The following is a 126,632-nucleotide window of genomic DNA, read 5'->3' as shown; positions in this document are numbered from 1 at the left end:
CAAGCGCTGGGTGACAGCAAAGGGAGCAGGGACCATGCAGATAACGAGGCCGAGAGCGGTTCCTTATCAAGGGGAGGGTGCTGGTGGCAGCGCAGGATGAGGGGTGATGCTGCACCGGGTGTATGGGGCTCAACGAGGCCACTGGGCACAAAGAGAATGAAGAATAAATAACTGTGACAGCCAAGTGAAATATACCTGTAATCAATAAGAAGCTGATGAAACACAGAACCACCACACATAGGTCCTGATAGTGGGTTTATGTCCTTTTAGGGTTCACAAGTAACAGCAGCCATGTGTAAAGGATCAGGTCAGAAGTTCACCATAGTCACTGCACAGTATCTCATGGTCTTTTAGATGCTTCCTTAGTCTTAACAAGCTGTAATTCAGCTATAAAATATATCCTCAGGAAAAGCTAATGTCAACAGTTAACAGATTTCAATACCTTTTTTTTTTTCCCTGGTTAAAAATGCATAAGCACCCCATGAGGAGCTGTAATAGCTTTTATGATTTGAATGCCTAACTCTCCATGAATGGTACTTAAAATGCAGAGGGATCGCTTGTGTTTGCAAGCACAGCATCGCCTCTTTAAATAACCAGGGACAGGGCAAGGACCGTAGCCGCCATCCCCAGGGATGCTAAATATTACTCGGCTGGCTTTACAGAGGAGGAAACTAAAACAAAGAGATTAAGTGATTTATCCAAAACCCCCAGCAAGTCAGTGGCCAGAAGACAAACACAGCTTAGAGTCCCCACTCTCATCCTCCACTCTAATTGAGAGAAAACCATGCTTTAGTTCTGCTCACAGCCTGTGCGTGCAGCAGAAATACACAGCACAAAGAGTTCTGCTCCCACATACAGCTCGTGGTTGCTCATACAGATCCATAAATCTCTGATCTTTATGGCTCAAGAAGGCATCTCCTTCCCTGGGGACCACTGTGCTGGGAGCGAACGGGTGAATCACTGATTCTTCATTTGTATAGCTGGAGGCAGGTAATCTCAGCAGAGGGATTTCCACCTTTTCTTTCTCTGCAGGACTTCAGCCTTGCCAGCCCCAGCAGTGGAGCTCGGTCACTCCTCCTGCAGTGGGGCAAGATCATCTGCCTTTAAGGATGCTTACAAACATCATCCTGAAATCTGTGGCCGTAGGAAGCTCCTAGCTCTATGTTAAGAACATGAGGCTGTATGTGGGAAACATGCAGAGACAAAAATCAGCAATAACTTCTGATTTAAAAGCTGCAAAGTCACTAAAATAAAATCATTCCTGCGAACAGAAGCAGCACAAAGAGACTTATATCCTTTAAGAAGTAAACATGGCAAGATATGAGCACTCTGCAAGGCTTTCTTTAAAATTAAAGGTTTTATAACCTTTGCCCCAAATATCAATGCATCTGCAGCTTTTCCCAGCTACTGACTGTAGAATTTTATTGTATCCAATGAATCAAACACTTATCTATTTCATGGGTTGTGGACCATCTAAGTTTCAAAACAATAAGGGTCCAGACATACTCAGGGCCTGATTCAGCAAAACAAAGCACCTATTTGGTGTCAGTTCTGGGAAGACTGACTTTTTTCCCCCAGTTTTCTGCATGTTTGAGTGGAAGCTGATAACTTTATTGCTGAGTCAGACTTTGCAAGTACATGAAATTAGATCTAGATAAATGTGAACCTAGTTACGAAATGATGAGGAGAAAGGGGTCCAAGTTCAGCTGCAATCAGAGGGACTTTTCCTACTGAGTTTGACAGGGAATAAATCTGGATCTTCCTTTCTCCCAGCTTCACACGTGCTGCCCTTCCCCTTCAGCAGGAGGGACCGACAGCGCTGGAGCCCATGTCACTGCTGTGCTGCTGCACCTTATCTCTTGTGCCGTGGGGGAATTGCTCGTCAGCAAATTCAATCTGTCAACAGGGTGTTAAGTCCGTGTCCACACCTTGTCTCTCCCTGTGCATTTCCCAATTTCTAACAAATCCCATAATTTCAGGGACATCTACAGTGTTACTGATGTCACCACTTACACCTGCTTGAAGTGGGTAAAACCTGCTGACATCCCCAAACCGTGGATTTCTACTCCACACCACCTCAGCAACAACACAAGGTTATAAGGCAAAGAGAATCAAGTCTCTACATCCTGTCACGTACGGGACACAACCTGTATGTCCTGGACACAGCCCAAGACATCCAGTGGCCCTTAGTATTGCAGTTTTATACAAAATACTGCAATTTATCACAACCCTTCAGTTTATATAAATTGTGGGTTGCCACAAAAACATCTTTTCTGAACTTTCCAATCTAAATCCATTGATATTGTTAAATTATACCAGCATTCCACTCCCCTTTTCCTGGTAATTGCAGCAGTGAAAGACCGAAGGGAGGACACTCATCCCCAGCATCTGCAGTAGGACTGCAATTCTCTGCCTGGTTTTGCAGCTGAGTTGCAGGGGTTGCGCTGAGACTTACGCAGACAAATGAAAGTGAATCATAAACCCTCAGGACTTTTTTTGACTCCAAAATAAAACCTGCCCAATTGGATAAATTACCACAAGTGCAGCTGATGTAAATATCTATCTAATGCCCATTTGCCGATTTAATGAAATCCAGAAACAATTTGCATTCACATAATGAGCTTGGATTCCTGGCTGATAGAATCACAGGACTAGAGAGCAGAAGTCAGCTCAGTAACACACATCAACAGCACATTTAAATGGAAGTGTATTTGATACTGTACAGGCTAATACCACATTAGTGTTGCTTTAGCTGTCAAAAGTAAAGGTGCTGACTGCATAATGATTGTGTCCTGATTGAACTTAAACTGCCCAAAAAAAGGAACTGGTCCTCTCTAAACTTACAGTAGGTTTTTAAACTATAGTCACGGAAGAATCGGGGGGGGAAAAAGAAGCTCATTTCAAGGAGCTCAACGTGAGCTTTTGAAGTGCCAACAACAGTATTTTCCTTCACAGATGAGATCAGAGTGTGTCATTAGGAATAATGAGTTAATTATGTTAAGAGTTCATACCCACATCACTGACACTGTACTGACAGCGACTCCCTTAGCCAGGAGCACGGATGCAGGGGTCACTGAGCAGGCACTTCATCTCCCATCACCAGCCGTGCAGCTCCCTGGCACAGAGCTCCAGAGGGTGCCATGTCCTTGCCAGGGATCATTTAACACACACCAGCATCTGACAAGCTCTGTGGAGGCAGGTGAGCTCCAACACTGTGGCAGACAGGAGCAAACACACTCCTATGAGCGCAGCAAGACCTATTGTTTCCATGCCCAGTCTGGCTGGGTTGAAGCTACCAGATAATTAGGCAGATGAGCTGGGAGGTGTGGAAGCTGGAGAGGGATGGCTGATCCCAGGGCAGTGCTCCACAAAAGCTCTAGCAGGTTTCCAAAGGGCTGCTGCCATTCTCCTCTCCCAACTCAGTCAGTATCATTAAATTTGCCTGAAGACACAGGAAAGGCTGAACCTGTGTAGGTAGCTGCAAATGCTAAAGCACTTCCCAGTTTTGAGCCTTAAAGATGTCTGTCTGTGAGCGCAGGGACTGCAGAAAAGATGAGGAAGCAGGAACAGGGCTCCCTTTATCAAAAGGAGCAGTGAGCCTGGGCTTTTTCCTGACTTTCACTGATCTCTCCAAAAGGGACATAGGGCGTAGGCTTTTTTTGCAGCTTCCCAAACATTATCCTAGCTTGCAGGCATGTCAGAAAAGCCCAGTGTCACTCCGGTGTCTGTTCTTTGCAATTCTGCAGAGTAGGGAGAAAGGGAAAGACTGATACGGGTCTCTGGTTCAAGGGTTTTATAAATAAATATCATAGGCGGCTGTGAAACGTTCTGGGGAAGGAAACACAAATCACTTCCCACTGCTCAGGTATGGCAGTGGACTGCTTATTACCATACACAGTGTTCTTCATATTTTACTCTAATAGCAACAATAATGGGCTGCTTTTACTCTTTGTTTTCTGTGAGCAAGAACTAACCTGTCCAAACACCATAGCGGCCTGGCATTTACTAGCAGGGGACACTATTGGCAAGGAAATGACCCTCAAAACTAAAACAGGAGCTGAGACATTAGCCTGTGTACCTCTCTCTAGTCTTTAATCACCCATATTGGAGCTATGTTTGAATTAGTCTTCCAAGCAACCTTTTATCAATGCATCTCCCCACTACATACATAGCCAGCCTGCTGCTACTGAGCAGTTTGCTCTGCCTGTTTTTGGATGGGAAAGGTGATTTGGTCTTTCTGAAGCTGGAACACACAATGGGAGATGGTCTGAGCTTGGGGTGGGATCTAACCCAGCAACAGCTCATACCTGTACAAAGCCTCTGGCCAAGTAGAATCAGGGAGGATGATGGGCAGGTCTGTATAATTTTTATGGCAGCAGCCTGGAGGCCCAGAAGGTAACATCCCTCCCTATACAGCTCTATACACATCCCACTGTCAGCTGGAAATCCAACTCTTTTCTGGTGAGGAAATTCATGGAGGCATTGCCTGCCCTCCCTTTACCCTGGGACTTTGTCCAGCTACTGATGTTTCCCTCCTCTTCCCAGCCCACTTGCAAACATGAGGATCTACAGATGGGAAGCACCAGAGCAGTCCTGCCCTGCTGCCAAGCAGAAAGCTGCCTGCCTCTTGCTTGTGCTGGCTACTGAAAGTGAAAACAGTGACAACATATTTTACTCATCCGTGGAAAGGAAAGTGACTTACCCCAGGTGAGGGCCACGAGGCCACGCAGTGCCCTCCAGGATTCACTCGCATAGCAGTAGCTGATGAGAACAGAGCACATCATGTTTGCAGGAGACCCACATAACACAGCACAGCCCAGGGCCCGATTCTGCCCTCGCTTATCCCATGCATAATCTGCAAAATGACTTGATCAAAGCTACTGGATTTGCACAAGACAAAGTCAAAGAAAAGGATGCTGAGGTGCTGGCACAGGGTGCCCAGAGAAGCTGTGGCTGCCCCATCCCTGGCAGTGTTCAAGGCCAGGTTAAACACAGGGGCTTGGAGCAACCTGCTCTAGTGGAAGGTGTCCCTGCCCGTGGCAGGGGGTTGGGACTGGATGAGCTTTAAGGTCCCTTCTACCCAAACCAGTCTGGGATTCTATGAAAGGAGACTGAAGCTCCCCAAGCCCACACAGCAATGGCCAGGAGAGCCACAATCTCAATCATGAAAGGCTGGAACAGCAGAATTCAAAATGAGCAATAAGAAGTGTTATTCTTTCAGGTGACAAACTGTGCTCACTGCTCAAAGGCAGCTGCAGCCATGTATTTTCTGGTATTACCCAATTTCTTCCTGTACAGCACCTCAGAGCCAGGTACTTACTCACCCCACACGAAAAGGTGGTGCCTTGGTGTGTCACCCTGGTACCAAACCTCATCCTCCACAAGCTGCTGCTGCTTTCTCCTGTTTCTGGGACACGTGAAGCTTCCATTCTTCTACTTCCAGTTTGTAAAATTCAGGCAAAAAGCATGGGGGAAAAGGAAAAATATTAAAGTTATATTTTAATGTTTTAGGTACAAGAAGAATTCAGAGATGTTTCTTTAACTTCATAGGTACGCTGGTAACCACACACAATGAGGCAAACATTGCCTCAAGGTTAAATGACATATATATTGAAACAGAAAATGCCTAATTCAGCAAGTGGTTGCTCCTGTGCTTCCTTTCAGGGGTTTTAAACACTTGCTTTGTTTAAACATGGTCACACAATGACTGTATTACAGCCAGGGGTGATGTGTAATTAGTAGGTAAAAGTAGCAATACAGCTACTTGTCTATAAGCTACTGGAAACCCCCAAGGTCTATGAGATTTCTTCATTACCTGTTCCTGATCTCTCCCTGGTAATAGCTGGTCCCTTCCAGAGTCAGCCCTGGTAATCACCAGCATTGGACATGGCAGGAACCACACCATGACAGCCCTTCTTCCACCCCTGGCCAGCCCCACACCAGCAACAATCCCAAGCAGCCAGTTGGGGCAGGCCCAGGGTTTATAAAGACACCAGTGAGTTGATAGTGAACTCACCTGTACCTGGATAAGAGATGTGTGTTTCCAATTAGTGCTGCTCTGCTCTCCAAAGCAGACTTAGTCATCCCATCACCTTGGAGCTGCTCCAGCAATCTCTTACTCCTGCTTTCAGGTGTTAGCGGGACCTTGTTCTAAACCAGCTGTCTCAGGAGAAGCTGTTTCTCAGCTCTTTATAGTAGTCACTCCACTATAATTATGATTACAATAACATTTCGCCTTATGATAGCATTCTTCACTTTCTGATTGCTTCCTGAACACAAGCTAATAATGCTGGCTTTATGCTTCTTGCTCAGCAGAGAGTAGGTATTTTCCTACAGAAAGGTTGTTACTTGATGTTAACAGTAAAGCAAACACTGGATAAGAGGGAGCACAAATGTGTCTCCTCATAAAGAAAATGTTCCCCTCCCAAGTACAGTAGCCTTTGGTCCTTTTGGGCAGAACCAGCACATCCAACCGTGAACTCATCTCTGAAATGAGTTGTTGCCTCCTCACCAGGTCATGAGTCATTTCCACCCCACTTATGACTCAGTTGACTGGAAACTCTGCCTGAGTAAGGGCTGGAGGTCTTGTCCGTGTTCCTCCAACCCTCAAAAGGTTTCCCCCCGTGGGAAGGCAGGTCAAGGCTGCCAATGGCTCACGATGGGCTGCACTGACCTGCAGCTAAAGGTGATGGCAAGTGGTGAACTCTTCAAAAGGCGAGCCATCGTCGTGTCTGTCACTAGTGAGCAGTGTGTACGTCTGCATCGCCAGCAGAAAAGCAGCCCAGTTACATCCTAGAAACATTTGGGGGTGCTTTGCTTTTCAACACTTCCCTCTGTTGCCCTTTGGAAAGCAAGTGTTTGTATAAATAACAGCAGATGCATTTGAAAATAGCTCATCTCCCAGCCAGTGTTTAGCAATAGAAATGAGCAAAGATAAAACAGTTGCATATGATGTGAGAAACACACCAGATGGGTTGGCAGGCAGAAGCAGGCCAGCCTGTGCGTCTGTGTCAGCGAGTGGACACTGTCATGATCTGCCTGCACAGATTGCAGCACCCGGGGCTGCAGCAGCTCCCTCTTGGGACTCATCACTACCAGAAGCAGGCTCTTTGTGCTGCAGAATTGCCTGCTCGTTTCAGCATTAATGAGAGTGTCTGTGTGTGAGGTGCTGGCTCCACGCAGCGAGCTGGGGTGCAGATGGATGCAGAGCACAGCCAGTGCATGGTGGTGCCCCAGGATGCTGTGTCCCTTGGGGCCACCTCGGGCCATGGCTGCGGGGACCACTTTGTTCCTCTGCGTAGCAAGTGCTGTCCCTGTGCCCTGAGTGCTCCTTGCAAAGCCCAGCCAGCCCAGGGGCACAGGTCCAGCCCTCCAGTGGAAGGCAGGGACACCTTCCACTGGAGCAGGTTGCTCCAAGCCCCTGTGTCCAACCTGGCCTTGAACACTGCCAGGGATGGGGCAGCCACAGCTACTCTGGGCACCCTATGCCAGCGCCTCAGCACCCTCACAGTGAGCATCCTCAGCGTTTCTCAAGGAACAAGCGCACTGGGGATGAGGGTATTTATCTGCCAGGAGATCTCACAGTTACTCACAACAGGTAGGAAGTCTCCCAGGAACTGCTGTCCCATTTGACACCCCAGAATGTACAGGGAGCTTGTGGGGTGACCCGAGCCAGTTCTTAGAGTTACCTTAAGAACATAAAACTCCACTTGTATTTGCAGAGTTACAGAAACCGCAGCGCTATCAGCCCGGTTAATCGCTTGTCTCACTGCCTGCGCTGTGTGTTGTGGTGAGGTGCCACATACCAGACTGACGGGTTCTCGCTGATGGTTCCTGTCACCACCACATGTTGCTGCTGGGGCACGTCCCCAGGAAGGAGCCAGGGCTCCCCATCCCCATCCCTCCAGCAGCTCCTGTGCTCTGCTCTGTGCCCTCCATCCCTCAGCAGCGAGTGAAGGGGCAGCTCAGCACAAGCTCCAGCCCCTCCACGCGGACCCTCTGCTTGGAGCCTACCTGCCAGGATGGCCAGGAACCATGGAGGTACCCTCTGTGGCTCCGACTGGGATCTTCCAGGCATGCTGCTGCGACTGCTTTGACACCAGTGGGAAAACAGCAGCTCTTCAGTGCTGGCTCTGCTGGGGCTTGGTGGCTTCTGATGCTTCACCAGGAGTCTTCTTCACCTGGCAGCCCGCACATGGGGTTTTTCCATTGAGGTTTGATGCAGAACGAGAATGACTAATACATTGCAATTGCTAAGAAATGTCCTCGGTGTGGTTCTTCCACTGTCACCATGTTTCCTTTGTACACGGTGACTTGTGCTGTGATCCCTATGGAGCAAGCCTCTGTGCTGCCTGTCACTTTGTCAAATCTGATGCTGTTGGCGGAGCACTGCTGGTGGCAAGGACGTCGCTTATGGAGGACATGAGGCAGGTTTTGGGGGACTGAGAGCAATGCTGCTGGCACCGTTGCGGAGCTCTATGTGTGCAGAAGATGCCCAGCACCAGCTTTCTGTCCTGGCTCTTCAGCTGTGGGAGCAGGGTCCAAACGTTTGCACTCTGTGAGCCATGCTCCAGGATGCCCGAGAGCGGGCACCAGAGAGGAGAGGCAGTACACAGATGGAGTTTTAGGTTGGAAAGCAGCCTGGAGCCTCTGATGCGGAGCTGTTTCTCCTCCAAACCCAGCCAATGCTTCCTCAGCGCTGGTGACACAGGTTGTGGTCCTGACCCTGCACTGCTTCTGTGCCAGCGAGGAGGAGGAGGAGGAGACCAGCTTCCTGCTCACCTGGCCCATGGCAGAGCCGGCACACAGGGATGGAGCGGGCCCAGTGCTCCTTCCCAAAGGCAGCGTGGCAGGGTGGTGGTGCAGAGCTTTGCCTGTGTGCCGGTGGATCCATGCTCTGCCAGGAGGGCTGGGAGGGATGTTGTTCTTGGGCTGTGAGCAAAAGCGAGCAATGCCAGCAGCAAACTTCATGACCCCGGAGCAAGGCGAGTGCCGCTCCCTCAGACTCATCTCTCCCACGTCTCGCAGAGCAGTGGCTGCTCCGTCATCATCCTCGCCTGCTCCGAGCTGAGCTCCCAAGCCATCCCATCTGGAGCACCCTCCAGACTCCAAGCTTGAGCAAACAGAGGGGATTAGATGACTCTGCTTGCAGGCACCCTCCTAGCAATGCCCATGGCTGCTTGCCTGGTGCCAACTGATCCATCTGGTGCAGTGATGCATGGGGATGGTGCTGCTTTTTCCTTCCCAGTGAGCAAGAATCAGGAGCTGGCTGCGGATCGGCTGCTGGAGCCCAGGACTGACCATGGCGCTGGGTCCTGGTCCACACTTCTAACTGGGTGTGAAAACAAGGCAGAGAAGAGCCAGCAGACTGCCCTGAAAACCTTCTTGTGGGTTGAGACTTGAGAACACTAGAGCTGCTCTAAGGGGTATTAAGAATGAGCTAATTGCAGCTTCAAAGTTAAAGGTGAAAGTGGCACCACGTGGTTAAGGCAGAACATCATACAAATGGGAGCTGGATCCAGAAGGATTCATAGCAATAGCAGATGCAGCCCTTTGACAGGGTGGACCAGCAGCTCCTGGAGGATGCTGGTGAGAGCCGGTTCTTCTCCATCCTTTAAAACACAAAGACTGACCCATTCCCTCGAAGATGCTTCACAGCACGGCTGGGCTGGACCCATGGGCAGCGAGCTCCCCATCCCTACAAAGCTGGGTCCAGCAAAGGCTCCTGAATGACATCTCTGAGCCTCTGCTCCCCACATTGGCAGAGCCTTTCAGCTTGCAGCTCCAGGTGGCCATAAATAGCCCATTTGTCAATGGCCACGCTATTTGGAGAGCCGATTACAGTGTTTGCCTTGGGTAACCAAGGAACCCAAATGCACTGGTTTGTCCTCAGTGGCGTTATCTGCTGTGGACCCTTGGCCATGTACTCAACAAGGCGGTGGTAATGGGGCTGTCCTGAAGATCCTTCCTGCCTTAATGACTGGGGAGCACAGCAGGAGGCCATGGTGATGCCAGGTAGGTGGTGAGGGAGAGGATTTCCTCCGCAAATTAAACTTCCATGAGATAAGGAAATTAAACACCGGCCGTTGTGCAGCAAATGGCTTTGTAAAGGTGCAGGGCGTTGGAAGTGGATGAGCTTTAAGGTCGCTTCCAGCCCAAACCAGCCTGTGAGTCTATGATTCTATGGAATGGGTCTGCCTGCTCTGGGCGCAGCTCTTCTCCTTGCTCTGTCCCACAACCAAGCACTGATTTTTGGGGGCAAGGACCTGCTTGAGAGATGTGGGCGCCGTCCCTCCTGGAGGCAGTGCATGCTCTGCAAACCCTGCACTGCTTGGAGTCCATCCTGCTACCCAATAACAGCAGTGATTTATATAGATAATACAAATATCTATGCCCAACCCAGCTCTTAGCTGTCACGGGCAGGCTCGTGGGCTCCCCCAGCTCCATGCCCACATGGAAACCTTGAGCAAACACGATTTGCATTTCCCATCTGCCAAATGAGCAAAGCCCAACTCAGCAGTTTCGTCCCCCGCCCCACACGGTTGGAGCGAGGAGCTGAGGAGATGGAAACATTAATGCTTTATCTCCCTCTCCTTCCACGCATGCCTGTCCCATGTTTCTTCTTCAGCAAAAAATGGAATGGTTGTGCCATCCTATCTCCCATAAACACGGCCATCCCATCACCTCGCAGCTCCTTCTGGGGCTCTGAGGCGCTGTAAAGCTGCACTGAATAGGTACTAAATCTTGTTCTCAGGCCAGTAACAAATGTTGTGTTATTCAGTCAGCTCTATGCTCAGTTTAAATCCCCCTCCACTGTAGAGTGTGTTGTGATTTCTCCAGCACTAACCTATCTTACGGGCAAAGTCCAGATACATCCTTATGAGACTCCATAAGTTGTTGGAGCAAGTGTTACAGAACAATTTATTTCCCCCCAAATCAAGGCAATGATCTTGGCAATGAGTGTCATTAGAAAAGCTGTTTTCTACTACAATGAGACATCTGTGCGTGGTTTGCTGCAAAGAGACAGTAAAGACAAAGGAACTCCTTTTTTCTTCCCTAAGGAACCAAATAATACCTCTAGGCTAACTGCAGAACAAAAGAGGCCTCGGTCTCTGCCATCCGTTATGGAACTGCATCCAAATATACGTAACTTATATTCAAATCAGAAGGTATAAACAATGCTTCCTTCCTGAAGAGCCTCCCTGGTAAACCTGGACCCTGAAAGCCCCCTGAGCCCCGCAGCTCCAGCTCATCTTCCTCTTTGTGGAGGCTGGTCCTGCACAGAGCTGAGCTCCTGGGATGCTCTGGGCACTTTGTACCTCTTCAGAACCAATTCCCTGGAAAATGGTTTGTTTTCAGTAGCATCTCCAACCTCATAGCCTTCCAGTGCCTAAAGGGGCCACAAGAAACCTGGAGAGGGGCTTTGGACAAGGGCCTGTACGGACAGGCCAAGGGGAATGGCTTTAACCTGCCAGAGGGGAGATTGAGATGAGCTCTGAGGCAGAAGCTCTTCCCTGTGAGGGTGCTGAGGCACTGGCACAGGGTGCCCAGAGAAGCTGTGGCTGCCCCATCCCTGGCAGTGTTCAAGGCCAGGTTGGACACAGGGGCTTGGAGCAACCTGCTCTAGTGGAAGGTGTCCCTGCCCGTGGCAGGGGGTTGGAACTGGATGGTTGGAACCCTTCCGACAGAACCATTCTTGATTCTATGGTTCTACACCTTGGTAATATCTAATCTGGGCCATTTGCAGGCTGAGATGCAGCTAAACATTCAAAATTCAGAATAATTCAGTGAGCCCATGTTAAGCACATACATTTATTGTGGTTGGGGTTAGAGCCACACGTTTCAGGCAGCGTCTGTTCAGCCCTTGTTGGAGACAAACCGTATGCAGAGGCTGTTAAATGGGGTTTATATCCCATGTCCTCACCCCCTGCCCTGGGCTGGGGACAGCGGTAGCAGCAGTGAGTGCTGCCTGTTCCAGAAGCTTGGCTCCTCCAGCAGCTCCTCACCAGTGGAATAAAGGCGCTTCCCTCCTTCTCTCTTAGGGACTACTGTAAATTGTGGTCTGCTGCACTTAAATAAGAGCTGGGAAGAGAGCTCAGGCCCTTGATTGTGGTATTTCACCCCATTCTGCCTCTCCCAGCCTTCCCTCACTTAGATGCAAAATCATCAGCAGAAGAGTTTATAAAGTGTCAAAACAGTTTCTCTCATGTCAGCTGAGACAATCTATATGAATAGCGCCTCTTTAAAGAACCTCCTGCCAGCTCAAACTTCCTTTTCATCGCCCTGTGATTTAGTTCATGCTATTTTTAATGGGATTTTAGAACAAGCTCTAATGAAGAGTGAGGATGCGGAGCTCTGTGCAGCGCAGATGTCCTCCGGCAGGATCCCGTGTTTGCTGCCACCTACCTGATAGTAAGCTTTTAAAACGTCAAATTGAGAGGTAATTTCCTCTTGTGTAACATGGGAGGTGAATGCTCAGAGCTTGATGGGTGATGTCTCTGTATCGCTGTGCAACAGGTCAGAGAAGCACCTCTGGGAGCAAAGCATTCCAATTTTCCCGAGTGTTGCAAAGCCACTTGGAAGAGCAGAAGAAACTCAGTGTGTTTGTTTGGCAGAACAAGCAGGATGTCCCCATGCCAGGGAGGTGCAGAGGGATATGGAGACATTCTGATTTACAGGAGCCTGGGCAGGGACAACCCTTGGCTGGGATGTGGGAAAGGCAGTGCTGTGATAGCATTATCCACAGGGAAATGGGGTGGTGGAATGCTGGCACAGGGTGCCCAGAGAAGATGTGGCTGCCCCATCCCTGGCAGTGTTCAAGGCCAGGTTGGACACAGGGGCTTGGAGCAACCTGCTCTAGTGGAAGGTGTCCCTGCCCGTGGCAGGGGGTTGGAACTGGGTGAGCTTTAAGGTCCCTTCCAACACAAACCAGGCTGGGATTCTGTGGTTCTTCTTCACAAATGGGGCTTGGCTCTTCGCAGCAGCCCCCAAATCCTTTTGGCCTGTAACTAATGGGTCAGCAGGAAAACGCAGCATGATACAGGTCACTCCTGGCCAAGGTACTTTGAGAGAAAGGAACAGCCTTGGGCAGGATGAGCTGGATAACTGGGGGAGAATCACTGCTCCCACAGGCTGGGAAAGATCGGTGCTGTGCCCATGAGCAGGTTTGGCATCAAATGGGGTCCTGTGCCTTCTCTGCCCTGCCTGTGGCTTCACCCACTCCATAGCCACACTCAAAGAAACCCATAAAAAACTCCAAGTATAAATGGAATTGATTGTGAAACACATGAACATATCATTCATCCAAGGCCTTGTCCCTGCATTCCTGCCCTGTTTGTACTTGGAGTTTCAGGGGCTGGCAACCAGGAGCTGTTTCAAGGCTGCAGCCGAACCCACTGAGCCATACTGGTTTGACAGCCTCATCTCCCTCCTACACAGGCTCCCCAACGAGCTGAGCAAGAAGAGCAAACACATACCCTCACTCCCGGGTTTCGGGAGGTTTCAGATCCAAAGCCACATAATCCAGCTGAGCAAAACCGTGCAGGGAGCATAAAGTATCATACTAGTTCTTGATGTTTGCTGAGTATGGGTTTCACTTCTGGAGCAGCATCTCCCTGCCCAGGCACAAGACATCAGGGAGAGGGTGTCCAGGAACCACTTGTGCAAGCACCATTCCCGAGAATGGTGTCAATGGGAGCTGAGGCTGGAGCTCCCATGCTGCTGCATTCCCATTCACGGCTGGACACTGGCTGCTGCATTCCCATTCATGGCTGGACACTGACAGTAGTTCTTTAACATTACTGTGCCTCCATACCCAAGGAGGCAGGTGACACAATGCCCAAATGGGAAGTTTCAGAAGGAATCCAAAAGGACCCTGCTCCTGCCCAGCCCTTCTCAGCTCACAGAGTGCTCTGACAAGACCAGACCCTCCTCTTTCCATGGATGGGGAAACTGAGGCACAGTCAGAGCAGTGACATGACGTTGGTCACCAACACCAGGCTCAAGCCTTTCCTCCTGGCTCATTATTCACCAAACCACAATCATTCTCTGTTAAACCAGATGGGACCCTGCTTCACAGCCACATCCTCTCTCTGCTTTGCTTTCGCTTCCTTTCAAGACAGAGAAGCTCCGGTACAGTGCTTGCCACTCACCACCTCTTGGTTTATGAGCTGCTGCTTTTCCCTTTCCTTTAAGGCAAACATTACATTTTAAAGTCCCAGAATGAAAAACAAACCAAACCAAACCCTTCTCCAGAGCTGGCACAAGAGCAGAAGCTGCTGGAGAGGAAGGAAAGAGGAATGAGAGCACAGTACATTGATGCCTCAAAGCGCCGAGGCCTGGCTGTGGCACATGGGCACAATGCGTGTGTCTGCCTGCAAGCGTTGTCCAGCTCAGGCAGAACAAAAGCTGCTGCCGCTGTTGTGACTCACAGGATAAGATCATTGTTATGTGGGTTTTTTCCCCTGCATTTGTATGTCACTTAGAAATACTTTTTTTCTGGAAAATCCTTTCTCCTCCCCTCCGCCCCCAATGTGAAAAGGGAATCGGTGCTCAAAGCTGCAGCTGAGATTGCAGATAGACCATTCCCTTCCTGATCCTTATCTCACCAGGATGTAGGAGGATCCTCGGGGAATGGCTGGAAGCCTTTCGCTGGAGCCATCCAAGAAACAAGCTGACTATAACCTTTAAATGGCAAATCCATCAAGTGCTTGGGGACCAGGATCCGAAACACTGTTTAACCCCATCAAAGTACGACATCCCTGGGCTCTGCCACACAGGAGCTCCTCCTCGAGCCACCTTCTCCACACAGCTCTACAAGCACCGCTGTGTCAGCTAAATAACGTGATCTAAAAATACACCTTTGAATCCTGATCTAAACCAAAGCTTTGAATTGCTGGCTCACAAACTTACTCCAGCTGCAGCCCTCTCCCGGGTTGGTGGATGCTGAAGCTCCCAGTGACAGCCATGAACCCAGGGGCTGATGAAGGCTGTATCATCCACCTCAGCATCATCCTCCCACTTGTCCAGAGCAGATGCTGGGCTCTCCAAGAGACTCTCTGCCTTTGCTGATACCATGGAGGAATGGAAAAATGAATCCTGGACCCTCGTGCAGCTGAGCTTGATCCTTCTTACTCATGGTCCCTCCTGCTGGTCCCCCAGCACCGTCAGCCTGCACAAGGCTTCAAATCAGAACTGTTGTTAAGAAAACATATTACTGTGTGTGGCAGCAAAAGCATCTGAACACTCCAACCACACCAACACAACTAGCAGGAGGATTCTATGTTACAGCAGCGTGTAATTCTGTGTGTTTATACATGCACATGCACAGAGTACAGCCAGCAGCAGCAAGTGGAGGATTGTTAGCACCGATGTGCAGAGCTCTGCCATATGTTTCCCTAAGCCTCTCAGCAGGAGCACTGGGCATGCTTAGGGGAGAGCAATGTGGTAGAGAAGTACAGGAGGGAGCCCTTCGGTTGGGATTTGGGGTTCGATGCCTGTGAATCAATAGTGAGAAGGGGAGGGCAGAGCTGATTTCCATGCCAAAACGCTCCCTGATCCCATTTGGCTCCTGTGTGCAGGGAGTGTTTAATCGCTTTGCAAGCCATAAAACCCCCAGCCCAGTGTTTCCTGACACTGGGGCTGAAGGTGGCAGTGGGAGAAGAGCTGGGAGCCCACAGAAGGAGGATGCAGCACCCTGGGGTGCCCCCGGTGCAGGGCAGTCAGCGGAAGGGCACAGGCTCGTCCTCTGGTGACAGAGGAGTCGCAGCAGCCCGGCAACCTGGTTCTGTCATGTTTAGGACAGGAAACAGATGCTGCCTGGCGGAGGAAGCATGTGAGGAAAACAAGTGCACCTTGTGCCTTCCCCAGCAGGAACACGGTGGGAACAGGGGGTGCTGGATGGAAACACCCGGATTCAGCCCCAGGCAGGGCAGGAGCAGCACAGCTGGGTCTGATGGCATCGCCCTTGGCTGCACCAGTGAGGATGGGGACACAAAGGGCCTCAGCATCCTCACAGTGAAGAACTTCTTCCTAAGACCTGGTCTAAATCTGCCCTCTCCACAACTGCTAAAAAGGATGGACAAAAAGAAACCCAACAGCCTGTGCCACAGCAGCGTTGTGGGCATCTTTTACAGAGAGATAGTGCCCCCATGAGAAAGCAACCTCACCACCACCACCAGCAGTGCACAGAGAGGCTTTTTATTAACTAAGCAAAACCCCCGTAAGCATGATCAATGCCAATCTCTCCCCCACTTCCCCCTTTAGCTCCACTCCAAACCTCTCCCATCTTTTGCCTTGGAAAGACAAAGAAGCTTCTTTATCTGTGGAGTTCGCTGGGAACTTGAACCCGGCATCGCTGTGCCCAGAGCTCGATCAGCTGGACACTAATACACACACAACCGTTGCTCCAGAATGCATGATCTGAGGAGCATCTCAGTGTCTGTGCCATGTTCATCCCGCTCTGGTTGCTCCCACGCTGTACCAGTTGACCCAGCCCGGAGAGCTCAGATGCTGCTTGGTCCCAGCTCTGTTTGCTGGGTGCTAGGAAGAACCAACTCTGACTTCTGATGCAGGATGTAATTCCTCAGAATGAAAGCATATGTTTGTTTGAACTTCGGGATTTTGAAGGCATAGACAACGGGGTTCATGACCGAGTTGGAGTGAGACAGCAGGATGCTCAGGTACATCAGAGCCTGTGAGATGGTGCAGGAGGGGCAGAAGTATGAAACGCTGTTCAGGATGCCCAGAGGCAGCCAAGACACTGCAAACAAGAAGAGGATGAGGGCCAGATACTTGGCCATTTCGTATTCCTTCCCACAAACTGTTTCTCCACTTGCTGAGCTCGGGCTTAGTTTTACCCACATGATACAGAAAATCTCAGCGTAGAGTGCACACATGATGAGCAAAGGAAGGAGGATCCAGGCGAAGAAGCTGAAATACACCACATAATCCATCCTCATCACAGCCAGATAGTGACACTCGATGTGGCTGGAGCTGCCCGTGTGCCGGTTCCACCCCAGCATGGGGACCAGCCCCACCAGCACAGACACAAACCAGCAGAGTCCCAGAGTCACACGGATCCTTTTCTTGGTGACGGCTGCCCTGTACCTGGATGGGCAGGAAGCATCAGCCATGTTAGATGTGGTTCTTCAGAAAGAAGAACTAGCATTTGCAGGAACCTGGGCTTTTAAGCACTAGTTTCAGGTTGGCCTTATCCAGGTTAAGCACAGCTCTGTGCAACTGGTCCTTCACGGCTTCTGACATTTAAAGCGTGTTTTGGAACTGCAGGGGAACCTCCAGACAGTCATCAATCCCTCTTAAAGAGAAGCCACGGATGTGGAGTCAAACCCTTTCCTCAGGAGGATTGGTTCATTTTGCCCTGCATCAGGCTGTCTCGAGGGGAAAACCTAAAGACCACCTTCTTCAGGCTTCAAGCACACACCCATTTATGAGCATCCCTTCCCTGACTCTCAGAAGCTGAGGATTTTTAGGCACTGATGAACTTCCAGGAGCGCCCAGGCTGCTGGGGCTCCATTGCCCATGTTTGGGAGCTTCTGCCTTTGTGTGAGTTTCCCTCAGAGAACCAGTGATGCCCAGGGAAGCCCTATGGTGCTGCAAACCAGGGAGAAGGAAAACATAAGGGAGAAGAGAAATGGGGAAGAGATGATAAGATGGGACCTTGGCCCAGGCTCACCTGATTGGCAGCTTCACTCGCAGGTACCTGTCGACTGCGATGGCCAGGAGAGACAGGATGGAGGCATGAGAGAAGACCATCATGAGGCAGCACATGAACAGGCAGGAGTAGAAATGGGTGACAACTCCCAGGCTCACTACGACAGCCAGTGGCATGACAAGGATCCCCATGGCAATGTCACTGAGGGCCAGGGAAACAATGTAAAAGAAGGTGGTCTTCTGCAGAGCTGGGTTCAGCTTCACTGCCCAGATCACCAAGGCATTGCCCACCACTGCAGATATCCCAATGACAGACTCCATGGTGATATAGATCACATCCAGGCTGCTTACTGCCATTTTGGACACCTGAAGCTGGTTACATCCAAAGTGAAGCAACGCTGTGCTGAATCCTCATGTTCGCCCCCAGCAGCCAGGTCAGAAGCCAGCTCCTGTCTGATCTGCTCTGAATGAAGTTCCTCATTCAGAACTTTGCACACTGCATAACACAACTCTCTAAAGAGGAGCAAATTTGCCCATAAGGATCCATCTATCAGCCCTTCTGTAAAAACCCTGTAACATCCTTCTGTCTCCTTGAGGTTTCAGCACATTTACGTGTGCTTCTGTAGAAGAGCCAACGTTATCTAGTGGCATCACCACACTTTGAACAAACCACAGGGTCTTGTGGTAATTCTGCCATAGTCTATTTTAGCCCTAAAAGGCACAATCTCCTCCCTGGCTGGGTGTTCTGTGCTGCCTCACAGGGTGAACTAGCCACACAGCTCTACTGTGGCTAGATTGCTCTGTCTCCGAGCTTCTTTGAAGCCTGCTCCATCTATATGATGTGCAGTGAAGGTGTAGCATCAAACAGAGCCAAAGGTCCTGGAGTGATCCAGAGAATGTTCCCTTGCCACAAGGAAGGGATGGGGAAGGCAAATATGAATGCAGTCAGCTGGGTTTTGGGTGGGCAAAGGGCAAACGGAGGGAGAAACGTTTTGACTGTTGCATAAGCTTCTCTCTAAGGTCCCACACAGTTGTGGTGCCCAGGAGCTGTGTGTGCAGCAGGCACAGGGCAGCAGAGGCCCTATGAAAGCCCCTATGTAGTGGTCCCTAGAAGAGGCATCTTGCTGCAGCCACAGGAGTAGAAGACAGAGAAAGGAGGCTGACAGCCCCAAGAGGAGCTGCACAGTGAGCACAGAAAGTGGGAAGCATCTAACCCAAGTCATTTCTCATGTATGCCCATAGCTGCGCAGTGCAGGCTGCCCACCCTTTCCCAGGTACTTCCCCGAGGAGCAGCTCCTTCAGCTCACAAGAGCCTTGCCTACATCCCAGCCGTGACCTTCACGTGCCTCCCCTGGGATTTATCTCCTGCACCCACAAATATCCTGCGTCAGCTCTGATTAGAAAACCAGCACAGCCTGAGACTGTCTATGGAGAGCTTGCCATGTACCAAACACCCTCCAGGCTGGGAGCAAGAAGCACTTACATCAATTCCCTGAAAGCAGAATTTGTCCAACTCTTTTGACAGCAGAGAATAAAGAAGTTTCATGTATTTCTGGCTCTGTCTCCTCCTCAGGATGATATCACTTCCCCATGCTCAGTTTTGCCAGAAAACTGGGTGGAAGAGGTGGAGGACTCGGCGTCCAGGAAACCAAATACCACCCACGTTTGCTTAAGGCTTCATTAGACTGATACAGCACCATCCACCTAATCCTTTACTCGTTATTTGCTCCTTCTTGGAGAGCGTGTGTTTCTATTTGCCCAAGAGACAGGTTCTCCTGTGACTCGCAGGCTGACCCGAGCTCATGTTTGCATCTCTTCTCAGTTTCATCCGAAATGGGAGCAGCTCTTTCACTGCAGACCCACATCAATGAGCATTTGCTCACCCGCAGCAAGCAGATCACAGCTTTCACAGCCTCTCCCTGCTCCTTCCCACATCTTTCCTCAGTTTCTCCATCTTCCATAAACAAAGCATAGCAAAGTGTGCCAATCTGAACATGACTTGGTGGGTCGTCATGCTGATATCAGGCAGAAATGAGGGCTGAAGTCGTCACCTACATTGCAAGTGTTCTTGTCAGACTGAGAGAGGTCCAAGTAAAGAGCATTTTTCAGCTACCTCAGGGCCTTCCCTAAAATGGCAAACCCTGAATTATATCAAGTATTGGAATGTAACAGAACACCCTTCTAACATCCCCTGAATTGCCTCATTTCCTATAGAGACCACAGGGCGATTATCTAGATAGATAAGTGCCAGCTTTGTACAGACAATTCTGGTTACAGTTCTCCCACTTCTAAAACTGCAGCTTGGAAGAGGAAGCAAAGTATTTGGTTATAGCTTGCTGGTAAGCAGGCTTGTGGAAGCTTTCCCTTTATTATTTGGGTTTTATTTTCCTTCAAAATAGCTTTCCAAAGTATTGTACTGATACCAGGCTGCTGGAGGGATGCTCTGAGCTTCAGATGAGTCCAGAGAGGGGAACATTTTGTGGATGCTAAGGTATTTGCAGCTCTGAAGAAAGGCAGCGGCTGATTTGCTGCCCACGTACCAAGGATGTGAAATACTGGAAGGGGTTTGCAGAGCAGTGCGTCACTGGAACAACTGAGCACCAGAAACTGAGGACAAATCCCACACATGGTCATTGTTGCCCCCTCCGTGGCAGCGTTCAAGGGCAGGCTGGACGGGGCTTGGAGCAACCTGGTCTAGTGGAAGGTGCCCCTAGATGGAACAAGATAATCTCTAAGGCCCCTTCCAACCTAAACTGATGTATGATTCTGTGATTCTGCAGCTCAAGCCGAGTGGGAGCACCTCCAACAACTCACCATGCTGAACACCAGCCAGGAGCTGCACACCAGCCAGGAGCTGAACATCCTGCATGGGATTTACATCGGTACAGAGTGCTTGGTTGCTGTCTCTGCCACTTTGGGAAACATCCTGGTCATCTGGGTGGTGAAGATGAACTCGACGTTTCAGAACATGACTCTGCACTTCATTGTTTCCCTGGCGCTGGCTGATATCGTGATGGGGATCCTCGTCATGCCCCTGGCCATCGTGGTGAGCCTGCGCATCAGCACCCACTTCTACACCTGCCTGGCCATGTGCTGCCTGATAGTGGCTTTCAGTAACGCGTCCATCCTCTCCCTCCTGGCCATCGCCATCGACAGGTACCTGCGAGTGAAGCTGCCAACCAGGTGAGCGCTGGACCACCACAGGTCCCTCCGCTCCTGCTCCTGTCAGCTTTCCCACCCCAGCCTCTGCCCCATGGCTGCCACTGCCTCTCTCCTCCTTAACTTGTCACTTTTCTAACAAATATTTACCCCAAAAGCCAAATATTTGCCCCAAAATACCAGATATTTGCCCCAGAAATGCATGCTCGGGCATGAAGAAAATACCTGTTCCTAAAAGCCCAACCTGAGATGAACTTTCTGTAGCAGGAACCACTCCCTGCAGTTAATAATATAGCACAGAGAGACCATGGGGATGCTAGTACAGACAGGGTTGAGAACTCAGTGTTGGTGCTGGTCTGAATTTGGCCACACAGAGTAAGTCTGTGGTTGAACAGTGAATTCTTCAGCTCTTTTGTTAATGCGGAGAGTACTGGAGATTTTGTTGGGTTTCTGAGTCTTCTAAATAAAATCCTTTTCAGTGTTTGCTGAAAATACAAAAGAAGTAACAGACTTGACTTAAGAGCTGATTTAAGAAGTCATTCACTTTGCATGTTTGAATGGAAAAGCACGTAAGCTAAAAATGCAAAGCATAACCTCAAGCATGAAAGTAGCAGCGATGGGGAAAGGACCTATAAAATTGAAGGATGAAAGAACAGTTTGGTCCTACAAATGGCATAAACCAAATGTAAAGAGTAATGTACACCCAAGGAAGCTGAGAAATAAGGCAGAACTGCTAATAATAGCAATATCAAGGCAAAAGGCGCACTGAGATCAGAATGAAACCAGAAATAGCTGAAATCATCCAATTATAAAGAGGAGAAGTTGAGCCTAGTTCTTCTTACGGGTACCTCAAAGCAACTGGTACAAGTGAAGAGTTAGGCTTGTCTCAAGATCAGATTTGGGTTAATGCTCCATTTTGTGACCAGGAACCTGGAATATCTGAACATGCAAGTTCTTGAAACCCATTCTTAACTATTTTAACTACTTCTGTTTAATGCAAACCTGGGTTTTCTTCCTCCACAGATATAAAATAATCACTACAGAGAGAAGAGTTTGGTGGGCACTGGGTTTATGCTGGTTTCTGTCCCTGCTCATAGGATTAGTCCCCATGTTTGGGTGGAACAAGGCAGAAGCAAGAACCTCGGAGTTTCTCAGGTGTCAGTTTATCTCTGTGATAAGGATGGATTACATGGTATATGTTATCTTCTTCACATGGACCCTTGTCCCTCTGCTCATCATGTGTGCTCTGTATATTGAAATCTTCTACATCATCCGGACGAAGCTGAGTCAAGGTACAACCAACGCGAGAGGGACAGGAGGGTTTTATGGACGGGAGTTCAAGACAGCCAAATCTCTAGCACTTGTTCTCTTCCTGTTTGCAATATCCTGGTTGCCTCTGTGCATTATAAACTGTGTTTCCTATTTTTACCCCAAGTCTCAGATCCCCGAGGTTTTGATGTACTTGAGTATCCTGTTATCCCATGCCAATTCTGCCATGAACCCCATTGTCTATGCTTGCAAGATAAAGAAGTTCAAGAACACATACCTTTTAATTTTAAGGACCTATATCCTGTGCAAAAAACCCAGAGCCAGTTCTGACAGAGCAAACAACAGAGCAACAGTCATAAATCAAGAAGTGTTGATCTGCCAGTATATACCAGACCACTGATAACCACTCTGTGAAGAAACTGAAGGGAAATGGGTGCTGCATTTTGTCTACTCCCACTCTTGCACAAACTGCTTTGTGATAAGGGCAAGCTCCTCTTACCCAACCTGATGCACATTTGACATTAAGCCCAAAGCAATCATTTATGATGTCCTGCACTAGTGTACTCCAGAGAATTCTGCTTGGTGGTCGCTGAGCTTTCAGGCAAGCATCTTCATTTAACAGGACCCTCCAGGTTTTATGTAGTGACTTGACCACGATCTGGTAGACCCACGACCCAAAGTAACAAGGCAGATGTTTTGCTCCGAGTTCCCCAGCTCGGGTCCATCACCAGCTGGTAAAAACCTGCTGCTGTGAGTCCTGCTGCCAGATGCTGCACTGATTTTGGGGACCCTCCCAAAACCAGCAGGACATCCCAACAATGGGACACTTCCATGGCTTTTAAAGCAAGACAGTGCTCAGCCGAGAATCCTGCGAAACTAACTCAGACACAGAGCACCAGGCAAGAGCCAAACTGCTGAACACACTGAGCTGTTCCTTAGGGAGATGTGCCGGGGACATGCCAGGAGGAGATGACTGTCAGAAAATAAACTAATAATATCTTTAAGTTCTTCCCTCCTCCCTCAGTTTCCTGACCAGGGATAGAATCAACTGTCCCAAACCCGTCATGCATACATTGTCAGAATTGGTTACTAAACCCATCCATTTTGGGGATTCTTCCTGCACAGCATATCCCCGTGTTTAATTCTCTTACAATCAACCTGGTTTGCTAACACCTGATTTAAATGTGATTTGCTGCAAGACTCCTCTGTAAACCTGAAGAACAGTTACTCTTTGTAGCACCCTGTTACAGATCTGATGCCTAAAGATGTACGTAAAGATGTGTCTATATATGTCTTTGTTTTAAATATTTTCAAAATACAGAAGAGATACTGGAGAGAAGTTTTGCCAGTGTTGTTTTGATTTTTGTTACACAAGGTTTGGTTTGGTCCACTGAAAAATAGGACAAATATGTTCTTTGTTGTTGGTAATACAGCAGCTCACAACCCAGGCACGTCCTCCCTGACTATTCTTACACCCTTTGTCTTTGTCAATTTAGACTAAATCTGAGCCTGGTCAGCTCATGCTGCGGTCGGGGTTGTCACATTTCCAGGAATAATAATAAATATTAGATGGATTTTATATTAATTCAGCCTGATCATCTCCCATGCCAATCAAAGAAGCAGCCTGCATGAAACCTCCAAGCTGTTTTAGTCGGTGTCCTGACTAGGGCAGCACAGAAATTGCAGTCAATATCACACCACACCTTCATTGCCTCTCTTTAGGGAGCATGGGTCAAGTCAAAAATAGGTCATAAAAGACCAGGCTCTATTTTCTCCATCTCTAAAAAATGAAAGTGGTCTAGAGAAGGCAGAAAAGGGAGTGCATCGTTCTGTTATTTATCTCAGAAAGCGTTGGCATCTGCTCCTTCAGCTGAGATCAGACATCTCCATTTATTATCTGATGTAACCCTCGTCACAGGCCAAAGCTCTGCCCTGTAACACAGCTCAACTTTATTAATAAACAGGCCAGCAAAGGAAGTCACTGCATGAGCACAGCAGAATTTTGCTCCATGATCTCTCTTTATCAGTTGATAGAACTGATTGCTTGCAGCAGAATAACAGGTCCCACCTAAAAAGCAGAAAATTATCCACTACAGTGATGCACAGCAAACTTTGCCTATGTGCTTTTGAGAAATGGAGAAAAGACAACACTGCACCAAATGCCTAGCAGGCTGCCAGCCAAACTCTGAGAGAATAAGGCATAAGGGTATGGAGAAAGGGCAGAAACAGAGAGGCCTGGCCCTGCTCAGCCCCACAAGAAGGAACCCCAGCAAGAGCTCACCTTTTAGTGATGAAGCAAGATGCTCACCTCCAGAAGGAGCTGCCCACTTGTGAGAGGATTCATCATCAGCTGGAAAACATTCATGCAGGTTGAGATCCCTGGTTCTCACTTCCAGTTACTTGGGAAGCAGTGGTGGTGGTGTTCAGCCCCAGAGAGAGAACAAATCATGCTTAAACTAGGCGTGAAGATGAATGAAGGCAAGTCCAAGAGTCAGCGTGTATACACCATGTCACTTGGAGAGAGCAAAGGATTTAGCCCTCCTGTGAGAGCCGACTCATTGCTGGCTGAGGGAGATGCAGCCTGGTAGTCATGTCATCATCATTGCTGTAGCTCTAATAATCCATCCTTCTAACACTGCAATTCCAAACTGCCAAGGAATATCATCGGCCACCACTGTCCCTGCATCCTTCAGAACACACATGAGCCATTTCCACCCACCCTCACAGGGTTGGGCAATTTGGGCTTTCCCCATATCCAGGCAAAATTCCTGCTGTGAAAGCTTGTCTTTGGAAAACCACAAGTACAAACACCTCTAGCAGAAACCTACTGAAACAGTAAAATAGTAAAACAGTAGAATAGGAAGACAGAGGACACACAAACCCTCCTCTATTCTGATTAGCAGATGCCAATGTCCCAGATTCCTCTATATGTCCGTAAAACAGAGTTGGCTGATGGCTACTGGTAAGAGCTGTGTATGACTGGACAAGGCTTTTGGCATGGGAAAGAGAGAGCAGGCGGATGCTCTGGAACGAGTCTGGGACTCATTAGCAGCCACACAACAAACTGAGGTTCTCTGTCACCCTCCATCTCCAAGGGCTGTCCCACACTTGATGCTCTAGGTAGGCACACAGAATTGCTGCACTGTGGTTAGTGCCATGTCACAAAGTACATAAGATGGTTGTGATAAGTGTCAGTACGATTCATGGTGAGGAAACACCTGCATGAAAAACCCAACATGCTAGCTGGTCTCAATAGGAAGTCACCTGTTCTTGCACTTCTAACAGAGGATCTAACACTATCTAACACAGGAAGGCAGCATTCTGCTTGGTGTGGTGAAGAACCATTAGTGCAAGGCTGGTAAATTTTCAGACCATCTTACTTCTCAGTTGCTCAGAGTCCTGCTCCTGGCCCTCTCAAGCCAGATTTCAGAATGTAATGGTGCTTGTGAACCTGCGTTTCAATGGGCTCCTGGACTTCCACGAGCTTCTGCAGCCCCAAAGGCCGGCAGGGCAGAGGTGGAGCAGCTGCTCTAACTGCTTGCTGGAAAGACACCAAACGCGTGATGAGGGAAATCCATCTGCCCATCGCGGCTTCGTGCTGCCATCAGGCGGCCTCTCTTGTTTGAAGCCTCTCACATGTTGGATTTGCTGCTTCACAGGAGGCTGTAGGACCCAAAGCATTTGTCCTGCCCAAGAAATTCCCCTCAAGAGGGGTTCACAACAGCACTTCCAGAAAAGAGAAATACTTGCAAGAATCTGACACTGGTGACCAGAAACGAGGCAGCTTCTGAAGCCCTGAGGGCTGAGGCAGCAGGAAGCTTCGCTCTGATTCAACCTTGCAGGAAAAGCATTGAACAACTGATGGAAATCATTGTACTTAGACAACAAACCTCCCACCTGCAGGCACTGGAACATGCAGAGAAGCTTCTCTGTGCCTGCTAGGACTGAGTCACTAGCATCAACTTATTCCTCAGTTTATGAAAGGAGACTTTTAACTTTCTCCAGTATATTTAGAACACTCTGGGTAATAACACGTGAATTAACATTTCCAGAAATGGACTGTCACGCTGTGATTGTGCATTTCTTTTACGTAACCCAACTGGGAAGCAGATATTTGCATACAAACATTTCGTTATCATAACTTCAGTAAGCAGAAAATAACTCCAAGCACTTGGCAACTAAAAGCCAAGGAAAACGTAGTTGGTGACAGAAAAGGGAAACACAAGGGCGCAGACGTGAATAGACACAGAGTAACATTTCCATTTTCAAATCATTTTGGTCATTCAAAGCAATAGCAAAGACATAAATAGGAACTTCACAAGTGCAGTGAGATTTCAACCGTTTGGGAAATATGGTATAAAAAGTAATTTGTCCACAACCACAAAGAAGTTTGGAATAGGAGACATTAGTTTCCCCTGGTAACTATAAAATGAGCTGATGTTAGATATACGGCAGTGCTGATATTTCTCAGAGCACGATAGGCCTTGATATGATGTTCTGGCAGCATCTGATGTTCAGAAAGTGCAGGTATCTTCATTTCACTAGAAGCTCCATCGTCACACAGCTGCTGGGGCCTTACTCTGCTGGAAGACCAGAGTGGTGTAGGCAACCTCAGTCTGGGGACGTGAAAGAAGCCACAAACATTAGAGAGTGTGCAACCATGTCAGCATGAATTTCCTGCTTTTAATTTGTCCTCAATGCTCCACGCCACTAGCAGTCACACTCTGTCCCTACATATAGGAAAGTGCTGGATCAGTTAATCTAGCTCAGGATCCTGGGTTAGCTCTGCATTAGGGGCTCCCAAAAATCAGTATCATGGAGGAAAACTGCAGAAATACTTGCCTTTGGAAAGATTTCCCCCTGACCTGGTTGCTTGGACAGAGTCTTGGGTGACATGGTCTAGTGTGAGGCATCCCTGCCCATGGCAAGGGGGTTGGAACAGGATGATCTCAAGGTCCTTTCTGACCCAAACCATTCTATGATTCTATGACCTGCCTAATTAGTGGTTTAGTTAAGCCCCAAACACTCGAAATATGTGGGAAGTATGGCATTTGAGCCCTGTGACAACAGAGAAGGAGTATCTTTTTCCTCTTACTGTCCAGGCACCTCCACAAGTAACTCCCTGGACTACTATAAACAGGCTGAAGCCTTGGATGCACAGCAGAAAAACTTTCCTTAGTCAAAAGAACTGTCAGCTAACACTCAAGTCTTGGAAAAGCAAAACCCTTTTCTCTTCCCCCAATTAATATTTATCTATCAAGAATCTGAAGTCTTTACATATAACATTAGAAATAGTTGTGACCTTTACCTGGGTGTTCTTAGCAGATTCCTCGGTCACTGTTGGGAGGGGAACTTGCTCTTGTAAGCTTTGGTGGGATCTCTTGTGCTCTAGGGAGGAGAAGAGGGACACCAGCCTCAGCTGTCTGCACTGTTTGCAGACAGAGTGGGAAAGGCTTAAGAGTGGGGTGACAGAGTAGCACCAGAGCGTGTAGCTTAGATGTAGCTTGTGAAACCCATCACAGACTCTCATTGCAAAGTGAAATTTGGCGTTCTGAGCCCCTGCCTGCCTGCTGAAAGTGGCAAGGATGAAAGTGACTGATGGATGTGGCGAGAACACACTTTGTGTGGCCAGTGTCAGGACCATAAAACCCAACCTAAAAACCCCCCAAAAGCCACCACCCCCAAAACCCACCACAGCTCATCAGTGCAGAAGTTAATTCTTCCATGTAAACAGCCCTTGGGATGATTCATGAGAAGTTACTGCCAGGAATGACCAGTTCACCACTACATTAATTATTCAAGGGAGACACAATTTCAGCCTCTTTCAAAGTAACTTCCGTAGAAGTTACTCTGAAACCCTGATGCTGCAAGATGCAGCCCAAAGAGTGTAGAAACTTCCACCATCAGTGTTGAGATGTGCAACACAAGATGTTAAGCGCTTCTCTGCCACCAGGTCTGGATCATCATGCTGCTGTTGCTTCCTCTGCTGTGCCACTTACTTTTTCTGAAGAGGCAGATGAGTGCAAAAACCAGAACAGCCACCAAGACGCCAGAGATAAAGGCTAGAGATATGTAGAGTATTTGATGGCTGTTGATACACAGAAAATAGTGTCAGAATCCCCAGTTCATCAAACTGAAGTATAATATATCATTTATCTCAGCCCCATGAGCGTAAAAGATTCATATCTGCATTAAGCATCACTATGAATTAAATATCTAGTGCACAGACTAGGAAATTCCATGCAACCTTTTAAAACCCCAAGACATGAGACATATTACATATATAACTCCTCCTTTACAGAAGGAGTCTGCAGTCTCTGTGTTTGAAGACAGGAAATAAAAGGTGGAACATTTACTTATCAAGCCTGCATTTGACTTCTGAACCTTTGAAGTCAGCTGCAGAGGTGTATACAGTGGTATGTACAGTGACAGTGGTGGAAGTGGGTTCTGGTGTAACTGGAAGTGAAAAGAACAATAATCAAAACCTGGTGTTAATTTCTCCAGTGATACTACAAGCAACAAAAGCTGCAGAGTACTCAGTGTTTCTGTAACATTTATCTATCAGAGGGCTGAAAATGGAAACAGCAGACAGAAAAAATCAGTTATTTATACTCTTGCTGCCTCACAGAGGCCTTTGGCATCGATGCAATTCTTCCCCAAACACATACACCCCCTGCTAAGCTACCCCCCAGCAGCTCTTTTGAGTCAGAACAGTATCAGTTTAGTCAAGGATACTGCATATAAGAAAACTCCTCAAAGAAGGAAGTACCTGCATTTACTTTCGAGGATCTCGCTCCCATTCTTTCCAAACACTAATGAACAGTAAGAGAAGTAAAAGGAAGGGAATAAAGTTATGTTTATATACACATACTAGAGCAAAACAAACCTGTCACCCTCTTCTAACTCACACTTTAAGAGTTTTTAATCAATTTTTCAGACATCTTCAACTGGTACAAACCCGGCAATCTCAGTGTGAATCCTGCTTCCCAACACCTTGTTCCCACGCACATGTGCACATTCGTTACACTGCAATGAACAGGCTGCCTTCCTTCAAAGACTGGAGTATATTTAACAACTAGAGCACCCACATTATTGTTTTTGCAGCAGTTAGAAGTGAGTGAACTTTCAGAATGAGCAGCAGCTTTGAAAAAACCACATAGACTTTCTCCAACAAGGGATGAACAGTAACCTCCTTAAACTTGGGGTTGGAAATGTAAAGATGGGGAAGTAAGAGTCTACTACAAAGTTCTTCCTCTAGTACTACTCACTGCAAGCCTTGCAAAGTGCACTGTGAGTAACAGTGAGAGTATCACTGGCAACAACGTAAAAGCAGACATCCTATTCTCTGTTGCTGTCATCTTTTTCTACTGAATGCCCCTTCCTGCCCTCATTGCATAAGAGTCAAAGCATTAAGACCCCTGAGTTTCCTACCCCAAGTCTAAAAGCACGTTGTTTCCCAGTAATAAAAGGAAGGCCACGATGTGACACGGCTCCATCATACCTCGCACCATGCAGCTGCTGCCCACCTGCAGGTTGCAGAGTCCCGAGGCGTTGGCACTGCAGATAAACCACTTGCTTTGTGAGAAGAATCAGCCCAACTAGGCAAAGGCCAAGTGCCATTCACAGCGGGGGTTACACAAATGCAGAAGTGGAGCAACTTCACCTTTTTTTGTATTTCAAAAAACCCCAGGAAACTGAAAAACATTTGCATTCTGAGGAAGTGTCCATCCAAAAAAAGTCAGTGTCATTGTAAGTTAGGTGCTTAGCTCTCAAGAACCCCTTTTTTGCTGAAATGTTATACTGAAAAGTGTAAAAACAACTGTGCTATTTTACCAACTCCACTAAAAACAAGCATTTCCCCACTGCAGGACCACTCCATGGAAGTGGCATGTAAGCACACCCTAGTCTGCTTCAAGAGTATTTACTACATAAATCACTTCCCAGCACAGAAGGGCTGACATTGCACGTAGGTAAGTGCTCTCCTCATCTGGGATGTTTGAGATGTAACAAAATCCTTCAGAGAAAGTATTTTCGATTAAAAAACCATGGAAGGCTTATACTGTATAATACACATGAAACTGTTTCTCTTGTTTCCTACGAATATCCAGGAAAAAAAAACACACTCTAGAATAAACTTGTCGACTTCACCATTTTCACCCTCCTACTGGGGATTTCAGTTGAAGCAAAGTTTTCCCATCGCTTTTGACACGTTTCCTGCCAGCTACATCCTCTCTTTTACAGAACAGAAAGACACTTTTCTCACTAGCTGAAGCTTTGTTACAAAAGCAGTTTGGGGTTTTTCAGTTAATTTTTAAAAGGACATTTGTTCAGAGTAGCACCAAGTATCAGCCCAGGTGAACGGGAGAATGGGTGCTCACCTGGTTTTAGAACATTTACAATTACAGTGGGTACCTGCAGGTCACCATCAGACACAATTCTACAACAAAAACTCATCACTGTTGTTGGAACCTGAATTTTTCACTGTGAAGTTCTGTCTCCTATCTCTGAAAGTGTTCATGAACCAAAAAAGAACCAAACAGAACTGTACATACTGACTGAATAACCCCCCATGATGAACTAACTGTAGTGACTGATTCAGCTACTCCAAAAAGGAAACTACTGTTGCTACTGCTAGTAAAAGACAGCAGAGGGTTTTGTTTGTTTGTTTAATGATACTTTAGAATTGTACAGTTTCCAACAGTAAGAGACATGTGTCAGTGGACTGGGACGTGGTTATGCTGTTGCCTGGGCGCTCTTTGACAACATCTTCAGGTCCAAAATGCATTTTGAAATACTCTCCTTCTGCTGCAAAGGAAAGGAAAACAGCTTTCAGGAGACAGACTTATGACAGACATTTAAACAAGTAAAATATTCTTTAAATACTCCTTTTTAGAACCACAAAATGGGTTACAGATCAGCAGGGTCATACAGTTGTAGCTCCTGAAGTCAGAGATTCAAATCCAACCAGTGACCTGCATTAAAACATCTGCAGGCAGTGTTAGGAGCATATTTTCTGTCTTTTGTTCTCTGTCTCATTTCTTAGAAGAAAGGTCATCTAGTGCCCATCTGCAGATCTTAAGCTGCCATAGGCTTACACAGAGAATCTGACAAGCAAGTTCCCCATTAGCTACACATCTTATCACTAGGCTAGCTCTATGCTGCACCACTACCACACACCAGCTTAAATCACCAGCAACAAGCTGGTACGGAGTAACTGGGCTTGGTAGCTCTTACCCAGCAGCAGGAGTGTGTTGCAGCCTTGTTTGCAAGTCACCCAAAGATGACCTATCATGTTCTGGCTTAAGCCAAAATCACTGGACAGCAAATATTTGTACAGACTAAAATGTAAAGCAGATTAAAACCAAGTGAGTACCTGTTGAGGTGTGATGCTCTGAACAACGCTTTTCTCCACCCACTGAATCATGTGTTCTTGTTCCTTCTGACGCTTTAAATTCTGCAGGGCCACTTGATAGTCCAGCCTTTTCTTCACTTCATTGTACACTGTCAGTAACCTCTCTCGGTAGTTAGTTTCCAGCAACATTGCAATATTATTCTAGACAAAGATGATGAAATCAAAGGGTTAACATTTCGTAAGAATACAAAACAGCAGCAGAACACATTCTATAGCAGAAGTTGCTGGATCTGGCAGTGGAACGGGCCCTGTCTGCAACACACCGAGGGCAAATGGTTCATTACTTGGTAGGGAATTAAGAGGCACCCAGATTACGCAGCAGAGACTGCAGAGGAAGCGAGCAGAAGGGCTGGAGCTGCGTACCCGCTTCGCGTCAAAGAGGTAACTGCGGCCTTCAACGCGCCATTGCTCCTTCTTCTCCTGTTCAATGGCGGCCTCCAGCCCTTCAATCGATTCGGTTTTCACAGCTTGAGCTTTAGCAATTTTCTCCTGAAAAGAAGAAACAAAAGCCATGCCTCAGGATGAAAGGAAGCTGCAAGGGAAACAAGATCTGTAATTCATTAAGATTTGAGAAATGTCTGAATAAATAAACTGGGTATTGCCAGGGTTGAGGTTAAAGGATGGCGAGTCGGCCAAACTAGGGTTCACAATCAAGTCACTCCTGCTCGTATGAGGTGTTTCACCTTTGAGGTAACACCACCAATGTAAGATCTACAATGTACCTTATTTAAGCAACACTGCTCGGATTTTTACAACAGCCTGGACACAGTACTCTTCCAAATCTTTAAGCAGATAACCTAGAATAGTCAGTAACTACTACAAAGTTAGATTAGGGTTTCTTTTGTTACCTCATTAAGTTTGTCCGCAAAAGCTGCTACCTCAGGCCCAAATTTCTTTATACCATAAATGATGACTGATAATATGCAGATAGCTGCAATTGTCTCATGGTTGACTACATAGATTTCCTTCGAAAGAAAGTACAGTATGAGCCCAGTTCCAAGCACGTAAGGCCCTGGAGAAAAAATAAAGAAGCATCATTTGTACAAAGCATGAAGAAGCTCACTGAAGAGGTAGCTACTAGAAGATCACAAAGTACTCTCTTTTACCATCACGAAAAGCACCAACGGTGGGACAAGGACACCCACCAGAGGTGGAAGCAACTTGCAGAATGACTTCTGCTCATTCAGAAACAGGCAAAAATCTCCATTTAAAGGTTTTGAGGGTCAGCAGACAAATCAACCTTCCTGCAAGGTCAAGCTCATGACATTCCTTTAGCTTTTATTTAAAGCTAAAGGAGCATCAGAGCCAGGAAGCGCTGCACTGGCTCATTCCTCCCAACCTCCTTCTGCATGTTTTCACCTTTTCAGCAGGCAGTAGTGGAGAACAGAACTAAACCAGCATAACTAAACACACCCTTTTTAATGAAGTACACATTCACCTGTAACTCCCGTTTTAGGATACAGGAACTGGAAATACTCCTCAGGGATCAAACCATAACGTACTTCTCCTCCTTTCTCAGGCAGAGGTGGCAAAGGAGCCAAATGCTGTTTACTTGTATGCAGTGGTCTTGTGGCATGCAATACACTGTAAGTAATTAAAAAGTTTTCAGTAAGTATCTTACTTTATAAAACGAACAAAACAAAAGCTCAAAGGAGGTTATTCTACCCCTCTGCTCTGCTCTCGTGAGACCCCACTTGCAGTAGTGTGTACAGGTCTGGTGTCTCCAACATCAGGACATGGAGCTGTTGGAGCGAGTCCAGAGGAAGACACAAGGATGATCAGGGGCTGGAGCACCTCCCGTATGGAGACAGGCTGAGAACATTGGGGCTGTTCAGCCTGGAGAAGAGAAGCTGCGTGGAGACCTCAGAGCAGCTTCCAGTGTCTGAAGGGGGCTACAAGGATACTGGAGAGGGACCTTCATCAGGGACTGTAGTGACAGGACAAGGAGGAATGGGTTCAGACTGAAACAGGGGAGATTTGGGTTGGATATAAAGCTCTTCCCTGGGAGGGTGCTGAGGCACTGGCACAGGGTGCCCAGAGAAGCTGTGGCTGCCCCATCCCTGGCAGTGTTCAAGGCCAGGTTGGACACAGGGGCTTGGAGCAACCTGCTCTAGTGGAAGGTGTCCATGCCCGTGGCAGGGGGTTGGAACTGGGTGAGCTTTAAGGTCCTTTTCAACCCAAACCAGGCTGTGGTTCTATGAAAACCTCTACCCTTAGGTGAGGGTCAAACACATTTCCCATTAAACAGGGAGGCATCCGCCAGACACGCCTCCTTTGAGGAAGTGGGTGGGACTAGATAACCTCCAGAGGTTCCTTCCCACCGTAACCAGTTATTAAACCGCCGACATGGATCAGAAAAATAAAGACAAACCCCCAAACTAACGTTATTTAAACCCAACGAGCGGCAGGTTCCGAGGCGCTCCCGTCCTCCCCGGGCTGCCAATGCCCACCAGGGGCCGGCAGCCAAGCCGTTAGGCCTCAGCCGGAGTTCAAACCCTTCAGCTCGGCCCCCCGGGGGCCGTCCAGCCCCCGGTACTCACCCCACGGTGACAGGACGCTGCAAGCTCCTCAGCGCGGCCGGGGCTGAGGGAGGAAGAAGGGCAGAGAAGCGGGTCAGGAGAGAGGTCAGCCAGGATACCCATCCCACCGCCCTCACCCCAGAGAGACAGCGCTCCCTCCCGGCTCACCGGCGCGGAGGACGAGGCGGGACAACATAGCGACCGGTACCGGGCACACAACGACTCGAGCCGGTTCGTCCCGCTCCCGGTGACCGCCGGTCGCCTCAGCGACAAGATGGCGGCGGCAAACGCCTCGCGAGACGGAGCAAGGAGTGGGAGGGAGGGAACGGGCCCTCTCGCGAGAAGAGGCGGCGGCGCGCGCGGCGCGGGAGCACGTGGGGGCGCCGCTCGGCTCCGGTCCCGCTGCCGGTCGCGCTCCCGCTCCCGGTCCCGATCCCGATCCCGCCGCTATGGAGGAGCCGCCGCCCGAGCAGCCCCCGGCGGGTGAGGAGGAGGAGGAGGAGGAAGAAGAGGAGGATGCGGCCGGCCCCGAGTGGAACATCCCGCCCAATGCGCCCGCCTGCATGGAGCGGCACCTGGAGGGCGCGCACTACCGCGCAGGTAGCGGGGCCGCGGCCCGGGGTCGGGGCCGGGGGGAGGGGGGGGTACCGCCCGGTCCTTCCGGGCGCTGACCGGGTCTTTCCCCCTTTCCGCTTCTTTTCCCTCTCCTCCAGACGGGGCCCTGTTGCTGGGCGCCTCGGGGCTGAACGGGCGCTGCTGGGCCGGCTCCCTCTGGGTGTTCGCCGACCCGCGCCGTGCCCCCAGCGAGGGTTTCTGCACCGCTGGCGTCCAGACGGAAGCGGGTGTCGCCGACCTGTGCTGGGTGGCTGACAGGGGCATCCTGGTGGCCTCCGACTCCGGTAAGCAACGGGGATCCCCGTGGAACCCCCCTCTCCATGCTGGGGTGGTTCCCCTCTCGTTGATGGGGATACCTCCCCATAGGCGCCGTGGAGCTCTGGGAGCTGGATGAGAAGGAAACGCTCATCGTCAACAAGTTCTGTAAATACGAGCACGATGACATCGTGATGACGGTGGCCGTCCTGGCTGGCAGCACCCAGGTTGTCAGTGGTGGCAGGGACTTCTGGTGAGTGGCCCCAGCCCGCCTGCCCTGCGCCAAGGGCCGGTGCTGGGTGCTGACCGCTTGCTCTTGTCCACAGCGTGAAGGTCTGGGACCTCTCGCAGCAGACGGTGCTGCACTCCTACAGAGGTGAGTGCCACGCTGGCCCCATCATGCTGGTCGCTGCAGGCTGAGCTTCTTCCTGCTGTCTCCTACCTGCCAAACCTCACTTGGGGCTGTGATTTAATGTTTGCCAGTCTGTGAAGTCTCTGGCGCAGCTTTATTTCTTTGTCTGTTGTTTATTTTCCCCATGGAATGAATGCTGTAAGGCTTAGTTTGCCTTGCATCTCTAAGCGTAGAGTATTTCTTCTGTACTGAAATCTTTCTTCCACCTGCTTATGATGGCGTGTGATGTCCTAAGCTGTGTTTGGTTTGAATAGCTCATTCCAGATGCTGACCTCTGGAGAGATGGTATTGTGCTGTCTAGTGACACCAGAGACTGTGCTTTGTTTGATCCTGTCCCTACTTTCTAACTCACCTTTTGTCTGAGGGGGCTTCCTCAAGCTTATGCAGCTTACAGGGACCTTACTGTAGCAGCTCGGGTGGGATTTGGCAGTTCATCAGTTTGGTAGGAAGCACTTGGCTGTTGCTGAGCAGAAGTTACCCTGTGTTTAGGTATAAACTGTTCTTTACTGTACTGCTGTGCCTTCAGAGGTCCTTGGGAGTATGTGGGAAAGCTGGATACAATCTTTGAGGCTCTTTATTCTTTTGTGATTTTGGTAGCTCACTCCGATGCTGTGACATGTGTGGCTTCCTGTCCTGGTAAGGACACCATGTTCCTGTCCTGTGCTGAGGTAAAGCTCACTCTCTGTCTAAATCTACCTGATAAAAGTAAGACTTAACTTTAGTTATTTACAGTTAAATGCACTTCCCAAGACACCACCTATTGTGTTACAAGCTGCATACCTGTCATTTCAATGTTCTAGTCGATGAGTTGACAATCAGCTCACCAAGCTGATTGCTACAGGTTTGTACTAAAATATGGGAGCTCCTGGGGATGACTGAAGGAGCTAACTTGCAGTTAATGGCAGCATCCTTTTAACACAAAGGAGGAGGTGGTGTGGTTTGGAATGTGGGTTAGTAGCAGTTCTGCAGTGAATCTGAGTTTATGCCTACCCCCTGCCACAAAGAGATTGTAAAAACTTTCTCATTCACTTTGGATTTATAGGACAGCAGAACTTTACTCTGGGACACCAGATGCCCCAAACCAGCTACTCGAATTGGTATGTTTCTGTATGCAGTCTCTGCTTTGTGTATGAGTTTTTGTTAAAAGAAGTCATTTCATGCCTGACTTCACTATGTCTAACTTCAAATCTAGCAATGTGACATTTATGTAGAAAAGCCTATTAAAGGAGATCTAACAGCACAGAAGTGCAGTAAGCTTTAAAGTATTTGTCTTAGTGCAGTAGCCGTGCTAAATGAGATAGCGTAGAAATATCTTTGTACTGACTCTTTTCACACACATCCCAATTTATTTACTCGCAGTTTGCAGTGCCTGTAATCACCTCCCTACCTCAGTCATGTGGCATCCGCACAAAAGTGACATCTTTGCTCTGGGTAAGGAGTGATCTATTTGACTTTCACCAGACAAATCAAGGTCTTTCTTTCCACATGACAATTTTGCTAATAACTTCGTTCTCTTTTCCTCTCTTGAAGGTGATGAAAATGGAACAGTTGCACTAGTAGACACAAAGAATCCTGATTCTGCCCTCAGCTCCACTGTGCATGCCCGAAATATCACGGGGTTTGCGTTTTCTACGCATAGGTACAGTCTGATATACTGGCATAGAATGTGTGACTACATACACTTGAGATCCTTATTTGTTTCTAAAGTGAAACCTATAGGAGCACTAGTTATTGTCCTTCTATTGAGAAATCAATAGTGAAGAACAAAGTAAGCTAAACAGTGTTCTTGGCTTTTGAAAAGACCTTTGTCAACATACATGAGAACACTTCTGCAGCAGTCAGAATTACTGACCCACTCACCGTGGGGATCCTTCTAATTACAGTCACCGCTGCTTGAAGGATTACTTGCTTTCCGACGCTAATATTCTTGCTTAGTGTGCTGACAACTTGCCATCTGATGATGAAAACACTTTGTAAGATTTAGCACCCTAAGAAGCGTGCTCTTCACAAGTCTGTCCCTAGGAAGCTTTCTTGTATTTGCTTGTTCTAACAGTGGTCTCATCTCTCTCCTCTAGTTCACCCTTACTGGCTTCAATCAGTGAAGACTGTTCAGTAGCTGTTCTTGACTCAGACCTCTCAGAGGTGTAAGTACTAGACAGAAGGTATTCATTACTGTGGCTGTTTGTCTCGTTAACTTCTCCTTAACTTAATTACTTATCCATATGCTGGGTGGAAGATGAAAATACTCCTTAAACAGGGGAGCATCATCCCACCAAACTAGCAGTTAGGCACTGCACAAGCCCCTAAACCTCTCAGTGACAATGCTTCATGGCTAATGGAGTGTTCATGTTTTCCAGGTTCAGAAACTGTTCTCATCAAGACTTTGTGAAAGGCTTATCGTGGTCTCCTTCAGACAATGCCTTGCTCACTACAGTTGGATGGGATCATCAGGTTTTACATCACACTGTCCCCATACCAACTGGCGAAGCTTCTGGAGTCAACTGTGTAAAAGAATAGTTTTATAAACTCATGGTCCAGATTCCTTCCTGGCACTACTTTGATTCTGCTGAAGTCAAGAGGGTGTGTGAACTGGAGTTCAGGGTATGGTCTGCCTTGAAGCTTGTGACTAAGAAGGTTCCTGTAGTAATTTTGAATTAGGCATAAGTTAGTTACAAGCCAAGCTTTACCCTCTCCTCAGGAGCTCGCTTGTGATGAGACTTCAGTATTTTACCCAGGAAAAAATTGACTTCAGGCACAGAGGAGACTTGGGAAGGCAGGGAATTGGGTATAATTCAAAACAAAGAGACTCTCAATTCCTCCCTCAGTTCTCCAAACCATCCATGGAATTTATAGAAATAGTGGGGGGAGAAGATTAAAAACAACAAGAGCAAGAGCCTCACCCTTGAGCAAAGTTCTTTGCTATGTAAATCACGTTTTCCAATTAAATGGAAAGATGTGTTGGCATTGAAAGACGCTTGTCCTTAGCGCAGCATGTGTTTTAGAGGTTGGTCTTCAGTATCTGCTAGTGTGGATCCTGTAGTGAGCACTGTTTAAATGCAGGTATCGGAATACCAGTGCTTCGTGTGGAGTTGTGTATGCTGTTTAAGAATCCCAGCTGTAGCCCTGTAATTACACACCTTTGTGACAGTGCATGACATGCTGAAATACTGGGACCTGTGATGGTCAATATTGGCTTTGCAGCTGAGACAGCTCAAAGGGCCGTTACTGTAGCATGCTGAAAGCCAAGAGAAGTTAGTTGCTAATGCTGTTTGACACCATGTTTCATCTCCTCTGTGCTGAAGACAACTTAAGAGATAAGACCTGTGAACAAAAGTTGATTTAAGGGGAAAAACTGGACTAATGACTTCAGTTTTCATTTGCTTGCTCCTATAAACGGGCGCTGCTTAGTGATAAATGATACTCCTTACACACTTGTGATGAGTGACTCTTTGTGCCGGTGACTGAGGGGACCAAGCATTCCCATAATCACCAAAACAGACTCCACAGAATCCTTAGAGGTGTTTTTTGTAGTATGAGACATACTTTTCAAACTCAACTGTTGCCCTGGAACATATTTAACTGAAAAACAAGTCATCGCTCTGCATGCATTGCCACTGCTCTAGATATGGCTTGGTCTGGCCAACTATTTCCCAGACAGAATAAAGCAGGTCCTGACTAATGAAACAAAAAATCCCATTGGAATGAATGCTACTCCTCTTTCTTTAGCACAATAGCAACACTAACACATACACCATTTCCACTGGGCTTAACCCTGCATAAACATAGGCTTAACTTTGAGACAGACTAAGCTTTCCTCGGCTCTATACTTTCTCAACTCCTTTTAACCATATTTGCTGCTTTTTTAATTCCCACATCATAGAGGTGTTTACAGAGCAAATTTCCTGATCTAGAACAGTGTATGGAAAAGGTAAAAAAGCTTTGCTAAAAACTGACAAGTTTCCTCCAAAGTACAACCGAAACTGTTACCTGTTGTGGACCTCTGATGATGTGCTGAGAACTGAAACAGGTCTTGTGCTGCTTGTGAAAACGTCGTCTGGGGGAAAAAAAGTGGAAGATGGTTTTTAAATCAGTCATAGTTTTCATTTGTAACTGGGTATAAGCTTCTCCAGGCCACTTCTGTAGTGTTGAAGAACCAGCCGAGATCATGCACACAGTTAAAGTTGTGATTTCAATTCCTGAAATTAAAACTGTTCTTAAATAAACACCATATTACTGTTTAATGCCAGGGTACTATGATTCTTCAGCGCTAGGACGAGGCAGGCTGGAAGTCCTGCTTGTTTTCAGGAAGCTTTTCTTGGAGTAGGTTTTCCATTGAGCATAGCTAAAAAGAAAAGCTTCAGCTGTCAAATATTAAACCACGTTTAAGTTCCTTCCATTGCCACCCTGTGAGCGAAACACGACAGTCCATAGCAAAAAGCATAATGGTGGACAGTGAAGCCTATATGGACAATAGGGCATTATTGATATATTATTCCTGTTTTTACAATGGCTTAAAGACTTCTAGCAGCACAACAAAATAGATAAATAAATGCTTCAGCATGTCAAATCTTTGGGTGAAGTTTTATGTTCTGCCACAGGAGGGCAGCAGCTGCCAGCTTGAACGGCACAGCAGCATCCTCCCCAAAATTGCACATTTCTTTAAAGAATATCTATTTCTTGGGCTTTACCACTTACACTTAGGGTTTTTGCCATCATAAGAAGCCCAGAAGAATGACAGTGTATTTAGGAGTCACTCGTGTTAGCTTGGCTCCTAGCTGTCCTGCTGCTAGCAAGGCTGTATTGAACAGTCCCACCTGCATGCAGGCAGTGTGGCACAACCGCCAGCAGTACCACATCAATACCTGTTGACTTTGTAGCTAAGGAATGGAGCGAATTCTCTGGGGTTTGTGGTATTCTCACCCTGTGTCTGCACTACACACCGTTCAGGTTTGGGGACACTTGTGTAAAGACACTGTGGCGAGAGTAAAAGCTTCAAGATACACATTGCACACTTCCCTCATGAAGAACCTGGTTCTGTAGCCAGAGCTGGATGAAAGAGCATGCAAATAGCTGTAATTTTGAGGAGTGGAGAGAATAAGCTGCTCAAGACAAGCCTGCCTTTTATGTTCCTGCGTGCATTGCTCACACCACGTTTTCAATCTGAAGTACAACATTCTAGTTAGGACTTGCAAATAAGTATGTGAGTTTCATTCCTAACGAAAAGCCCCAACCCAAGAACTATTTATAGGAGCAGCACAGGCTGAACTGCACAAGCTCCTCTGCCAGCCTGCCTAACCAGCTGGATGCGAGGGGTGGTTCTGCAGTGATGGGGCAGTTAGGGCTTGGTGCCTGTTCACACCTTGACTGGGCTTCTTAAAAACACTTCAAATTGCCACAGGGTTTATATCAGCAACTGGTGAGTAAAAATTGGACCCAGCCCTATGTAAGCTGAAATTCAGACTGTTGCTGAGGCCGGTTTGAGCTGCATTTCCCTGTCCTTTTAATCTTCCATGCAAAAGATGACAATCTTAACAGCAGATGGACCACTTAAGTAATACTAAAAGAAGTCAGACCACACATAATAAAACAATACATCCAGACATATTTAATGCAAGAAAGTTGGTGTTCAATGGCACTCATAAATAAGAGACTTTGTTCAACACTTTACAAGTAAAGCTCTCAGTTATACTACATTAGTAGATACTTTTGAGGAAGCAGCTGCAGGGGGTAATTTAAGTTGTATCAAGACTTGAATGACCAAACTGCATCAGAGAGGGTTGAAGTGAGAATAATCCCATTGTCAGGCTTCAAACTGGGCTATAAGGTTGGTTGCTTGGCCCCATTACTACCCCCCTTAGTTTCTTTCTCTTCTATTGCTTAATTTATATGGTGAAACAGAGCTGAGGAGGAGCAGCAACAGGAATCAGAGCACATCTACGTGCTGTCCTGACACAGTTACCTGACAGAGGAAGCGGGGGCTCTTCCCATCCCTGCAGCTGAGAGGTCCTCACTCTTCAATATGGATTTAACTTCATCCGTAAGGGCTCTGGCTGCCAACAGCTCTGACAGTGATTTCTTTGTAACCCAAACAGTTCCCAATGGCCCAGGCATAAACGTCTGGTGGTTGCTGCAATCTGAGGGTTTTGCTTAATGCATTCAAAAGGAGCAGGGAGAGCCCAAAGTGTTTAAAGAATAGAAGAGTTCCACTGCTTAAAGCATGCATGCTATCCAGTTTTACAACTGTGAGCATGGTCCTACCCGATTTACTTACAGCTTAGTCCACTGTGCATTCCCAGCACAGGAATAAGTGATGGCTATTTCATAAAACTGACATTCTCATGCTTCTAATATTAAATATAAACAAATACACATCTGCTAGAAACAAGACACTCCATGCTATGTAACACCATATTACAACTGCATAGGAATTGCATGTCTGGGTGCAATAGTAAATGTGAAATTCAAAGCAAGTGCCACCACTGGAGTTTCACATTTTGCTGTAAAAAGAAAACACTTCTGTGTTGGGAACACACTCAAATTTAGGAGAGTTCTTGAGGGGGAAAATTGCTCTTACAGCCCCCCCCCAATTTCTGGGCAAAGTCAATGTTGGAGGCTGAAGTCTCCCAACAAACCTTTACATTTAAAACTGCTTTTGAGAATTCACTTGCAGTTATAACTTAATAGTTTGGTAAAAAAATATAAGGAAGGAGAAAACAATCAGGTTGCAATATCACCAGAAAGGCTGCTTTGGTTTGTTTCAAGTTAAACTTCATCCAATACTAAACCGTGACCCCAAAGCCACTCAAACAGGGTCATGGCTTCACTTCCATAATAAGAATCTCCCAGATACTCCTCACATGGAGAAACTTGTGTGTTTTAAGGGGGAGGGCTATTCTACATGACACTGGCACACCTAAATACCCAGAGTGTTACTCCATAGTCACTTTTGTCCATAAACATTTGCTAAAGACCAACACCCAGATATTTAAAACGTGTTGTTTCAATACTGGCTGGGGTGAGCATGTCTGGAAATCTTCCAAGTCTCTGCGATTTACTGGCATAAAAATGCCATTTGAATTAGCTATTAGACCCATTGTGGTATTTGCATTTTCATTTTATTCACAGCAAAGTAAAGTTTAGAATACTTGGAGGCTGCTGCAATACTTGAAACAGCTGATCAATTATTAGGTAAAGTTGGAAATAACATAAAACATAGAACGTCAACGACATGACATTAATATCGAGAGAACTCTTTTGACAATTCCACCCTGAAGGAAAATGTATCTCTGAATTCTGGAGTTGAATTGTAGAGCAAAATCTGCTTCCACGCACACAGACGCAGGAGTGTGCAGTGCAGAATTAGCTGGAGTGGTACTAATGATATTGATAGTATTGAAAATAGAAAGTGCTTTCCGTAAAAGTAGACTAATGTCTCAAAGTGCTTTTAGTTTGTCAGTGATTAGAAAACATTCTCCACAAGTTTTTACACTTATCTTACAATGATTCTCAGCAAGGTTACTTATAAGGAAGATTATAGATTTCTAGTTTCAGGAAGTTGGCTATTGAACACTTTGGTCTATTATGAGGCTGCATTTCTTGTTCTGTAGTATTATATATTCTTTAAGGCTACTTATATCTCCCACCCCATGACATAACCATCACTGGAGGCACTGGCAGGAAGAGGGGACAGGCTTGCACCCAGCTCCCAGACAAGCACTTGGGGAAACCAGCTCCCTTAGGTATGTCACTGCAGACATTCCACGCACCAGGAGCATCGAACACTCTACAGTCACGCCGAGATTTAGGCTTCTTAGTCCCCCAAATCAGACAAACTAAAGCCAAGTCTCAGTATAACAGTTTATAAGGACTCTATGGCTTAGCTTTTAGAGGTGGTTTTACATGGGAATGAAGTGGCAAGAGACCCCTCGAGGAAAGCACCACCAGCACAGCACCTTGGTGCGTCACTGACACCCACCAGCTGATAAAGGAAAAGGATTGCTCAATGGTTTAAGCCTCCAAAGTGCTTTACAGCCACCCATCCAGGCCTCACAGCCTTCCTCCATGAGGAATAATCCCCAACAGAAACACTTACAGTGACCAAAAGGCATAGGAACGCAAAGGCACATGCTCCCAAAGCCACTCCCTGGAGAAGGGGGCTCAGACCCTGGTGGCAGAGCTGCCCCTGGCTCAGCGGGACAGGCACTGGAAGCCAGGAGCTGGTTTTAAGGCACTGGCATAATTGATTTGCTTAAGGCTGTTGTAGGAGGTGGGGACAGAAGAGGTTAGGATCAAGACATCCTAAACTCGAGTTCTATCCCATTGGCCTCACCTTCTTATTTTAATTCCCCTACATTTAGCTATACATTGGCTTGCTTCCATTAGGCACATCTCCCAGTTGGTTTCTCCCTATTCCTGAGCATGTTGGATTTAAACCAACTAAAAACCCTAACTGAAAACGATCTCTCCAATGGTGCTGCTCTTTAAAGAGAACTAAGGATACTTTTTGGCTTTCTTAGAAGACCTATCCATCTGCAATTTTGAAAACAATACAGTGGGGGGAAATAGGAGAAGGAAAACCAAGTTTGCTCACGTAACAAGACAGCAGCCTGTCCTCTGTAGTAACTACTCTCCATGACAGTCTTCCAAGAAGATTCCAAGTCCCAAGGTTCAGTTCCCACCTTCTTCATCAGTAGTTTCAAGCAGTGCATTTGCCAGGCTGGGTTGGGACCATCCCTGGTGCCCAAAGAGAAGCAGATGACCAACTGAGATGCCTTCTTCTCGCTTCCCAGCCAAATGAAGGTGGTGGAGCAGCCCTGAGGACAAACCTATCGGTGTCCGCTCTGGTAGGTGTAGGAGATGGGCTGCCGAGCCCCAGGCCTGACCGTGAAGGTGTTGGTAGGTCCGCTGTACTGCGAGCTGCCATGGAGAGGTCTGGAGGGAAAACAGAGGGAAAGTCACTGAAAGCCAAGGAAACACTTTGGGTTTTTTCAATATTGCAATTATATATTTTTTTTTATCTAGTGGAGCAGGGTGACATTTGCCACCTTTTGTCTCCATTCAGCGGCATGGGGTGGAGAGGGCAATGGGCATCATGGTTATGGCTGGGATCAGGGAGGCGCTGTGCCACATCCATGGTCCTGGACCAAGGTGGCAGGAGGAGACGAGGCGCAGGCATAGCCAGGCATCGAGTGGCACCACATGAGCCAAAGAGCAGTGACTTATCCCTATTCTTTCCTTCCCAGCCCTCCTCTCCTTCAAATCAAAGGGACACAGGACAGGGAAGGCATCACCTCACGGGTGCACGTACCTGCTGGCTGCCACCGCGCTGGTGGGTGAGAAATCCCCATTCTGCCCCTTGCACTTGGCATCGGTGCTGCCGTACGGCGCCACTTTCCCAGTGGCATCAAGGGATGTCCGCCAGCCCTGTACACTTGCGGGGCCATTCCTGTGGCCGGAGCTGGGGCGACGGCCGCCGTCCCCTGCCGAGGAGCTGTAACCCCCGGGGCCATAGGAGGAGAGCGTGCCCGTGGCACGGGGGGCTGCAGCAGCCTGGGGGTAGGAGCTGTCGGGCTCGGAGACATACAAGCGCTTCTTGATGAGCGGGCGCGGGTTCGGGCAGCGGCTGATGTATCCGGCAGAGCTGCTGTAATCCGGGTACTGCGGCACAAAGTCGCTGTTCCTCCTGCTCTGCTCCAGGGCTGGCAGCTCATGGTTGCCCCCATAGTTGCGGCCGTAGCCGGGCCATCTGAAAAACCGCTGGGGCTCTGAGCTCCGGCTGCAGTCGGGGAAGCTGGGGCACTTGCGGTTCTCCTCCCGACTTGGGAGAGGCCCCTCAGTCTCATCCACCTCGTTGCTGAATTCAGGGGGCGGTGGGATAATCCCATAGTCCAGCACCGTCTCCCCATTCTCCTCTTCCCTGTGCACACCATGGTGGGGTGGGATGGGCTGTTTCGGCTGCCCAGACTCCAGGAGGCCTCGCAGGAGGCTGGAAGCATCAGCTCGCTGGTACCCAGGGATGCTCATGGGCTGCGCATCACCCATTGCCAGTGTATCCCGGCCCTGCTCCGAGGAACTGGAGAAGGATGGAGGTCTGCTCCATCCCGACCCTGCTGTTCCCACCGCAGGCGGCCGGGGCACCACGGTGAAGGAGCCAGGCTTGGACCCGTGGCGGTAGAAGCTGGTGGAGGTGGTGCCTGACAAGGCGCTGCTGGGTTTCACGGGCAGCTTGGCCCGTGGCGCAGCTCCTGTCTCACCAGCCTGCCGGCCCCGCTGGGCACGCTGCCGGGCTGCCAGGAGCAGTGCCATGGGGGAGCCCCGCTCCACGCGCTCGCCCGTCACCGGGTGGATCAGCTCCTCCTCTTGCCCTGCTCCCAAGGGGCTCCTGGGCAAGCCTATGGGGCTGGGTGGCTCCGCCGAGCTCGAGGCACAGACTGGTTCGGCTGAGCTGGCCCCAGCCCGGTGCACCTTGTACTGGAATATGGCAGCATTGGGCTGCGGTGCTGAGCTCTGTGCAGGAGAAACGGGGGGCGATGGCAAGGTGGGAGCAGGGGGCTCCTCCACAGGGCCCTGAGGTGGGTCTGGGGGGCTCACGCTGCTGTTGAGGGGCTCAGGAGAAGGGGTTGAGTTCTCTGTGACCTTGCTAGTGGCAGGAGTGGGATAGTCCTCGTGCCCCGTCTCATCCTTCTCCACTGTAACTGCTGGTGCTGGGAGCGGGTTTGGGGCTGGTTTTGGCAGCACTGATTCACCTGGGTCAGGGGGGCTCTTCCTCGGGTCAGGGGGGCTCTTCCTCATACGTGGGGTGCTGCCACCATCCTCGGTGCCCTGCTTCTGGCTGCTGAGCCCCACAGCAGGTTTCCCTTCTTTCTTCAAGGACAGCACAGCCTCCAGCTCGTTCCTGATCTTCATCACGCTGCGGGGCTGTGTGGTGGAGCTGCTGTCTGGAGCAGGGAGCACCACGCTGGGAGAGCCACCGTTGGCAATGGGGATGCTGCTGGGCACCTCTTTCTTCTCACTCTCTCCTCCTGTGAGTAACCGCACATCCTTCCCAGTAGATCCAGTGAGTTGGGATCCACTGAGACTGGGCTCATGGCTGCTGGTGTGGTTGGTACCACCGTCCATGGGCCGGGGAGCAGCCGGCTTCTCCATCGGCTTCTCCTCCCTCCGTGGGGAGCGCAGGAGTGCCGAGAGCTCATGCCGCAGCCTGCTCAGGTTGCCAGCATCCCTCCAGTCATCCTCACAGGTCGGGTAGTCTGGGGGAGGGAGGTCCAGGTCGTTCGCGGTGAGAGGTTCAGGTTTTGGAGGAGGAGAGTCTTTCTCAGCTGTTTTTGGCTGGGGAACCTTCTCCACCTCAGAGCCTGGCTGTGGGGACTGGTGACCTGCAGGATTCATCCCTTGGCTGAGCCCTGGAGCCGGCTTGGGGCTCAGTGGTGGGGGTGTTGGCTTTGTGATGGCCTGTCTCAGCGGGGAATTCTTTTGCTCGGCTTCTCCTGCGTAAGCTTTGGCCGCGGGTCTGATGGTGAAGCAGGGCGGGAGGGGAGGCCGGGCATGGGGCTGCTTGGGGAAGGGCTCCTGCCGGATGGGCTGGCTCTCCTGCACCGGGATGGAGGAGGACCGGGCTGGGGCTGGCGGCGGCACCTTGAAGGACCTGGGGAAGGTGAGATGGGGCTCAGGACAGTGCTTGGGCTGCAGACTCTCCTTTGGGCCAGGGGCAGCCGGCACCCCAGCCTCAGCAGGGCAAAGCGGCCCCTCAGCATCCGCCTGCCTCGTGTTCAGCACTGTCTCAGACTTCCACTTGGAGATGCCGGTGGTGAAGGGAGCAGGGGCCCGGCTGAGCGGCAGGGCACCCGGTGGGGCTGGTGGGATGAAGTCTGGAGGAGCCGGTGTGCTGGGGGAGGACAGGGCAGAGGCTGGAGGTGGCGGAGCTGCCATGGCAGGAGGTGGTGGCACCACCTCAGGTGTTGGTGGTGGTGGAGGCAGCATTTCGGGTGGCGGAGGGACCGGCGAGGCTGGTGGTGCGGGTGCTGGTGCTGTTGGAGGGGGTGGCGGGGGCACCGATGGCGGCGGAGGGATGTCTTCATCCAGGTCATCCCCATCGAGAGCCTGTGGGCGCAGGTCCCCCACCGAGCTGTACATTCGGTAGTTTCCATTGATCTGGGAGCCAGAGCCTGCAAGGAAGAGCGAGAGCACGGCAGTATGAGCACCTTCTCCATCAGTGCAGTGATGGCCAGCATCACCTGTGGCCAGCTAGGAAGCCAGTTTATTTTGCTGAGCAGCTCTTTAAAGCTTGCAGGACTGTAACAGTCACTACACCTCACCCCTTAGAAATGAATTCATTTTCAGTGACTTCAAAAACAAATTAATAGTAGACTCTATTTGAGCATGAAAATCTCATGATCAGACTGTCTGCTCCAGAGCTTGGTGCACGCATCCTTCCTTCCCCAAGGGCACGATACTGCTGAGCACTTAGTGCCATCCAGGACTCAGCAGAGAAGATCCCTTACCAAGAGCTGTTTTTTCCTCAAAGTCTTCTGGCACCGACGGCGTTGGCACAGCCACCCCGTGGGATTCTTGGGCATTCTGCAATAGTTGAGCAGAAGGAGCTGTTAGTTTTACGCCCAGGGTATCAGTGCACAGGCCCTAGCCTGTATAACTGGTAATTTGTCTACACAAACAGGAACCTGATGGGATCCAGGGCTGTTTCCGAGACACGGAGTTCCCTGCAGCAGCTGCTATTGACAGGGCTTAAGGGGATAAACGATGAAGGTTGCACAAGCCACAGACACAATCCCCCTGCGCTGGTCAGGTGAAGGGGGGCTGGAGAGGAGCACGGCTATTTCACATCCAAACTTAGGGCTCCCCAGCACCACTTCCTCACCATTCACATCCCAAGCACGGGTTTTGTGGGCATGACTCTCCACCAAGCACTGCCAGCTCACGCCACAGTCACGTCCACACCACACTGAAGTCGCAGACAGACTTCCAGCTATTTGGGAAACTGGCACCAGCATACCTGAACACTCTGAGGAAAACTGCTACTTGTGTGGTTTGTGTTTCACTCTCAATTACTCCCTTCACATTCATGCTGAAAACTCAGCAGTGCCTTTAGCTGGTACAGGACCATGCAATTTAGCAGCCTACACATCTGCGAGGATGCTTTGTGTAATTACAGCCACCCACAGTGAGATATTCATGGCACACTGACTCACCTGCAGTGCTGACCAGGGCTCTTGGTACACCTACAGGCACAGAAAGCCTCTCCTTCCCTCCACTGACTCACTGCAGGGAGATTGCAGCTGCTCATCAAACCTACGCTAACATGTCCTGAACACAAACTGATGCTGAATCAGGCTGTCAGCACAGACGTGACTGAGGCAGTGGACTGGACTTCCACATACCAGCATTGGGAGAGACCCATAGCACAGAAATAACACTCCATGAGCAGCAGAAGCTCGCAGACCCCACGGGCAATGGTCAGGGACATACTGTCCCATTCCCAGGCTGCAGGGTCCACCCTCTTGCACTCCTACTTACCCTGGGCAGGTGTTTGCATCAGCTGTTAACAGCCCATTATCCTGCCATCAGCCTGCACCAGAGCAGTGGTTTTCTGCATACAAAGGCCTAGATAATGATTGAGCCATGCCCTTTGCCTTTCACTGCTATTATCACTATTTCTGCAGGAGATTGCTATAGGATTCCAAAGTCTCCTTGATCAAAGGTCAAGCTGGGTTTATACAGCCAGCCCCATTCAGGGTGCAGACAGCGTATTAGCATCACACACTGCCCTAGGCATGGGGAATGAGGAACAGGGGAGCTGCTGGGGCAGAACTGACTGGAGAAGCAGCAGACTGGGCTCCTGCAGTGAGCTCTGAAACCCCCAGCTTTTGACAAAATGATAAGGAAACACAGGTTTCACTTGCAAAGCCCATCACCCTGCAGATGACCAAGGATCGTCTATAACCACAAAGGGAATGAACCAGTTATTGGCAAGCCAGGAGAGAGTGAGTGGGAATTCACATTCCTGGGATTGCACAACTCATCGGACAACTTCATGCTGATGGAGAAGGCGAGGTCTGCTAAGGCATTAGGACAGATCTGTTTGTGGTAAAACAAGAGACTAGGTGAGCCTTATAGCCTCATCTGAGACCTCTTTACTGCTCCCAAAAATACAGTACAAGGCAGAGGAAAGATCCTTAACTTCAGCTGAAAGCCAGAGGGAAGACAAAGGCTAACAGAGGCACTTTAAGGGCCGATAATGAAATCGTCCAGAGCAATGAGATAACAATCACAAAGAGGAAAATAAAAAACAGCTCCAGCAGTTCCCATTTGCTATGGAAATGTATCGCTGCCAGTCTCCAGAGCGCACAGAGATCTGCTCATTTGCAGGGAAACAAAGACGTCTGAGCGCTGAATTCAAAGCACCATATGCATCACATGTTTGGATACGAGTAGAAAGGGAATGGCAGTCGGAAGAGATCTATGCAAAGCTGCAGGAAACAGTCCACATAACCGAGCAGTAATTTTGGATATGTCATTTTAACAGGTCCTCAAAACTGGGCAAGTCTGTTTCACACCAAAAGTTTCTGTAGCAGTTGCTAATGCTCAGCATCTCTCCAAAACCACCCATCCTCACGTCATGCGCTGGCTTCTGAAATGGAAAGCATCTCCATACACTGCCAGTCGCCAGAGATGGCTGGGCAGATTGTTTCCCTCTGCTGTGTTTGCTTGGGGTGTGCCCAGCCCAGCAAACCTCCAGCTGATTCAGAGCAGGGCCGTGTAGGGTGGTGCGCCAGGAACCAGCATTTCCAGTTTGTGGGACCTGAATCAGATTCCTGTGCAGAGGATCCCGGCAGGGGAGCTTTCACTGTAACCACCAGGAATCGCTTTTCAGCACTGGAACACAAATATCCCCTGTCCCCAGTGAAGGAAAGCTGCCTGTCCTCATGGTCCCCAGCTCCCCAGTCTCTCAGGAGCCCATGATTACCATAGAATCACAGAATGGTTTGGGTTGGAAGGGACTTTAAAGCTCATCCAGCTCCAACCCGCTGCCACGGGCAGGGACACCTTCCACTAGAGCAGGTTGCTCCAAGCCCCTGTGTCCAACCTGGCCTTGAACACTGCCAGGGATGGGGCAGCCACAGCTTCTCTGGGCACCCTGTGCCAGCGCCTCAGCACCCTCACAGGGAAGAGCTTCTGCCTCAGAGCTCATCGCAATCTCCCCTCTGGCAGGTTAAAGCCATTCCCCTTGTCCTGTCCCTACAGGTCCTTGTCCAAAGCCCCTCTCCAGGTTTCCTGTAGCCCCTCTAGGCACTGGAGCTGCTCTAAGGTCTCCCCTTAAGGAGCCTTCTCTTCTCCAGGCTGAACCAGCCCAGCTCTCTCAGCCTGGCCCCAGAGCAGAGCTGCTCCAGCCCTCACAGCATCTTCATGGCCACATCTGGACTCGCTCCAGCAGGTTTACATCCCTCATCCATTAAATGAACTAGGTTTGAGGCTGCCTCTTACAAAAAACGGACCAAGATACAACCAAAAGACATCCTGGGGTGTCAGAGAGACCAAGGTTTCTCCAAATATGAAGAGCTACCCCAAATTCTCAATTTTGAAGCAGAGCTAGGGAATTTGGTGGTTAACTAGAGGAATTTATTCCCCCACGATGTCAAAGCTCTGCCAACACCCGCAGAGCCTGGGAAGCCGGGTGGGCAGGGGGACGTGGTGGTACCCGACAGGCAGGCAGCAAAACCCCCTTTCCCGCAATCCCTGCTGGGACTCGGCTCGGGACAGCCGAGGGGCAGGTGATTTGGGGGGAAGGAAGCTGCCAGGCACCCAGGCACAGGAAGGCTGCGGGGCAGGGTGTGTGCATCCTCCTGATTCACAGCTACGCCTCTGAGCTGCTTCCCAGAGAGCGGCTGGGTGCAAAGAAAGGGTTAAGGCGGGAGCTGCAGAACAGCCCAGTGCAGGTACGTACATGGCAGCGGAAGTGTCTGTGCCAATTCCAGTCATAATCAAACCTAATCAAAATAATGCAAATAGCCAGCACAGACTAGTCCTTAAAAAATGTTTCTTATTCCTACTAATTTCTTCAGTTAAACCTGTTACTCTCAGAAGAGAAGAACAAGTTTGTGAGGGACCCTCACAAGAGCAATGGAGGGGAGAAAAGCCCAAGTATCAGCAGGAGAGCACCACGGCTAGGGTAACAGCCCTGAGTGTTTATCTCAAGGACATACACACTCTTTATTCCTCTACCACATACACTTCCACTACTAATGCATCTGAAAGCACTAAAAAGACACAAAAGGCCAGTTGCACTCTAGAAACCTGGAGGTATGGGGTGCCAGCTATGGTCGCACACCCAAACTGTGCTGCTGGAGAAGAGTCTCTCAGGCACCAGCCTTACAGTTACCAGACTTAGATCCCACATGAGGTTTGTCACTGGCTGTGATCTTTTGGAAGGCATCACAGAGGGCACAACCCCTTTGTAGAACCTGTGTAACTCCATAACTTCCTGATTATGCTCTCCCTAATTATCTCTCTCTAATACAGCCTCTCCCGACAGTTGTCACCCCCTGCCCCAAGTTGTCCTCCCAGTGACACCCGCGCAACCCCAGGAACTCCCAATTGCACCCAGATGACAGCTACCAGCCCATTTTCTGCCGAAGGTGATGGCTCTAAAGGACAAGTATGGAGGAGGAAAAACATCCTTTGCTGTCAGAAATTATTTCCTTGTCAAGACCAAAGGCTTTGATGTGTTTTACTGTCTTTACTGGCCTCCAGTGACCTGCACTTCAGATTTAGCTATTGCCATCTCCAGATTGCCATCTGAGCAATCGACACCTCACTGTACTCTTTTGGGGATAAGACCTTTGGAAAGGTGTGCTGCATGGGGGAGGAAAGCTTGCTCAGCACACACAGCAGCAGAGTGTTGAAGCCAGCAATGAGTGTATGTGGCTTTTTGAGTCCCAGCTGGGTTAAAGACACCTCCAAGCCCTCTGGGTCTGGCTGCTTTGGCACTTGCTGCTCAGTCCTTGCATCCTGCTGGAGCACTGGCAGCTCTGCAGGGAATGGTTTCCCTTATACAGGGATTGAGAATCCTCCTCTGCCCAGACGCCTGCTGCATCATCTCCTTGTACCTCTGCTGTAAACAGGACATGGCTTTGCTATTGCTGTCTCCAGCAACATGCCTGATTCAGAGCGAGATACTGCCAGCAGCGGTTAGATAAAACATGGTGCAAGCCAGATCTATCATCTACGTGCTCAGCAATTTTTCTTTTAATTGAGAATACAAGTCTAATGATGCTTACGTCTCTCGCCTGAGTATCTTGCTTATGTCCAACACAGCCTTGAACTCAGATCACCTCCTAATCCCTCGTATCCAGCATTATTACAGAGTGGTTTTGCTTTTCATTTACTTTCTTCCCTCAGGTAGAGGATGAGAGCAGCAGCCAGCCCAGCTGGTTCTGGGCACCAGTTACATCCACTGCCACAATGAATCCCAGCACCAGGCTGGATACTCACAAGGGGTAAGAACGTCAGCAGCGGCCGGACTCTCGGACGTGGTTTAAGTGTTGCTGTGCCAGAGTCAGTCATTGTCCCAAAGCGATTGTCGCCATAATACACTTCAATCACATCACCTGAGGGGAAGAGAAGACTGTTAGCAGCCACAGCCACAGCACTGTGTTTGAGGCAACAGGAAAAACAACATGGACACCACCTGATTTCTGTGGAGAATTTGCTGTATCAGCTCCCAGGAATGGCCAAACCCCATTAGATTCTGAGGAATATCCAAGTGTTTTGGAGCTGAGGTGAAGATGAGGGGAGAAAGGTCCCAAGTGCCCAGGTGCCGGCAATGCAGCCACACACTGCAAGGCAAAGAGCCTTCCCAGAGCTCCAGACACTGGAGTTTAATAAGCACAGATGCCAAAGTCTATTCTGAAAGGCTTATTTCTAATAGTAGCTAACTTAAATTTACCTCAGGAAGGTCAAACGTTAGCAGAAGCGCTCAATTCACTCCCCACCCAGATGACGTTTAGGGAAGGGAAACGCTTCAGGAGCAACTGTATAGTGCCACGAGGCTTTCACCTCTGGGACAGCAGGGGTGGATCCAGGGCTGGCACCCACAGAGGTGACACAGACCAGCTCATGGACTTGGTAACCATAAAGGTCTTCTCCAACCTAGTCAAGTCTATGATAAGTTTGGTCAGGATCTGATCTTGGTCGATCCATCAGCAGCTGGACTGGAGAGGGGAGGCAGCAGCAGAGCCTGACCACCGACCACACCAGACGGAAGAAGAGCTCTTGCCCTTCCTCACCTGCTGACCGCTCTGTGGGCAGAGCGGTTGCATCCAAGCTAATTACAGGTTCTTCTCTCAGCCCTATCATGACAGCAGGTCGCCGTCATGACACAGCAGAGGCATCCTTGACCCTTGGCTTGTGCCAAGTGGGATGGGGCAAGCAGAGAGGAATACCTCGCTGCACTGCTCTGACACAGCGATGGAAATGGGACACAGAGGGGCTTCCCAAGGAGGATTTTCTGCTTGTTTTGCTGCCATCATCCAAGGGCAGCAGGAGGGAGGTGATGCAGCTGCTCTCCCTGCTGTGGCTGAACACCACCAGCATCCTTACCTGTGCTGCTGGAGCAATCTCTGTCTGACCCCTGATGCAATTGGTACTGGGGAACAAATCATGCTTGCCACAACACTTTGACACTTCAGCCTGCCTTACAGAGACATTCTTTGTACATCTTCCCACAAAACACTGCTCTGAATGAAGACACTATGGCAGAAAGCAGCAGCAGAGCCCCAGCGTTACAAGAAGGAGAAGCCACCAGGTCCTCCAGGTTCCCAGCCCCGTGCTTTTACCTTGAACCACACCTTTTTTGGGCCGGTTTATTTCTGACAGTGAATAAAGCTCATAAAATTAGTTTAATTATGTTCTTTGTGTCTGATTAACAGCATGAATTAACAAGCAGAAGCACTGAAGCACATAAACCCCACCTTGGCTGGAAGGCGACACACAAATAATTCGTAGCCAAGGAGACCAACATTAAAGTAAAAACGAGAGTTTGGAGAAGGAGGAGGAAAACAAGCAAAATGGCTGTGAGCAGAGAGAGAACTGCGGGAGTGTTCCCAAACAGATTTTGACAGTGGTTTCAATGAGAACAAAGCAGCAAACAACCTCCCTCTCTACTCCGAAATACCAAGAAGTGAATAGCTGAGGTTTCTTTCCCCTAGAAGAGTTTGGAAGCATGGTCCTCTCTCCTGATCCCGCACTAAAGTGTGAAGCACAGAAAGTTTCTATCAAGTATCAAGCAATTAAAAGCCGAGGAGCAGAAAGGTGGAGGTTGTATAAGCTCCACACTCAGATGAAGGGGCTGGGCTGCATTTCTAAGCCTCCAAAACCCACAGCAGGATTGCCTGTGTTGGGAGCTGGCTGGTTGGTGTTGTCACCAAATCTCTGCCCTCTTTGGACAGGCAAAGATCAGGCAAGAAGCTCACAGGGAAACAGAGCTTTAGTGAAGAAAGAGGAGGGCAGATGCTTCTGTGTGCATTCTCACAGAAGAAAAGCACTTGCATGAACACCTGGAATGAAGAACCTGACCACACCAGGGGCTGGGCAGGAGCTACCACAGCCTCTGCTGAATCAATAGTTTGGAGGCAGATGAATTCCACACAACCTTGAAACACGCCACTGAGTCCAGAAAGCATGTCAACTTTTCCTTTCTCCCACCCACTACACCACAAGTTATCCTGGGATACACCCGGGAGTATCCATCGTGCTATCACTGCCCTTATGGTCATTCATGACATCCTCTCCCTTCCACTACAAGGGATTCTTTACAAAAAGGACATTTTCACAGAACCACAGACTGGTTTGTGTTGGAAGGGACCTTAAAGCTCATCCAGTTCCAATCCCCCGCCACGGGCAGAGACACCTTCCACTAGAGCAGGTTGCTCCAAGCCCCGCCTAACCTGGCTTTGGATTTCTTCAGCTTTCAAAATACTAAGCAGCCTACACTTCAGTTCGTGTGGTCCTACCAACAGTTTAGCACTGGAAAGGAGGAGCTGCTGGCTTCTCAAGGACAGCAGAGATGCCATCAAATTATCATTATTTTTGCATAACCCCCTGGGTGACCCCAAATTCAGTGAATAAGCAGCAAGAATTAAGGCCAATGCAGCGTGAGAGTTTGGATTCAGTTTGGTGGAGCAGTGATAGAGTAGTTCAGAGACTTGAAACGATGGGAGTTTTATATTAAACAAGACACTAGGTAAACCCAGTGAGAAACTGCATTAAAGATCACAAGGTCTTTGATCCTAGATTACTAAGCATCTCTAACCTGGCTGCATTTAATTAAAGTAAAATGAAGTGCTTGTAGTTGTGTTTCCTTTGCTAGATAAACAGGACTTGCCTGCTAAGAGCCTGTCACCAGTAAGACCTGTGCTCCGCCAGCCTCGTTTCCTGGAAGGAGGGATCAGGAAATGCCTTTGGAGGCTGGAGGAAGCGGCTGGCCCTGACTACACTTTGGCCACTTTTTGACATTCGGCCTGTCCTGGAGACAGTTGTGTCCGCTCAGCCATGGGAAATCAAATAGGCAATTTGCAGTGCATGTAATGGAACTTCTTCCTACTTGGGGGTTGCATCACCTGGAGTAGGCGCAGCAGGTTTGACGCTGGGGTATCCACAGCAAGGAGGCGGCATCAGTCACTATATTCAGGAATCTCTGAGTCAGTGACATGCAAACCTACACCCATTCCACATTGCTTAACTTGTGTTTACTTTGTACCAAAAACTAAGGTGGGGATTAGCAGCAGCAGTGGACTCCTTTTGGCAATGGCATGAAGCTACGCAGCAAATATTCAATAAACAGGGATGGGGCTTCACCATGGAAACCAAGGGACAGGAAAACCTGACCCATGGACTGCAGAGCTGGGAGCACACCATTCCTCGTGAGGATCCCACACCTCAGCACATGCTACTCTGAACACGGTCACTCAGCTTCGCTGTGTCACACTACCCTCCACAAATTACATTAATGATATAAATGCCAAGAGGATGCTAAGGAGTGATTCAACAGCTTTTATTTAGGCTCAGATTTCAAGGACTGTTGGCTTTCACTTTGGAAGCTGATCCACACAGCAGTTCCCCACACCTGAGAGGAATGCCTTTGTACTGCAATTGCAGCCACGGAAATCAGGCTGGTAATAAGCAGACACAGCAACTTCTTTTCTTTTTCCTTTTTAAATCCAAACCACATCAGAGAGAAGCTTGAATCCTCCTCAGATTTACAGCACTTAGAAATCAGCACTTTTCCTTTTGTGTTGGAGAGTTGCATGAAACTCTCCGTCACATTTTCATTTTATCTTTAGTTTCACCAGCTCAGCCTTCAGGGTGTAACCACCTTGCAACAGCATTAATGGACAATACTTCAACACTGCACAGCTCAGCAAGCAGCCCGGCCGTTTCTAAGCTTGGAAGGAGTTGTTGGAATCTTACAGCCACTAAACTTCATCCACAACCTGCTAATCTTTTATCAACCTGGCTCCACTACTATTAATTTGGCTCCCTCCTCCATGAGCCTCCGGGGCACAGTATTGCAATTAAAACCACAAAGAAATACAAATAAACCCGGGAAATATGCAACCCTCAACCCCCTCCAAGCACACAGTCCTGCACGAAACAGGTTTGTAAAGTAAATAAGTAAAAGCTGTGAAGGCAATGATCGAACGCGGCGTGGGAAAGAGCTGCCGGAAGCAGAAAAACGGATTCGCAACTACTTAGCAGCTCGCTTGAGGGAAGTTGAACTTCCCGTGGTGGGCCGGGACCCACCGGAGCCCCGGGCCGGTCTCACTCAGGCTCCCCGGAGCCCCGCTTTGTCCCGGAGACTCCCTTTGTCCCGGAGCCCGCAGAGCTCACACACCGCCCGGGGGTCCCCCGTTCCCGGCCCGTCCCCGGTCCCTGCGCACGGAGCTGCCCCCCCCGGGAGGTGACGAGGAGACACTGACCGGTGCCACCAGCGCTGTCCGAGGTCACCTCCTGCGTGAAGATCCAGGGCGGGTTGGTGGCGAACAGGGAAGCGGCGGCGGGACTGGGCTGGCGCTTCCCGAAGAGGCGGCTGAAGGTGCCCTGCACGGAGTGGTGCTTCTTCATCGTGGCGAGCCCCGGCGCTGCCCGCCGCGCTCCGCACCGGCATCCCCGCCGCACCGGGGCCGCTGCCACCGCGCAGGGATGGGGGGGGCCGGGCCCGCCGCGCCCCTCCCTCGGCCCCTCCCTCCACCCAGGTGCCTCCCGCCGCACCGGGGCCGCCTCTGCCCGGTGGAACGCGGGGTGGGTTGTGTTGGAAGGGACCTTAAAGCTCATCCAGTCCCAACCCCCTGCCACGGGCAGGGACACCTTCCACTAGAGCAGGTTGCTCCAAGCCCCTGTGTCCAACCTGGCCTTGAACACTGCCGGGGATGGGGCAGCCACAGCTTCTCTGGGCACCCTGTGCCAGCGCCTCAGCACCCTCACAGGGAAGAACTTCTACCTAAGAGCTCATCTCAATCTCCCCTCTGGCAGGTTAAAGCCATTCCCCCCTGTCTTACCACATCTGATTCCTCTCCCAAAACCCACCCCAACCCAAACTATCAAACCCAAGCTTTTCAAGTTAGCCATATACTGAGCATTCAGGTGTGACAGTTTTCATCTCTCACTGTCTCCAGTGTTCATCCATTCACTCTCCCACTGCTGTAGCCCTGACCCAAGGGCCAGGCTCCCTGCCCCAAGACTTGCTGCATACCTGCTTGTGCACTGCATTGGGACCTGAAGTCCCTGTCTGAGATCTGCAGGTGTCCTTGGAGTACAAGGAAATGCCAACCAGAGCCAGGGGAAGCCGAAGCACAATCCTTTCCCCCTGCTCTGTGTGTGTGTGCTGGGAAGCAAATTAGCACTGAGTGTTTGGGAAGTGTCTTACTAAGCATCCAAGACCCCATCCTCAATGTACAGATCCTCACCAGCCTCAGGGGGGACTGTGCCTGGCCTTAAACCTTGCCCTAACCCAATACAACCTGTGTGCTGTGAGTGTTTGGGACTTCCTTTATGCCAAAGGTTAAAGACAGCAGGACTCGACCCCGAATCATTCTCGGTTTCGGGTACAAAACCAAGTGTCTAACATTGCCAGCAATTTTCTGTGTCATACATGTAAAAAATGAGAGTTAATGAGTAACATTGGTTATTAATAAATGCTGGGATCTCTGGAGAACTTTAAACCCCAAATAGCTGTCAAAACATTAACTCTGAAACAGAGCTCACAGCTTCAGGGCGAAGTTACTGTGTCTTATATCCATTTCCACCACATTTTTAGAGTTAAAATGAAGTAGATTTCTTTTTTTTCAGTGATAAATATCACTTAATCACTTTGAAATTAAGGTTTTCACCACCTTTTTATTTTTTTTGCTACAAAGTTCAAATTAGGACAGCACATTAAATCACCCGTGAACATTGAAAAACGAGCACTGTTAGGATATTTCAAAAGGAAAACCTAATCATGGCATAAACTGTCAGGAAGCACTTAAATAAAGTAAATTGTAATGAATGGCAAGTGGAGCCATTCCGATGGCAGCCGGCTCCTGAGATCCGCACTCGGAGCAGCGGGTGATGCAGAAGGGACGGCTCTGTGCTGTGCACAAGACCTGCAATTAGCGGGACTCGCGCCTTTCTGACAGTTATCTTAACTGCTGTTTGTGTGAGACAGGGATCGGAGACAATCCTGCAAACATCTGCCCAGGAACACACCACAGGGACCCACAGTTGTGTTTCACATGAGATGGGTGGAAAAGGGATAGTCCTGCCTGCAGGGAAGAGCAGTGAAAGAATGGAAACTGGGAAACAACATTCCTCCAGAGAGCAGGGCTGGAGCCAGCTCTTTGCAGGAACCAATCCTAATGAACCCCAGACATCTAAAGAAAATTCACTGACACCTCTTGAAAGCAGAAATCAGATTAAATGAAGGACCTATTCACTGCTGGAAAGGGAGATTTACATTAGATATTAGGCAGAAGCTCTTCCCTGTGAGGGTGCTGAGGCGCTGGCACAGGGTGCCCAGAGAAGCTGTGGCTGCCCCATCCCTGGCAGTGTTCAAGGCCAGGTTGGACACAGGGGCTTGGAGCAACCTGCTCCAGTGGAAGGTGTCCCTGCCCGTGGCAGGGGGTTGGAACTGGATGAGCTTTAAGGTCCCTTCAACCCAAACCAGTCTGGGATTATATGATAGGCAAGACATATGTGCTCGCTGATATTCAGTCTTTGAGTGAACAAATTGAGCAGGATATACAGACAGACGAAGTCAAGGAAAAGGGGAAAGAGAAGAGGAGCTATTTTAAGAAGAGAAGCCAATAAAATCCCATGGAATGAGAAAGCCTGGGCTCATGCACAGAGGTGTCCTACAAAGCGTCATTACACCAAAGAGACTTCAAAAGGGCTGCAGGGCCGCAGCGATGCTCTGCAGGATGAGGAAGGTGTGATTCAGCCCCCTGAGAACTGCTCTGCCCTGGGGCAGGGGGGACTCCAGAGCAGCTCTGGCGTTGGGAGCTGTACACATGCCACCCGCCAACGATGGTTGAGCCTCACCCTGGGTGGTGAGCATTGGAAAACAGACTCCTCACAACATGAAGGGATGTGTGTTCTGAGGTGAATTTATTATCCCAGTGAACACAAGCTGCTCAACAATTCTACAGGAGCTCATGTGCACACTCCTGTTTGTTTGTTCCAGATGAAAAACATTTGTTTTTTACCTTCCTCCTCCTAATAAAGCACAGACCTCACCCCGTGAGACCAGAAAAAGCCCAGGGCTCGCAAGAGCAGGTTTGCTGTTGGCCAGACTGACTTTGGCAAAGCATGAACTTGAAAGGGGCAGAAAAGATGCCCAATTTGGTGGTATGGCTGTTATTTTAAGGGAGGACAACTGCCACTCTCGTATCTCCATTGAGGCCACACAGCTAAAGGTGGGCTGGGCATAGAGCTCAGGAAAGCACTTGGAAGATCGCCATCAGATTTTATGGCATAGAAATAGCTATGTGAGCTCTGCTCTGGTGTAACACGCCACAGTGTGAGGCTGCCTTTGATCCTATTACAGGTAAACACCCCAGAACAATCTGCCTTTGCATCAGCGTGAGGAGCTGCGCCCTGCAGATGTACATCTTCCCCTGCTGCACTCGCAGGTGTGTGAAGCACTTGTGAGGTGCAGATCCTCATCCGGACCTGGGGAGGGATGGGAGGAGAAACCCTCCTGCCACAGACAGGCAGCAGCAGTGGTTCCCATTGGATGCAACTCCTCCCTTGTCCCATCAGGAGAAACAGCTCCCTCCTCATCTCCATGGCTGAGCCCCTGTGCTCCTCCACACCCCCTGCCCGAGCAGCCCTGCTCAGCCTGGGCACCGCTGTGACAGCTCCCACCCTGATGGTCACAATGGCCTGGATGGTCACAATGTCCCCAACAGCCCCGGCAGCGCTGCCTCCAGCCTCCGGCACAGACAGCCCCGTGTGCTGGGGTCCCCGTGTGCCGGGGTCCCTGTGTGCTGGGTCCCTAACAGGGAGATGGCCTCGCAGGTGGGAGCTCACGGTTTGGCAGGAGGGATTCCCGCTTTCCCTGTCCCCTTCCCGTGGGTGGCCGGGACAGAAGGGTCCTGGTGGTGCTGGTGTGATGCCTCATCCCTCCCCTGCTGCACCACCATCAGCCACCCTTGTGGCTGCTGAGAGCTCAGAGCGAACCATGTGTGATAGTCCTGGGATGGCTCCATAGGGACGAGCTGCAGGATCAGGATTCCCTGCTGCAGGGCAAGGGGGGTGGCAGCGGCGCAGGGCAGGATGGGCAGTGCTGGCAGCCAGGCAGGGGAACACTTCATCTGGGGTGGACGTCTGAACCCTTCGTGATCTCTTGATTTACTGAAATCATTGTTCTCTCTGTGACCCCACCTGTGAGGATCTCCCTTGAGAGACAACAGACAATTTGGCAGGGATTAGGGCTCTCTAAACATATGACTGGATGCAATAGGATTATGTGGGATTCTTAATTCAGGCACTGAGCTCTGGCAGTGCCATAAATAGCGCTGTGGACATTAAGCTGATGCTTCCCCTCAAAGACAGGGATCACGTAAGCAGATGCACTCACCCAGCACAGAGGATGCTTCTGCCAAGCTTTACGTGCCCCAGGAGATGAGCAGGAGCTCCCGGGGCAGCCGAACCCCATCACAAGAGCAAAGCTCAAAGCTCAGCACTCCCTGGCATGGTATCCTGCCTGTCACTGGAAATGATTGTCAGCCCTCTGTCACTGAGCGCGTGCAAGGCTTGCACATCTCAAAAGCATCTACATGACTTAGCAGTTGGGTTTTCAAAGCAGCTACAGCCTCTGCTCCCCACCCCAACTGCACTGCTTTAATAACATGAATGCCTCCCAGCAGCTGGGTGGACGCAGTTGCAGCAGCGCAGTCGTGTGCATACTTGTCTCTTATCTTCCAAAGCGAGAAAGGCCACGAGCTATAATCATGCATATATGTGAACAGAATCATTGCTGAACAAATCTGTCTTCAGAGCAGCGCCACACAAACCACACCGAAATGACGGTTGTGGCACAAAATCTGCCCTTCAGGAGTCAAAATCCCATTATTTTGTCCCCTGTGGAAAAAAGGGAATAAAAAGTTTCAGCAATGGCTGAAATAACGCTTGTCCTGAGCTCCAGCAATGGAACTTTCAAGCATCTGGCAAGTGGCTGAAATGGGGAAATGGGTGGCAAATACGGTGGTGAATCCATGGGGATGTGGGCATTTCCCTCAAAGGGGATTTCTAAACAATTTGCTGGTGTTCCCCTCCTAATAGGTTTAGGAGCCCGTGTTCAGAGCCAGCTACAGGGAACAGAAATAGAGCACCAAGTAAGCCGGGGCGTCACGGAAACTAGGAAACCTCTTTAGTGGGTTAAAAATAAAGCCAGACGGCAAAGCATTTATTTAGGACGCCCAGGAGTAAAGCAGCTAATTGCTGGGGAAGAGCCAGTTTCCATTAGCATGGAGGAGTCATCAATGAACACAAGATAACTGAGTCACGGTTAAATAACAGCAGCAGAAATACCTTCTCAGTCAAGCAGAGCCTTGGAGCAGCCACGGGTGACAAGTCAGCCCCACGTGTGTCTTCGGGCACACGTCCACACCACCACCTATGCAGAGGGGGCATGTAAACACACAGTGAAGAGGGTGATGGACCAAGGACCGCAGAGACAGCTCATGCATAGGGGTGGTGGCACTGGCTTTGCCCCAAGACTTCAGCAGTGTGACCCAGCTGATGACGAGGAAGAGCTTTGCCGATTAGATTCAACAACCTTGATTTTCCCTGCACATTCCTGGGAGGGGGAAACCCTCTTAGAGATTTGGAAAGAGCAATGAGCACAGCAGCACAAGGCACAGGGTGGTGGTAGGCATCCGCAGAGTGACCTGGAGCCTGTGAGCTGATGCCCCAGGCTGTGTTTGCAAATGACAGTGTTATGGTTCTGTCATCACTGATACGCCCCATTGCATCTTGTGGGTCAGATGGGGTTGAACCATCTCCATGTCTGGTTTGCCATAGCTGTGGTTAGGTGCAGGCTTTACAAGGAACAGGTACTGCTGTCATTTATAGCTGTTACAGTCGAGATCCTCACCTGGGACTGGGGTTCCTTGTGCCAAACACAGAAAGAAAATGCATCCCCCAAAAGACATGAAAGGGTGAGCCAGGTCAGACTGACAGCAGGAACATCAGCAACTGGGTAGCACTCTATATTTACTCTGCCCTGTTACAAATAACCAGCTGAAATGCAAGTCAAGAGAAAATCAAGTGCTTCGAGTCTTGCCGTGTGCACTCCTCAGTATTTCTTTTATTTCCACTAAGCTGCTTCCGTATTTCCAGTACATCATTTGATTTTAAACTCACTTTAAGCACTTTAAGCAACACCACCTTCAATTTTTAGCTAAAGACACGGCAGTGTTCAAGGTCAGGTTGGACACAGGGGCTTGGAGCAACCTGCTCTAGTGGAAGGTGTCCCTGCCCATGGCAGGGGGTTGGAACAGGATGAGCTTTAAGGTCCCTTCCAACACAGACCAGGCTGTGATTCTACGAAATGTAAATACCTGCCTTCTCTGCATTTATACTGCCTACTGACTGCCTTTGCAATGAGTGTAAGCAGGCTGGTATTCCCTAAGCTCTCCTGTTTTGCTTAACCCGCTGCTTTTTGGTCACCAGTACACAACTCTTGCGCCAGGACCTTCTGCCCTGATGAGGATGCCAAAGTGTGGGGTCAATTGCAATGCATTTTTCTGGTTCTTTTGCTCCATAGAGGACTAAACCACCAGAAGCCCCTGGCAAAGACCACAAGAGACCAAAGGGAACAGAGGAGACCAAAGCGAAGCAGGACGTCTCCCACTCGCCGCCCATCCCAAAGAACCAGCCTTCTCCAGCACAGCACCACAGGGACCGGCCTTTGGCTGCTCACTTCATTCCTTTTGTCGCCCATTATGGGAACCGTCAGCCCAATTCCTTCCATTTTCTCTTCTACCAATCTGCTTGCTCCAACTCGTACAGCCCCTTCTACACTGCGCAGAAGGCAACGTGTGGGTACCGCTTCCACCGCGACACCGATCACACCAGGAAGGTGATTGATGTCCCGAGTGCAAACATTGTGAAATGGAGACCCATACGGGGCAAAAAACCCCAGGCAAAACCAATAAACCCCAAAAAATGAAACCAGCAACTGGTGTGGCTTTAGCTTCCCATGGAGTGTCTGAGTGATGACCAGCAGTGAGCACACGAGATGAGGAATGGGTGTTGAAGCTGTGTCACTGCTCCTCAGACAAACATGCAGGGTGGGTTTTGCTCTCAAATCCTAGTTCAGTTTGTCCTGTCATTTATTGCTAACAGCTTACGTGGAGGCACTGTTTGTCAGCAGCACATGGCACTGCGTGAATGGTGACCCAGCCAGGCCCATCTGCACAAGGAACTTGAATTCTGCTCGTTCCTTGAAAGGACATCTTCTTTCACTAGGCTTTCCCTAGACACAGGCAAAGTATTGTTTGTGAACAGAAAAGCATCTCTCATTTGTGGCACTCGGAAATGAGATAGTAATTGGAGCTGAAATTGAGGTGGGACATGCCTGCAGCTCTTCTCCAGAATGCAGCATAAAATGTATTAGGCAGAAGTTCTTCCCTGTGAGGGTGCTGAGGCGCTGGCACAGGGTGCCCAGAGAAGCTGTGGCTGCCCCATCCCTGGCAGTGTTCAAGGCCAGGTTGGACACAGGGGCTTGGAGCAACCTGCTCTAGTGGAAGGTGTCCCTGCCAGTGGCAGGGGGTTGGAGCTGAAGGAGCTTTAAGGTCCCTTCCAACACAAACCAGTCTGGGACTCTGTGATTCTGGACAACTGGATGCACTGCTAGCAAGTACTTGTTAAAGCAGTTGGCAAGCCTGTATCCACATTTAATACTCAACCTTTCTGCTATTAATGAATGTCTCAGTACTGCAGTACCCCTCTCTGTGCCACAGGATGGGCTATCTCAGCCACATCCCTTTGGCAGTGGGTCAGAGTCTAGGGCACTCATTAAAGTATCACCTTGCTCGCAGAGCTTTCCTGGGCAGAGCTGTGCCTGCTGCTGCTGGCCAGTGCAGGATTAGCACATCCAATTAGCGTTTCCCAAGCTAATTCCTTTTTCATAACTGTTTTACACTTGCATAATGCCACTTGCTTTAGCAGAGTTATTCCTAACTTGCGATACTGAGCTCTGTAACACATAAAAGCTGCACTCTTTGTCTTAAAATTATATAAGTGGATATAAAAGTAAGTGTTACAGGACAGACTTTCTTCAGGTTGAGATCCAGTGGTCACATCCATTTCATTACTAGTGGATGATCTGGCCTATGCTACTTTCTGAGGATATACTTTATGTCCCAGACCTTCCCTGAATCCTGTGCATCAGGGTAAAACCAACATTGGTTGTGGTCATATTTACATGGTAATTCATCATAAATGAAAATCGAGGCTGCATTCAACTCCACTGGCATCAGCCAAGTGCTGATAACATGGGATGTGCTGCGTCCAGGACTGGAGAGATGGAGCACTGGGCTCCAGCAGTTGGGAAGAGTGGGAGCTTCCCTGGGAGAAGATCATCATAATATGTGATGTCTGCATTTAAAGCACTTAAAGCTTTCCCAGTCAAAGCAATTATGTTTCTATGTTTGTCTCAGCACACCAAATTTACCCTCATATCTTATAGGAGCATCTCTTATAGGAGCTGAAATGGTGCCTCCCCCTCCCTGAATTTCAGGTTCAGACTGGAAATCCTCCAGCCAGAGAAGGCTACAGGAGACCAACCCGCAGTAACAGCATGTCCAAGTGGTTCTTCTCTTCTTACTCTGATTTTGGTCCAAAAGTTATTACTCATGTGACATCCCCACACACACAAAATCATAAATGAAGTGGATTAGGAGATTACACCATCACAGAGAAAATTCCACCCTCGTAATCTCCTGCTGGGCCTGTAATCTGCAAGACTTTCCCATTTTACTTCCTTTCTATTTTAACCCTCAACTCTTAATGCCTGGCAGGAGCCCATCACCCCCCTGAGCCTCATTGGCCACCAGGGAGGGATTTGCTGGGTACTTAAATGCCAACCTCTTGTCCAAAGAGGATTTTGTGCTTTGGAGTTTTCCTGGGCAGAGGTGGCTTTTGCCTCTATCACCCACACACAGGCAGTTTGGTTCTTCCCAACAAGTGATCCCTGCAGTGCTGCCGACATTGGGACTTCAAAGGCAAGAAGCAGAATTTAAGAGAAAGCCCTCAAATTCCACCAAACATCCATTGTTTTGGCTGCAAAGTGACCAGCTCTCGGTGTGGAGATGGGGAACATGGATGGGAAAGCCGTGGAGGAGCTGAGCACCACCGAGTGCCACCAGTGGTATAAGAAGTTCATGACGGAGTGTCCTTCTGGCCAGCTCACCCTCTATGAGTTCAAACAGTTCTTTGGCTTGAAAAACCTGAGTCCTGCAGCGAACAAATATGTTGAGCAAATGTTTGAGACGTTTGACTTTAATAAGGTAAATATTGTCCTTCCCGCTCAGCCTGTGCAGGGCTTGGCTCTGGGTACGATTTTGTGGGGGGGGGGTATTTGGGTGTATGTGGGATGGATATCCCTGCCTATAGCAGGGGGTTGGAACCTTAAGGTGATCTTAAGATCCTTTCCAATCGTAACTATTCTATGATTCTATGCGTGTCACTATGTATGGTCTGATTCTCTTTGGCATCATAAATGATAGTTATTTACAGTGAAAAATGGCAGCAAAAACTCCTCACTTACTGCCTGCTCTGGGAGAAATGAGACTTCGCTCTGAACTGATGTTTTCCCTTTAGTTTTAAATTACTCAAATAGTGTGGTTTTACCTGTGTCTGTGATCCCTTTCAAATGAAGTGCCCTTTAATCCTTACATATCGAATGTTGTGACAGTGAGGAACAAGCGAGTGGGGTGAGAACAAGTGCTGCATTCATGCAGAAACAGTGAGTTCCCAAGTGTGGCATGACCTCTGCTTTACAGAACAGACCGGGTTTGGTTTTCCATGGTTTTAAGTTATAAATGGATTAGAGTTTCATTGATTTTATTACATGTGCTCAGTCCCATACGATAAGGAGCTCAGGCCCTTTGTTTCCCGTGGAGAGGCTTTGCATCTCAGGCTGTGGCTGTGCTGGATCCCTGGAGCGGGATAGTCCCAGAGCACCTGCACGAGCTTGGGAATGCTGTTTTCCCAGCTCTGGAGCCATGCCAGAGAAGCAGATGGATGCTGTGACTCCGAGGGGAAGCAACATCCTCCTTTACTTGCAAAAGATTTGAAACTGCACCTCGTGAAATGAGGAATGTAATTTACAGCCACCCAAAGGGCTTAATCCCACTGAAAATAATACAGTTGAGGCCCTAAATCCTTTAGGTGTTGTGTTTTGTTTTGTTCTTCCCTGTGAGGGTGCTGAGGCGCTGGCACAGGGTGCCCAGAGAAGCTGTGGCTGCCCCATCCCTGGCAGTGCTCAAGGCCAGGTTGGACACAGGGGCTTGGAGCAACCTGCTCCAGTGGAAGGTGTCCCTGCCTGTGGCAGGGGGTTGGAGCTGGGTGAGCTTTAAGGTCCCTTCCAACGCAAACCATTCATGATTCTGTGATTCTAGGTTTAAGCCTTTACCTTGTTCACTGTCCCGTGTTTGAACACCTGCCTGAAAAGGGAATCGATGCACAGGAAATCCTGCTGGGAATGGGGCTTAGTAGCTATTTATACCTAATCTGGCTCATGCAGCAGCAGGATAAAGCAGATGATCTCTTCCTGAACCGGCCCTGATGGCTTTGTTCATTGACAAAACCCTGGCTTATTCTCTAATGAAGACTGCCCATGGTTTGTAGTATGTATCATTTTCCTTCAAAGTGCTTTGTATCTCAATGATTTGTGCCATCAAAATGCTCTATGGCATTTTAGCAAGTGTCCTAGAAGCTGTGAACATCACGGGGCAGTGTCGTTGGTGCCACTGGTACCATAACCCTGCCTGAGAAGCCGTCTGTGGGTCCAGCTGAATGTCTCCCAATGCTGTGGCATGAGCTGGTGCTCAGCAAACAATGGGAAGGAAAGTCAAAGATAAAACTATTTGTGCTTTGAACGTAACCAGATGTGAAGCAGATAGATACACAAATGGCACAGGGATAGAGCAGCACCTTCCCAAAATGCTGGGGTAATTCCTGAGTTCATCCCTCTCCTGAAGGTTTGCATGTGAGATCCCTTTCCAGCAGAAAAGAGCTGTAAAGGATAACATCAGGTAATCCATCAGGATTCATCTGCTTAAGCCTGTTCCTCTTTGACCTCTGAATTACCACTGCTTTGCGTAGACTCCTTCCGCTCAGGCTAGCTTTGAAGGCTAGTCCAGGCCACGTGGACATACTGAGTTTAGTTGTTATCAACACATAACGGCCCCGTGTGGATTAACACAGAGCCCCCAGCACATGGTGCATGGCGGCCACACACTGAAGTCTCCCAGTGGGGACTTCCAAAAACTGGCCAGGAAAGCCTCTTACTGCCTGACTCTTTGCTTTTAATCTCATCGAGCATCTAACCTTCTGCTTTTAGGATGGCTACATAGATTTTATGGAGTATGTGGCAGCTCTGAGTCTGGTCCTGAAAGGGAAGGTGGATCAGAAGCTGCGGTGGTATTTCAAGCTCTACGATGTGGATGGGAATGGCTGCATTGACCGGGGAGAATTGCTGAACATCATCAAAGTGAGTGGGCTCAGCTCTTTCCATTCCTATCACAGACAAGGCTTGTTAGACGCAGGCAGATAGAAAGGCTGTAACAGGAATATTCCAACCCAAAAGACAACTCCCTGGTAAATGAATAGGCACTGGCCAAACCTGCTGCGTGTCCTCTGCCAGTCCCACCGGCCTGGCCTCCTTGTCTCAAGCACCCCACTCCTGCATGCTCAGACACGCAGCAACCCCTTGTCTTCTCATTGCAGGTTGTTTAACCACGTCCACTGAAACCCAGGCTGAGATAAGCACTTCAATTTAATCTCAGGATTTTCAGAGGTGAACGGCTCCTGGCTTATCCCAGTGTGCCTGCTTAATCTTTTAATGCATTGATTGCCTTTTAAAGCGATTTTAATCTCCGGGTTTTTTTAGAAAGGACTCATTCCTTTCAGAACTAACTGCCTGCATCAAAGCTTTGGTCTCTTACATCTGGTCACTTAGCTGCTTGTACCGACAGATACACAAATCTCACAACACTCAGTGGTTGTCCTCTGTGTCCTTCTTTCCCTCCAGGCTATTCGAGCGATCAACCGGTGCAACGAAACAATGACGGCTGAGGAATTCACAAACATGGTGTTTGACAAAATCGATATAAACGGAGATGGTGAGGAACTTCCTTATGCAAAGCCAAATACTGGTCCCATCTTCCCCCTTCCCCGCAGGTCAGTCTGCCACAGCAATTCCAGATGCTGGAGGTCCCAAAACACCAGGATGTGAGGAGAGCTGGAAGAGAGCAGCTCCCCGTGAAGGTTTAACTCCTCATCCCCTCCATGGGCTGCAGCCAGCCTGAGGGGACACTGCAAACTGTCCCTCATTGTACTGGCAGGATTTAGCTGTGATGGGGTTTGTACAACACAGCCCTGGGATATCAGGAAGGGCCCTGTGTTATAGTCCATGTAACTCCTGGGGGGCTGCAGTGGGAGCAGAAAGGCTGCAGGGTTTAACAGACCTTTTCCCAACGTGCTCTTGCAGGCGAGCTTTCCCTGGAAGAGTTCATGGAGGGCGTGCAGAAGGATGAAGTGCTGCTCGATATCCTCACCCGCAGTCTGGACCTGACACACATCGTCCGGTTGATCCAGAATGATGGGAAGAACCCACACGAGCCAGAGCAGGCGGAAGAGGCTGCCCAGTAGGCTCCCGGGATGCCTTCCCTTCATCTCTGCTTTCCCCCCTTTGCATTCTCAGAACAAATCAGGTTGTGGGAGCTGATGAGCTCTCCCAGTGCCAGCGCGGCCAGTGATAGACTATAGTGACCAGGATCTGCTCCAAAGCTGCTGCTCCCCTGGCATGTGGTTCAGAGGAGTGTGGGGCTCTGCCCTGGTCCTGCCCGGTGCAACAGCAAAGAGGGGGTGCTGTGATGGCAGCTCATCATGCTGGAAGCACACATCCCCCCCAGGACCGCCAATGGGACCTCTCATGTGATGCAGGGACATGATGCACCAAGAGAGCCTCAAAACTCACACCAAGCAGCTGCCAACACCAGCGTCCGCAGGGAATGAGCCCCAGGGCTGTCAGCACTTGGCTCTGGTGAAAGGAGATCCCCAAAGGACACGTGTATGAAATCTAGACAGCAGACCTGAACCTTCTCTCTCCATATATATTTCCAGAGCACAAGATCAGCATTTTGGGGCGTTTCTTCTTTGATTTGCTATTATTCTGTTAGCAACCGTTAGTGATCATGTAAGATAAAACCACTTATGAGCTAGAAAAACGGGAGTGGTAAAAGCAGTGGCTTCTTGTTGTTTTTAAAGCATTAAAAACACAGAATGGTGCCTTTTTTTACCAACTATCTGAACTTTAAGGGCCTGTTACTAGATCTTAGGCGGAAGCTCTTCCCTGTGAGGGTGCTGAGGCGCTGGCACAGGGTGCCCAGAGAAGCTGTGGCTGCCCCATCCCTGGCAGTGTTCAAGGCCAGGTTGGACACAGGGGCTTGGAGCAACCTGCTCTAGTGGAAGGTGTCCCTGTCCATGGCCGGGGGTTGGAGCTGGATGAGCTTTAAGGTCCCTTCCAACACAAACCACTCTGTGATTCTATGATGATTCTAATGTTTCTCCTTGAAATACCTGGAAGTGCTGTGGCAGCAGTAACCTGAGAGGGAAAAGTTGTGCATGTTTGTAGGAAGATTCCTGCATGTCTTTTCAGCTGCACAACAAAATTTCTCCTCCAAGTTACACTCTGTGGCACCCTCGAGTGGTTTGAACTACAATGGCAGCAAACTGCATGCGGTTTGAAGGGCTGTGCTGCTAGAGATGGGCCAGACGCCATGTCCGCACCATGAGCATCCACAAGCACCTGAGTATTCCTGAGCAGGCAATGGGTACCATCACCTCCACAGCACAGTGGGCTCAGGAACCATTCCCTGTGGAATAAAACCCTTATTAAAGCATCCTGGGCGCAGTCACCGTATCTCCTGGTGCTGGTGACCAGTGCCAGGAGCAGGGGCTGTGCCCAGAACCCAGCACACGCACAAGGAGGTTGTGAGAGCAGCAGCCTCAGCCCCACACACAGGAGCTGTGCCTTGGCTGCTCCTGGAGAGGGTTTTCCTCACCTCATGATGAGGCAATACAGGACACCAGGAAGGAGTTCTTGGCTAGCTGAAAGTCTTGTTATTTAGCACTGAACGCTTGCAATTCATAAGCAATTTTCTGACCATTTTTCCTGGGCATCTTTTTCATTTGACTGTGTTTTACCATGAAGCTTTTGTACTTCCAATCTTATAGTGCACTAATAAAGCTGTTTTACAAGGTTATTTCAGGTTGTGCTTTTTCTCTCTCAATCAACCATTCTGCTTCCAGCAGGACACATCAGCTATCTCCTGCAGGTGCAGAAACCTTTGTTTTGGCTTCATTAGGTTGCCAGAGGGGAGGTTGAGATGAGCTCTTAGGCAGAAGCTCTTCCCTGTGAGGGTGCTGAGGCGCTGGCACAGGGTGCCCAGAGAAGCTGTGGCTGCCCCATCCCTGGCAGTGTTCAAGGCCAGGTTGGACACAGGGGCTTGGAGCAACCTGCTCTAGTGGAAGGTGTCCCTGCCTGTGGCAGGGGGTTGGAACTGGATGAGCTTTAAGGTCCCTTCCAACACAAACCAGGCTGGGATTCTGTGATTAGCTGTTTTCTTCAGGATCAGTGTAAAAAAGGGGCTGCTCCCAGGTTCCTACATCCCATGAGTGCTGCCTGCTCTTCTGATCTCCACTGCATTGAGCAAGCATAGCTTGCTTTAATAAAACCTCACCCCCTGGACAGTCCTACAACTCTTTCTACCAGAAACCCACATTTCCAGGCACCTCCTGCTTTCTGTGGCAGCCCCACAGCTCCCTCTTGCCCATTTCCCACCCAGACAAATGCACAGTGCAGGATGCACAGCCCCTGATAGCCCGGTTCAGGCTCACAAACCAAAAGGCCTCAAGATGAACCCTTTGATGGTCCAGCCACCCCACTTACACCAGTGTGAGAGCACGCTGGCTGCAACCATCTTATTAAAGCCGGGCTGAGCTGTTTACTCAGTGTGTAATCCTCCTCCATGCAGCAAAATGAACTCCCCACAACCAACCTGCACAAAACTTAGAGCACTTCAGCTTTACAACCCCAGGAGCCAAGCTCAGTGTGGGCTTTGTGTGCACATTCCCTCTGCAGAGACACATTCAGTCCCACCCGTGCTTCCTTCAGCCTTTCTCTCCTCTGCACACCCAAGAAGCTGTGGGAAGCAGCCCGGACAAGCCCAATTTTTATTTATAAAGACGAAGTTATTCTCTCCAAGGGCTGTCTCAGACCTGCCGCTGGCCAAGGCACCTTCCCAACCTCAGCGTCTCCCTCCAAAGGATGTTTTTTCAGCCTCTAAGAAAGCAAATTAAAAGTAATTATAAAGTAATATCGTGAGTCTCTTTGCCCTAATTCATGTGTAATGGATTTATTTCAAAGCAGTGGTGGCTGTTCAGGTGCCAGCCACTGAGATGTTGCTCACTCCTATGGCAATAATCCCTGGTGAATGAGGCACTAAGCATGGGAGAAGCTTTTTTGGGAGCTGCCATCAGAGGGGCCACGGGCATATGAGGCTGCATGGCCACATGGCAGGTCCCAGCTCTGCCTCCTCTTCACAGTAACCTGGGACAAGTCCCTTAGATAGCAAAATCAAACAGAAGCGAGGCGATGAGCTCAGGAATGGACGATGGCAAATGGTAAAAGTATCTCCTGTTGGATCCCCATGAGTTAGTGTGTGAGGCCTAAAAGGCAAAGAAACGAAAACAAAACAGGTTCTCAGCCAGATGCTTCTAAAGGTTCCTTATCCACAGGAGACATGACTGCCCTACAGCACAGCTTCAGTGTTCAAGACCAGGTTGGATGGGGCTTGAAGCAACCTGCTCTAGTGGAAGGTGTCCCTACCTGTGCCAGGGGGTTGGAACTGGATGAGCTTTCAGGTCCCTTCCAACCCAAACCAGTCTGGGATTCTAAATACAGGGTCTTTAAGGGTAACATGTTTGAGCTACTTTCTAAATTTGAGGTGCGCTTCCCTATGAAGAGGAGGAGGAAAGAAGTATTTTCCCATCCTGCCAGACCTGAGCACAGGTACTGTGAAAAAATGACAGTGTGGTGAGACCACAAGAAGCCCCTGTAGTGACCAGCATGTGGCTGCGTAAGTCCTGGCACAGCCATTCTGTTCAACATGACATTTTCTCGGGGAAGCTGCACATGGGTGCTTTGGGAATGACCTGGACACAAACCTTTCCCCTGGGCAGCCACCGAACCCCAGCTATCCATGGGTGAACCTCCCCTCTCAGAACATCAGGTGTATAGGCAAATAAAGAACATGCTAAGCAGAGCTCTGTGCTTTCCCCAGGAATATCCCAGGATACAATTCCTGCTGCTTCTCCCCATCAGCCTACTACAACAACAGCCTCACCTTCAGCTTTCTTACCTGATTATTTCACCTTCCATCCTACCCCCCTTCAGACACATCAAACATCGGAGCAGATGGTAGAAGCTCAGGAACATCACATGGCATTTGCCTTCTCCAAGCCATCCTGTTTCCCAATTTAGACCCAAAAGAAATCCGATCAGTCAAATCCAATTCTAGCTGGGCTGTAAGTCTGGAAAATGGATTATGCAATAGGTCTGACATCAACAGCTTGATGTGAATGTTGAATTGAGTTTGGGAGGAGATCAAAGTGTTTATACCTATGGATTTAAAAATAGGACTAAGACTAAAGCACCTTGTGATTTCTTGACAAAAGATTACACAACTGATAATAGGAATGATTTTCCACTGGGTTATGCCAGCACTAACACAAGCATTATCCACCAAGGGCACCGCTACCATCCTGGAGCTTCCCAGGCCAGAGGAGATAGAACCATGCTACTGCCACATCCAGTGCTTTGAGTACTAAATTCTTCGAGGTTCCCATTTCAGTCCTGGCAGAGTTAGAACAGGCACTATCTGCTCACTTTATCATAAGCACCTATTTCAAATGCCATTGAGATTTCTTTTTAGTGACACACTTATACTTTTCACTGTCATTACATAGAAGTTAAACAGAAGACACTTGTTTCCTACTCCGCTCCTGCAATAGCATCAACATCTCCACCTTGTAGTTGTCTTACCTAGGTTAGCTGTTACACTTAACACCTCTCAGTTTCATTAAGTCACTTTTAAAGACTACAGTTTTGGTCATAGTCAGGTGCTTACACAGGTCTTTGCCTTCATTCTGAGTGAAAATAAATACCCCAAAACCAGACAGAATTTTAATACACAATTCCTTTATTAAATCCATGTGTTACAAAATTTCTACCACCAAGCACACAAGTGCTCAGTGTTAGGATGCCCTCTACCACCCCAACAGAGGACTGCTGGTGTGGGGGACACCCAACAGCTCCTCCTCTGCCTGATCTGACCAGGTGAACAGAGTAAGAGAATCGAAAGCATTGAAGTAAACCTGCAGAATGCAACTATAGCCACTAAACACCCAGGTAAGAATTGGGCAAGCAGCAGTGTATTACATTGGTTGAGATGCTGAAATTTAAGGAAGTAGAGATTTGCATCCTCCCATGAAAACATTTGTCTGCAAGTTGGAAAATCAGTGAAGAGAATCTTTTCTTCTCAAGTCAGAAGTAAGGTTTTTCTTTCAGCTCTTTGGCCACTAAACTATTGACTTGAATGAGCATTAAACAGCTGCCTTACAGCAGCATAAACTGGAAGTCTAATGAGCTTTGATAAGTGAGCATACCACAAGCTGGTTTGTATTTCCAGAGCACTCTTGAAAAGGCCATTTAGAAGTGGAAATGTGCATTTCAACTCTAGCAGTGATTGTGTCTTATCCCTATTGATCCCTCACATTCCTGAATTTGTTCCATTGGTTAAATTGACAGGACAAAGCAGCAAACTAACCAGCTAATGAAAGATAGTACAGTCATAAAGGCCACAAAAAAGAGATTGCAAATCTTTTCATGGGTATGAGCTGGCCCACTGATCCCATGGGAAAATTAAAATAAGCCACAAACTCATGTTATTTTCGTGCTGACAAATAAAGGTGATCCAAAACATTGTTTCAACCCAAATTCTCTTTCCACATACATGTATATATGTAGGAATATGGGTTAGAATAGCAGCTCAGCCTACAACTGTTCAAACTTTATATCTATATCCTGTGGCTAAATTAAGTCCAGTGTAAAACCACTGTACCACTTCAGCAACTCGGATTCTGTCACTTGTTCCATTCTGTGGTCCTGCTGATAAAGCAGCACTAATCCTCTCACTGCAGAGCGCAAAACTCTGCTCTTCCTTTCTCTCTCCTTCCACCCAAAACTTGTCCTAATGCAGTGAAAGTCCTGGAGCTCCTCAAGCTCACTCAGTCTTCACAGGGCAGGGAAAGCTGTTTAGAGTGATGACTCAAGTGAGAAACAGGGGCTTTTGAGCAGAACCACACTTGTGCAAGCCTGACCTCTAAATGTGGCTGTCAAGGAGAGGTACAATTTCTGTTGCTGCTCAGTGTTTGGAAATAGCTTTTTTGCAGCCACACAGAACCCAGGTCTCTGAACAGGCAGAAGGAGCAGACTCTGGTCCCCAGGAGGAAGATGCAAGATGGAGTTACTGCTCCACCTGCCCAGCACACACATTGTTTTCCTCAACTGCATACTGTCCTGGCTCTGCTTATAATCCAATTCTCACACTTGATGGTCATATGTTGGTGTTCAATAACCTTACATTAGCAGTATAGTCCACTAAACATACATACAGGTATCCTGGATGTATGAAGCCTGCCAGACCACCTCTTCTGCTGTTACTTTTGGGTTGATGAGTTTGTATCTCACAGACATGATTGATGCCAATATTAGTCTGCACTGAAGACAGTACCGCTGTCACTTCCCAATCCCATCTGTCATTGGGCTAAAACCCTGCCCAGGATCCACTACAGGAAGCCACAGAGTCTGTCCCTTGGGATGCAACCAAAAACCACAGCTGACAAACATGGTATTCTGTACACAGACTGACTTATTCATGGGGTACCAGCAGCACATGGGTTTTAGACTGAGACAGGGCTTCTTAAACCACTGAAGTTTTCATCTGAATGTTGAGATTGTATTAAAAAGGAAAGCCACTACCACCCTAGAGCAAGAGAGTCACAGTTGTAGTCAGCATCACGTTTTCAGCTGTATCAAACCTGAATTTCCTCAAAACAAAGCACTCTTTCTCCTCTGCTCAGAGATCCATCCCCCAGGGTTTACATCCATTTGCAACATCTTCATCACCCACTTGTCTTTCCTGGCCCCATCAATGAACTCATCAAGAGACAACTGCCCTGTGTATGAAATGAAGAGAACAAGACGGGGAGACAAAACATGACTAGTAAGACATGAAGAGGAAGGCAGGAAATAAATTGATCTATGTTTCAGAAAACATACTAACAAGACAAAAGCTGTGCTTCATTTCCCCATGCAGCTTAGCCCAGCTAGCTGAAAGACAAACCACTAGGCTGGAACCCAACGCATTCACACCTACCCCAGCCCATCAGCTAACATGAAATGCTGCATTAGCTTGCACATGCTCTTCAGGAGGACTGCAAGTCTGATCCCCTGCAAGCTCCAATTTGCCTGGGGCTACTGTCTTTACTCAAGCTATTTGTGCTGGGACTGGGACCTTCACTGTGGCTACTGAAGGCTTTCAGAGGATGAGATACATGTGGCATCAAAATCCAGACAGAACAGTGACTCCTCTGTTATACATAACAGTAATTATTTTGTCCTGCTGCACCAGGTTCCTCTTGATTCTAACAAACAAACCAGAACCAAACCCAATGTGTCTAATATGAGTAACATAATAGCCCTAAGTGATTTCTTGATAGACATAATTAAAGTAGCCTGCCCAGCACAGATAACTTCATTACACATGAATGCAATCTGAGCCATCGATCACTTACCATCCCCATTCTCATCCACTAACTGAAATATCCTTTCCACAACCTCCTCCGGTGTGAGCAATGGGGTCCTCTCCTCCACCTCTGACCGACACACTTTCTTCAGCTTGTAGATGGACTGAAAAGAAGTTCACAGATTAGGAGGAAGACTGGAAAATGAAAAGCAGTGAACTCCATTATCTCCCCAGCAGTATAAAGGTCTTATACAAACGCTGTGGTTTTAACCTTTCTGGAAAGATCTGCCACTCAACAGCTTCAGACCTTTAATGAAACCTCTGACCTTATGCTCACACACACTGTGGATTACTTCATTTGCTCTTTGAAGCAACTGCCCTCCTATTTTCCTTACACATCTTGGTCAGACCTCAGGGTTCCTTTGCAAAGAACAAGGAAGGGGTTTCACAGCTGGGAAAATCTGACTTTTGAGTATGCTTTCTTCTTAACATCTGAGGCCAGGCACATCTGGACTTACCCTGCCCTCTCCCCCAGGGAACCTGTGCCCAAGCTGCAAGATCAAGCCTGTATTAGCACACATTTTGACCCACTTTGTCACTAGAAAGGGGCAGATTTTATCCATTCCTTCCATGACAACCACCTGCTCGTTATTAACTTCACTCCTTAGGCTGAAGGGTTTTGTCTGAACTCTTAACAGAGAGGGGATTAGGAAGAGCCTAACACAGCTCAGGCCAATTCCTGGCTGACCTCAAAACTATAATTGAACCTGCCCCAGACACACATCCCAGATCCTCCTGGTGCTGCAGGTAACAAGCTGGTCACACCTTCTGGCCGAAAGGACCCACTGTCCACAGACCCAATTTCTGATGCTTTCACCTAAGGTATTTGATAACCATTAACTGAGCCTCATGGGTACTGCTGGGCAAGGGTCAGCATCTGTACTGTAGCACAACCACCAAGATATTTACCTAAAATAAGAAGCCAGGTACCCTGTGTGCGACTGTCTGCTAAGCCCCATGCCTCCTCTCACACCTCCACCCAGCCAGCAGTTACAGCCAAGTGCAGAACAACAGAAACCCAGAAATTAATCACTGCAGAAGGGATTTCTGTACTGATTTGTGCCTCTCTGTGTTCTCACCAGCTACTCAGGCAGGAAAGTTGACTCTTGTAACAGGCATGGGGTGAAACCCTCTTCTACTGGCCAGTGCAATGAATTTTGGTGTAAGGAGGATGAAATGAAAGGCAGAGCAGAGATAAGAGGAACTCCACAACAGCACCCGAATGCCACATTTCTGAGCAGCAGCAGGGCCAAGCTGCCCACAGTGGGTAGAATGATTCCTCAACCACCCCATCAGGCTCCACCAAACCACTGAGCACATAACCCTTCCTCCATGGTCAGGCATTTTCACTTCCTCACTAGCCACAGCTGCCTTGAAACCTGATTATCAGAAACCCCATATACATCACTACATTGCCAAAGAACTGTGATTGCTCAAATGAGTGATTAGGCAATGCCTACTTACCTCAACAATTTCCAACAGCTCAGGTTTATCTATGCAGCCATTCCCATCCTTGTCGTATACTTTGAATGTCCACCTCAGCTTGTGTTCCAGTTTTCCTCGTAAAACAAGATTCAAGGCAGCTACATATTCCAGGAAATCAATGGTATTATCCTGTTGAAACAGGAAAGCAGCTGCTGAATGGCACTTAACTGGGTATACTTGATATAAAACTGCTTACAAAACCTGGATTCAAACTGGCAAAAGGTAATGGACAGCTATTTTACAGAACATTTGTGCCAGTTTGAGACCATCAGTCAGACCCCTCTGCACCAAGGATGAGTTCATGAGGAGTGTGACACTGGGGAGGAAAGCAATTCTACATTACAATAAGGGGGGACACCCACCAGGACTCCAGAAACTAGTGATTTAAGTACCCCAAAGACAGCACAGATTACATGGAGGATAGGGAGGCAGATAAGGGTCAACACAGGAGGTATTGACTTTATGGGAAGGGATTGCCATTCCCAGTGATCTCAGCTGCTTCACGACCAAGACCAACACCAAACCATCACCCCTTTTTCTTCCATCCTTCCCTCTTGTTCAATCTTGATTCACACCTGAGGAAGACTATGACAATGAAAACGGCCACCATTCAGGAGGCAGCAAAAGCACCCGTGCAATACAGGATTTACACCAGGTGTTCATCCTCCTAAAAGCTTCAGCCATGGAAAGGATGCAGAGCTCTCTCCACAGCCTCCGGCAAACAGCCTTCATGGAGATCAACACCATCCCCAGGGATAAGCCAGTGCCCCAAACCGCTTTACAGCCCTCCCAACCCATCAGCAAACCCCCAGAAGGTCTGGGCTGCACATCTCCTCCCTGGCACTGAAATGCTCCGCAACAACATGACCATGAGCAAAAACTGCTGCTACTGGACTTTGAAGGCCAGCCAGCATAAAGAAACAATTGAGTTTCTTACCATATTACTACTAGTCCTTTAGATGGTTAGGTCCTGCTTAACTGATGGGCACATCCAAGCAAAACCATGAACCTAAGCCTAATTTAGTGTTCTTAAAACATGCAAATACCAGCATCCCTTCAAAAGGGATTTTCAGTCTTATTAGAAGAACTCCTCAGAATGGGACTTCCTGCCCACTGCTTGCTCCGCAACACTTCCAGCACAGCTTTCCAAACAGGATTTGGACGTGGGCCTTCAGTAATTTGCAGGAATTAGGGTTTTGCCAAGTTCAAATTCCAAGACCAGCCTGACCAGCCCACACCTTCCAGAGCTTTTCCTCATCCTTTCTGACAAACTGACTTTTGCTGCCACTTTAATGTGATTTTGTCACCAGTTGCAAAGGAAACTTAAGAGATATTGGTATAGCTGAGATATGACAGACTTGTTGCCCCTTTTCTTATAGTGATACACAGCAAACAACCCCCTGCTTTGAATATGACCAAGAGCTTTGGGGAAAAAAATAAATGGAGCAACCATTGCTTACCCATTCCAAGATGACCAAAAGCAATCAAATTACATTTCTTTTGAGCATCTAAAATAGCCCAGGCTAGTATTAGGCCCTTTTGCACCAGCACATGGGTATGCATGAACTGCTACTAAACCAGAAAGCCCACTTTTCCCAAGTGTCTGATGACAAATATAGCAATGGGAATTAAAACCAGAATGTCTGAATTGTTCAGCATTCCTTTGCTTTTGAGCAGCTAAAATCAATATTTTGTTACATGCCACCTGCTCATACTGTACATATACACTTCCCCCAGTGTATAGCAAGCTTGAGTAGGACTTTCCTCCAATTATAATACCGCCTCTACCATAACATGACTATTTTTCCTCATGTAACAATCTTGGCTATTTGAGGCTCTTTCAACACTCTCAAAAACTGGCTCCCTAAATTTCATAGAATTATAGACTGGTTTGGGTTGGAAGGGACCTTAAAACTCAACCAGTTCCAACCCCCTGCCACAGACAGGGACACCTTCCACTAGAGCAGGTTGCTCCAAGCCCCTGTGTCCAACCTGGCCTTGAACACTGCCTGGGATGGGGCAGCCACAGCTTCTCTGGGCACCCTGTGCCAGTGTCCCACCACTCCCTTAGTAAATTCGACTAACCCAACAAATAGAATATTTCAACCTTTTAATCCATTCTTAGTCCCTTAAAGGAACATTCTCTCCTTGATTTGTGTACAGATTGATGAGAAGATAAATCTGTAGCTGCCCATACAGAGTAGCACTGCATGGGCTCCTTCTCCCGCTCCAGCAGCCCTTGCTTAGTTACATGAAGCATCATAACCAGGGTAGGAAATGCATCAAACCACCTCCAAATAGCAGCAGAAAGACATGAGTTATTAAATAACTGCAAAACCTCCTCACCACTTACCCCATTCTTATCAAAAGCTCTGAACATGTTTTCAATGTACTCCGCTGCTTCACGGTTATCCTGGACCCCAAAGAACCGCTTGAATTCGTGCATGAAGAGGGTCCCACTGGGACATTCGACCACAAATTTCTTATACCATTCCTGCAGTTCTGCAACATCAATCTCTGTTTGCTCCCCTTCAGCATTGGTGAACTGCTGTCCCATTTTGCTCCGTAACGCAAGATTAAAACAGAACAAAAGGAAAACCCTGTCAAAGTCCTTTGCTTGTATTGTCCTTTTGTCACCTTTATTTGCTTGTTCTTTGTCTTCTTGCTGTCTTGTGCCTTTACTCAATGTTAATATTGTCTTACTATTTCACCTTTTTTATGTTTTGCTTTCTTCTTCCTCTTTTTCTTCTAGAGTTTTCACCACCGCAGCTTTGTGTGCTCACTTGGTGATCGTAGTTGCTTCTCTGCATTAGGGCAGTATAAAGTGTGGCATCAGGCACGTTTAAAAATAGCTAAGATCATTAGGAGATTCCTACTTATGAGCCACAGAGACCTTCAGATGTTCCAGGCTGTGCCCTATTTAGGAACACACTCCAGATGCTCAGAGTCCTTCTGCACACTAATAGCTTCATGTCAAAGAACTTGGGAGCCAGGGTTCCCTTTTGGGGCATGTATTACCTTCTTGTTGGGGATACCCACTGCTTCAGAGAAAAGGGACATAGTAACAAACACCAACTACAGAGAGCAAGCCCTGAAAAAAATAGGCACGCACCACTCACATGAAAAAACCTGCTAATGGATAAAGTTAATTAAATGCTTACTATATGCTTTTCTCTAGATAAAGTGATCAAGAGAACAAGCAAACACAGATATAAATACATATATTGGTCTCATTTTCGCAACTCATTCTTAAAACTCTCAATTAAAAGTGACAATTATTTAATCTCCCTAGTTTTTTAAAGTATTAAGCTTTTCTTACTCTCCCTCCATGCTTTTATCTATTAAACCACACCTCCTACTTACTTTTATTAACGAACACCCTTATTATTTCTGCTTCAGACATCACACAGAGCCCTACCCCAGCCTCTTCCCATGCTACAGCAAGCTCACAGTCACCAACTACCAAAGCCCAAACCTGCCTCACCACATACAACCTACAACTCTTTCCTTTACTTGCTGGAGCCACCAGCTTTTATCCACATCATACCAGGTGTTCAGAATCCAACCATCATCCATGTCAGCTGGAAAGAAATGGCCTGTAGCTATAAATGTGTCTGAGCCAGCCTGATGTCCAGATGGGATTCTTCTTTTAAGAGGATTGAAGGAGTGTTGATAGGAAATAGTAGGCTCTGTATTGCAATAATACTAAGGTCCAAATAATTTAAGCTGCTTGCTTCTTTTAAAAATGGGGGGTGGGGTTTATTAGTTGGGAAATAAAAGCTTCTTACATGGGTTAAGTTTCAGTGTAAAAGTTAATACTGCAGAACAACGCAGTGATTCATATTCTACAGTAAGAATAGGGTTTGCTCTGAGCCTGCTCATTCCTGTAAGTAACTCATCAGTGGTAGTGCATGTGGCTGTGTGTATAGATACAGATGTGCAATGTAGTATAATTTTGCACTTCTGTATGTAAGCATACCCAGGCAATGCACGGTTTAACACTTCAGAGTCTTAAGTGCTATACTACCTTTATCCTCCTCTCACAAGCATTGAGATGGATGGGAAGGACTAAAGAAGTTGCTAGGAAGACTAAGACTGCTCTCTTTAAGAAAGAAAGGTATGTTTTAATCTCATTTTAACAGGAGTACTGTTTATCTATCTTTGTGCCTAAAAGAATGTAATGCAATTAATAAACTCCATCATTTCTTCTGTAAAGGCTTCAGCCCGCACCTCTAAGATGACTTGTCTGCAGCAGAACAGCTTGAAATCTGGCTCATCAGAAAAAGTTATACTGGATCTATCCCCCAGAATTGGTCTCTGCTGGACCTACTGGAACAAAGTCTTTGGCAGCCACAGCCACTGTGGTATTTATAATACAGTTCTGTTGTGTTTTCCGCTTCCCCATGCTCAGTTACAAAGACCATGTAAAGAAACAGCTTTTTCCCTCTAATGATATTTCATAAAGTCTCAGACTGGTTTGGGTTGGAAGAGACCTTAAAGCTCATCCAGTTCAACCCTGTGCCACAGGCAGGGACACCTTCCACTAGAGCAGGTTGCTCCAAGCCCCTGTGTCCAACCTGGTTTTGAGTATTCCTTGAACCATTTTGGCTAGTGTCTGGCGTGGGCAAGGCTTCTCTCTGGGTCACAAAGAGCTGTCAGGAAGCAGAGGTGCTGCTGTGGAACACAGGGTGGGGAGACCTCATCGTTGTTTCTCCAGCAGCACATCTGGGGAGTTCTGCACATGCTGGGTGAAGCTTTCCACCATTTCGTGCTGTGCTCCTGCACCACGGCTGCATGCTGGAATGCGAGTGCTGCGAGCAGGCAGCAAGACTCCACATGCCCAGGACATTGTCTTGCCTCATTGCATAATGTTGTTTTGCCTTATGGGAACTTAGTGATCTGTTCCCAGGAGAGAAAATGGTTCCTCTTTGTTTTGATGACTACAGCCTTTTCCAGCTAAGAACAAAGCACTGCAAGAGACCTGCGTTACAAAGCTTAGCTGGTGTTATTGCAGGTATCACGATACAATCGTGTTGATAAAAGTACTGATGTTAATTTGGCACTGAAATAAAAGTAAATCCTATAGCTCCTGGTATGAAAATTCCTCTGCACTGTCCAAAGTGTGCACTCTGCTCACTGGGTGAAAGAGCTGCTGTCTCACAGCCAGGAGACTGTCACTTCATGAAGTACAGTTTATCAGCCAAAGGGTTGATAAAAGCCAAAGGGATTTGAAAAAGAAGGTGCAGGTAGAGGTAAATATAAGCAGAGAGAACTAAAAAGAAAGAGAATGATTTCCAGCAAGCGCTACAGTAAAGAGGTTGGTGGTGTTTGGCTGCTGGGTTAGGACTGATGCTTTATATATTATGTCAGAGTGAACACTTTGGATGATTAATTGCAAACAGGCGACATCTGATTACATGTCCTGCCTAATGAGCTATCCCTAGATTCTCACCTAGACAGCTCAAAAGCTGCAGTTTCCCAGCTAAGAGCATGGAAAAAGACAGCTTATTTCCTGTCGGTTCACTAACACAACATGCTGCCACACGCTCCAGCACCGGCTGGTAGAAACTCAAGAAAAACACAAACCCTGCGTTGGGCTGGGAACACTCATTGGTTTGGCATCTGCGTTCCCACTCGAGGAAGGCACCGAGGCTGTAATAAAGGTGCAGGGTGCAGGCGGGCACAGCTGCCTGGTGCGGGAGGACCAGCCTCACTGAAACTGGAGGCAAAATGAGATCCTAAACCCACGCTGGAGCAGCTCTCGCCTGTCACTTTGCTGCATTATGTTACATACCACAACCATGACCTGCCCTAAGACCCCTCTCACGGGCTGGGCAATGTCAAGGGTCCTTACAGAGGGTCTAGAAGCAGCAAAGCTCTGCCCCGGCTGCTCCCAACTCTGTGGCTCAGGCAGCCCAGGGTGTGTGGGTACGTATGCTGCCTCACCACCAGTGTCTGCTTCTCTGAGCATCAGCCCACAAGGAAAGCAGACCTGTGGCATCCTTAAATTTACCCATCAGCAGGCAGGATGGGCACGCAGACAGGAGGAACGTGGGGAGGATGAAGGCAGCTTTGAGGAGACATCAAAGATCCCTCATAGTTTGGCTGGGAGTTCAGCTCTGTGTCTGTGTGTGTCTCTTCCCAGCTGCTCCCTATTTGGCCACACATTGTGTGGTTTTATACAGCAGGAATAACTATGTGGGAGAAGGTATTCATCATCATGGGCTGGTTTGGGTTGCGAAGGACCTTAAAGCTCATCCAGCTCCAACCCCCTGCCACGGGCAGGGACACCTTCCACTAGAGCAGGTTGCTCCAAGCCCCTGTGTCCAACCTGGCCTTGAACACTGCCAGGGATGGGGCAGCCACAGCTTCTCTGGGCACCCTGTGCCAGCGCCTCAGCACCCTCACAGGGAAGAGCTTCTGCCTCAGAGCTCATCTCAATCTCCCCTCTGGCAGGTTAAGGCCATTCCCCTTGTCCTGCCCTTACAGGTCCTTGCCCAAAGCCCCTCTCCAGCTTTCTTGTAGCCCCTTTAAGTATTTTCTCTGTGCGTGAAGACTTTCAAACGTTCACCCAGGATTGCTCCCGGGATATGTCAACCTTTCCAAAACCAGGATTCATCTCAAGACAGGAAAGAGACAGGAAACTCCCAGATTTCTTCTGGTTCGTTGAAACCCATCAGTAACGCGCTGCACGATCCCTCATTCCTGACTCACGGCTCCGGTTTTCCACCTACGACAAGAACCGAACCGGGGGATGGGAACCGGGGGGGGGCGCGGCCTCCGGGAGGGGTGCGTGGCCTGGCGGGGCGGGGCGGCGGCTGCGCCCGGCGCACCTGGGCAGGTGCGGGCGGGGCTCACGCTGCGGGTGTCGCTGCGCTCCGCTGCCCTCGCCCCGCTCCGCTCCCGGCGCCGCCCCCCCCCAACCCGAGAGCCCCCGCGGGCCCGGAGCCGCCGCCCGGCCGCCGGGAGGGGTAAGTGTTGCGGGGCGGGGGTCGCGGGAACCGGCCCGGGCACACCCGGTTCGAGCCGAGCCCCGCGGAGCGCCCTCCGCGAAGCCGCGTTGCGAGTGGAGCTCCGCGCCCGAGCCGCGGGGGTTTGGTTGGGACGCGGAAACACGCGGGGCGGAGGGGACCCGGCGGCGCGCAGGACACGCTGGTGGACGTGGGAAGGTTGGCGGGACATGCCGGTTCGAGCTTGAACGGGAGGCGGGGGGGCAGCGGGAGGGCAGAGCCCGCTGATGGTGCCTATGGGATTGCTCGCTCCCTGCGGCTGTATTAGCCTCAGGCTATGTCTATCAGGTTGGTGTAAACCGAGGCCCAAAGTTAGGGCGAGGGTGACTCGCCCCCACCCCCCCGGCCCGTTCACAGACAGGTCTTGTCGGACCAGAGCCGTTACCATCCCGGGAACCCAAACTATCGGTAACGGCTCATGCCCCTTCCGAGGTAACAGGCTGTCGGGCCATGGCAGGGGTTGAGGTTACAGCACTGGGCACCAGGTAAGGGCTTGTAGTGCCCAGGGTGTGTTGCTGGCCCTGAGCAGGGCAGGGAGCTCGGGTGGCTGTGGGAAAAGTGATGTGGAGGTCTCTGAAATGTGGAGCTGTAGGTTCCCGGTGCAGGGAGGTGCTTAGGTGTTGGATACTCAGATGAAAATTCAGTCTGTTTCTTTGTGGGAATACTAGTATTAAGGGTTGAGCTGCTTGTCTTTGAAAAAAAACATACAAATCCAAGAAATACAGGATAAGGCAGTCAAAGGTAATGAGCAGAGGTCTGTGGTGTAACAGCAATGACCCTGGAGAAGACCCCTTCCGTCTTTAGAGGCTTCGTGACCAGGGTGTGACACTTGGGTGTGCAGGTGGAGAATGAAGCTTCTGTGCAGTGAGGCTGAGACCAGCGTCAGTCACATCTGTGTGATGTTACACCGGTTGGCTCTGTGCTGGACCCCCAGAACCCCCCCAGTCATCCAGGGCTGTCCCTGACCTTGGTCTCTCGTCTGCAGCCCTCAGGGAAGCGGCCGCAGGATGTCTGCTCATTCCTGAGCTTGCTTGAGTTGTTCTTGTTGGGGTGAATGTCTCCTCTACAAGGAAAAACGTCTGACTTAATAATAATTGTGGTACAGGGAATAATTACATCACTGACCAGAGATGCATTAGCAGCACAGGGATGTGCTAATTACGCCCCACACCAGCCAATTTGAGTGGGAATAAAGCAAACTGGAGGATTCCTGGTATGTGCACTGAGGAGGCCTGAGTGCTTCCTTTGACAATTCCCATTAATAGCGTGAGATGTTCCCCAAGCTCACCCTCACAGCTCCAGGAGCCTCCAGCATTGGTAGACCTGCCAGATCGAAGTTGGAGGCTGTAAGAGGCTGACTCACTGTCTGAGCCCAGCAATGGGATTCAAGTTGGTTTGGTCTCAGTTATCGTGTCAACAAGTCGTTGGTGATAAAAGGTCATAAAGCATTGTAATGTGGTGTATTGACAGACGCTGTCTGTGAGCAGAGGGACAATTCCAACCTCGTACGGCAATGCCAGTGCACCCTCCATGGGACTGAATGTATTTTGTTTGAGAGGCGTGAATTTTATTTCCTGGTGTGGGGGTTTGAATTTACTGCTGGTCTTGCAAATGTGTATATACCTGGTGTATGTTATTAGAAGCAGAGGGAACTGCTTGTAAAGTTAAGAGATGGTAGAAACAAGCTTTCATTTCTTGTTAGAATGAGAAGTAATTATTCTTTTTCCAATCAATACCTGGATTTGGTCTCAATTCTAAATCCAGGATTAACCTGGACTTTGTGTCTTTGCAAACACGCTACCGAAAGTTTAATTCTGATAGTGTTTTCCACCTGGAGAACTAGGACAGCAGAGTTTCAGAAGCACAGAAATAACTTTGATGAGTGCTTTCTGATCCTTTGCTGCTCCTGGGGAGCAATCTGCTGACATGCCCAGGTCCTCGATGAAGCACGTGTTCAAACTCTTATTTAAAGATGATTTGCAATTGAATCTGAATGTTTCCTTTACTTAACAGAGAAAATAAGCTGTGTTCAGATTAATTTTCTGGGAACACTTGCATCTGAATGGGATCTGCAGGTATTTGAACAAATAAAACCTGTTCCTAGACTAGTTCTTGGATAGGATTTTTTTTCATCTTCTCTTATCTCTGCTACTAGACACATTTTGCAACTCCTGCAGCAGTTTTCAGGGCTTATGGCAAAGGTTTTATCTATCCTGTAACTGCTTTATTGATGGGAATGCTTGTAATTTCTCATGCCTGTTTCAAGATTTACAAGTGAATATGGGAAAGACACCTTCAAAGCACGCCTGTAGTGTAAAAATCCCCTTCCAAAATCTAAAGATACCAAATGCTGCCTCTTCTTGCAGAGGGATAGTCATTCATTCTGCTTGTTTGCCTTTGTCTCTGTTCTGCACAGGAAGAATACTGTTGGTTGGCAGCAAATGTAGTAGCAACACCAGGATACTTGAACAACAGATTTGATCAGTTAATTACAGCATTGCTTTTATAAAAAAAACCCCTAAACATTAAGTCAACATCACTTGATTTCTAGCAGGAGTGTGGGCAGACTTGCAGTTCATGTCCTTCTAGATAAACATCCTGGTTACTGTAGGTCAGGGATGTTTGCGCATGGTTTTACTGCATTCAGGGCACTCATGAAAAAGTCTTTACATGACTTTCAGAGGAACTTCTGTGATGAAACAATCCCGTCCCCTTCAGCCTGATGCTTCCACCTTCACCTCAACTGGGGCAAAAGCCTCTGGTTTGGCACAAGTTAGTTTTTCTCCTCCTCAATGCAAGTCTGACCTGACTGAAGAAGCGCTAGATCAGGCCCCTTCGCTAAGGCGTACGTGGAGGCTTTTGAAACTCTCCTGCCTGTTCTTGCTGTGGCTTGTTTGTGGCTTTATCTCCTGCGCTGCGTTTATGGCTCAGGTTTGATTGGGGCTCGCCCTCCGTGTGCTCAGTTTACACGTAATGTGCAGTCTCTGCTTCCCGGAGCATTTAACAGTGAGTTGTTGTTCCTGTAACAATTATGGTCCCCGTTTAGTGATGTGTTTGTAACTGCTCCTGACAGAAAAATCATCTAGCTCAATCTGAATTAGTGGTTTCAAGGTGCAGGAAGATAACAGACCACAGCAGTGACACAGCATAAGAGTCCTTTTTCATGGAATTAACTGTTTTTAAAGCATATGAGTCTCAATTAACCCTTAGCAGCTGGTCTGTCTTTTGTAGACGATGGCGTTACACCCGCGAAGAGTCCGCTTGAAGCCATGGCTGGTGGCCCAGGTAGATAGTGGGATGTATCCCGGCCTTATCTGGCTAAACCGAGAGGCGAAGCGGTTTCAGATCCCCTGGAAGCACGCAACTCGGCACAGCCCACAGCACGAGGAGGAGAACACCATCTTCAAGGTGAGGGAGGGGAGAGCTCAGACACACCACAGCTCTTAACCAGAGACAAAGAGTTGAATTGTTGGCCCAGGAGCTGAGCAGATATTTCAGTAGCTGTTTCCAGGCACATTTTGTCCTATTTTTTTGACCTCAGAAAAGCCACTTTGTGCACCTGGATGCCAGGCTTGGCACTACCTGAAATGCTGTGGAGTTCTTTAACCCTTTCTGACCACCTAAGGCCAGATGATGTCTGATTTCATGGGCTCTGGGAGATGACTCCTATTTACTTATCTGCTCGGTTTAGGATGTGGTAGCTGGCCTGTTCTTTGCAGCAAACCATTAAACACTGTTACTGTTAAATAAGTCTGAAGAGGTCCACCACAAATGTCCATCGCTGCTGTCCCTAATATTCTTATCCCAAGGGATTCATTATAACTCCTACACTCCTTTGAGGAATTTCTGACCTCTGCCTCAGAGGGATTGTGGATTGATAGTTTGATTTGGGGGTGAGAGAGGGAGAGGACCAGTTGCATGGCTGTGGCTGCTCTTCCACTCTGTTCCGACTGAGCTCGTTCCTCGGTGTGCGGGTTGTGGCTCACTGTCAAAAATTACTCGTGGTGCTGGACCTGAGAGACCTCGAAAAACTCAGTGCCCAATGCTGTAACATTTATACTTTCTTAACACGCATGAAGATGCACAGGGTTTGGAAATCTGGATTTACATCTTATTTTCTCCTCCTCCTTTTAATGGGAAAAACTATTAAAAGTGGGAATTTCCATTGCTGTTATCAGAAGACGTATAGTTCAGACTTCTGCAAAGAGAAGGATTTTACAGTGAATTTGGAAGCTTGATTTCTGATAAAAGCTGCTCTGTTGAGAAGGCTGGACTGAGCACGGTGTACTTTGTCCCCAGGCATGGGCTGTGGAAACAGGAAAGTACCAGGAAGGAGTCGATGAGCCGGACCCTGCGAAGTGGAAAGCCCAGCTCCGATGTGCTCTTAACAAAAGCCGGGAATTCAATTTGATGTACGATGGCACCAAGGAGGTGCCCATGAATCCTATTAAAATTTATGAAGTGTGTGATATCCCGCAGTCCCAGGGATCAATCATTAATCCAGGTGAGGGCCTTGCTGACACAGGGCTGGTTACCGAGCAGGCGCTTGTCCAATGTGAGTTCCTTTCCCTCTATGGCATTAACTCTCAAGCTGCCTTTGCGTGCAGCAGAAAGCAGCTGCCGTGTGTAAACCTGGCTGTGCTTAAACTAAGGGGATATTAAACTGTGGTGTACCTGTACTAAAACAAATAAAGCTGTACACGGTCAGCTTAACAGTCCAATATTGATGATAGTTTATCCTTAGCTTTCTAGAATTATGTATTAAACTGGAAATAGCATGTGGTATGGATCCCATTTTCCCTTTTCTACTTCTGTTTGGAAAATACACAAATAAATGTCCCATATTGTGCAGAGCCAATATGAAGATCACGTTATTATTTCAAGAAATGCATCACAGTGTTTCACACCGATGAACTACCCACAAAAATGTGCTTGTTTGTAGGTTCCACTGGCTCAGCTCCGTGGGATGAAAAGGATAATGATCTTGATGATGAAGAGGAGGAAGAATTGAATCAATCTCAGCACGTCCCTATTCAAGAGACATTTCCATTTCTTAATATCAATGGTTGGTGGCATAGACTAATGTATCAGTGAAGGTATTTGTAAAGTGGTGCACGCTTGAAATAAAATCTTGGTTTATTGAGGAATCACTTCCTTTTTGTAGATTCTCCAATGGCTCCAGCCACTGCAGAGAACTGCAGCCCTGAAGCTGTGTGGCCAAAGAATGAACCTCTAGACATGGAAATGCCCCCAACGGCGCTGCAGCATGACTTCTTCAGCAGCCCTGAGCTCTGGATCAGCTCTCTACCAAGTACGTATATGGATTTCTACAGCTTCTGTCCTTGTTTTGACTTTCTCACTGTGGCTGTTTGCTCCTTAGCATGGAGAACTGTGTATAGTTTAAACATCCCTGTGTAGTGTGGGTTGCGTGGTGTGTGTCTACTGCTGATGCAGTACAAGCAGAGGTCCAGGAAAAGCCATACTGACAGGTTCTTTCTCAGTGACAGACCTAGAAATCAAGTTTGAGTATCGAGGGAAGGAGACTGGGCCGACAACGACTGTAAGCAACCCGCAGGGATGCAGACTTTTCTATGGAGAGCTGGGTCCTATGCCAGACCAGGAAGAGCTCTTTGGGCCTATTAGTTTGGAGCAAGTAAAGTTTCCAGGAACAGAGCAAATCACCAATGAAAGGCAGAAGATCTTCACAAGTCGGTTGCTGGATGTTATGGACAGGGGACTGATCCTGGAGGTCAGTGGCCATGCCATCTATGCTGTCCGGCTCTGCCAGTGCAAGGTGTACTGGTCTGGTCCCTGCGCGCCTTCTTCCACCACACCAAATTTGATTGAGAGGCAAAAGAAAGTCAAACTCTTCTGTCTGGAAACATTCCTAAGCGGTAGGTAACTTCTGCTTGTGGAAAATAGCTTTGGATGCTGGTCTGGGCACTTGGTGGCACTATTGGAAAGGGTGGGCTGCGCTAGGGCTCAGCCTGGGTGCACCAGTTAGTTTGCTTGTGCTTGGAGCAAGGGTAGGAGCCACCACCTCCCTGACTTCAGAGGACCATGGAGCACGCGTGCATCAGAAGAAAGTGAATGTACACTCATTTAATGCTCTGAAAAACTCTGGAGGGCCTAGCTGTAAAAGAAAGCTCTTCTGGGTGCAAGAAACACACTGTAATTGTGCATGTGTAAGAGGTGGCTCTGCCAAAGGACTGTGTAGGTGAGACCTGGGATGATACAATGAGGAGGGATGTGGGGAGTGTTTCTAACCAAACGAGGACAACCCTGCAGCATCGTGCTTTTCTTCCTAGAGCTGATTGCCCATCAGAAAGGACAAATCGAGAAGCAGCCACCATATGAGATCTACTTCTGTTTTGGAGAAGAATGGCCTGATGGAAAACCCAGGGAGAGGAAGCTGATTGTGGTTCAGGTAGGAGCTGAGGCTCTGAGGTGACACGCACCTTGCTGGGGACCGGTGTGTTGGCTCTGGATGGAAGCCTGCAGACATGTTCTTCCCTGTTTGGGTTATTGACACCAGGAAACGCCAATAGGGCTGATGGGTTTTGTGACAGCAAATACAAACACTACCCAACAGCATCAACCTGTGCCTGTCCTTAGGTTAGTGTGCAAGCCATCCCCTGCATCCAGGGCAAAAGAACAGGAATCTACTGTGTGCCCATTAGGCTAAAACAACCAACTCTTTCAAACAGGTCATTCCAGTTGTGGCCCGGATGATTTATGAGATGTTTTCTGGCGACTTCACGCGCTCCTTTGACAGCGGCAGCGTGCGCCTCCAGATCTCTACACCCGACATCAAGGACAACATCGTGGCCCATCTGAAGCAGCTCTACCGCCTGCTGCAGAACCACCAGGAGGGGTGGCCCATGCAGGCCCCCGCCATGCACATGGCGCAGCCGCTCCCGGCGCAGTGACAGACGCTTGGCTTTGCCCCGTGGTTTCTTTATGTTGTACATACAGAAAAAGTTATTTCATAACAAGTGCCTTGCCTAAATCTGAATAAAATCAATGTAAATCTGGTCTTCTAATTCAGTTTCAGTGGTCTGTGGTACTTTTGGAAGCATTCAAAAGGAAGGGGATTACAGGAATAGCTTCAGCTCCTTCCCTGTTTCCAGTCCAGCTCTTTGCTTAAGAAACTCATGTACAAGTAAGATTTTCAATTCTGTAGTATTTTTTTAATCTCCCACTCGTGTGTTGTATATAAATACTTGATCATTATTTTTTTCCCTCTCTAATCTGTGCTCTATTAAACCTGCCGGGAGTGTATCTCCAGTTTTATTTGTCTACTTTTATTTTTCTCTTTTAAGTGCTTTTTAGCTGCAAGCTGCGAGGCTGACACTTCTTACTTATACACATATATAGTTAAATAATGCTATAGTTAAATAAATATATATATAAAAATAAATATAGTTAAATAAATGCTATGAGAAGCCTCCTCCTCCTCCAGCTCTGAAAGCAGGGCAATAGCTCTGTGCTTTGCTTCTTCCCCACACACATTGCTTCCCTAAGCTCTGGATGAGCGCGATGGCAGCGACCAGCTCCTAACCGCCCTGCCCCTTGTCGATGAGGCCGCTGGAGCCCAGGCCGGGGCGGGGCGGCCTCCTCGGGCGGGCCCCAGCCGCTCCGCCCCGGGCTCCCGCCTACGCCAGCACCGAGGCCGCCCCGGAAGCGATGGGCCCGGCTGTGGCTTCCTCTCCGCGTCCAACGGCCATGGGCGCGGAGGCCCCGGCGGGCAGAGCCCTGTCGGCGCCGCGGCTTGTGGCAGCGGCTCGGGAGGAGCTGGGGGCCGGGGCCAGGCGGCGGTTGCCGGCGGCCCGGGCCTTGCAGCTTGCCGGGGAGGTGCTGGCGGTGGCGGCGGGGTTGAAGCCGGCGCTGCTGTACGACTGCGGCGCGGCGGGCCCCGCCGAGCTGCGGCGGTACTTGGAGCGGCTGAGGGAGGCCGGGCTGGCCCCGCTCCGCCTCCACGTGCTGGGTGTTGCGGGCTCGGCCTTGCTGCTGCACCCCGCGCTCGCCCGGCGGAGGTTGGCGGCCGTGCTGGGCGCGCACCCCGCACCCTTCATGGATGTCTCGGCGGGGCGGCAGTGCCCGGTTCTCTGCGGGCCAGCGCAGGCTGAGGCCATCAGGGGCCATCTTGCGACCCTCTCGGCCCACTTAAGTGCTGCTGAGGCCGCCAGCACCTGCCCCGTGTCCTCCAGCGAGGTTGTCCCCACAGGCTGGAATCTCTGCACCGTCGTCGGGGTGCTGCTGGGCTACCCGGCGGCATACACCTTCTCCATGGAGGAGAGCACTGAGAACTGCCTGGCGCTGACGCCGCTGAGGGTGTTCACAGCCCAGGCTTCCTGCCCCAGGATAAAGGACAGTCTCGGGGTCCAGATCTACTCCTTCAGCATCCCAGAGAGCCTCTGCGGGGAGCTGAAGGAGGCGCTGGATGCCTGGTGCAAGGAGCTGAAGGAGGCTTTCAGTGCACAGAGTGACTTTGTAGGTCTCTGCATCTCGAGCGAGGTGGTGTCTCTTCCAGCGGTTGCCTTGTAAAACACAAGCAAGTTCAGACTTCATGGCCTTTCTCACTTGCATCATGGACTCAGGAGAGAGATCCTGTACCCTATGGGTGAATTGTGATGCTCTTGGGTCCCAACCTCGTAGGCTGGTTACAAACCAAATGCATGTGCTTCGCAGAAAACCAGCGTGGATGTACACATGTCGTGGTTTAAGCATCCATCCTGACTGCAGAGACTGCCCTGTGAAGTCAGGTTCTATTTATTTGCTGCCAACGGCTGAGGATTAATAAAGTGTTGGAACGCCGCAGTATCTTGAATTTGTGAAGGCTCCATATTGTACATACCACTTGTGCAAGGTGGTGTCATGCATTGCCTCGTAGCTCAGCCTGCGCTTGAATGAGGGGCAAGTGCTACTGTAGAACCTGCACTGTGCAGCTCCAAAAGGGGCTTAAACCCCCTGTCTTGGTTGAATTGATGTGGTGCTGGCAGTGAAAGGGAAGCAGATGTGGCTGTGGGGATGCTTGGCCACAAGACAGGCTATCAGAGTGGTGGGCACACTAGGTGGGAGATGGGAAAACTGCTCAGTACATGAAGGAACTGTGCTAAAACACCCCCCTGACCTGGGCTTCTTTGTCAGGTACCAGTAGAGATGGTCCAGGGTCAAATACCTCCGATTTAGGGAGGAAATAAATAAAAGAGAATCCTGTAGTCCTCTCATGCATGAAAACCAGGGAGACTGGATCCCAAGGGCATGGGATACCCCATCCCTCCCACCCTGCACGGGCCCCAGAGGTGGTGGCTTTGTCCCTCAACGCTGTGGGGACTGGGCAGCACAACTTTCAACTGGTGCAAAGCAATCAAAAGAGCCAAGGAAAGGGGGATCTCCAACCTTTATTGGAGTTTGTCTGGAGTGAGGCCGGCTCAGAGAGGCACTAAACACATAAGTACAAAACAGCAGAAGGTGCACTGCGGTGAGGGCATGTTGCTGGTGGTGGTGAAGTCAGTTCCTGCAGTGAAGTTCCTCATCGAGAAGGTCTCTCATGATCTATAACTTGCAAGGAAGGTGGCTATGGCCATTGCTATCACTGCCGCCAGGAGAGGGACCCAGTGACCGCGCAGTCGCTGAAAGGAGAAGCAAATGTTACTAGGAAATCGTCAGGAACAAGAAACTTCTCATCACTAGCAAACATGTCAAAATGGGGATATTTATCTGAGACCTTAGAGCAGCCTTCCGATACCTAAAGAGAAAGACGTTTACAAGGGCCTGTAGCAAGAGGACAAGGGGGAATGGCTTTAAACTACCAGAGGGGAGATTGAGATGAGCTCTTAGGCAGAAGTTCTTCCCTGTGAGGGTGCTGAGGCGCTGGCACAGGGTGCCCAGAGAAGCTGTGGCTGCCCCATCCCTGGCAGTGTTCAAGGCCAGGTTGGACACAGGGGCTTGGAGCAACCTGCTCTAGTGGAAGGTGTCCCTGCCCGTGGCAGGGGGTTGGGACTGGATGAGCTTTAAGGTCCCTTCAACCCAAACCAGGCTGGGATTCTATGATTTTTGCCAGACCAATCTGCAGCCCCAGTCTAAAGGCAGTGGGAGTTGGGGCAAGGAACATCTCCCACCTTTGCCTGCTTGCTCTGGAAGTGGTTGAGCTCGTCCCGGCACTGGCGCAGCCTGGTCAGGCAGGAGCGATATTCCTCGCTCAGGGCCTCCAGCTCCGAGCGCAGCTCCGTGCACTGCAAGCACAGCAAGGGGCCGTTAGCAGGAGGGATCCCCTCTTTTCCGTACCCACCGACAGCAGCAGGGCTCCCGCAGAGGCCGCAGCGCTTCGCCCGTGCACGGGCACTGCAGTGATGGGGGATTTTCACTCCTGCTACCTGTATGTCCATATGTACCTACAGGGGACAGAGCAGATCTCAGCGTTACTGGGAATGTGGTGCTGCCACAGCCTGTTGCCATCCTGTGAGCTGCTGGACTCTGCTGCCATCTTTCACACCACATGGGGGAGAGAAGCAGTAGTTATTTTCATGGCCATGGAAGTGTGAGGGTCAGGAAGAAGATGTGGAATGCAAACTCATGGCAGGGCTTGCCTCTCATTCTGAAATTCATTCTACATTTCACTGACTCCAAGAGCAACTACAAAGTTCTTTAAACCCCTTGAGACACAGGGCAGGTTGTGTGCACAACCCCAAAACTCAGGGAGCACCTTTTGTACAGGACAGCCTGGGACCCTGTTGCCTTCCTGATGAACAGTGCATTAGCAGAAGCTGCAGGAGCCAATGTGGGGGTAACTAAGTCCCCCCCAGCTGTTCCCTTTTTGCTGTGATTGTGCTTTATAAAGCCCTTCCCCAGGTGATGCTGGGTGATGCGCGATGGTGGTGGTGCACTTGCAGCCTGGGTTAGTAGGATGAGCTCTTCTCCTGTGTGGCTGTAAACTCTGCTAAGGTAAGTTATAAATCCTTTTTTATGAATCCTTGTTATCTGATGACTGCTGTAAGAGCTGTGGGGCTGTTTGTTGGCAGAGGGCATGGTTTGATGAGAAAGACCATGCAAGAGGTTAGAAAGCTTTGAAATTTTGGATCCTAGTTGTAAGGACCTTGGCCTTTTTATTTGCTTTGTTATTTGCAAGCCTTTTATTTTCCTTCTTGCTGCCTTTGTGCTCAGGGTTTCAGCTCTTAAAGTGTGGCTTTGGCTTTTCTCTGTGAGGCTGAGATGCTCCTGTCCATAAGTTTGTATTGAGAGGGCTCTGCTGGTGCTACCCTGCATGTAGAGGCTGCACTGGGGGTTTAGGTAATGCTGGTATTGGGATAAAAAGCCAGGAGAGAGAATCCTTACAGGAGATTCCAAGCTTAGGTTACTTTCAAGAGCTTTGGTGCATTGTGTTGTGCTGCTGCTGGAGCACTTACACCACCACCTGTGGTTCAGTGACTTCCTCACCTCATTCTCCTTTGCTGTAAGCTGGAATGTCCTTTTCTGCATCTCATCCTTCAGGCCTTCTTCTCCCCCCTCCTCCTCCTTGGGGTGCTCTAACAGAGCATTTTGTTTCTCCTTGGCAGGAGTGAGAGGTGGGGTCTGCGTGGTGAAAACCTGGTCTAGAAAACAGTCAGGTTTCTGGTGAGAAACAGGCCTGGGCTTTCAGTTTGCTTTAGATCTTGTTTACTCAGTGTAGTTTAAAGATAATATTTGTGTGATACACACAGCAGAGGACACAGGAGCTAATTTAGTTATCATAGGCCTGCCTCTGCTGTAGCAACAAGTTAATCATTTTTAGAGGGATTTCTAAGTAGTTGCCAGAAATGGGCAGGGAGAGTTAAAATGCCTTTTATTACTTTTTTCTCCAAGTACAGCTATAATTGCAATTATAAACAGGAATGTATTTTGTTTGGGGGGAGAAAAAATGGCATAGCCACTGAAGTAGAATTTGCAGTGAAATCCATTTATTTTTACAAGTGTTTGCCATCATAAATACACTTAGGTTTTAATGTTAACTAGAAGAATATAATAACTTGGTTTGTGCAGCTTTAAAATAATCTTTTATTCTAAAACAATGTGGACTTCTCCTAGAGTCAGGTCTAACATTCCTGTGTCCAGTGTGAGCAGTGCTAGGTGGGAGTTACAAAGTTTGCTGACCTTTCCTTTGCGCCATCGCCTCCTGGGTCTTCTGTTCCTTGGTCTGGTTCTGTATCAAGCCTGTGAATGTAAAAAGTCAGTGTTACAGTCCACAGCACTAATGCAGGTCTCTTGCTTTATGTGTCTTTGTGTTACTTACTGTGCAAATGGCTGATTGTCACCTCCAGCTTTACCCTCTGGTTTTGTTCTTTTTGCAGTTTATCTGAAATAATGATAGAAGGAAATCAAAGTTGATGGAAATCTCTGTATCTTTATGCAAGGATGGCAACTTTTCCCTCCTCCACATGTGCAGAGGGGATGTTGTTGGGTACACTGAACGTTCTTCTCTGAAGGGATATGTGATTTTTAGCTCTGAAGTGCCCTTTCAGTTTTGGCAGTTTTTTCTAATGTGCCTCACATTCTATTAATTTGTGGTTTATTTTAAAGCTGTTTGTGTGGGACCTGTTATGAAAACAGAACCACCACCCATTTACTATTCCTTAGTTGTGTTTTAAAATAGCCATGTGAAGTATGCGTGTTTCCTTGTCTCTATCTGAATTAGTGCTTTAGGACACTACTAACGTGTATTTATACATTGGTAACATTCATCACTATGCAGCAGCACCTCAGACAGTAACCCAGGCAGGCTTGCCTTGCTGTGTTTGATGGGTCTGACAAGGATGCAAAAGTGCTCATCAAGGCTGAGGACTCTGAGATTTTTCTATTTTCAGGTCTCCTATTCCATCCTTCTAGAAAAGTCACTTGACTTAAGTCCCTTAATCTAGCTGGAAATGACTAGGAGCCCTTTGGAAACCAGAAGCTTTCATGGCAAGCAGAGGTGTGCAGCACATTCAGAGAGTGAAGCTTTTGCAAGTGCAGGTACTTGGCTTTAAGGAACAGGATTTTAAGAGTATTTTCCTTATATCCTCCATTCACCTGGAGGACAGACCCCCCCATTACCATTCCCCTGCTCATGATACCTTCGATGGCACTGATGTGCTCAGTCTTCAGGTCGTTGTCCTCCCGCAGGGCGCTGGCTCGCTGGTGGAGCGCAGTGTGCTCGCTCTGCAGCCTGCACAGGGTCTGGTGGAGCTGCTCATTCTGTGCATCTGCCTGCTGCAGGTGAGAACAGCCACAGCATCAGCCCAGCTTCGAGTTGTATATGTGACCACTGTGCTTCAGCAATGGGGATTTATTATATAGAGACCTGTGGGCTTCCAGTGGATTCTATGCGGATTCCAGTGGATGCTGTTTCTGCGGGGAACTGACGTACCTGAACTTTGCTCTGTAAAACGTGGAAGCTGTTTTCAAGCTCAGTGTGCGCCGTGGTCATCTTGGTCAATTCAGCTTTGAGGGTGGTGTAGTGCTCCTTCCAGAAGGCAAGGTCCTCTCTCGTGGCTGCCAGGCTTCTCTAGGGAGGAGAGCAAGGACCCACGGATGGGCTGTGACTGGTGGTGTGGTGGGACCATGCCAGGCTGCCCTGAATAATACCCGCAGGTGCTTGTGTGAGCTGTGTGGGGCTGGGGCAGCGCTGCCTCTGCCTGTACCAGGGTGGTTGTAATAACCTGTGTGGGGCTGATGCCATCTGATGGGCAGAGTAAACCTGGGCAGAGGGTTGGTTGTGGTGCTGGGTGTATTTAAGCCTCCATATGATTTACTTGTGTTTTCTGACAATTCCAGTTACCCTGTGTGTCAAAGGAAATTGCTACCTCTTGGGGAAATCTATATTACAGAACAACTCCAGAAAAGGTGTCTCTGAAGCCCTCATGTCCCTGGATGTGTGTGTGGCTTGTTGCTCCCTGTGCAGAGCAAGAAATGGGAGAAAGGGATGGTGGAGGAGAAGGGGTTACACTTAAAATTGCTAAATAGCAGCATATTTCCACAATTTTGTGCCTTTTAGTAACTTGCTGTGTATCACAAAATGAGCACAGGTTGCCACTAAGCTGCTTTGGACTTTGCTCAGTAGCTAAAAAATGGTATTTTTGCATCTTTGTTGCTAATGGTAAGCTGGTCATTGCCTTTCCCTGAAATGTGAGTGCTCTCCATCACTGTTGGACTAGATTACAGCAAATCTAGGTGTAAACCATGTTGCTTACCTGAGAGTTTTGCAGCTGCTGTTCAGTCTGGAGTTTGTCCTCCAGCATCTTCTGAAGAGCCTCTTTTGCCTTCTCCTCATAGGTTTGCTTCTGGTCCTCCATGTCTATCAGGATCTTCTTCACACACTCCTTTGAATAACTCTTCAAAGGAAGAATTGAGTGCTTGAAAGGTCTTACCTGACTTACCTCTAATCTTGCTAAGCCTGAGTATTAGTAAATCCAGACTGTGTAAAAGGTAGCGCTGATTTGCTGTGAAGCATTGCTTCAGAGGAAAAATCATTTTCAGATCCGTATCTAATCAGATTGCTCTAGAAACTGAGACCTGACTTCATCACACGGTTCAGTATTCTCTTTTCATGCCTTTCTTCACCCATGTTTGTTTCTCAGTGAATCAGACATTACCTGGGTGCAAGCCTGCAGCTGATTTTCAAGCGCCCTTAATTTGCACTTCAGTTTATCTTCATTCAGCTGACCCTGGGGAAGAAACAGTTGAACTGATGTGTGGAATCATGAACTATACAGTATGCCCGCAGTGTTTTGTTAGCTTGTGTTTTGATTCACTTTCTTCCTTTATCTATGACATTGTGTCTAAATTTGGTCAAAGTCTCTTCTATCCTTAGAGTTCAAGGAAGTCTTCACCATCTCAGAATAAATGGGATATGGGGGAAGTAAAACTTTTACGTATAGAAAAACACTCCCGAGGCAGTTCTGCTGGTTACTGAGTGCAAGTAGTGAGATGAGAAGTTAAGAGCAAGGGGATTTCAGGTTAGTCTGGATGGGTCTGGCAGAGCACAACTGCCTGTCCCCATGTATAGCCCTGTACCTGGCTGATGGCTCTCCCTGCAATGCTCTTTCCCTCAAGCTCCAGCTGGTGCTAAGGTCTTGCCTTGCTGATTCCCTTAGGAAATAGGTTGGGTTTGTGTTGCAACGTCTGGCAGTTGGGCAGGGGGATAGAGGGCAACAGTGATTCATTTTCCTCATTATAATCTCCTCTCGGTGTTAGTCAGACTTCTGTTTCATGAAACCAGGCTGCATGCAAATTCAGATAAAATTTCTAACAGAGTTCACGTAGGCTGTTTTTCCACCACCGATACTGAGAATGCTGCTGTCGTCTCTGCTTACTGCTGTTTGAAGTCAAACCTCTGAAAAGCAGCTCCTTGATGTTACAGGAATAGCTGTTAGACCCAAGCAAAACCAGATGCTCTGGTATTTTAGCACTGGTTAGGTTTACACAGTACAAGCCCAAAGAATAAATCTTCCCAGTTCAGTTGTTGGTAGAAAGAACTAAAGGCTTTCTCTTCTCAGAAAGTAGGGGGGATTTTAAAAAGCATTTTTATAAGTGAAATATTATGCCTAATTTTCCACTGCAGTTTATTGTATTTTATTCTATGTGCTTGGAGGATGGTGGCCTTATGGCTATTGTGCATACATGTGAATGACCATGCAAAGTGCAAGGCAGCGGAGTGCTGGGCCCTTCGCATGCTTCACAGGAGAAATGTGCTGGCAAACTCCTTTCATGGAGATACAGCTTATAAATTGGGGAAAAGAACCTAAAGATTTGCCTAAAGGGAATAAGTTGGTTGTCAGGGCTGCTACCAGAACAGCATGGCAGTGTGGGGTGAGTGAGTGTCGGAGGAATAAGAAATGCTGCTTCTGACCAGAAAAGTTACGTGAGCAAATCTTGGTGGAGCCTGTGTTGAACATGATCTACATGAAAGGGGCTGCTTTAAAATCAAAACAACAACAAAAAAACCCCACCCAAACCAACTAAAAGTTCCACCTGTAACTAAATAAAACAGCAAACAAACAACCCTTCTGGCACTGTCATCAGAAGGTGGTGGTTTTTCCTCTCTTCTGCAGTGTCTGTGGTGACACTGCTTGAACAGCATCTGGGGATCCTTGCCTTGCTGTAGATCCCAAAGACACCCACTGGGAGCCAGGTAGAGGAAAGGATTAGGGTTAACATGCTAAAATACTCTTGCAAATACCGTATTTGAATCCTCTGTAGCCCCCTTCTTAAGAGAGTCTGAGGTTACCTGAATAGGCAGCTCCAAAACCTCTCCCAAACTCTTCTGCATTTCTCTACTGCTGTCATTTAAGAGTATTTTAAACTGATTTTGGTTGTCTTGTGATCAGTGAATTCTCTGATATTCCTTCCCTTATTTTAAACAGCTGGTTTAAAGCAATAAATGCTGTTTCTGGAAGGCTTTGAGTTTGCCCAAACATAATGCTTATGCTAGAAAATCAAGTGCATGTTGTAGTAGTAATAATGCACTGGAAACGACAAAGAGCATAAACTCTGCAGAGCTTCAAAGTGCTTCCAAAGGTCAGGTTCAACTTCAGAGGTCAGGAAGGGAAGAAAATATATTAAAGCAGTAATTTTCAAGAAGAGAACAACTTAAAATGAATTACTTTTAGTAATCATAACTGAGACTTAGCTTCTTTCATCTGACAGCATTCTTGAATCAACTGAGCAAGTTTTATGACAGATTTAAGGTACGGACCTGTGGTAGGAAGGTCTTAACCTAGAAGTAAAATTGTGGGAGGCAGAAGGAACTAAGTGCTTTATCCTTTCAGTTTAATGACACCCCCATTCTCCTGCAGAGTATTCACTTGCTCCATCAAGCCAGAAGCACCCACGGACATGGGCAGCACTTCAGAAATGACTCTGTAGCTGTTTCAAGAGTTACTGCCATTTCGTTCATGTGAATGCAATAGCATTTATTTGAAAACCCAGATATTAGAAAGGATTAAAAAGCTGCTGCAACAGGCATGTGGCATCTCACCTGGGCCTGGAAACAGGCAACAACCAGCATTATAGCAGTATTCCAGTGCCTAAAGGGGCTGCAGGAAACTTGGAGAGGGCCTTTGGACAAGGGCTTGTAGGGACAGGCCAAGGGGAATGGCTTTAACCTGCCAGAGGGGAGATTGAGATGAGCTCTGAGGCAGAAGCTCTTCCCTGTGAGGGTGCTGAGGCGCTGGCACAGACTTTTCCCAGAGAAGCTGTGGCTGCCCCATCCCTGGCAGTGTCCAAGGCCAGGTTGGACACAGGGGCTCGGAGCAACCTGCTCTAGTGGAAGGTGTCCCTGCCCGTGGCAGGGGGTTGGAGCTGGATGAGCTTCAAGGTCCCTTCCAACCTAAACCAGTCTGGGATTCTATGATTTCCACTGCACAGCACTGTCCATACCTCCCTTTGCCAGCTCTCCTGGAGAAGCCCCTTGCCCCCAGCCTCCCCTTGCAGCTCCCCTGGACCCCCTCCAGCATCTGTCTTGTTTCTCGCTCCTATGCCAGCAGCAAGGTAATTTTTAGCCTGATGGAAGGCTGAAAGCAAGAGGCAGCAGCAAAGCCTCTGTTGTGCAGCAGAGATAGCAAGAAGCAAAGTGCACCCACCTCTTTCTAATCTGAGGTTTCATGGCTACGTCCTGCTGAGTGTGTCAGGGTGTTTTTTCCTGCTCATATTATATTTGAAGCAGCAAGCGAAGGCGGAAGTTTCTAACCGCAGCATGTCTAACACAAGGGGTTTTTATACCATCTCATCCAATCACTCGCTTTTCTGCCCCAACAGAACTTTCAAACCACTTTTCTAATGGAGCAATGAACTGTAAATTCATTTTTGATTTAATAATCATCTTTAAAATACTTCATATGGTGCATAAAATGCATCGCTTTAATTTTATCTCCTGATAGGAAATAAACCCAGATCCTGGTTCAGTGCTGCCCATAGGTTTTGTTTGAGCTATGAGGAAATGGTTTGATGCAGGGCCATGATTCACCACGATGAGCTAAGCATCATGGTGCTGGGTCCTCCAATCTGTGTCTGGGGCCCAGAATACATCCCTGAAGGGAAGGAGGGCAGTGGTGGGATGGAGGATGGGAGCTGGGTGGGATGGATGGGGGGGGGGTGTTAGCCGTTGTGTTCCCAGATTAAGCAGCAGCCTGTCTTTCCCCATTCAATGCAGCCTTTGCCAGCGCTTGGGTGCACCACTATGGTGCATCTGAAGTCTTTATTTTGGCCAAAAAAAAACCAACCCCAAATGGTTCAAAATATTTGAAATTTGTTTTGACTAGGGATGAAAATTTGCTGTGAGATGGTCGGTTGGGTTTATTCCAAGTTTTTCCCCATTTACACGCTTCTGTTTGCTTTTTATTTAAGAAAAAGTGGGAAAGGCAAGTACAAAAACCCCTAAAACCTTGCAGAAGAAAAGGGTTTTACACTTCCTGTTGATCTGAAGCAAAGAGAGTGTTTTCTAACACTCTTTTGGGGCACAAAAGAGAGGAAATGTGAGGCAAAGACCCCCTAACTTGGAGTTTGTGTTCAGCCCTCCCTGGGAAGAAAGCTGACAGCAAAGAAAAGGCAGGACAAGCAGCTACTTGCAGGGGAATGGCTCCACATGATGTCTTGTCTGCTGGGTGACAGCATTGCCTTTTAAACCTGTAAAGCAGCAGAGCTGGGCAGAGCTACAGAAAGAAAGGGAGCTCCATGGGGTGCTCATGCTGCTGCACCCAAACCCGGTCCCACCAAGGCAAAGCCTCCCATGGCCCCAGCAGGAACCTCCTGCAGCTCTCTGGTACCTGCCAGGACTTTTCTGATGCTTGCAGCAGCGTGGAGAAAAGCTCCTGCAAAATCACCATCTTCTGCTTGAGCAGCAGCTCGCGATGCAGGGCCTCCTATGGGGAAGGGCAGAGCTGGTCAGTGGGGACAGACAGGTCTTGGTATGCTGTGGCTCATATGTAGGATTTCGTGGCCATGTTAAAATTGGGCAGGCAGCACCCCTTCATTCATTGAGGGACTCTTCATCAGGGACTGTAGCGATAGGAGAAGGGGGGATGGATTCAAACTGAAACAGGGGAAGTTCAGGTTAGATATAAGGAAGAAGTTCTTTACTGTGAGGGTGGTGAGGTGCTGCCACAAGGTGCCCAAAGAAGTGGTGAATGCCCCATCCCTGGCAGTGTTCAAGGCCAGGTTGGACACTGGGGCTTGGAGCAACCTGCTCTAGTGTGAGGCATCCCTGCCCATGGCAGGGGGGTTGGAACTATATGATATTAAGGTCCTTTCCAACCCAAACCATTCTATGATTCAATAATAATAATATTGTTCAAAATGTGTAGACGAGGCCCTCAGTGCCATGGGTTAGCGGTGGCCTTGGCAGTGCTGGGGTAATGGTTGGACTTGATGATGATCTTAAAGGTCTTTTCCAACCTGGTTGATTCTATGATTCCTGAAGACCTGCTTTCTCTGTGGGCGCTTCACAATATTTGGTACCTACCTTGAGGTAGTTGGATAACTGCACCATTTCCTGAAAGGGAAAGGACAAATGTTTAAAACCAGTGGGATTGTTTCTGTTTATAAACACTTCATGAACTGGCTACAAAATCCAAATATTTTGGAATTAAACTGAAACTAATGGCCTGGGTCTGGTGGAGGAGGAGCCTGCTGGGGTGCGTTCGTTTGGTTTTCCCATGGAAGTGACTGGTTTTTGCAGTTTACAGTATTGGAGTTATGGCATCTTTGCCATGTCATCTGTCAAATTGGGGCTGCTACTGAATGAGGCTAAGAGATACCACGGAGATGCTGCGAGGGCTGGAGCAGCTCTGCTCTGGAGCCAGGCTGAGAGAGCTGGGCTGGAGCAGCCTGGAGAAGAGAAGGCTCCTGAAGGGGAGACCTTAGAGCAGCTCCAGTGCCTAAAGGGGCTCCAGGAAACCTGGAGAGGGGCTTTGGACAAGGGATGTAGGGACAGGACAAGGGGAATGGCTTGAACCTGCCAGAGGGGAAATTGAGATGAGCTCTTAGGCAGAAGCTCTTCCCTATGAGGGTGCTGAGGCGCTGGCACAGGGTGCCCAGAGAAGCTGTGGCTGCCCCATCCCTGGCAGTGTTCAAGGCCAGGTTGGACACAGGGGCTTGGAGCAACCTGCTCTAGTGGAAGGTGTCCCTGCCTGTGGCAGGGGGTTGGAACTGGAGGAGCTTTAAGGTCCGTTCCAACACACACCATTCCATGCTTTTATGATATCCTTGGGCAGAAGTACCTGCGTTTTGCTTACCTTATTTAAAACTGCTATTCCACAACTGAAATAAAAAAGAGAGCGTGTTACTGGGGTGAGGGGGGGGGTCTGCAGCAGTCAGTGGCTCTGGGCACCAGCTGCTCCCAAGCAGAGTGTTGGTATTTGCACAGTGAAAGCTTGTGCTGAGGTTAAACACATTTGGGCATTGGAAGCTGCTGCCCTGTAGGTATGTGAATCCCCAGCCTGGGGAGGGAGAGGGGGACTGGCTTACTCTGTCTGCTGGCTCGAATCTTTTGCTCCTGCCCTTGGGTTTGTAAGGGTCTGGGTTCCTGTGAAAGCAGAGTGAGAGGATGTGAATGATCCCACCCCTGCCTGAGGGGCTGCGAAGTTTCTTCTATTTGGGTGTCCATCTCAGATGGCATTGCTTCTACAATGGAGAAGAGCTGTTTAAACAGCATCCAGTAACACAACTCAGTAGGGACCAGAGAGGAATCCTGCTCAGATGGATGGAGAAGTGGAACTGAAGTGATCCTGCAGACTGAAGTTATCCCCCAGACCCCTGGATACTCCGGGCCACTCACAGGGAAGCCGTAGGGCACCGGTGGTTAAGCTGTGGGCTGGTTTATCCTTCTGCAGGAAGAATATTCCTGGCTCCTGCAGGGAAACTCAGATTGGGGTGGTAAAACCCTGTGCAGGAGTGGGGCTGCTGCCAGGGGAACTTGGGTTAGAGAGGAGCATCCCAAATCACTTGATGGAGATAGAGATACGGGAGGGAAACGCTAGCACCCCTCACCTACCTTGGGTGTTCACACCTTGCCTGCGGATGGCTTCTGCTGAAGTGCTGAGGGGGATGCTGAGGCTGAGCCGGGACAGCGCAGGGGGGAATGTGGGGCAGATCCATGGGTGCTGGAATGAGAGAGCAGCTCGAGTCAGCATCTCTGCAAAACGGGCTGAGAGGAATGGAGGGGAAGGAGCTGTGGCCAGGCCAGCGTTTGTGTGACTGGGTGAAGAGCATCAAGGAGATGCCAAGAAACCGTGGCAAATCATAAGGATCTGCTGCTTTGGCTGCAGCAGCTCCAGAGCTCTGTGAGGAAGTGGGAGAAAACCTGCTGGTTTAGTGACCTAAATGGCAGCAGGAGGCAGGTAATTGCGCTGCACTCTCCTGTGCTGCAAAGGGAGCTTGAGGCTATGCCTGTGTAAGTCATCTTGCATTCCACTGCCTCTGCTCACAGGGGTTTGTGAGGCCCCTAAGATGAACTCACAGCCTCACAGGGGAGTTGTTCATTTTGCATGGCTTATAAATTTAGAAGGAGATCTGTTTCGGCTCCCAGATCGGGGTGTTTGGCATTGCCTTTTTCTATAGATGTTACTCAGGCAGTGAGCCCTCTGGGTCATTGTTAGCTGTGCAGCACAGGGTAGGTAACAAGTACCAGGGAATCTCATTCCTGCATCCTTCCTGCTAACAGTGAAGGTGCTGGAGGGAAGCCGGGTGTTTAGAGCTCAATTTTCAAGGCTAAAAGTAATTTGTGTAAGTGCAAAGCTATAGTCTGGCAGCCAGGAGGTGGGGTTGTGCTGGGAGGAATGGCAGTACATCTCCGTCTGGTTCAGGGTGTGGAAAACTGGAGAGCAGCCTGCGGGAGGGAGGTGACAGCATTTATCCGTGCTCAACTCTGCAGCTTGTTAGGAAATGCCCATTTTGGTCTGTGCATTCCCACTTTTTGGGTGTGCTCTGATCTGTGGGTGCTCTAGCGCATGCTACCCGGAGCAGGCAGAGCATTGAGCTGCATTACCTGGAGCAGCTCCAACCGCGCAGAGGGATCCAGGACGCATGCTTTGGGATTCTGTCCTGGCGGTGTCCTTCCAGCATGACCTGCCAGGTTCCTCCTCCTCAGGAACTCCCTTTGCCGGGGGCTCTGCAGGGGATCCGGTGTCCCCCTCCCGAGGTGGCGGCACATTGTCACGTTGTGCCGCTGCCGCAGGTTCTCCCGTGTCTCGTGCCGCCGCTCGCACTTCTCATCGTAGCTCTCGTGCCTGCACCGCAGCCGTGGCTTCTGGGGCTGGTTGATCATGTTGTCTGTGACCACTCTGGGGTCCTCTGTCCTGCTGAAACCAAGGCAAAAGACACGGTTTGAGTGGAAAGTGATTATTTCTAAGATTAAATGCGTGTGGAGTATTGGATGCTCATCCTGGAATCCTCATGCAGTGGGTGCAAGCAAAGTTCCTGGAGAAATCTGTTGCCTGTGTAAACACCTCTGTGTAAACACAGAGGTGCTGTTCTTGCCCCTCTGTTGGGTGGGTGCTGACCTGGGGGATGCTATGAAGAGGATTTCAAATGTAACCTCAGGAAGTTGGCCTCACTACCAAGTAATGATGCTTCCTCTGGGAGAATTTATTTCCTGGTAAAATACCTCTTTTATTCAAACTGATTCTTTTGGGTACGCTGTTATAGCTCTTTAGCCAACCTAAAGAAAATAGTGAAAACACAGGAAGAGTCATAGAATCATATCACGGAATGGTTTGGGTTGAAGGGACCTTAAAACTCAACCAGTTCCAACCCCTTGCCATGGGCAGGGACCCCTTCCACTAGAGCAGGTTGCTCCAAGCCCCTGTGTCCAACCTGGCCTTGAACACTGCCAGGGATGGGGCAGCCACAGCTCCTCTGGGCACCCTGTGCCAGCGCCTCAGCACCCTCACAGGGAAGAGCTTCTGCCCCAGAGCTCATCTCAGTCTCCCCTCTGGCAGGTTCAAGCCATTCCCCTTGTCCTGTCCCTACATCCCTTGTCCAAAGCCTCTCTCCAGGTTTCCTGGAGCCCCTTTAGGCACTGTAGCTGCTCTAGGGTCTCTCTGGTGCCTTTTCTTCTCCAGGCTTGTTCAGCCTGTTGTTGATAGGTGCTATTTCTGCTCTAAACTTCTCGTAAGTGTGCATTTCTTTTGCCAGCTCTGTTTTAATAGATCCAAACACAGAGGAGCTGTGGTGTGACTTACTCTTCAAGAAGTTGCATTGTATTTCTGAGCGGTTTGCTTCAGGAATGCATTCTGCCTCTATTTCTGGGGACTTTGTGGCCTGAAGGCGGAGCTCCACCATTCCAGCTCTGTTGCAACCATCTACTTGTGCACGCAAGGTGTAGATATGAAACCTCCTCCCTCTTGCTGACTTCTCTGCACAGTTGCAAGCCACCGGTGCATTGTGTTTTTACTGGACTTTGGTCATACCGAGCTGAGCAATAACTACCCACAACTGCTCCTCTTCCTTCCTCCCCTTGAGCGAAAGCTGTGTCCCACTCTCCTGTCACCCCATCAGCAGTGAAGAGGCTCATCATTTCTGTGCACATCCCATGTACAGAGGGTGCCCAGCCCCGGGGAGCTCATCCTGGGAGCTGCTGTGACCGTGTCTGGGGCTTCTCTTGTATTTAGCAAATCACGTTAATGTAGGAAGGAGGGGAAAAAAACATTCTAGTTTCTGAAAACTCAAGTTAAATGTTCTTCAGTGTCAAAACAAAACCACCAAAACTTTATTGGTGTCACTCTCTCTCAAGCAATAAGGAAGTAGTTGAGTCTAATGGGGGAAAAAATTGGGAACAAGTAAGCCCTATTTACATGTATAATATTTCTGTGCTTTTTAGTCTGCATAAAACCTGCTCCATAATTCCTTTTACTGTCCTTGTGCTAACTGTGGTGTACTCAAAGCTGGTTACCAGTGCCATCTTTTCACTGGGGGTACTTCCAATGGAGGAACAGTGGTGCTGTTGGGGTGGTCAGCTCTTGCTCTGGGAAGGTGTCTGCAACCCTCCATCCAGGATACTGTTCCCAGGGCTGAGCCGGTGATCTCATCTCCATCTCCCCTCTGGCAGGTTAAAGCTATTCCCCTTGTCCTGTCCCTACATCCCTTGTCCAAAGCCCCTCTCCAGGTTTCCTGTAGCCCATTTAGGCACTGGAGCTGCTCTAAGGTCTCCCCTTCAGGAGCCTTCTCTTCTCCAGGCTGAACCAGCCCAGCTCTCTCAAAGGTCGAAAGCAGGTACGAAAGGCTGAGCAGGTTGTTCCCATGCAGCTTTCGTGTCCGTACCACATCAGTCCCACTGTGCTCACCCAGGGCCTTTCCTCATGGTGCACACATGCTTTCCCTGGCCCAGCAGGCAAGGCAAGGTCTGGCAACAGCTTCACAAAGAAATCCAAGTTGGGTGTATGGCAGCACCCTGCGATGTGCTCCCTCGAAGCTGGGTTTGAACCCCATAGCGTGGGACAAAGCCTGTATGTGCAGCCAAACTGCTCCCAACTCTTCAGGACACTTGAAAAGAACTTTTCAACTAATACTTCTTAATTTTTAGAAATGGCCCAATTGCATGTTCAGTCCGGACTCTGGATGTCCTCCTCAGTCCCTGCTCATTCAGCTCTTCCCACTGATGGATAGCACAGCCCCTCTCCCACCTTGCTTGGCCTCTGGGCTGCCCAGCCTGGCACAGCACATCCTGCAAGCAGCTTGTGTAACAGCCTCAGTGAACCAAAAATGCTCTTTAAAGCAAGGTAAAGCTTACAGAAACACACAGTCCATTGCTCACCTCAAGCTGAGCAAACTGTTGAGGCCTTCTTGACAAGCTAATACTCTTATTTCCTCCTTCTGCTACCCCAAATTACCCTCAAACACGTCCTTTATCTTTGCTTTCCAGGCTGTTACTCTTTTTGCTTCGAGGCAAACAAAAAAAACCCCACCCAATAAAAAAGTGCTTCTTGCTGGTTCATGTTAAAGCCTCTGGTGTCAATCATGTAGGCTGAAAGTGGGGAAAAAAGAGGGGAAAAAAGGTGCATGCCGCTGCCTTTAGCGTGGCATTTTCTGCTCCCCTCCATCCCTTGCCGCCCTGGCGCTGTGGGCACTTACCTGGCCCGAAGGTCCCGTCCTACCCCTCGATGGCCACGGCAGAGCAGGATGTTATTAGGCACGAACATGCTCCAACTGCCATCTCTGTGCCAACCACCTCGTTCTGCTGCTCTCTGCTCTAAAACAGGAAACGTTGCAGCCGAGCCCCGGTTCCTGTCTCTGCTCACAGCCCAGCTGTGGGGCGCAGGGGCCCGGCTTGCGGAGGGATTTGGGTTATCTTGGGACCCCAATGTCCCCAGCTTCTCTCTAAGCAGAGCTAGCAATTATGTTTTGGGCCATCTCCATGCAGTGGTCTCCAACAGGCCGAGGTTGGGTGGTGGATCACGGAGCTACTTATGGCATTTGGTGACTGAGTCTCTCTGAGCTGCTTTGGGGTAGAGAAATCCAGAGTTGGGGAAGTACAGTAATGCTATTATTTTAAGGCTTCTTGCAGATTGGAAAGGAAAAAAAGTGTGTATGGACAGCTGAGGAGAGGTCACCAATGGCCAGAAATTCATTAAGGTCGTTAGAGAAGTGAAAGCTGCGTTAATATAAATCATGCAGGGAGGTGGGTTTAACCAGCTGGGCGCTGATAAGGGCTCTGTGCATGTGGAAAAGGAACACAAGTAAAAGCAGAGATCTTGTAACACAGGATTTATTTTAACGAAGACCAGCCTAGAAGGGATATATGACAAAAAGAAGGCACAGTTCAAAGAGTCTCTCATGGCTTGGGGTGGTTTGTGCTTCTCGCTCTGGCCGTGGCTCAGCACCGCTGCCTTTGTGGCTCTTGGTGTGGGAAGGTTGAGCAGGAAACCTGCTGGTGAGCAGGATGCTGGCAGCATCTTGGTTGGAAAAAAGCCAAGAGTTCACTATTAAAAAGGATGTTTTCATGCTGTGTGGTACTGACTTCCTGGGAAAGCAGGCTGAGAGAACTGGGGTTGTTCAGCCTGGAGAAGAGAAGGTTCCTAAGGGAGGCCTTAGAGCAGCTTCCAGTGCCTAAAGGGGCTACAGGAAACCTGGAGAGGGGCTTTGGACAAGGGCCTGTAGGGACAGGACAAGGGAAGGAATGGTTTTATACTGAAGGAAGGTAGATTTAGATGAGATCTTAGGGAGTTCTTCCCTGTGAGGGTGCTGAGGCGCCGGCACAGGGTGCCCAGAGAAGCTGTGGCTGCCCCATCCCTGGCAGTGTTCAAGGCCAGGTTGGACACAGGGGCTTGGAGCAACCTGCTCTAGTGGAAGGTGTCCCTGTCCGTGGCAGGGGGTTGCAACTGGATGAGCTTTAAGCTCCCTTCAACACAAACCAGGCTGGGATTCGATGATGCTGTCTTAGGTTGCAGGGGTGCATCAGCATGGGGCTGCCCTGATGGCATGGAAAAGGGCACCCAATTAGCCAGATTAACACTCAAACCCCTCATGTTTGGCCCAAGGTGTCCTGGCAATGCTCCCCACCCTGGGGGCTATGTTCTTCTGACGTTTTCCAGCTTATAGTTGCTCCTGATGAGGGAGTCGAGGAAGTCGGGGGCTATGGCGTGGAGGAGAAGCATGCTGCCCAGCAGCCGGGGTGGGTAGTACAGCTCCCGCTGGCGCAGCGCCCCGCTCTTGATGATCTCCAGCGCACATTCCTCCTTCGGCGCCGGCGTGTCCTGCACGGCGTGTGAGACCGCTCGCACCGCGCTCTCTGCGGGGACGGGAGGAGCAGTGTCAGATGGAGGGGCTGCCACGGGCACTCGCTTCCTCCAACAAACCAACAAACTCTGAGCATCAGGCCTACTTAGAGTAGTTAAAACTGTAATTACAGCAACGGCCTTCCCATTCCTTTGCACCTCTTAAGTGACCATGGGATGGAAGCCCCACCTCCCATGGGTTTACTCCAAGGATAGCGGGGTCAGAGCTCTCAGGCCATGCTTTTAGGAGCTGGAAGAATCCTGTTTCCATGATTGCACAGCCCCTGCAGCCTGGGTTCCAACAGTGCTGGCCCAGCAACGTGCTGAGCTGCCTGGGGCCGCAGGGCAGGTCATGGGCTTGACTTGGCTCTGCCTGGAAACACATCGTTGTAGGGTCCCAGTGATGCTGAGCTTACCTGTGTTGATGTAGCCCAGGACACAGAGCGTGATGGAGACATTGACCTTTTCCAAGATGAATTCATGTCTCAGGGAGCTGAAAAATCCTTCCAAGGCGAACTTAGTTGCAGAATAGGGAGCAATAAATGGGGTGCCAATTCTGCCTGGAACAGAGACACATCAGGGTTTGTGTAGTGGGCAGACCAGGCTCCATGGCTCTCCCTTCCTCTTGCCCTTCAAGTAGCTACAATATCGTGATTTAGGGAGTTGGAGTTTGCGGTCATGAATGCTTGAGAGAAATAAACACATGCAGGAATGTTTAAATGTTACATATGGCATGAAGTACCTTCAGTTGTGGGTGATACTGTTCTTGTTTTCCTGCGTATATCCCCATGTGTAATGTGTGGCCATGCAGTGGTGTATCATCGACGTCAATGCATGAAGGTCATTAGTGGGTGCAAAGAGATTGGCAGAACAGGGCATGGAATATAAATCCCCCAGCAGACTCAAATTGTGCATGCAGGATAAATCCTGTGCTGATCCTGACTCCCAGTGGCATGTGGCTTTCTACTGTATGGTCTTTAGTCTGTCTTTTGAAGAGGAGCTACAGCAGGGATCCCTTGCAGGCAGAGGAAGGGATGTGGGCAGGGAGAGCCTGGCCCCTTGTGTGCTCACCTGCCATGGATGAAATGACAACGATGCTGCCATCACTCTCCTTCAGCATGGGAAGGGCAGACACGGTCATTGCCACATAGCTGAGGAAGTTGGTCTCCAGGAGCTTTCGGATGTGCCCAACATCCCCATTGAAGTAGTTGAAGTGGCTGAAACCAATGTGATTTAGGATGAGCATATCGAGGCCACCTGGAAGCAGAGCGGGTTTGCTGTTAGGAACCAGCATCTCAAAACAAACCAGCTTTTTGGTGGCTGGGATGGCCCCAAAGCACCTACCCCAGCTGTTCTCAGCCTCCTTCACCACCACGTTGGGAAATGTGGTGTCCTCCATAGAGCCGGCCACGTAGCGGGCGGATGCGGCGCCCAGCTCCAGGCACCGCTCCACTACCTGCAGTGACAGTGAGGACAGTGGTGGCAATGGAATCCCTTCCACAGACCCCTATCCCACTGGCAATGGAATCCCTTCCACAGACCCCCTATCCCACTGGCAATGGACTCCCCTCCAAGGACCACCCCATCCCATGAAGCTGTACTGTCTTGGGGCGGATGGGCCCCGTCACCCTGTCCCACTGGAAGCCCTTCTCCCTTCATGCGAGGAGACACATTGCCCAGAGAAATGTTTCTGGCTGCAGAGTTAAACAACAGCACATCTAAGCCAAATATTTAGTATTTATAAATAGGGATGTGATTGCTCAACTTTGATTTGTTGTATACAGGATGCAAAACCAGTTCAGACTTTGAGAAAGGGCAAGGGTTGATCAGACCAGGCCTTGGCCAGACTAGTGTTATCCTTGGTGGTGGTGATCATAATTCACAGCTGAAGACTGCAGAGAAAGAAATGCTGTGCTGTCAGCATTGAACACACGATTTGTTGTGGTAGGGGTGTGTGTGTTAGAAGAGGCTCATGCTGGGGAGACACTGGGCTGGATGTGTGGGCTGTGTGGCATCCCCACATGCATGGGCTAGGGTGAATATCCCCATTCTGCCTGCCTGCGGGGTTCAGGGTTGTAAATGGGATTTGCCGGCACGCTCTGCTTGCCAGTTACTTTCTGCAGCTTGGCCTCCGTGCGCGCTGTGAGCAGGAGGTGGGTCTCCATGCGTGCGAGGTGATACGCCATCTGCTCCCCGATGCCGCTGCTGGCTCCGGTCACGATCACCCGCTTCCCCCGGAGCATCTCTGGAGAGGAGGATGCAGAGCTCGGAGCTGGCACAGCCCAACTGTCCCCCCCTCCCTGCACGCACACCCTGGTTGTTAATCCCAGTTTGGGGGGGAGCACGTGTGAGGCTTGAGCTCTGCATCCACCCTAGGAGGGGCTTCTGGACATGGCGAGGGTTGATGAATAGAGTGGGAAAATGCATGGTTCCGAAGTAAATACTTCACTGAGATCAGGTGGTGGTGTGGTTTAAGCCCAGCCCAGGTAACTCAGCACCATGCAGCCATTTGCACACCTTTCCCCTCTCCGGGCAGGATGGGGAGGAGAATCGTAAGAATGTAAACCCCACGGGTTGCTATAAGAGTTTAATAACTGAAGTATAATATGCTACTACTACTAATAATAATAGTAAGGGAAATAACAAGGGGAGAGAATATAAAACTAAAAGGGGGAAAGGGAAAAAAACCCAAGCGCTGCACAATACAGTTGCTCAGCACCCACTGACCAATGCCCAGCCTGACCTGAGCAGCAATCAGTTTCTTCTGGATAACCCCCCCCAGTTTCTATACTGGGCATGATGTGCTGGTATGGAATACCCCTTTGATTGTTCAGGTCCGGTGTCCTGTCTCTGCTCCTTCCCAGCTTTTTGTGCCTTTCCTCACTGGCACAGCATGAGACACTGAAAAGTCCTTGATCAGAGTAAGCAGTACTGAGCAACAACTAAAACATTGGTGTGTTATCAGCACTGTTCTCAGACTAAAACCAAAACACAGCACTGCACCAGCTACTGAGAAGGAGAAAACTGGTTAGAGCTGAAGCCAGAATCATAGAATCATAGAATAGTTCAGGTTAGAAAGTACCTTAAAATCATTTAGTTCCACCCCGCTGCCATGGGCAGGGATGTCTCACACTAGACCACGTCCCCCAAGACTCTGTCCAACCTGGCCTTGGGCACGGCCAGGGATGGAGCATTTACCAACAACCGTGCATCCCAGCAGACCCACTTGTCATTCCATGAGCTTTCCTGTGTGGTGCAGGGTGCTCTGGCACCTTGCACCAGGAGTTACTGTGCTCCTTTCCCAGCCCTCAGGCCTCCCGTGCCTCAGCTTTTCCATATGTGTTTTGAAACGCCCTCCCAACAGCCTGTGCTCTTCCATGTGGGCACACGCTGCTGCTCTGGCAGCAGCCTCGCTGCTTGTGGTTTTAAATGTGATTTTTCCAATGACTTACCTTCATCGAAGTTCTTGGGGCCTGAATAAAAATAATAGGCCAGCGCCAGTCCCAGCAAAGGGATGAAAATCTTCCGGATCAGACCCATTCCTCTGCAGAAGTACAGGCAGGAGCAGGACGATCTCCAGGGCTCTGCCTGCAGGGAGGTGGATGTGTCAGTAGGCTGCAAACGGGGCGGGGAGTGATGGCAGCGTTGAACTGGTTCTGACCTTGCACACGTTTGCTGGTATCTGCTGGGCCCTCCTTTTTGCTTCTGGTGATTCAGCAAACATTAACCTAATGGCAAGTGTCGCTTTGGACTTTAGGTTGTCCCTTTGCACCCTTGTCCTGCCAGGAATCACAGAATGATTTGGGTTGGAAGGGACCTTGAAGCTCATCCAGTTCCAATCCCCTGCCATGGGCAGGGTCACCTTCCACTAGAGCAGGTTGCTCCAAGCCCCTGTGTCCAACCTGGCCTTGAACACTGCCAGGGATGGGGCAGCCACAGCTTCTCTGGGTACCCTGTGCCAGCGCCTCAGCACCCTCACAGAGAAGAGCTTCTGCCTCAGAGCTCATCTCAGTCTCCCCTCTGGCAGGTTAAAGCCATTCCCCTTGGCCTGTCCCTACATCCCTCGTCCAAAGCCCCTCTCCAGGTTTCCTGGAGCCCCTTTAGGCACTGGAGCTGCTCTAAGGTCTCCCCTTCAGGAGCCTTCTCTTCTCCAGGCTGACCCAGCCCAGCTCTCTCAGCCTGGCTCCAGAGCAGAGCTGCTCCAGCCCTCGCAGCATCTCCATGGCCTCCTCTGGACTTGCTCCAACGCAGACTTTTAAAGGGCAAAATCCACTCGACGTGTGCTGGTTTGTGTAGGTGATTACAGGATAAGGAGAACAGTAACTCTGGTTCCTGATTTTGTCTGAGAAAGTAAGAAGCAAACTGATCCTGGGGAGTGCTTCAGTGGGAAGGGTTTGGGGAGGCTGCGCATTGCTTTATCTCAGGACAGATGATGGTTGGTGCTTGAATGGTTGGAACCATTTGAGGAGTAAACGCATCAGCTTGGGCACTGCTGCCAGTGCCCAGGAAGTGGTGTAGAGCCCGCTGCCAGCTTGGGCTGTGGTTTTGCATCCCATGTGCATCACTCCTGGTGCCTGAGCTCTCAGCCTAAGGTGTCAACACGGCAGCTCCATGCATCTAGAAGGCATCTTCCAGTTATAATGTTTGTGTAATAATCTACCAAGTTTGGAAAGTTTTGTTTGGGATAACAACTTGCATTTAATTTGGCTGTAAAGCCAGCAGAAAATAAGCTAAAAGGTAGTTATTCCTAAATGAAGCAATGAGGGCTTATTACAACGATCCTGCTTCCCTGCGGGAGGCGACTCAGGGGCATCATGGTGGAGAAAAAGGGATAAACCCCGCAGCGAACGCACAGTTGGGTTAGAGACGTTTATTACAGCTTGTTCCCATGTTTCCCTCATCCGGGAATGCCGGGAGGGGACCCCCCGCATCTCCTTCGACGCGACACCACGGCGCGCAGGCAGGACCCGTGTCCGCCGGCAGAGGAGGGTGTTGCACCGGGGAACGTGAGCTTACCGGGTACCAGAGCCCGCAGCTCAGTTACCGGCGCTCGGGTGGCGGCGCTGGCCGGTGCCGATGCGGTCCAGCCGGTACCGGCTGCGCACCAGGCGGTCCAGCAGCTCGGCGGCGCAGTCGCGCAGCAGCAGCGGGAGCCGGGTCGAGCCGTACCGGTAGTAGAGCTCCCGCCGCCGCAGCGCGCCGCCCTTCAGGATCTCCAGCGCGCACTCGGTGCGCGGCGCCGGTGGCACAAGCAGCACGTCCGCGGCGGCGTGCAGGGCGCGATCTGCGGGGAGGGACGGGGAACGGGAGCATCACTGTGGGGTACCGAAACCGGGACCTCCGGGTGAGGGTTAAACGAACATAAGGACCGAGGGGTCCGTCCCAGTAATGAGAAGCCGGTAAAGCGGGGCTTGCAAACGCTAAACGTGGAGCTGTCGGTCCGCACGTGGGAACAGAGGTAAATGCATAAGCTTGGGCGCCCCTTCGCTGCCCGGCGCATGCAGAACTTGTGTTCCCACCCACCGTTGCATCACTGAATGGGGTTAATGGGAGGAGGATGGCACAAAGAATCACAGAATGGTTTGCGTTGGAAGGGACCTTAAAGCTCATCCAGTTCCAACCCCCTGCCATGGGCAGGGACACCTTCCACTAGAGCAGGTTGCTCCAAGCCCCTGTGTCCAACCTGGCCTTCAACACTTGCACTGGTTGAGTTGTAGGTTGTGCTAGTGGCTGATTTTACATAGTGAGGGGGGAAGAAACTACATTTTGAGACTGCTTTTTGGTGGGAGAGAGGTAGAATCGTAGTCACACACACACATACCCAGGAACAGAGTGTTTTGCTTGCCCTAGAGCCAGGGCTGGAGGAGAAGCGGCAGCAGTTAAAGGGGAGAATCAGTAGGAGAGGGAGTTGAAGGGCAGGATGAGAAGCTAAGGTGGTGCTCAGCACCTGGATCAAACAGCACTGATCTTACCAGTATCAATGAAGCCAAGGATGCAGAGAGTGATGGAAACGTTAATGTTCTGAATGTGGAATTCCTGCCTCAGGGAGCTGAAAAATCCATCCAAGGCAAACTTAGTTGCAGAGTAGGGGACCGTAAAAGGAAACCCGACTTTACCTGGACACAGAGTGAAGGTCTGTTATAGCACAGAAAGCTGCTCTTCCTGAACCTCTCCTTTGTCCTTCATCAGATAGGATTCTTCAGAATCTATCCATCTATCTGTCCTTCATCAGATAGGATTTTGGGTAAAATCACAGAATCCCAGCCTGGTTTGTGTTGGAAGGGACCTTAAAGCTCACCCAGCTCCACCCCCTGCCACGGGCAGGGACACCTTCCACTAGAGCAGGTTGCTCCAAGCCCCTGTGTCCAACCTGGCCTTGAACACTGCCAGGGATGGGGCAGCCACAGCTTCTCTGGGCACCCTGTGCCAGCGCCTCAGCACCCTCACAGGGAAGAGCTTCTGCCTCAGAGCTCATCTCAATCTCCCCTCTGGCAGGTTAAAGCCATTCCCCTTGTCCTGTCCCTACAGGCCCTTGTCCAAAGCCCCTCTCCAGGTTTCCTGTAGCCCCTTTAGGCACTGGAGCTGCTCTGAGGTCTTAAGGTCGAGGCCAAGGCTCATGTCTCTGCTCAGGGTATGAGCAACCCGCAGTAACTATGAATCCCTCAGGGGGGAGAGATGGAGCAAAGTTTAAACTCCTCTCTGGGTGCTGAGCTGATCACCAGAAGACAAACCAACATACGGGCTGGGAGGGGGGGACATCTGTTAGTAATTTAGTTTCCTGACTTAACAGAAATTTATTAAACAGAGTCATGTTTTTGTGAATAGAGTCAGTCAACAACTCCCTCCACAAATATTAGCAGGAACTTGACCTACCGAACCAGATGGACAGTCAGAGAACTGATGCAGTGAGAAATCGCTGCGTTTCCACTTTCCTCCCCCAGAACTGAGGGTGTTTGAGCTCTGCTGCTCTAATGACCCTGACACCAGGGTGTGGGATTTAATTATAAGGCTTGTCAAAAAGCACTCTGGGGCGATTGGATTATATCAGAGAACAAATTCCATTGAGAAAATGCAAAATAGATACGGGTTTGGGGTTGTGTGTGTGGGTTTTTGGGTGTGTTAAGCAGTTATGGCTCCTTTAGGACACCTGGGACTCTGCATGCTACTTGTGAAAATCAGCCCACAGTGTTCTTTGACTGAATTCTATGTCACCTACCTCACTTTCTGCTCACCTGCCATGGATGAAACCACCACGATGCTGCCCTCGCTCTCCTTCAGCATGGGCAGCGCTGACACGGTCATTGCCACGTAGCTGAGGAAGTTGATCTCCAGGAGCTTTCGGATGTGCCCAACATCTCCATCGAAATAACCGAAGTACGACGTGCCGACGTGATTAAGAATCAGCATGTCCAGGCCTCCTGTGAGCAGAGGAGCAGGCATGAGTGCTGGGTGGGAGAGGGCTACAACCATAAATCACAGCCTTTCCTGGGAGCAGAGTAAAGGTAATCAAAAGAAATAAGGTTTTTGGGTCAGAGCTGTGGCCTGTCATCTCTAGGGTAGGGGTTTAGCCCAGATGGTGGCTGCTAGTAAATATTTTATTGTGATTTGGGGTTTTGTTGGTTCAAGACACAAGTACTGTGGAGCAAGGGAGGTCGCCCTTGAGGTGTCTGTGGGCCCGGGGAGGAGGAGTGCTCCACACAGAGCTGAAATACTGCGTATTCACAGCCATGACCCATGACCGCAATAGCAGGGCTGCTGTGGGCCTGATGGTTTCAGAACCCAGTAGCTGGGGGTGATGAAATCCAGGATTGTGATACTGGAACAGGATGTCACGAGGGCACCGAGCTGAAATTGAGAGCGCAGTTCAGTTTGAGTGATGAAGCCAGGTCTGAAAAGGGCAAAATTAGGGGGGAAAAACTCCCTCCTGTCTCACCCCATCTCCATCTCGCCCGCTTCTTTTAGCAGGCACATGACAGAAACCCACATGTCCAAGGCGAGATGCAGTGTTCCACTGCCACTGAACATACCCAGCGAGGTCTGTGCCTCCTTCACCACATGCTCGGCGAAGGCCATGTCCTCCATGGTGCCACTGATGTACTGCGCCGAGGCTGCTCCCAGCTCCCGGCACCGCTCCACGACCTGCCACACCAACAGCACGCATCAGAAACCCCTGCCCTGCCCCGGGGAACCTGGTGTGGTGGCAAAAGAGAGTCTCTGTGTTCCCTGGGATGTGGTTTGGAGTTTTGGGAGTATGTTTGGAGCTTCAAAGGGAGCCCGAAAAGGATTCCTTTGGTGAATGCGTTACCCAAGGCAGTCTGGCTCTTTATGGGTGCTGGAATTGCATGTGTGTAGGGTGAGCAGGAGCTTGTATATCACTGCCGTGGAATGAGGGTGTGTGTGTGCTGAGGGAGCCTGTGTGTATGGGGCTATGTGTACATAACTAAGCAAGTTCAAATGTCATAGTATGTGCTATGCAGAGTGCATGTATCTGCAGGAGGGGGATTTCTGTGCAGGCAAGAGCCCCAAGCAGCACCAGTATGTGTAGCCATGAACGTGACTGTCCCTATCTGGCATTTGTGCCATGGCGATTACATGTGCATATGTTCATGCGTGTACCTGTGATGTGAGATTGGCCTTCACATGTTAGTGTGTGCACCGCCATGAACACGCATGTGTGAGTGCTCAGCTTGCCATTTACTTTCTGTAGCTTGGTCTCTGTCCGTGCTGTGATCAGAATGTGGGATCCCATCCGTGCCAAGTGATATGCCATCTCCTCTCCAATCCCAGTGCTCGCGCCGGTGACAATCACCCGCTTCCCTTTCAGCATCTCTGGGGACCAAGGCACAGGGATTTAACTTATCCAAATGCTGTTTAGGAAAGATATATATTAAAACCTCCCCTAACACCTTTCAGAGTAAGTAAACTGGAAGCTCAGTGAGCGTGTGAGTGCAAAGGGTCCAGCTCCAGGACATCTCTTTCATCTGCTGGAAGCAGCAGCTCCTCACTGATTCAGTGATACGGGGACAGCGCTCGACTCCTTCAGCAGCTTTTTCCACAAGTCAGGACACAGCTTATCACCACCCTGACTATTTTGTAGTGAAAATCACCCGCAAAGCACATGCTTCAGAACTGAAAATCCACCATTTAAAAGTCACGGTTGTAAATTCTTTTGCTACACAGTGGAAATTTGAGTGTCTGGAGCCCTCTTCTCACACCCGCTGCCTCACCTGCTCCCTCAGGAGGCATTTCTGCATATTACTTGCTCATCTTGATTTAATATCTTTGTTAAAACAACTTGCAAGTATCAGCCACCACACAAAGGCTCAGACGTGGTTTGACACGAGCTCTGTTACAGTTTCTATGCAAAACACTGAAATGTGGCTTTAAACAGTTTTCCTTAAAGACAGATTCACTTTTAATACTTACCCGGTTTGAAATTCTCCCTCGCAGAATAAAACCAGAAGGCCAAAACCAGTCCCAAAAAGGGAATGAGAATCTTTTGCAACCGACCCATCCCACTGTGGAGCCAGGAAATAAAGCATGAGAGAGAAGGGAGGGAAAAAAATCCCTCTGCAGAGCTGCTCCAGAGGGAAGCAGCGATGCCAATCCTTAAAAACCTGTTAGTGAAGGAACTGCAGCTTCCAAAGCACTGGAAAATCACGGGTGGCTGGATGAGTGAAGCAAACCCTTTGGTTTAGCTGGCAGAGCCTCGGCCTACCCGGCGGTGCCGTTTGGGTTCTGCCCGGCTCTTTTCATATTTCCTGTCCTCCGTTAAAATGCCGAATTTTGCACAACACCCTGAAGAGGTGTGTCTTTGCCGAGCAGCATCAAGTTTCACTTGGAGAACATCAGAGGCAGCCCCAGTGCAGGTGGTTAAACATCGCCTTTTATTCCTGCTCGCATCTCATCTGGGTGCATGGGAGGTGCGGGTCAGGCACCGGGGGCTGCTGTGCTGCGGGGGGACGTGCAGCAAAGGTGCTGTGCTGTGATCACAGCCTGGTTTGTGTTGGAAAGGTCCTTAAGATCATCCAGCTCCAACCCCCTGCCACGGGCAGGGACACCTTCCACTAGAGCAGGTTGCTCCAAGCCCCTGTGTCCAACCTGGCCTTGAACACTGCCAGGGATGGGGCAGCCACAGCTTCTCTGGGCACCCTGTGCCAGCGCCTCAGCACCCTCACAGGGAAGAACTTCTTTATATCCAACCTAAATTTCCCCTGTTTAAGTTTAAACCCATTCCCCCTTTTCCTGTCACTACAGTCCCTGATGAAGAGTCCCTCTCCATCATCCTTGTAGCCCCCTTCATACACTGGAAGCTGCTCTGAGGTCTCCGCGCAGCTTCTCTTCTCCAGGCTGAACAGCCCCAATGTTCTCAGCCTGTCTTCATACAGGAGCTGCTCCATCCCCTGATCATCCTCGTGACCTCCTCTGGACTTGCTCCAACAGCTCCATGGTTCTTACGTTCGAGACACCAGAACTGAACACCAGAACAGCATTGCTGGGGAGCAGGGGCCCAGCAGCATGTATCGTTCCCAAACAGCTCCAAAAACACTTTGCTGAGACAGATAAGGGAGAAGGAGCTGAGGTGAACCCATCACCAGGGATGCAGCCACCCAGGCTCCAAGGGGCTTCCAAACAGGTAGGTTTGGAGTGAAACTCTGACTGCTGTTTTCTGCAGAGAATAAGGGTCTTTGCTGTTGTGGTTCCTGCTTTGAGTTTTGTAAGAGCTTTGTTCTTACTTTTAAGTGAGTATATTCTGAGGCAACACCACATAACATCCGCTTGCTCCCTGAGTCTTGGCAGCAGCTAATTCGATGCCATCAATCTTATGCAATAGGTACACCCAATGTTCCAGCTTTGGTCTGGCACTGGGATCTTCATCCCAGAGTACCAGTATCTGCAATGTGCATGGATTGGGGATGCTGTGGGAGTTTGTGTGTTCCTGGAGCTGTCTTGCGAGAGCTTCTGCCTTCTTGGTTAGGGGAAAGCATGTTTGCTGGGACCAGAGCCTCATCTGCAGTGCAGGGGCTGCACTGTGGTCTGATTTATGTAGGCACAGTGCTGTGGTTGTCTCTCTTGGACCCCCCTACCTTAACCAGCCAGGAGGAATTATGTAAAGACATCTTTTTCCCCTATTGCAGCTTGAAAAGAAAGATGAGTTAAATTAGTAGCATACTTGGTAGGGCAGTGGGGGTCTCTGGCATTGCTTCTGCTTTATAAGTTATTATTTTCTTTTCTGCCTTTCAACTTCATTCTCAACGGAGAAGCCCTCACCCCAACTTGGGCAAATACCACCAGTATGGTCACTCTGCTTCTTCGTGACTCCCTTTGCTTTGAATTTGGGTTGTGATCATGCGGCAACCATTTCATTCCTTGACTTGAAAAGAAGAATGCACTTACCTCAGCTGTGATCTTGTCTGTGTTGCCAGCAGGGAGGGAGACTCCTTTCAGATATTGTTGTTTATTACTGGAGTTGGGATACTGCAGTAAAGCAATAACTGACAACCTTTGTGCACTGTCTGCAGGCATGTGGGGAAGGTATCATGCTCCTTGCTCTGCATCAGCACAGGGAGACGTGGGCCTGGAGGCAGTCTGCTGGGTACGGAGCCAAATGCTTCTCTTTGCTGGTGTGTTGGTTAATGAGACTTGTGGGTTTGGGTTGGGTTTTTGTGCAAGACAAAGTAGCTGATAATGAAGGACTGAATGTTTTGGACATAAACTTTTTATAGCAGATGATGTGTGTGTGTGCCATTTAGGGCGTCCCGTGTGGAAATGAAGCGTGGGGGTGCTGGCGTGGTCCCCATCGGGGCTGGGGGCCGTGCTGCAGGCTCTGGCCACACTTGGCTGCCGCGTGGGTTTGCTCTTGGCCGCTGTCGCCCTTCTAGGGTGCTGCTGCTCCTCACTCCCACTCGCAGCTTTTTCTGGGTTTGTTTTGCTTTCTGCAACGTAAGAACTTGTTTTTAACCTCCTGCTGGGGGTGGGGAGCGACGGGAGGGAGAGGAGGGCAGGAAGAGGCGACTATGGAGAAGTGTTTTCCCATCTCAGCTGGTGCTGGCCCTGCTGCTGCCAAACCTTCGTGCCTTGGCAGAGGGAGCCCAGTGGCATGTCCGGCTCCAGCCCAGGGACCGGGAGCACTGGGAGCAAGGGGGAGATGTTGTTGCTTCTGAAACTGCTTTACCCAGGTTATTCTAGATGCATCCCCCCACTGGAAGTCGTTTCTGCATCGCTCGCCTGTTTGAAGCGTGTTTCTCAAGGGGGTGATGCTCGGCGTTGCTCCAACTGCTCTGCACAGGGGAGGTTCTTCATTTAGTGCCGCCTGGAGGAAACATAGGTGAAGGAAACTTGTTCTGACAACAAGCTGGCAGAGCACAGGAGGGAGCTGGGGGAGAGCCCCCGCCGTGCCCACAGCCCTGTGCTGCCTGGAGGGAGCACGTTCCAGGACAGGGCTGCGGCTCCAACAGGCTTCTGCATGCAGCCTGGGGACTTGGAGCACTTGGCAGGGGTTGGGATACCACTTATTTCTTTCTCTTTTGAGTGATATTTGTTTTTTTCAGCTCATTATTGAATCTTTGTTAATGCAGAGGATTCCCCCTCCTCCGCTTGCCTTTAGCATGTAGACATTAAAACATTATTTTGCTTAGCCAGCTCTCCCAGCATACCTTCCCATGAACACAGGTCTAATCCCTTTCTTTGCTGCATGGAGACCTCATAGCAGCCTTCAACCTGAAGGGGGTCTACAAGGGTGTCGGGGAGGGACTCTTCATCAGGGACTGTAGCGATAGGACAAGGGATGATTGGTTCAAACTTAATCAGAGGAGATTTAGGTTGGATATAAGGAAAAAGCTCTTCCCTGTGAGGGTGCTGAGGCGCTGGCACAGGGTGCCCAGAGAAGCTGTGGCTGCCCCATCCCTGGCAGTGTTCAAGGCCACGTTGGACACAGGGGCTTGGAGCAACCTGCTCTAGTGGAAGGTGTCCCTGCCCGTGGCAGGGGGTTGGAACTGGGGGAGCTCTAAGGTCCCTTCCAACACAAATCATCCTATGATTCTTTACAGGTAGGAATATCACCATTATCACAAGCTGCCTTCTGGTTTACTCGCATTAGGCTGATGTGCATGTCAACATAATACTATTGAGCCATGACAGATGTGTGTGTGTTTTGGCATGGCTCTGTGCTGCCGTGGCTCCTGAACGTGTCCCGCAGGCAGTGCCGACATCCTGCAAACACCATCACTGTCACGGCTCTGCCGCTCCTGGAAAACGCACTTTCAGGTCCCAGGGGAGATGCTTCTGTGACTGGGTTTGGGTTGACGTGACATTGCTACTTAGTGCCAGTGTAGGTAAAATGCTGTCATGTTCAAGTCATTTCTAAGCACTAAATCGTTGGGGTTTTCCCACCCAGTGTGACCAAATTGGGAATTGCTGCCTTGATATTTGATTGCCAGTAGTGTGGCTCTTTTGGGTCTTGGCCACTCTCCATGTTCCCAGTCCCCTTGGTGTTGGGTGGCAGAGGCTGATATACTTATCTGGGCCCCTAAATTTAGCCTGACAGCTCTTGAAATACCCCGGGTCCAAACTGCAAATAGCAAGTGAGAGGTCTCTAAAGATATTTGGCTCAGCCCTTGGAGCGATTGGCCTGTGAGGGAGGGCTGCTGGGTCTTGGATGGCCTTCAGCTTCAGGTGATGAGAGCCTGGACAACAGCTCCAAGCTGAAACAGGATCTTTGAAGAGGTGCTGCAGGATGGGTACAAGTAGGTACAACAGGCCTCATGCCAGCTGTGGTTTTCCTGAGGATTTAGTGCACCAGGGAAAAGTCACATTTACAGGTTAAATTAGATATAGACAAGTCTTAAAGAGAACAACAGAAATCAACCTCATGCAAGCTCAGCAATGAAACTCACACCTTGGGCAGCATGGGGCTCTCCTCACGAGCTAATCCTTCAGGACTTTGGTTTAACTTAGCTTTAAATGCTCCTGCTCCATATGCTTTATGTAGGTTGCCTGAGATGTCCTTACTAGTACTGACTGTTCACCTTATTCCATCTGGTTGCTCTCTGGTGTATCCCAATACTTAAAATTTGTCTTTTCAGTTCACACAGGGACTTTTGGAATGACTTTGCTGTGCTCTGTTGAGGGTGCGTGTGGATGCTCTTTGCTGGTTGCATTTGTGCCAGTTGTACTGGCCAGGATTTGGTGTGGGAATACAGCTGTGAGGGAGGATTGGGAGGTGGAGCTGGGAAACAGGCTGGTTTGGAAAGCTGTGCTGTGGTTTAAAGGCAGGCAAGCTTGCTGAAGCCTTTTAATCTAACACATCTGGCAGGTCTGTCGTTCATCATAGTTAAAGTGGTGTTGAATGGATTACTAAGCCTCCATGCACACTGAATTTATCGTTGTGGTT

General features: G+C 49.2%; 11 protein-coding genes across 14 annotated transcripts; 5 read left to right on the top strand and 6 right to left on the bottom strand.

Annotated features, from left to right (window-relative positions):
* Nucleotides 1–16,502: 16,502 nt before the first annotated feature.
* Nucleotides 16,503–18,211, bottom strand: LOC115602462 (adenosine receptor A3-like). The gene is made up of 2 exons (XM_030473635.1): nt 17,693–18,211; nt 16,503–17,106 (listed from the first exon to the last, which is right to left on the bottom strand). The coding sequence occupies exons 1-2, from the start codon at nt 18,025–18,027 to the stop codon at nt 16,503–16,505; spliced, it is 939 nt and encodes a 312-aa protein (XP_030329495.1). The 5' UTR covers nt 18,028–18,211.
* Nucleotides 18,212–20,423: 2,212 nt separating this feature from the next.
* LOC115602459 (adenosine receptor A3-like) lies at nt 20,424–23,540 on the top strand. Its single transcript, XM_030473626.1, is given in 3 exon segments — nt 20,424–20,853; nt 21,853–22,411; nt 22,413–23,540. Coding segments are annotated over 3 exon segments (972 nt in total). The 5' UTR covers nt 20,424–20,485; the 3' UTR covers nt 22,458–23,540.
* A 10,837-nt stretch (nt 23,541–34,377) lies between these two features.
* WDR77 (WD repeat domain 77) lies at nt 34,378–39,552 on the top strand. Its single transcript, XM_030473625.2, has 10 exons — nt 34,378–34,629; nt 34,743–34,928; nt 35,011–35,152; nt 35,226–35,275; nt 35,909–35,979; nt 36,354–36,408; nt 36,671–36,742; nt 36,842–36,950; nt 37,387–37,455; nt 37,669–39,552. Exons 1-10 carry the CDS (start codon nt 34,479–34,481, stop codon nt 37,826–37,828), a joined length of 1,065 nt encoding a protein of 354 aa, XP_030329485.1. The 5' UTR covers nt 34,378–34,478; the 3' UTR covers nt 37,829–39,552.
* Nucleotides 39,553–40,890: 1,338 nt separating this feature from the next.
* On the bottom strand, nt 40,891–57,468 carry C18H6orf132 (chromosome 18 C6orf132 homolog). Its single transcript, XM_030473622.1, has 5 exons — nt 57,301–57,468; nt 52,817–52,932; nt 47,812–47,887; nt 44,619–47,475; nt 40,891–44,242 (listed from the first exon to the last, which is right to left on the bottom strand). Exons 1-5 carry the CDS (start codon nt 57,443–57,445, stop codon nt 44,137–44,139), a joined length of 3,300 nt encoding a protein of 1,099 aa, XP_030329482.1. The 5' UTR covers nt 57,446–57,468; the 3' UTR covers nt 40,891–44,136.
* Nucleotides 57,469–66,177: 8,709 nt separating this feature from the next.
* GUCA1A (guanylate cyclase activator 1A) lies at nt 66,178–69,742 on the top strand. Its single transcript, XM_030473394.1, has 4 exons — nt 66,178–66,375; nt 68,433–68,582; nt 69,123–69,213; nt 69,582–69,742. Exons 1-4 carry the CDS (start codon nt 66,178–66,180, stop codon nt 69,740–69,742), a joined length of 600 nt encoding a protein of 199 aa, XP_030329254.1.
* A 6,389-nt stretch (nt 69,743–76,131) lies between these two features.
* Nucleotides 76,132–81,198, bottom strand: GUCA1B (guanylate cyclase activator 1B). Its single transcript, XM_030473335.1, has 4 exons — nt 80,861–81,198; nt 78,487–78,636; nt 77,012–77,126; nt 76,132–76,393 (listed from the first exon to the last, which is right to left on the bottom strand). The coding sequence occupies exons 1-4, from the start codon at nt 81,062–81,064 to the stop codon at nt 76,266–76,268; spliced, it is 597 nt and encodes a 198-aa protein (XP_030329195.1). The 5' UTR covers nt 81,065–81,198; the 3' UTR covers nt 76,132–76,265.
* A 4,122-nt stretch (nt 81,199–85,320) lies between these two features.
* Nucleotides 85,321–92,564, top strand: IRF6 (interferon regulatory factor 6). Of its 2 annotated transcripts, none has more exons than XM_030473531.2 (8): nt 85,321–85,478; nt 88,749–88,925; nt 89,817–90,021; nt 90,460–90,582; nt 90,682–90,828; nt 91,019–91,411; nt 91,826–91,944; nt 92,225–92,564. In XM_030473531.2, the coding sequence occupies exons 2-8, from the start codon at nt 88,752–88,754 to the stop codon at nt 92,444–92,446; spliced, it is 1,383 nt and encodes a 460-aa protein (XP_030329391.1). In that variant the 5' UTR covers nt 85,321–85,478; nt 88,749–88,751; the 3' UTR covers nt 92,447–92,564. The 2 variants fall into 2 exon arrangements, with proteins under 2 accessions (XP_030329391.1, XP_030329392.1); XM_030473532.1 differs by lacking the exon at nt 85,321–85,478 and adding an exon at nt 87,825–88,128.
* Nucleotides 92,565–93,217: 653 nt separating this feature from the next.
* On the top strand, nt 93,218–94,347 carry C18H1orf74 (chromosome 18 C1orf74 homolog). The gene has a single exon (XM_030473280.1). The coding sequence runs from the start codon at nt 93,243–93,245 to the stop codon at nt 94,062–94,064; it is 822 nt and encodes a 273-aa protein (XP_030329140.1). The 5' UTR covers nt 93,218–93,242; the 3' UTR covers nt 94,065–94,347.
* Nucleotides 94,348–94,901: 554 nt separating this feature from the next.
* TRAF3IP3 (TRAF3 interacting protein 3) lies at nt 94,902–110,906 on the bottom strand. 3 transcript variants are annotated; one of them, XM_030473300.1, is made up of 16 exons: nt 110,598–110,906; nt 107,515–107,827; nt 106,522–106,630; nt 105,996–106,053; nt 105,764–105,788; nt 104,992–105,021; nt 104,297–104,392; nt 100,127–100,198; nt 99,725–99,865; nt 98,902–99,039; nt 98,609–98,744; nt 97,789–97,851; nt 97,650–97,709; nt 96,957–97,111; nt 95,642–95,914; nt 94,902–95,152 (listed from the first exon to the last, which is right to left on the bottom strand). In XM_030473300.1, the coding sequence occupies exons 1-16, from the start codon at nt 110,663–110,665 to the stop codon at nt 95,069–95,071; spliced, it is 1,821 nt and encodes a 606-aa protein (XP_030329160.1). In that variant the 5' UTR covers nt 110,666–110,906; the 3' UTR covers nt 94,902–95,068. The 3 variants fall into 3 exon arrangements, with proteins under 3 accessions (XP_030329160.1, XP_030329161.1, XP_030329162.1); XM_030473301.1 differs by having other exon boundaries at nt 107,515–107,824; XM_030473302.1 differs by having other exon boundaries at nt 95,642–95,755; nt 110,598–110,903.
* Nucleotides 110,907–111,215: 309 nt separating this feature from the next.
* Nucleotides 111,216–115,932, bottom strand: LOC115602315 (corticosteroid 11-beta-dehydrogenase isozyme 1-like). Its single transcript, XM_030473306.1, has 6 exons — nt 115,693–115,932; nt 114,355–114,485; nt 113,585–113,696; nt 113,312–113,497; nt 112,657–112,800; nt 111,216–112,254 (listed from the first exon to the last, which is right to left on the bottom strand). Exons 1-6 carry the CDS (start codon nt 115,778–115,780, stop codon nt 112,034–112,036), a joined length of 882 nt encoding a protein of 293 aa, XP_030329166.1. The 5' UTR covers nt 115,781–115,932; the 3' UTR covers nt 111,216–112,033.
* A 1,163-nt stretch (nt 115,933–117,095) lies between these two features.
* Nucleotides 117,096–121,997, bottom strand: HSD11B1 (hydroxysteroid 11-beta dehydrogenase 1). The gene is made up of 7 exons (XM_030473305.1): nt 121,858–121,997; nt 121,667–121,758; nt 120,939–121,069; nt 120,268–120,379; nt 119,473–119,658; nt 118,213–118,356; nt 117,096–117,524 (listed from the first exon to the last, which is right to left on the bottom strand). Exons 2-7 carry the CDS (start codon nt 121,752–121,754, stop codon nt 117,277–117,279), a joined length of 909 nt encoding a protein of 302 aa, XP_030329165.1. The 5' UTR covers nt 121,755–121,758; nt 121,858–121,997; the 3' UTR covers nt 117,096–117,276.
* Between the last annotated feature and the right edge of the window lie 4,635 nt (nt 121,998–126,632).

The sequence above is a fragment of the Strigops habroptila genome, chromosome 18 (assembly GCF_004027225.2).
Source record: "Strigops habroptila isolate Jane chromosome 18, bStrHab1.2.pri, whole genome shotgun sequence".
Classification (NCBI taxonomy): Eukaryota; Metazoa; Chordata; class Aves; order Psittaciformes; family Psittacidae; genus Strigops; species Strigops habroptila.
This window is presented reverse-complemented; position numbering and strand designations above follow the sequence as displayed.

What these genes read in the sequence shown, in the direction of transcription:
- WDR77 (XM_030473625.2), top strand. Translation starts at nt 34,479, where the DNA reads ATGGAGGAGCCGCCGCCCGAGCAGCCCCCGGCGGGTGAGGAGGAGGAG. An exon ending in AGTGGTGGCAGGGACTTCTG is followed by an intron (nt 35,153 to 35,225) that starts GTGAGTGGCCCC and finishes TCTTGTCCACAG; the next exon opens with CGTGAAGGTCTGGGACCTCT. An exon ending in GACTCAGACCTCTCAGAGGT is followed by an intron (nt 37,456 to 37,668) that starts GTAAGTACTAGA and finishes CATGTTTTCCAG; the next exon opens with GTTCAGAAACTGTTCTCATC.
- TRAF3IP3 (XM_030473300.1), bottom strand. Translation starts at nt 110,665, where the DNA reads ATGTTCGTGCCTAATAACATCCTGCTCTGCCGTGGCCATCGAGGGGTA. An exon ending in AGCTGCAGGCTTGCACCCAG is followed by an intron (nt 99,866 to 100,126) that starts GTAATGTCTGAT and finishes CTTCCTTTGAAG; the next exon opens with AGTTATTCAAAGGAGTGTGT. An exon ending in TTACAGCAAAGGAGAATGAG is followed by an intron (nt 95,915 to 96,956) that starts GTGAGGAAGTCA and finishes TGTCCCCTGTAG; the next exon opens with GTACATATGGACATACAGGT.
- GUCA1B (XM_030473335.1), bottom strand. Translation starts at nt 81,064, where the DNA reads ATGGGACAGCAGTTCACCAATGCTGAAGGGGAGCAAACAGAGATTGAT. An exon ending in GAGCTTTTGATAAGAATGGG is followed by an intron (nt 78,637 to 80,860) that starts GTAAGTGGTGAG and finishes CTGTTTCAACAG; the next exon opens with GATAATACCATTGATTTCCT. An exon ending in AGCTGTTGGAAATTGTTGAG is followed by an intron (nt 77,127 to 78,486) that starts GTAAGTAGGCAT and finishes ACTTCTTTTCAG; the next exon opens with TCCATCTACAAGCTGAAGAA.
- C18H6orf132 (XM_030473622.1), bottom strand. Translation starts at nt 57,445, where the DNA reads ATGAAGAAGCACCACTCCGTGCAGGGCACCTTCAGCCGCCTCTTCGGG. An exon ending in GGACAGCGCTGGTGGCACCG is followed by an intron (nt 52,933 to 57,300) that starts GTCAGTGTCTCC and finishes TCTTCCCCTCAG; the next exon opens with GTGATGTGATTGAAGTGTAT. An exon ending in TGAGGAAAAAACAGCTCTTG is followed by an intron (nt 47,476 to 47,811) that starts GTAAGGGATCTT and finishes TCTTCCTTGCAG; the next exon opens with GCTCTGGCTCCCAGATCAAT.
- C18H1orf74 (XM_030473280.1), top strand. Translation starts at nt 93,243, where the DNA reads ATGGGCGCGGAGGCCCCGGCGGGCAGAGCCCTGTCGGCGCCGCGGCTT.
- HSD11B1 (XM_030473305.1), bottom strand. Translation starts at nt 121,754, where the DNA reads ATGGGTCGGTTGCAAAAGATTCTCATTCCCTTTTTGGGACTGGTTTTG. An exon ending in CAGAGACCAAGCTACAGAAA is followed by an intron (nt 120,380 to 120,938) that starts GTAAATGGCAAG and finishes TTGGTGTGGCAG; the next exon opens with GTCGTGGAGCGGTGCCGGGA. An exon ending in CCTTGGCTTCATTGATACTG is followed by an intron (nt 117,525 to 118,212) that starts GTAAGATCAGTG and finishes CCCTCCCCGCAG; the next exon opens with ATCGCGCCCTGCACGCCGCC.
- IRF6 (XM_030473531.2), top strand. Translation starts at nt 88,752, where the DNA reads ATGGCGTTACACCCGCGAAGAGTCCGCTTGAAGCCATGGCTGGTGGCC. An exon ending in CTGGATCAGCTCTCTACCAA is followed by an intron (nt 90,829 to 91,018) that starts GTACGTATATGG and finishes GTTCTTTCTCAG; the next exon opens with TGACAGACCTAGAAATCAAG. An exon ending in TCTGGAAACATTCCTAAGCG is followed by an intron (nt 91,412 to 91,825) that starts GTAGGTAACTTC and finishes TTTTCTTCCTAG; the next exon opens with AGCTGATTGCCCATCAGAAA.
- LOC115602315 (XM_030473306.1), bottom strand. Translation starts at nt 115,780, where the DNA reads ATGGGTCTGATCCGGAAGATTTTCATCCCTTTGCTGGGACTGGCGCTG. An exon ending in GGAGGCTGAGAACAGCTGGG is followed by an intron (nt 113,498 to 113,584) that starts GTAGGTGCTTTG and finishes CTCTGCTTCCAG; the next exon opens with GTGGCCTCGATATGCTCATC. An exon ending in TGTCATTTCATCCATGGCAG is followed by an intron (nt 112,801 to 113,311) that starts GTGAGCACACAA and finishes TCTCTGTTCCAG; the next exon opens with GCAGAATTGGCACCCCATTT.
- LOC115602462 (XM_030473635.1), bottom strand. Translation starts at nt 18,027, where the DNA reads ATGGCAGTAAGCAGCCTGGATGTGATCTATATCACCATGGAGTCTGTC. An exon ending in CGAGTGAAGCTGCCAATCAG is followed by an intron (nt 17,107 to 17,692) that starts GTGAGCCTGGGC and finishes CTGCCCATCCAG; the next exon opens with GTACAGGGCAGCCGTCACCA.
- GUCA1A (XM_030473394.1), top strand. Translation starts at nt 66,178, where the DNA reads ATGGGGAACATGGATGGGAAAGCCGTGGAGGAGCTGAGCACCACCGAG. An exon ending in AGACGTTTGACTTTAATAAG is followed by an intron (nt 66,376 to 68,432) that starts GTAAATATTGTC and finishes TTCTGCTTTTAG; the next exon opens with GATGGCTACATAGATTTTAT. An exon ending in AATCGATATAAACGGAGATG is followed by an intron (nt 69,214 to 69,581) that starts GTGAGGAACTTC and finishes GTGCTCTTGCAG; the next exon opens with GCGAGCTTTCCCTGGAAGAG.